Raw genomic sequence first — 116,723 nt, forward strand, 5'->3', positions numbered from 1 at the left:
TATGCAATCTAAACCTACTTTCTTTCAATTTTAAGCCTTTCCCCTGTGTCTTGTCACTCCATGCCCCTGTAAATAATCTCTGTAAATAATCTCTGATAACATCTAGAAGTCCTGCAGTAATTTTAGGTAGAACTCAATTCCCTTGTAAAAAATGTTCCCTTTGGCTGTGTTCATGTGGCTGTGGAGATGTGTGGGATCTCAGCACCTCAGGATGGAGGTGCAGAGAGGCCGAGACCACCCTTGGGGGGCTCGGGAGTCCTGGAATCCTGCCAGAAGTGTCTGGTGGCAGGGCTTTGATCCTACACAGGAGATGACACTTGTATGAGGACTGGGAGGAATTCACTGGGTGTATGGTGAAGGGATAAGTTAGTTAAAGTGTAAAACACAGGGTTTAGGATTTTTGTACAGGGGGGTCTAAAGAAGTAAGATGGAGGAATTGGAGTGTGTCCTGTTCTTCTTCTTCTTCTTCTTGGCCTCCATCTTCTGTGGTGGTGGTGGCACTTTGGGATTGGTTATTACTAGAAGTGCACCGGTTAATAAGGGTAGAAGGTATTGGGGAGAAATGGTAAATATTGTACACGTAACTTCGGGTATAAAGATAAGTGACCGCCCCGGGGGCTTGCGGGAGTGTGCCCATGGCTGACTTGCTGTGTAGACCTCTGTCGGGCTGAAAGAAAATCTTTTAGATAAACAATTAATAAACACCAAGACCGGGACAAGATCAGAAGTCTCTCCTCGTCCTTTGAAGCGTCGGCTCTTCAAGGCCATTTCTGGGCCTTTCCAGGCCACCTAAACAGCTCACAGAAAACCTTACAAACCTAAACAGCCGAAAACCTTACAGAGATGTAACCATGAAACCACTGCCAGGTTTTGGGAAGGCTGCCCAGCTGTTTTGCTTGAGAGAAAGATCATTAACTGAAACTCTTTTAAGCTCATTTCCCTGCCACGTGGATGGGTTCTGGTGCTCCCACCCATTCCACCTGCACTTCCACCTGCACAAAGCCTGTTCTAGGAGGGCTGAATCTTGCCCATAAATCAAAGGCAGATGATTTATATTTACCCAGAGTTGGCTGCTGTTAGGCTACCTGCAGAGGAACTGCAAATGTGGAGAGCTGCCAAAGATCTGGAAACATTCAAACCAGCAGGAGAGATATGTAGCTCTGAATTGTTTGGAAGTGATCATTTTAAGAAGAATCATGGCCAGTTGGAGATGAGTTTTCCATCTCTGATTTGGGTGGGGGGTTGTGTATGGAATAAAGTCTGATTCTCCTCATCCATCACCTTTGTGCTCTGTACCCTCACTTGCCACAGTGAGGTTGCAGTAATAAGTGATAATGGAGAACACATTCCCTGCTGAGCTATATCCCCTTTGGAGCTTGTCTGAGATCAGCTCCTCCTTCTCCTTTCCTCATTTGCTTTGATTCATCTTTCTTGCCAAAGAAATTTGGAGGCAGATTTTTCCAGCTGCTCCCAAAAGAGTGGGAAAGCGTGTTATTGAAGTTGAAGGGAAGCATTCTGTCCTCCACACATCACAGTCTGTTCCTAAGTGGGAACACTGCCTAACTCCCAAATTTTCATCCATATCATTCCTGAAACATGTTACCCAGAACATACTGCCAGCAGCTCCTCTGTGCACTCTTCATTTCTTCTGTGCAAAGGAAAAAATGGATTTATGAGCAAATTCTGCATTTGTTAACATGTGATAAGATTTATTACTGTCCTGATGATGACATTAGTTTGCACTCTGTGGCTGAACATGCAGAGAGGTCTTACAAAGGGTGTAAAGTGAGTGTTGTTGTTCAAAAAGTGAGACAAGGCTGGGGTAGCACTCCTCAAAACATGGCTGGTGTGGTGAGAGTGACACTGCAATATCACTTTCACAGAATTGTTTAGATTTTAAGGCACTGCTTGAGATCCTCTACTTTAATTCTAATTATTCTTTGTGCAGTAATGAAACAGTTCTCCTTTGAAATCTCCTTAATATGCTGCGAATTTATAATGCACATTAGCAGAGCACTATTAAAAATATTTTCTACAAATAATAGGAAAGCTCTTTCAATAAATACATATTTCTCCTGAAACACCACTGGGGGATGATTTCTGACAAATTCCTCCTCCCCAAAGAGAAAGCGAGGCAAAATACATACTTGAAATCTACTGTTTAATTAAGGACAGCAATACACATGTGCCAGGCATGGACATTTTGGCCCATTTATCATCAATGTATTGAGATTACTGTATTAAAATTCAGTGTATGTAGATACTGAGATAGATACCTAAAGAGTGAGTCCTGTGAGGAGTGACTGGGAGTGTTCAGCCTGGAGAAAAGGAGGCCAAGCACATTGTTCAAGGCATATCTGAGTACACAGCATGTGAAATGCAGACAGCAGCCTGAATCCCAGGGGTTTCCAGTGCTCTCCACTGCCTGGGGGTGGGAAGAAGTGGACAGCAGTGAGCCACTGCACCAGGCATGCACCTGCATTCCTGGTATGCCCAAGTGCCTGCAGCACTCCTGAAAACTGGCTTTTGGCCTGTGCAGCTAAATGCAGACATCTTGCAAGAGCTAAAAGTAGATTACAGCAGAAGGCTGTCCGGCCTCCCTAAACAAGATCCCTGGGATTCTTGTTTAGAATCCCAGATGGACAGAGCCATCTAAAACACTCAGAGCTGGTCTAGAGGAAAATATAAGCACAGGGATGTCCTGTGAAGTTGCATCCTGCCTTACAATTCTGCTCAAAAACCTATGGATAGTACAATCCTTACTTTTTTTTTTAGTAGGAGCCATGTAATTGCAGTTGTGATGACTGAGGTTATAAGTGAAATGAGGTTTGGAGAAAGAAGTGATTTCTTTCATGAGCCAAATTCAAAATGTTGGGAAGCCACAGACTTACTTCTTTTTTTTAGTTGTTGTTATTGTTTGTGCTGTTTGGTTGATTTTTTCCTTTTTCTGGTAACAATTAGGTAGTTCACTTACACAGCCAAACTTCATTCCCATATTTATCCCCTCGTTCTGATTACATTCGTCATATGCCTTTTTTATTAAATGGTTCACTGGCACTTACATGTCAATAGAAAGCTTTCCTCTGGTTTTCCTCCTGTGAGGAAAGGCTGAGGGAGTTGGGGTTGTTCAGCCTGGAGTAGAGAAGGCTTTGTGTGACCTCACTGTGGCCTTGCAGTGCCTGAAGGGAGCCCACAGGAAAGATGGAGAGAGACTCTTGACAAGGGCCTGGAGTGACAGGAGAAGGGGGAATGGCTTCACACTGACAGAGAGCAGGTTTAGATTGAATATTTGGAAAAAATTGTTCCCTGTGATGGTGCTGAGGTTGCCCAGAGCAGCTGTGGCTGCCCCATCCCTGGCAGTGTCCAAGGCCAGGCTGGATGGGGTTCTGAGCAACCTGGGATAATGGGAGGTGTTCCTGCCCATGGCAGGGGGTTAGAACTGGATAATCTTTAAGGTCCCTTACAACCCAGGCCAATCTATGATGCCATGATTTAAAGATCTCATTTATTATTTTTAAATTCCAAATCTACCGTGCCTTTATTGTTTTAAGGCTGGCATTGCTCCTCTGCTTTTAAAAGATTTTTCTTTCACTTTAATAAAATTTGTGTTGCATTTTTTCTGCATTTTTTAAAAAAATATGAATTGTTTTATTATTCCCACAAGAAAAGTAAAGAAGATAAGCATTAGATATTTCCCCATGGAGTCTGCCAGGAATACTTGAATAAAAGACCACTGAGGTCCATTCCTTTAATATTCCAAGCTGAGGCTGCTCCAGCTGCAGGCATTTTGCTGATGAAATATCTAAGGGGTCCATAGAGGATTGGGCTGTAAACAGAGACAGGACTACATAGAAACTCTTATTCTAAGATTGTCCAGAGTTCTGAATGCTAAGGGGGAGCTGGGAGTGTGGTGCTCAGGGGCACTTCTGGGATTCTCAATAACACTGGATATTACCTTGGATTTACCCTCATTAGGCAGTTCATGTTCAGAGCAGGTGAGCTAAAGCTGCAGCTCTGTCTTTGAAAGAGAATTAAAAAAACAGAAGGAAGGAAAGCAAAGCAAATGAGGCACCCCAAGGGATGGGTTTCCAATGCTGCTGAGCCTAATTGACAAACATGTTGTGCTGGTGTAAAGTCCTCTAAGATTTCATAGAGCATCAGCTTCCCAGTTCAGCTCAGTTTGATTTGTGTCATTGCTGGGGAACATGATAAAACAACCTGGGACTTGATTCCAGCCAGCTCACCCTAAAAATCATCAGTCAGCCCAAGCTTTTATTCACAGAGGGGCACAGGTTGGATCAGTGTCAGGTTTAACTCACAAAGAGAACAATTTAATGGAAACTGATTTAAAACACGGAGCTCTGTCATTATGGGAAAAGCAAGAAAGGAGCAATGAGAGCTGCTGTGATTTCAGCTTCTTCAGTAACTCTTGTTTACAAGTGAGAAGAAATAAAAGAGTCCAGCCTAAGGTAATCATGGTTGGCATTTTTTTTATTGTTTGATGTACAAATGTTTGTATTAGGTTGTGACATACCTGTTGTGAGGAACTGAAAATAAACAGAAAGAAGATAGTTCAGTCTGTTGTACCATCTGCCATCAATTCCGTATGATATTTTTATTGCATTAACCATTATTTAAATTTCTTTGGAGAAGTAGAATTAAGATGTGTGAATCTTGAGACTGTCCTGTGCAGAGCTTCAGTGATCCTTGTGGGTCCCTTCCAGCTCAGGATACTCTATGAATCTTTGATTTTTTGATGGCAATTTTTAATGAAAGCAGTATCATTAGTATTGCTGCAAAGATAGGAAATTAACATTTTTAAATTACAGGGGGTTCTTACAGGTTTCTGCATAAATAGTAAGCAAATAATAAATTTATGGAATCTCAGATTACCTAGGGTTCTGAAAAAGATTTCAGATTGACCTTTAGGTTTAAGTAAAAGGCTTTATGGTATCTTAAAAGTATATGTATATTGCCGACAGCTGGCCTATTTTTTATTTTAGAGGGAAAAAATTGCTATATAGAAATGCTTACAGTAAGTTGCATTACTCTGAAATCAAAAGTCCTATGTTATTTTTTCAAAGTGTTTCTAAGTTTAAATCTGACACATGATGCTTCTGTTTAAAGTGACTTTCTGGAGAAAAATTACTGTGAGAGGTCACTCATTGCTGAGGTACTGATTTCATACAGTGTAACCCCTCTGAAGTGATGAGGTTGGGAAATTATTTCCCTGGTTGTCCTCCTCAGAGGGCATTATTTAGGAAACATATCTGAATACACAGGTGAATGTGTGATGTCAGTAGGATTTGGGGAGGTATTAAGTGACTGTAATTATGAACTACACAGGTTCTGAGAGGCCTCGGTTCTCCTGGATTGGCCTCCAGCTTCCACTTGAGGCAGCACACGGATAACACAGGCACTCCCCACATTTCACCTGGAAATGGGTAGAAACAGATGGAGCTCTTTCTTGAAGGAAAGTTCTTGCAAAGCTTTCAGACCTTCACAAGCAAGCCAAAAATCCTTTTCCATCGTGATCTTGCCAGGCCCAGTATCGCTGGCAGACAGTGAGGGGATTGTCCCACTCTTCTCTGGGTTGGGTTGGCCTCACCTTGAATATTGTGTGTGGTTTTGGGTGCCACAATATAAGAAAGATCTAAAGCTGTTGGAGAGTGTCCAAAGGAGGGACAGGAAGATGGTGAAGGGCCTGAAGAGAAAGCCACAGAAGGAGCAGCTGAGGGCACTGGTCTGTTCAGCTGGAGAAGAGCAGGCTGAGGTCAGAGCTCACAGCAGTTCTGCAGCTTCCTCACAAGAAGAAGAGGAGGGGCAGGTCCTGATCTCTGCTCTGTGTGACCAGGAACAGGAGCCAGGAATGGCTGGAGCTGTGTCAGGGGAGGGTCAGGGTGGATATCAGGGAAAGGTTCTTCCCCAGAGGGTGCTGGGGCACTGAACAGGCTCCCCAGGGATGGTCACGGCCCCAAGGCTGCCAGAGCTCCAGGAGTGTTTGGACAACTCTCAGGGATGCACAGGGTGGGATTGTGGGAGTGTCTGTGCAGGGCCAGGGATTGGACTGATGATCCTTGTGGGTCCCTTCCAACACAGGATATTCTATGATCCTATGATAAGTTTGCCTATCAAATTTTGGGGGTTTTTTTCCTGCCTATGACTTACATTTCAACAAGCTTACCTAGACCTACATTTCATCTGTGCACCCCACTCAATTTAAATCAGTTTATCTGGTTTGTGTCCAATTCCTGCTTCTCATGTGATTCCTCTTCAGTTTGTGAGTCCAGGAATAACCATATTTTCTGTTCTTGGAATAGTCCTGAGAACAGATTGATGCATTAGAGAAATCAGTTGGAGCACTAATTTCTGGGCTGTCATTTCTTTGCCCAGTCTGTTTTCTAGAAATGATGGTGTTGCTGGGGTCCTTTTGGCTTTATACAGTCGGAGAGCTGTTTGGAAAATCCCCATGTCCCCAAATTCTATTTGAATTCAATTAAGGACACTTACTTAGATGTTAGGAATTATCTCAAAAGGTTCTAGCAATTACATCCTTAGCAACACAGCGCCTTAATTCTCTCCTATGTAAAACTGCATTCATGATTCTTACCCAGCTTTTGAGCACATTTAGAGCAAACACTGTTGTATTTTTTTTCTTGTTTGCTAGAAGAAAGAGCAGATCTTAAGTGTGATAGGAATTGTTAATAAACTTTAAAGAGCCAATTTACTAGCAGCTAACTTAAATGTTAGAATCTTGATGTTATCATATCCCATGCTTTTGCACTCCTCTGTGGAAGAAACATTCTAAAGGAGCCAGACCTCACGACTGGCTTTTCTATTTCTATCAGCCTTGGACTGATTGGTTCATCTGGTGGGTTCTTTGCCCAAGTAAATGTATGCAAAACCTTAAATCACCCATTCCCTTTGCACTGATCTTGCAAAAGGCAAAAAGCATGCTTCCTATGCTTTATTAGAACAAATAGAACAGAATTGGTTTAAGAAGTTTCCTGTCAACACCACTCACTTTGGGAATTTGGTATTTATCTTCCCTGGTTCAGCCTGCAGTGGCAGCATTGGATGTTCCCTGTGGCACTGCTCAAGCCTGGATTGGTGCCACAGCACAGCACTGAGACAGCTCGGTTCATTGCTCCTCTGTGCTTTTTGCCCTCGCTCGGGTCAGGAAGACTGAAGTGCAGGAGTAGCAGAGTAAGTGCTATAAAGAGTAGAATTAATCTAATCTAATTCTAGGGATGTAAAAGTTTGGGATATCTAGTCTACGTTACTGGAACAGGCTCCTTCTCAGGAAAAGCCAATAAAAAGACAGGAGTGCTTCCACAGGGAAATTTGTTTACCTTGAATGTTTAGCTAAGATGGAATGAATCCTCTTTCTACTCCATGATGCAGGGGGTTTTCTTTGCAGGGAAAGCTCTTTAATTTCCTTTACCACTAATACTATTCTACTTCACAGAGATGTTGGCAAATTTAGAAATTTGGTAAAGATATTGTCTGTATGATGATCATGGGCAGTGATCACATCCATAAGGAATTTATGTACAATTGCACTTAGCTCCTTTAATTAAACGTCTTTGTGAAGTGGGTAATGAAAAAAAAATTAGTTACAAGGATAAATCTTTCCTTCAAACTTAAAAAAATCTACTTTAAATTTATAGCTGAAACATTTTATGTACTCCTTTTTACTTCATTGTAGCATGACTAAAACTTAGGAAGAATCCTACTGAGTTTCTTTTGCTTTGAGGCTAGTGTTGAGAAATGGAGGGGAAAACTGTATTCAATGCCTTATGTCATCAAAAATTAGTTGGTCCTCTTCAGATAATATAAAAGAATGATCCTGAATGTTGTTTTTATTCCTGTATGACTTCTCACAGCAAATTTGAGTATGGTTACAAGAATGTAATAAAATGAAGAGGAGAGAAAACAGTGCAAAGAAAGGAAATAAGGAAAACAAAATAGAGGATGTTCTTCTAAATGAGGGATGGCTAAAACATGGGCAGATCTGTATTGCACTCCTTTCTATGGAGGCTATCCTGGGACTGCTAATGGAGAGAGACTGTTGACAAGGGCCTGGAGTGACAGGACAGGGGGAAATGGATTCCCACTGAGGGTTTAGATGGGATTTTGGGAAGAAATCCTTTGCTGTGAGGGTGCTGAGGCCCTGGCACAGGTTGCCCAGAGCAGCTGTGGCTGCCCCATCCCTGGCGGTGTCCAAGGCCAGGCTGGATGGGGCTCTGAGCAAGCTGGGATAGTGGGAAGTGTCCCTGCCCATGACAGAAGTGTGGAACTGGATGATCTTTAAGGTTCCTTCCAACCCCAGCCATTCTAGATCTGCATGCCCCCCTCCTGGCATGACAGCCTGAGTGGTTATTTGGTGAGAAAAGAAGTTTCTCTTGCACATGACGTTTATAATACCAAGGAGGACTTGTTGCTTAGAGGGTTGCCAAGCTTGGATGAATGGAAAAGTGGGAGTGATGGAAGTGGGAGCAATGTGTCTTTTGGGAAGGTGCAGCCCAGCAATTACATCAGGAGAGGCTTTGCAGAGACCACCATGGGTGCAGAGGAATAACTGTTTGTCCTTTGGCCATTCCAGCAGCACCTGTAAAAGCAGCAGCCTTCAGTGGGTGAGTGTGTATTTTCCTCCTTGAAAACCCTGGTTTCTGAGTGAAAGTAGAACTATTCTGGGTTGTTGACAGATTTCAGACCATCAGGGAACATGTCATTCTTTGGCTGTATGAAGGAGGAAGACCACACTGGTTTTTTGCTTTAGATATTCCCCTAAGACAGCTGGGGAATAGAGACGCTTCCATCAGTGCCCCATCATACATGCACAGCATCCAAAGGAGAAAGAGGAAAGACAGGAGGGCAGCTAAGTTCTGTCTCATTATCCACACCAAAATAATCCACACACTCATTATCCCACAGGGCAGAGCAGCTCTGCACTAATGCCCTCAAGAACCTCAGACCAAGGTGCCACTGACACACAATGCCCAATGAGAAACCAACCCTTAAGGAATTAATTAATTTTCATTTTCCAGTCTGTCAGTCTTGTTGAAGAGATTTTGCTCAGTGTATAGCAAGGTCGCTGTGACAAATTCTGACAAAATCCAAGTTCAAGTGTTTTTTCGTTTCGCAAGCACATGAGCTCAGTGAGAAAGAACAGACTGATATGACAAGGAGAACAGCCAATCCTGTTATATTTGTCTTTCTTATTACTGACTTGCCATGATAAATATGGAAAATTATATTTGGCTAGAAGGAGGCTGAGAAAGGGAACAGATGGCCACCAAAAGAATACTAGAGCAGCTAATAGTCACTGGCATATTTCCGGGAGAAAAATTTAAATCTGAAGCCAAGCAGAAGCATTATCCATTTTTTTCTGCTCAGGGCACTGTGCATGGAAGTGCTCCTGCTATGCTCTGACTAGATGAAGGTGGGCTTCCTGAAATGCCTTCCCTGAATGGAATAAACAGCTCCTGTCCTGCACCTAACAGCTCTCGCAGTAATGCTGACAGAAATAGTTGACAAGGTGGGGAAAATGTTTGTGTTCCTACTGTGTTTTGAGTGAGAGAGTGTATTTGCTATGGCTTTTTAATGTATTGCATGGTTTAGCACCTGTGTTATATTCTCTCCATGTATTGTACAGGCTTTATTCAGTTTTGAGAACAGGGGGAAGAGATTGCCTATGTGAATGAAGGGGTCTTTTTTTCATGTAGTTGTGTATTTTAAAAATTCCTAAATTTTAATGCATTTCTGATTTCTATGGTTAACATGTACTGAAGAAATACTCTGACATTTTGAGAATTATGGAAGTGTGTCATGATGCCTGATTTTACAGAATGCTGTAAAGCTAAAACTTTATGACTGTGGGCTAGGTGGTGGATGAGGACCTTGTTCTGTTTCTTTGGTGGTAACTGGAATGAGCAAGGTGGTCCAGGATTTCCAGGGCTGGAATAGCAGGAGATGATAGTCTGGGATTGCAGCATTGGAGCTGTAGCAAGGCTGAGTGCCACAGGAGCAGGGAAACCAGGGGTGAAATGGAGTGGAATAGTAACAGGTGCTGCAGTTTGTCTTTGGAGTGCATCTGCCAGAATGAGCCCAGCCACAGCAGCTCAGCTGCAGAGCCCATAGGGCAGCTCCAGGTTTTGCTAGAGCAGTTCTTCTGGGTCACTTGGATCAAGACCATCAAATAAAACCACTGTGTGGACTGTCCAATAAATCCACCTGCTCCCCATTCAGCCACCAGCAGGACTGGTGTAGGCACAGATCAGTTTTTCCACAAATAGATTTTTATATTATTTACCCATTTGGGGGAGTTTTATGAAGGTCGGTCACTTACTCATTTTATTGAATAAATTGCCTAAAGAGCTATAAAGCCTTAGTAAGTAGGTTTTGAGAAAGGGGGACAAAGAGGATCACAGGTTTCCATGGTTTAAAATAAGGCTTGGACTGATTTTACACTGTAAAAAGAGAAATGTTCACCTCAAAATCTTGGTAATCTTTCCCCACTGAATGGAAATTAAATTGATTCCAAATCCAAATTCTGGCAGCACATCTTGGAGCCCACTCACATTCTTCCTTAGCTCTTGCTTAGTTTTAAATATATTTTTTAAATTTTTCATGCTCTGTTGTTAGTAAATCTACTTTAAAAAATGTAAGAATTTAGACATAGCTGCCTAGCTTTTTAAAATAATTGCTAAGAAATAAAATGCCCTTTTGGAGTGAAGACTCTGCAGTCTGCACAGGTATGTGAAGTCTTTGTTTCTTTGGTTTTCAGTGATAGCTTTTTCTCTATAAAATCCTGCCTTTGTATTGAGTTGTATCTAGAAAAGCGTGAAGCAGTTAAGAAACTACCTTGAAATGAAATGTAATCTTTTCATCAGCTTCAGAAACTGAAAATCATAGCTTGCTGAGAATGAAGTATGGATGAAGTGTGAGGAAAAAGTATAACATGTGCTAAAATTAATAATCTTACTAAGAGCTGGGCTGATATAATTATTAGAGTTTTGAGTGTGTATCCCAGACTCACCTTCATAATAAATATGATGGTCCCTTGAAATGCAAGATATGTAGATTGCATAAGATTGTCTGTACATTGTCTGGGAAAATACTGTGGCACTGAGTTTTCCATGGAATCATGATCTAAAGAAATTCATACAAGGATATTTGGTGCTCTGGTAAACTGTGTCATGCTCTAGGACACTCCTGTTTAGGATGCAGTAGTCTAGTGACCTTCTTCTGTGGCATTTGCTGTGTTGGCACTGGTAATATTTTGGATTTTCAGCATGTCATCTCTTATCCCTGGCTGGCTGATCTCCAGTTCCAAAGATGGGAATTACTGTGTCCAGGTTTTAGTCCTGCCGTTCTCCTGTGTTTCACAGCCACCCTTCATCTCATGCCAGAGCTGTTCTCAGTTTGTTCTAGATCTGAGGTTTGCCCTTGCAGAAGGGTTTGTTTATTTATTTGTGAACAGGAAGAGCACACACAGAGCACAGTTATCTCAAGGGCAGTTTTCAGCTGGTCTGCTCAGTTTGAGTGGTGTCTTCCTGGCTGATGGTGAGACAGCTGAACCTGTCAAAAGGCAGCATTTCCTCCATGTGGTCAGGTAGATCTGTACACAGAGATTTAGCTTCATATTTAGTTTGGAAAAGTCTTTTAGAGTCTCTAATCTAAGTGCATGTGCAAGGGTGGATATGCTACAGGCTCTGGAGTCAATAAAGGGGAGGCCATCAAGATCATCAGAGGGATGGAGCAGCTCTGCTGGGAGGAAAGGCTGAGGGAATTGGGATTGTTCAGCCTGGAGAGGAGAAGGCTTTGGGGTGACCTCACTGTGGCCTTGCAGTGCCTGAAGGGAGCCCACAGGAAAGATGGAGAGAGACTCTGGACAAGGGCCTGGAGTGACAGGACAAGGGGGAATGGCTTCACACTGACAGAGGGCAGGTTTAGATTGAATATTTTCCCATGGGAAAGGAGAAAGAAATGGGAGGAAGACGTTGTTCCCTGTGAGGGTGGCAAGACCCTGGCACAGGTTGTCCAAGAGAAGCTGTGGATTCCTGGAGCCTGGGTCTCTGAGCAGCCTGGTCTGGTGGAAGGTGTCCCTGCCCATGGCAGGGGTTGAAACTGCTTGGTTTTTAAAGTCCCTTCCAACCCAAACCAGTCTGTGATTCTGTTCAGGGCAGGATGTGCCAGAGCCATTGTTGGGGTGTGTTCAGTTTGATCTCCCTGTTTGCAGCAGTGCTAATGTGCCCTGCATATATCAATGTCATAGTGTGTGTGTGTGGATCAGTTTGCATGCAAGCATCCCTCACCCACTACAGCTTTTATATATAAATATATATATATACTTATGTTTGTCTATGTCTATATATGGATATCTGCAGTGTATTGTCACAGGTGCAGCATCTAATCTGAGTTGTCCTGCCTCTTCCAGGCTCAGACAGAATCTTTCAGGAGCCCTTTTGACCAAACCCAGTGGGGTTCACTGCAGCCTACAGAGCAGAGCTCCAATCTGCTTTAGCCACAGAGTTTTCTCAGTCTAAATTATCCTAAAGACTTCTTCATTTCATTGCAGTTTGTTATTGGGCAAAAGTGTACACTGCTACTTAGCATGTTTATTGAAAAACTGCTGAAAGCACCAGCAAACTCTAAAATGGTGAGCTGCTTAGGACTTTCCCCATTTTTTTTTATTTTTTTGGTATTTATTGCTAATACTATCTGCCCATTGGAGCCAATGGGGCTTTTCTATATTTCAGTAAACTTAAACCCTGAATTTATTTTTACAAAATCTGTACCAGAAGCTGAATCAGTTTAATGCTGCTTTTAGCAATGTATGGGCTCACAATCTACCTCATGAGGCAATTTAAAGTTGTTCTTCCAAGAAGACTCACTACCAGCTTCCAAGTACATATTTAGGATTGCAGAGGCCCCTTTCCCTTGGCTGAGCACAGGGGCACACCAAGCATCTGAGAGGCCTAATAACAAAATAAACTGTCTTTGCCCCAGCCCACAAAACAGCTGCTCAATTGAGAAAGGCATTGCCAGAGTGTAACATGTTTTCAGCAGCTTTTGTGGCCCTCTCTCACACCTTCTGCAGGCACAGGCATTGCCACAAAGGAGGGGAATACAGAAATCAGGCAGGGGTTCCATAATTTTTTCCTCCAGAATAATTTTTATTAAAGCCTCACTTTATGTTTGCAGTCTTCCCATGTGGATGCTTTTTCTCAGTCTCAGCTGACTGTTCAAGAGAGGGATCATCTGAGCTCTAACAGAGTCTTCCATCAGGTATGTGACTCTTCAGCTGACTTCAAAAATACCTGAATGCTTGTTTTTAAAGTGATCTCTTAAAATAAATTAATATGGGCAGAGGCAAGTCTTCTATTCCTTGTCCTCTTCCATTTTCTCTGTGGCTGTATGACTGTCCCAGATGCCTGCAAGTATTTTGGTTTTGCTGGGTTCAGTAGCATTTGAGGAATTTCTTCTACCACATCACTTTCATTTCTTGAAGCTTTTGGGAAAAGTCCACTGGAATGCCAGCTCTAAGTTTTTAAAGGCTATTCCATTATTTATTGGAATAAAAAATTTACTCATTAAAGTTGATTGCCTTGAGAGCATTGTCCTTTGCTTTTTAAGAAAATATCAAACCTCACCTTTGTTGTCAAAAGCTTGCCAAATATGTTTCTATGCTTCTCTGAGGAGAAAAATTTCACAGGTTTATGTGGGCTGTAGCTTTTGCTCTCTAGACCTAATTCTGCATTTCACAGTGCACAGTTGATCTATTTCAGATCTATTTCAAATAATTGTTTTATTATTTACCAAAGAAATAGTCTACCTGAAAGAGTTTTCTTTGCTGCTAAGATTTTGACTTGTCTGACTTGAGATATTCAAGACAATGATAAGACATACAAGACGTTCATAAAACTGTGCCCTTTAATGACTGACTGCAATTAAAAAATTATATAGCTGTGTTTTGCAAATAATAAATGGAAGAAGTCAGGAAGGACTAGTAATCCTGGATTATTTAAATGAGCATTAGCATTTATTTTTAGGCAAAGTTTGCTGAGAGCTTGCCTTTTCCTCACCAGTAAGGAGTGCAACAAAGGGGCCCAGTCAAATGGAGCTCCATAGGAAATGAGGGGGAAGTAAATATAGAGAATCCAGTGCAGGGAAGACTTCCCACTGTCTCCACCCCTGGTGTTTGGCAGCAGTCCAGTCCCAGTTTCTCTTCTGCCACTGGGAATAGTTAATGGTATTTTCTGCCATTGACTCTTCATGCTACTTTTTACCCTGCGTGGGCTTTATTTTCCCCACTCACAGGAGTCCTGCTGCCTGGAATGGCTGCCGGGCTTCCAAACCCAGCCACCCTTTGCAGCTGAAGCAGTCACTGCTCTGATGCTGGATGGAAGTGTTCTTGTGAGGAGTCTCATTCCCTAAATTGTGCTGGATTGCCTGGATAACCTCGTGCTGCCCGTTAGTACAGCTGGAGCTGCCTTAGCATCTGCTCATTTCCCCTTTGCCTTTAGGTGTCAGAAGTGAACCACACACATTTTCCAAGGAGTTACATCCCTCTGCTGTTCATAGGCATGGCACAGAACTGCTTGCTAGGTCGTTAAGTGACATTTCCTTGTGCTTTCTATTTAGAGAGTCAGTCGTAGTGTCCTTTCCCTCCCACATCTGGAAGGTCAAGTCAAGCATGGTCTGGCTGTAGATGCTGCAAACCCTCCCTCCTTTGAGAGCAGCCTGCCTCAAATAGCAAATAAGAGCTTGCAGAGTGTCCTCCCTTCTTTTCAGGTGAGTTATAAAGCTCCTGGACATCTCTTTTGCCTGGTGAACCAGCCTCCCTCCAAGTGCCACTGAGAGAGTGTCAGTGGCAAAGTGTCACAAGTGTGTAAGTGTGGGGGAAGAGAGAAAAAGGGTCAGAATTAGAGACAAGTATGGAAAAATGCTTCATTTTGAAAAGAACCCCTTTTTACTTGCACACATCCTTAACTCAAACCCCACAAGCACCAAGATGCTTTTATTGAAGGGGTACTAATCAGGACTTCTTGCAAGGATGTAGTGGACCAAGCTTGCCCAGTTGTTAGTCCACATCCCATCCCCTGGATTCTCCTGGTCTTGGCAACCATGTGCTGGTTTTGGAATATGGCTTTGGTACCCATCTGACACAGACAGACACTGAGCTGGTTTTTGTCTCCATCCAGCCCCACTTCTATGAGGACTTTTTCAAAGGATGAGAAATAAGAATATATAAGAAATAAGAAATAATAATACTCTTCCATTTAGTTTGGAAGAGTCCTCTGAAGGACATCTGGCCCAACCTCTCACTACAAGCAGAGCAGACTTGGAGCAGGATGCTCACATTATGATCCATTTATCCAGTTCATCTCCCACTCACTGGGCTCCAGTGTCACAGCCCCTGCTCAAAGCAAAATCCATGATGCTCACTGCTTTTCTCCCACTGGCCAAGCCCATCACTTCATACGAGAAGACAACAAAGTCATTCAGGCACCATTTGTTGGCATATCCATACTGGTTATTCCAAATCAACTTCCTGCCTTTCACTTGGTTTGGCCTGGTTTCCAAGAGGGATTGTTCCACAGCCCTCCAAGGCTGACCAGCATTGGTATACATAGCATTTCTATAGAGTCCTTATACTGAAAGGATCTGGAAGATGAACTTCCTTCTCTCATTTGTAGAGATTTATCTTTCCATGGTCCAACAGCCCTTAGTGCTTTTGGCAGAATTTGCAGTCTGAATAAGCAGGGTATCCTAGTGCTCAAGCTTGCTTGTTCTATCTCAGCACAGAAGTGACATAGAGATTACTCAACTAATCCAAAATAAATATATTGCAGCTTTGTTTCTGTGAATATAGCAGTTTTTAATTTTTAAATTTTTCTCTGCTTGGCAGGAAAATGGAATTCAAGGCAATTTTCCTCAATTTAACCTTCCAGACAGTCTTCCTGAGAGTGATACCAGAGTCCATACAAAACCATCCGAACTGGAGAGCACCAGCATCGGTGTCAAACTGCCTATGACAGCTTCAGGTAGAATATCCCTGGATAAACTGACAGGACTGGAGTGACAGGCTGCCTGCACAGATGAGGAGTGTGTACAGTCAGAACAATCAGGGAGGACCAGAGGTGCCATGTTAAATGGCTGCTGAAATATTTAACAATTTAAAGCACAGCAATATGGATGGGACTCAGTGATTTCTGATTATCCAGCTTGGGGAAGTACCCAGTAAGGGAATGATTTGACTAACACAAATACAGAAGAAAAACGTGCAGTATCAAAAAGAATGTGTATTTATCTAAGACTTAGGTGGGGCAGGTGAGAGCAATATTTCATTACAGGGATAAAACCCTTTCCCACTTCCTTGTGGCTGTGTCCCATTTTATTGATGTGGGCTAAATTGCATTTTGGGAGTTCTGAGATCTAGAAAGTTTCTGACAGAGTTAATCTATTTCTAGAAGGAGTCTAGGAAAAAAAAAAGTAGTGGCCTTTTGCTTTGAAATGATTTAGCATCCCTGCATTGCTGGATGAAGATCTGCCACTGTTTAACAAAACACCCACACATGCATGCAACACATAGATTTATAATGCTCCTGTCTGAATATATATCCACATTTAAATGATGGGAGTGGAGGTGTTAGGGCAGCTGAAATTTTATGCAGGAAGAATCAGAACTAGGAGAAAAGCAGATTTGGAGTCCATTTAATTCCTAACCTCAAGCATCTGACTGATGATTTTTATCAGAAAAACAAGTACTTGAAAGCTTTGGTTAACTAGACAGTACTGACATTTTATAAATATAGCAATCAAACCAATAAAAATGTAACTTTTCATATAAGTTATGGAGCCTGAGGGACCAGATAGACAGCAGATAGGATTTTCACAAAATCTATGTACATAACTTCCCTCACAATTAAATAATTTTAACCTAAACTGTCTTAAAAGTCTTGCTGACAGATGATGAGTGCTTTATTGAACTTAATACTGCAAGCCAGAAAAAAAAATAAATAGAAATTTGTATGAAATTGTAGAAAAAGAGAAATCTTAGTTGGAAGGGAACTCTAACAGCTTTTCTCAGCATCCTGCTCAAAGTGGTGGGCTCTACTGTGAAATGTTCCATTGTAAAAGCACTTTGCCATCAGGTTTCTGACATTTTATTGATTTGTGGTTTTACATTCTTGTTTTCTGATTTAGAAGCCTTGAAAAATTTTAGAAACCAGTTAACAGTCTATGAGCAAAAAGAAATTTTCAATTATACAGAGCTCTGGTTTCTTGGCCTGGAAGCTAAAAAGATTGAAGGTTTGCCTGAAACCCAGAATAATAATTGTTATGATGATGAGCATGGTTCCTACTTAAAGGTAAGTGGAAAAATTATGGTATTTGTTTTGAGCTCAGTAAGTTTGTAGTGATTTTATGCCAGCTCTTAAGTGTTGTCTGTGAGATAAATGTTGTTTCTAGAAGATAAATGTTCACATAGTGAAAAAATGCCTTTTAAAGATGAGGGGAGAATTCACTTTGCATGTCATGCAGGGTTGATGCAAGGTAGCAGGGCTATGGAAGCATCACTTGGGATTTTCCTTGTTACCCTTATTTGATGTAGCCTTCACCTGCAGCTAGCCCACCACCTGTCATGGAGAGCAGACTCAAACACACAGGAGCTGCTGGGAAGCCTGATCTTTGTTGTACTCCTTCAATCTGAGCCCTTTGTGTTCTTTTGAAGGTTTTACATGACCACATTGCCTACCGCTACGAAGTCTTGGAGGTCATTGGGAAAGGGTCGTTTGGGCAGGTGGCCAAATGCCTGGATCACAAAACCAATGAGTTAGTGGCATTGAAAATAATAAGGAATAAGAAAAGGTGAGATATCTGCTGACTTTAAACCAGTAAAATCACTCCTCTTGTATACAGGCAAACTGTGACAACGTGAACAAATCAAAATCAAACCTCCTGTACATTCATTAAACACAGTGAGGGCAGAGGGAGGAAAGAGGATGTCAGGAACTGGCCTGGACTTGGAGGAGAGACAGCCTAGGAGGGCAAGCACAGTTTTTCCAGGCTGACAGGGTCTCTCTGTCTCTTGCACAGTGAATACACAACCCAGGTAACCAGCTGTGCAGGATTGAGAGCAGGGAGCATCCCCACAAGGTTCCAAAACCACGGGAATATGCTGGAAGGTACCCATCACTTTCTTGAACATGAAGAATTCTACACTGTAGTCCTAAGCAACCTGTTCCTGTTAAGTGGCTGGTTACAAATTTGTGAGCTTGAAGCAGAGTGAGTGAAACAGATGTTCAGCTGTTCCTTTTTCCCCCTCACTGAACACTAAGTGTAAAGATGCTTTTCAGAATCCCCTGTCTGACTGTGGTAGGTGTGAAACATGTTCAAGGAAAGTGAAACATTCCTATAGACTTGAGAGCACCAGGATTTTAGTCTGGATGCTCACTGGAAACCTTTTAATTTCAAGGTTTTTTCAGACAAGTCAAATTAGGTACCCTGAAGTGTTATGTAAGGCCAGTGTATTTAGACTAGGAATCAACAGTAAGAAATCCAAATTACAGTGGTTAACGGGGTTGAATGAAACATTTTAATAATTGTCCCACCTGCTGAGCTTATTATAAGCTCATGGTGTTTGTAGCATTTGCAGAAATACAAATGCTACCCTGAGGTGATGTCACCATTCCCATGTCATGTGATATTTCAGATTTCACAGCCAGGCTTTGGTAGAAGTGAAGATCCTTGATGCTCTGCTGAAGAAAGACAAAGATGATACTCACAATATCATCCACATGAAGGAGTACTTCTACTTTCGCAATCACTTCTGTATCTCCTTTGAACTGCTAGGGTAAAGTACATTTTCCTTTACATACACCTTGAGGAGAATTGTAGCTCTTGTGCCTTACAAGATTTAATTTTTATGTCTTCTTCAGAAGAATTGGCAGCTAGAAAGCAACACTGTCTAAATACAGACTGCATAACTGAGCCTTTGATCACCCAAGGTGAACTGAAAAAGGCCACGTTCAGACTTCACACGGGCAATGACATGATCCATCCCTTATTTTCTGTGCTGGGTATTGAAGGCTTCTTCCCTGAAAGACCTGTGAGGAAAAGAGTAAATGCAGGACTGGTAAACTTCAGGGTATATAAATATGAATAATATCAAATAATTTAAAAATAAAACTGCATCTTACTTTTTATGAATCTTTGCTGCAGGGCATCTTAGGAGGAGTTCTGGAGGAATTTTGGAGAGGTCAGATCATTTTATTCATCAGCCTTCTTGTAATCAGGGAATCGAACTGGAATTATCCAGGTTACCCACACTTCTCCAGCCCCTAGAGTAAAGCCCCCATTGGTGCATGTGCTGCAGACCCTGCTGAAGATTCAGCATGATATGCACAGCTTGATCCCAAAGAAACCTAAATCCCTTGTGTTGCTGCATGTGAGTCTGTCACTTACAGGCACACGGGGTGAGAGGTGACTCCTCTCCAGGCAAGCCACAGACCAGTCTTTTCTGAAAGCTTCTATGGAAACACACAGGGAAATGGGAGAGCCACTATCTTTAGGTCTCCACAGAGGAGTTGAAGCCTTGTTGTCATAGAAAAATGTTTGTCTGGTAAAATTTTCATTGCCTTTAAAATACCATGAAAACCTTTGATTTGTGATCTTTTCCGTTAAGTCTGGGCAACTTTAATTCCAAAGGAATGGGCCGTGCCTGTCACCAGTGGACACTCCAGTGAGGAAGGCAGAAAGCTCCAGTTGGTCATGTCCTTGCAGACATGTGCTAGTGCTGAGGACACCTCTCACAGGGAAGAATTTATTCCTAATATCCAATCTAAACCTACTCCTTTTTCAGTTTGAAATCATTACCCCTTGTCCTGTCACTATCACTATCAAAAATCTCTCTCCCTCCTTTTCATAAACCCCTTCAGGCACTGGAAAGCTGCAATGAGATCTTCCAGAGCCTTCTCTTCTCCAGGCTACTGAGCAGGGCTACTGGAAGTTGCTAAGATGTGATGGTCACCAGAGGGATATAGTAACCCACTGAGACCTGATTTGATGGGGGGGGTTACCTAGAAATATTTACTGCTGGTTAAAAAACTTTAGACAGAAATTATTTACTCAAGACACCAAAGCAAAGAGAAATGACAGCAAAAGGAGACAGAAAAAAAATTTTTTTTGGTTCCTGAATGATTATTGTATTTGGTAAAAATCAGCACAGCTGCTTAACAACAGAGAGTTTAGCAAGGAAGTTCAGTGATTTTACATCTGCTTTAAATCTGGGAGGTGTTTGTGCATATCAAATGCAGGGCAGCATTTGCAGGAAGGAAAATAGCTGTCATTTTCCTCTGCATGAGTCCTCCATGTGGGAAGACAAGCTCTTAATGCACTGGAAACTAATCATGCCTTTAAAAATAAAATCTCCAATCTCTTATCTGCTCTCTGTCTGCTGCTTCTTCCTCCCCCACAGAATAAATTTGTATGAGCTGATCAAAAAGAACAATTTCCAAGGCTTCAGCCTGTCGTTGATTCGCCACTTCACTCGGTGTGTGCTGAGGTGCTTGCAAGTGCTCTACCAGGAAAAAATCATTCACTGTGATCTGAAGCCTGTAAGTACAATCATTTCATCACCTGGTATTCTGTAGAGAATAAATGAGCTTATCCTATTCTTTATTGATTGAGAGGAACTGTCAGGAGAAACCCTAAAAACCTAGTCTGATGTTTGTACAGAAGCTGTGATTTACTTCAGATTATGTTCATGCTACAGTCAACTGATTGTTACCATAGATTCAGTTCATGCACCAAAACATTAAATGAGATTATTTGGTTGCCAAAACATATGCAAATATGAATCAAATTCAGGTAATGACTTTTTGCTTAGAGAAAAAGGAAAGTACTTAGTTTTACAAGTATTTCAAGATGAGGGACATTGTAATGTTAGGAATATTCACAAGACAGCCTTTTTCAGGTTATCCTCTTAAGTCTATTTAATTTCTTAGGCATAACTATAAAATTAAGTAGCCTAGTAAATGGCAAAAGAATTCTGTGGAACAGTATTTCGGGTGTTCATCTGTTTTTTGGAGGAATATCTGTTCTCCAATTCCCTCTGCTGTATCTGCTAAGCATTCATTGAAATCATTACCCCTTGTTCTGTCACTATCACTATCAAAAATCATTTGATAGTAAAACATTTCCATTTTCCTTAAGCCCCAAATTTAATATTTTGCAATTTTCTGAGATTTCTGAAGGACTTTAATTATATTTTCACTTCAGATTAAAGTTTCTCTTGATTTCCTTCTCAAAAGGACAAATTAACCAATAAAGAAATAAATAAGTTCTCAGGTAAAAATGCTAAGGATAAAATTCTGTTCTCGCTTTGCTAAATGTAGTTTGATTTAGAATTCTGAGAAGTCACATATTTTCTATACCCAGTGTCTTACCAATATCTTTGCCAGACCAATTTGCAGTGAGAAGAGAGGCTTGCAAGATAACCCATATATATGAATCAAAAACAATTAGCCCAATGGGAAATCTGTTTCCAGGCAGCCACTGACAAGGAGTGACGTTGGCAGCATCAATTAGTGTAGTCTGTATTTAAATAGAGCAACATGTTAGTGAAAATGTAATGAGTTAACTAAAAGACAATTTTGTTCTCATTCAACAATTGTACAGTTTCATGAATTTATGTTGCCTGAAACTCACATCTGTTATCCCATCTGCCTCCTATGATATTTCTCAGCATTAGGTAGAATATGGAGTTTCTCTGGCCTTTATGCTAGGTAATCACTGCCTCCAAAGCCTGGTTTTTCAGTCAGCCCTGGTTTTCCAGTTTTGATCATCTCCCTTGCATTGTGAGGGATTCAGTATAAGAGACAGAGTCCTACCATGAGCATGAAGGGATATGGAGCTGCAGAGATGGGATGCTGCTTCCCTTATCAGAAACAAAAGCACCTGGATTGTGGAAGTCAGTCCTTGCCTTGACTTTCACCAGTAGCAGCTTCTCCTTCCTGGCACATGAAGCATTTCCTTATGAGCTAATTACCCAGGAAACCACTTCATCATTATTTGGCATCCACCTGGGAAGTGTTCAGTCCTTCAAAGCCCTGACATATAATCACTGTAAAACTGGTTGATAAAGGTAACCATCTGTCTGCTGAGGCATGGAGAAGGAAATCCTTCATTTAGACAGACTTTTAATGAGGATAAAACTCAGCTCTGCAGAAATGAGCTGAAGGCTGTGTTTGCTCATCAGTGCACACACATATATCCCTGAGCTGGCTGTTTAAGGATCACTTCTCCAGCTGGACTTGCAAGAATCCAGTGCTCTACCCACCTGCACCCAGCTAAGAATCCACAGGACCCTGCCTTGTCCATTTATCCCTCCCTTGAGACTTGTACATCACACAGGTGGGGAGGGGTGAGCTGACACAGAGTCTGGGGCAGGCAGTGCAGGGGAGAACTGTGGAGTGTGGCTCCTTCATGGGCCAGGGGCTTTCTGTGCTTACAAAAGGATGGTTCTGGTTAATTCAGCACAGCACAAAGCCAGGTGGAGTTTGGCTTTTACTAGATAAACAACCCTGAGTTTTGGGGAGCTCCCTGGTGCCCTTTCTGTCTCACCTGCAGCCTGGGTACCAAATCTCCCCTCTGCTTTGCACAATTGCACATTATTGGCTGCCCCCTCATGTTAGCAAATGCATTCCAAAGGACGTTGGATTTTGAAGCTCTCATTATGCAGAGAAGTGTAAATACGATTTGCATTCTGATTTTCCCTAGCTTAATATGGTGCTAAACCCCTCTTTTCCTTGTGATTTTTTTTTCTTTTTAGGAGAACATACTATTATACCACAATGGGCAAGGTTCAGTCAAAGTTATTGATTTTGGATCAAGCTGCTATGAAGACCAAAGAGGTTTGCAGAAAAGTCAAGTTGATGTAATTTTCTTAATAAGCTTTCTTAATTTTAAATAATGTGGAAAAGCTATTTCTTGGATTGGGCTAATATATTGACCTATGCCCCTAATTAGAACCTGGTGAACTGTTCAGCCACTGGTGGTGGAGCAAATACTGGTAGAGACAAGTAAGATATTACCATTCTTCTTCTTTGTCCCAAGCCAAATCAGCTCCTTCACTCCTGTTGAAATCAGAATTGCAGTTTCAAGGGTGGTTAGCTGGAACAAACTTAAGAGGATAATCCAAATATTTCACTTATCAAGAAGTTTGTCAGATCCAGAGAGCCTTTCTCTGTGAGATGGTTAAATTATAATTGATACTTTTTGTAATGAATACCACAGGAAGGGAAATGGGAACTGTACTTTTAATTTAGGAACTGTTGATTGATGCAAATGGAACACCTTCAAATGGGAAAATGAGCATGGATAAACTGAATCACAGCATTAGGAGAGCAATTTACTTCAGTGAAACTTGTTGAAAAACGATTTCTAAATAGAACGGGGGAAAGTGTACCACCCGTTACTTTTAGGATGGGATTAGAAAATGTTTCCAGAGCCTATGTGAGCAATCTGTGGATAGACAGATTTATGATTCCTGAACATATGCCTCTTTTCTGTGAAATCTGCAAATTGACATTTCAGTCCCAACTGTGATTTTTGCTTCTTGTCTGATTTTTGATCCAGTGTACACCTATGTTCAGAGCCGCTTTTATCGCTCCCCTGAGGTGATTCTTGGTCATCCTTATGCTATGGCTGTTGATATGTGGAGCTTAGGCTGTATCATAGCAGAGCTTTACACAGGCTACCCGCTCTTCCCAGGGGAAAATGAAGCTGACCAACTTGCCTGCATCATGGAGGTAACTTTTGGGGTTGGTTTGCACACCCATTTGATAAACTGCACCACCAGAAAGAAAGAGAAACCTCAAGCAATAATGAAATATGATTGGCTATGGCCTGGCCTTCCAGAGGGAGGTTTATTGCAGCCAAATGGCTCTTTGAGCCAGAAGGGCCCCTCTGAGCCTCTTTTCCTCCAGGCTGAGCCCCTTTGCCAGCTCCCTCAGCTTCCCCTCATCAGACTTTTGCTCCAGCACCTTCCCAGCTCAGTTCTCTTCTCTGAACACGCTCCAGCCCCTCCATGTCCTTCCTGAAGTGACTAGTCCAGAACTGGACACAGATTTGAGGTGTGGCCTCACCAGTGCCATGGAGAGAGGGACAATCTCTGCCTTGGTTCTGCTGGCCAAGCTATTTTTGATGCAAAGATGTGTACAGGCAGCACTAAGGAATCCCTTAATTCTCTCCACAATAAGAGGAAATATTTTGCAGACATTTCACAGTAAATTGCAACATTCAACTTCTTTTCATAAGGAGGGCAAAATGCCACACCTCACCTATTGGTTGTTGAGTATCTTCATGAAATGAGGAGTAACTCTATGAATTAATTTTCTATGAAGGTATTGGGTCTTCCACCAGCTGATTTTATCCAGGCTGCGTCAAGGAGGAGAACATTCTTTGGTAATTTCTTCTGATTATTTGTCATTTCTGGATCCCTCCCTGGTCGTTAATCACTAATTAATAGCACTGGTAGAGAGTAGGGTCAGAGATCTTTAGCTAATTCCTAGCTGATAAAAATACTTCCAGGAAGAGGTATGGAAAAAAAGTAAAAGGATAAAATGAGGCCTATAAACAAACCTGGAGCTCTGCTCTTCCTGTCTTATGGGCCTCTAATTGCCAAAGTGATAGAGATGTTGCTCTTTAAAAATATTGTTGCTGAAAGGAATGCAGTGGGCTCTGGGAACTAATTTGCATTTTTCATTTCTCTGTGTATAAATTTGGTTTGGAAATTGCTCAAAGCAAACAAACCAAACAAAATGTAGGATATGATCTCTAGGATGTAATCAATCCTGTTTGCCAAAATTCTGGTAGATTATCAATGCAACAGGGCAAAACTGGAATTAGTGGGATGGACGTGGATACTCTTTATACAACTTTTTAAGGTATTTAGTGAAGGTTTTTAATGTAATTTTTGAGGATGTCTTTTTTTTCCTAAGATTCCAAAGGTTTTCCTAAATCTGTAACTAACAGCAAGGGGAAAAAGAGATGCCCAGACTCCAAGGATCTAAGCACAGTGCTGAACACCCATGATGCTGGCTTCTTGGACTTCTTGAAAGGATGCTTAATGTGAGTTCATACTGTACGCAACAAGCTACTTTTGACTTTGATTTTATTCTTTTGTGCCTTTAAAATCCTGGTATCTGCTTTGTTAGCTTGTTTTATTTTTTGGTGGGGTGTTTTGGGTTTGTTTTGTTTTGTTTTCCATGTGGCATCATTTGTATAACTATTATTATGGACACTTTACTATGCTTTCTTTCGCAGTGACTTCAAATTTCTTTCTAGCAGTTCAGTAGCACTTTCCTAAAGAAATTCTAAAGAAACTGCAAACTTGTGATAACATGGGGAAGAAAGAAAAAATCATCCCACCAAGTTTCACAAGAGGGTTGCTTTCAGTGTTCTCTGTTTGCCAAGTCTGTGTGAATCATGGATTCATTTTGGTTTGCAGGTTGAATCAGAATTTTCAGAAAATAATTTCAGTGGAGCAAAAAACCAAACCTTAAACAAGAATGTTGGGTACCTACCCTAATAGAAGCAGGAACTGCATATTAAAAATGGTTTGGTGTTGCAGAGGATTTGATCGGCACAGTGCTGACATAAATAGGTTTTGAAGGCTGGAGAAGATCACAGATTCTTCCGTGGTTTTGGGATAAAAAGAAAATTATCTTGTTTCAAAAACATGTCCTCCTGACTTGACTTTCAAAAGACAGGGCTGAATTTCTTGCCTCTTACTAATTTTCAGATAGAAACAGTTGAATAATGATTTGTCTCCTGTGGATTTAAGGTGGGAGCCCTCCCTGCGCATGACTCCCGATGAAGCGATGAAACACGCGTGGATCCAGGAGCCCAAAATCTTCCGGAAGCCACAGGCCCCAAGGAAGATGAGTGATGGCTCCTTCTCTGTGCTGGAAAGTAGAAGAGAGACTATTCGTAAGCATGTTCCACCTCAGGACTAAGGCATTTATACCACCAGTGTTTAGTGTTTCTTTGTGTTCAGTGTCATCTGCCTGGAACGAGGGGAGGTGGAAGTGTGGAGATAATGGATGGCCCCTGAAATGGGGTGGGTACAGGCACCATTCCTCACTTGTGTAGAACTGCATGCCTTATGTTTTAGTTCAGCTGCCTGCAAGAAGACTGGAAGTGCTGAAGATTCACGCAGAGAACCCTTTTCCCTGCTGAGAGCAAAACAGTATCTGACACCACACCACAGTGCATGCCACTTTCAGAGCAAAAGAATGCAGCAGTGGGGGTTGTGAGATCCCTGAGAAAACTTTCACCTGATTTGCTGGGAGTTTGTGTCAATCCTGTGTTTTACCTGCTGTTAAGAGTCTGCAGTCTTAACCCTCTCATTTTAATGATTTATTGTTGCAGAGAATCTCTGGAAAAATGCAGCTGACAAAGTGAGAAGTGACCTGGCTGACAGACTGACTCCTTTCACAGGCACAGCAGAAAGTGATGTGCAGAACACAAGGAAGCATGCTATTCCAGAGAAATACTTGGAAAACCACATGGAAAAGCCTATTAAATATGATCAAGCAGAAGACAGTGGTGAAAGAGCTCTTCCAAAAACATCTCTTTTTTTCCCACCAATTAAGTAACACAGAGTACAAGCTAAGATTGGCTCAGTTGCATACCTAGTGTATTTTGTAGGTATTATTTGTACTCAGGAATATAAGCTATATCTGTCTGTTCATGGGCTGTGCATATTGTAAGTATATTTAATGTTCTTTTTACCGTGAAATCATCTAGTCAACCAAAACAGAATTTGAGAACCATTCCTTTTCCTCATCTCCATCTTTGTGATAAGAGATTCTTCACAACCAGCAGCAATAAAATGGAGACTGTAGAGGTGGAGAGTGGCTTATTCTTGGTGTTCTAACAGACTTTTGAATTTTATATTTTCCTGGATCTAAGAGAACAGATGTGTTGACTGAAGAATCTGAATCCTTTTTCTTACAGCAGCGTAAGTCAGGAATAATTAATGGATAAGATTACTGAATTTACTTATGTATAAAACAAATAAGAGAAATCAAGCCCAGCATCCTCATTTTCCTCCTGCTACATCTTCCTCTTTTTATAGTGAAGCTGCTAGATGAAAACCATTGTCACACCTTCCTAGCAGATTTAGAAACGCAAATTATGCTCTTTAGCTCTCTAGCAACAACAAAGCAGAGTGGTATTCTGGGCCCATTTCTGCAGGGACTCAACAGGAAGAATGGATTAAAGCAAGCTAGTTTGATTTGGGAAAATTGTCCTTCATGGCAAGTTTAACTTAATACTCTGAAAAAACCCCAGCAAAAACCAAACTAATTTCTATGATCCCTCTGGCTTATGCACTTAATGTGTTTAATTTAGGTATTTCACTCTTCGAACAGCAGACTATCTTTTCACTGCATTTGTAAAGCACCCACCTCATTACACCTGTTACATTTACTGGAGCTTATAGCTAGAAATTCAGTTGAAAAGGAATAATGAGAAAATTGTCCTACCAAAAGCAGCTGCTACTTTAGCAGTGACACTGCAGCAGCCCCAAGGGAAAGAGGTGTTCAGAGGTGTTTAGAGTCACCATAGCAGCAAGCTCCCACAGGCTCTTTTGCAAAAGAAAAATTCACAGGATATGGGAATGGTCCTCAAACAGTTCCAGTGTTACAGGAGTAAACAAGCCACCTGACAGGTACAGCTGAATCACTTACTGGTAGGAGTCACCTCAGGGAGAATGGACTGCTGTGATCATCCCCTCAGCTTCAGGCAAATCCTGGGACTCCTGAAGAAACGCCTGGAAAATGAGTGACCCAAGAAGGGCAATAGCCCATTATTGAGGGCAATTGAGCAGAGAATTACAAGAGTATTTTGGCAGACAAATACCATCCTGCTGTGATGCAGACATTCCTAACAAGCAGGCCAGCTTGCAGTGTCAGAATTATTTGTACCTCTGGTGTCAGAGAGACTCCTTTGCAGCTGAACCCTCACGGAGACTATAAAATGCTCCCATTCCCATTCTGCAGCAGAATGATGTACTAGGAAAAGTGAGTTCTGTTCTGCACAGGGTGGGTGCACTGCAGAGTGTGGACAGAGCCCTCATCCCATTTCTCAGACCCTTGGAACAAGAATTTACTAGTTTGGTGCAGTTGCTGCTCATTCTTCATCTGCTCCGTCACATTCCCTTCCCAAGTTAGAGTATCTGATTCTCACAACTGTGCACTTGGGTTTTTGTCCGTTCTACCTCAGGAGCAAAGTTTGGGATCAATTATATTGAGATGCCCTTGACCCCTGGAATGGATGTCACCCTAATGAAGGTGTAAACCTCATTTAATAAATGGGCTTCTGTGCTGGAGCCATGTTTTCTTCACAATTTGTTATATTTCAGTAGCTCTTTGTAGTAAGCATCATCATATTATTTCTCATGGCATATGCTGATGGGTTTTCCAAGGCATTCAGTGTTGAGGGAAAAGTGGCAAAGTCATCTGAGCCTGTAATTCAGTTTGATCATCCTTCCATATAGAAGGCAGATAGATGGCATTTCACTGTAGCTGCCATGAATTTGCTGTCTTTCTTTCCTTGCTGACCTGCTGTTCTGGTTTAATTCCTGCAGCCTTCGTGGCAATCTCCATCTTCAAACTCTTTCCTAATAAGGGCTCTTGTGGATAACTGTTGGATTTTTTTCAGAGATGATAAAAATAAATAGAAATTACTTGGCAGAAATATCTAGCCCTGAGATATAATCACTGTTTTCACATTCCTCTGCAGAAAGAAGTCAGTCCATCAGACACAGGTAGCATCCTCATCCCTGTGCCATTTGAAAGTAGATAATGAGAAAATTCTCTGTGTAAGAGGGCAACCTACAAAATGCTGAGAAGAATCCTCTGACTCATGCTCAGCTGGAGCCACCCTCAGACTTTCCATGACGCAGTCTCACAGAGGAAAGAAGCAATGATAATTTCCTTTCTTGAAAAGCCCAATCCATGCATCATAATTAGTTTCTCTATGTATTGCCATTTTTTAACCACATTTGCCAAGAAAATGAGGTGGCTGCTTTCTTGTCCGTCTATGCACATTGGCCTGTCTGTCTGGTCTCGTGGAAGGTGTCCCTGTCCATGGCAGGAGGGTTGAAATGAGATGATCTTTAAGGTCCCCTCCAACCCAAACCATTCTATGATTTTATGATTCTATCTTCCAGTTGTTGGGCAGTTTTACAGCACAGATAAGTGATTTGGGATGTGAGGTTGGGAGGGGTATCACAATATGGAGAAGTTCTAGGAAGCCACATCACTGAGTTGAAGATAACGTGCAGGGGCCAGCACGTTTGCAGCAGTGGGTATTTACAGGATGTCAGATACAGATCTTCAGATAACCGAGCTGTGAGGACACAAAGGCTCAGTGACCAACTATTAGAACACTTCTGTCTCTGAAACCTCATTACAAAACTGTTTGTAAATAACAGCCTTTCTGGAACTGAGTGCTTTCTGCATAGTTGCACTTCAACCACTGCTCCTGGGAGGGTAAAACTGCAGTACATCAAATGCACAGCCATTGCAGAGCCCACATCGGTAGGCCTTCAAAAGCAGAGACTCTCCTGATTGCTCCTGATCTACTGTGCAAGGATTTATCAGCAGGCATCAATTTCTGCAGCTCTGGGTGTGCCTGTACCCTCCTGTTTGCTATGTGAGACAAGTAAAGCAAATTTATCAGCCTGGGAACTGCTCATCTTTGACCCTCCCTGTGCTTCCAGTGCTCTGAGCTTTCAAGTGACAAGTCTGTTCAGAAAATGGCTGTGTAGACACTCTTTACATTTGTTCCAAAATGCCTTTAGCCATCACCTGGGATGCCCCTGCCTTTAGCAGTATTTTTTAAAGCTTGAAAAGGGAAAGGGGGAAAAAAGAACTGCAATCCTACAATTCCTCATTCTGTAAATATCCCTCACATGCTGATGTATCTGTCCCTGCTAACCCACTTAGCAAATTACTTATTATAAAGAGAATCTCCACCTCTCTATCCTCAGGTTTTTTGGGCATCCAGGATTTTCAGCCTATGAAGAAGGAAAGGGCTTTTCACAGTTGCAGAGGGACAACTCCTGGAACAGGAGGATTTGTGCAACACAGCTACGGATAAACAAGCCCAGAGCAGTGAAAGAGCTGAGAAATTACATTAAGTAAAGGTGAAGTCTTTTCACAAGGCAGCTTGTGAAAAAATCTCCCTTATTCCACCCCCTTTCCTTCAGGATTGCATGTGTTATTCAACAAGGAGCTTTACAGCTCCTCTGCTGCTTCCATATGATCCATAGGATTTGGAAGAAGTAGCCCTGCAGATGTATGGCAAAGTAGCCCTGCAGATGTATGGCAAAATAGCCCTGCAGATGTATGGCAAAAGGTGAGTCAGCTTGGCACCATCTTCCACAAGGGCTATAGCTTTTTGAAATATAGAGAATCTGGGATGTATTCATGGAAAAGAGGGCTGTCAAAGAAGTGAGTAGTGGAATGCAAGGATATTTTTTAGCCTAGTTACAATAGTTTCAAGTTACCACTCAGTTAAAAACCTATTTGGGTATCAGCCTTCAGACGTTTTTAAACCCAATTTCTTTTTAAGTTGAATTTTTTGTTAAAATTTGTCCTGAAAGAACAGAGGTATTAAATAACCTCACCAGAATGAAAATACTGTGAAATGATACTCACATTGCTTCAGCTGGCTCTATATAACAGTATTCTGCTGCTTCCTGCACTGCAAAAGGGAGCTGCTGAGCTGGGGAGATGTGGGGTGGAAGCTGGCTTTGAGTCAGGGATGTGTGTGCTGCCAGCAAAGGATTTCAGCAGTGGAACAATCAGGGCTGTTTTGAGAGTACTGGGCATAGCATTTTCCTTCTTCTTCACCTTCTGAGTTTGTTGCATGTCATCCTAATCCCCAGAGAGAAAACTCAGTGGAACTTCACTGCTTTTCTCTCCTGTCTGTCTCTGTCTTTTGCCTGAGGCAGATACTCTGAGGTGCCACTGCGTCCTGTAGTTCTGACTCTCTTTCTTTTCACACTTGGCTCCTGTAGGAGCATTTAGTTTTCTACAGGAAGCAGATTTTATCTTCCTCCCTCTTCTCAGGTCATCTATAATTTAAAATCTTCCTTGGCATTCTGCTCACTGCCAATCTGTGGAATCTTCCTGCACATCTCTCCCACGCCCCTCAGCAGTGCCATGCAAACACCACCACATCCTGTTCCACCCAAGAGACCATGCAACTCCAATCCTTGTCACACAGCCAAACCACTTCTCCTTGTAATTCCAGGAGAGTTGCACATTCCAGCAGTGTCTCAGTTGCATCCTCCAATCTCACACTTTTCTCCATGTGAGGAAAGGATTTTCTGCCTAAAAGTGGAGAACTAACCGCAGTGAAAATTTCTCCCATGGGCAGCTCTGCAAGATGCAAATTCCCTTGCCTTTTTCCCTCCCCACTTCATGATTATTTCTCTCTTTGGTTCATCTCTCAGAGGGGCCAAAGTCTCTCAGTTTTGGTATCCCTGTGCTGTCCTAACCTCCAAATACTCAATTTGCATTACTGTATCCTTCAGCCCTCGTTCCCCCCAAAAACAGAGTCTTGGGCTTCTCTGGAGCAGACAGTATAAAAAGTGTCAGTATTTTATTAGAGAACTGAAATAAGAAGACATAAATATACTTCAGGATTGTACAGTCCTGTCTAAAGCAGGACTGTCAACAACATGACCTGAGATTCAAGCAATCTGTATACAGTTTGATCTCTATAAACCCTGTGCCTGAGGATCAGATCAGGTAACTCTCCTTCTCTGTTATTCATCTGTTCTTCCAACACTTGCCCCAGTAAAATAATACAAATGGCTTTTCTACATTTTCCCTGAAAGTTAATAGGAGTAAACTGCCATGTCCTCCAGAATCCATAGGTCTGGGATAATGTAGTGGATTATGCAGCTGGGCAAATTGGAGATGATGGCAGAACTGGTCAGAAACCTGCTGAGGGTTATCGTTTTTATGTCAATAGCCTGAAAGGTCTCAGGCAGCACAAGAGATGATGCACTTTTCTCCAATGACTCACTCTCACCAAGGTATAGCACATGGAGCAGAGGCATTTTTCTTATTCTACTCTTCCAGATTGCTATCACAGGAGCCCTTTCCATGTGCCACAACAGCTCCCTCTGATAAGCCATGGCATTAAGGCTTAGCTTCTTTCCTACAAATTTGTCCGTAACCATCCCACAAGAGTGGCACAACCGGGATTCATTTTAGAATCTGCAGTGGCAGGACAAGTTCATCAGAAGTGCCCCTTTTCCTTGGTGAGAAGAGCCAACATTCACCCACCCTGAGCAGTACTGGGTAGGAGGTAAAGACTTGGCTGCCTTGTTTAGGGTCTGTAGGACAAAACAGCTGTTAAAAATGTTTAAAGATGTATATGAGATGGCTTAGTACAGTTTCACTCAGGCAGGGTGCCAGGGTATGTTATGTAAAGTGTTGATCTTTCCTACATTTTAAATTGAATATAGAACAGTTGGGTTCCGGCCCTCCTTCCTGGCAACAGTCCCAGCCTTGAGCACTTCCGAGTAATCTGGGCTTCTTCTAGCTGCCCAAGGTATCAGCAAGACTCAGAGACTGCAGAGATGATGGTGATGTTCTTCTCAGGAATCAAGAGAATGCTCTTCCTCTTGTTCCTCCCATGCTTTTGTTCTGGCCAGCTTGCATTTCCACTGCTGCATTTCCCCACCTTCCTGGATCCTTCCAGCATGTTCTGCCTCTGCTGTGACCATGAGGAACAGGAGCTGATGGGGCTGAACTGCACTGGGTGGCATGTGGATTCAGCCCTCATGGAGAGCTGCCTGGATCTGATATTGTGCCAGTAGGTGCCTTCTGAAATGGCAGCATCTGCTTCTCCGTAAGATGAACAGATTTCCTCTTCATCCCCCTCTGCCAAGGGTCATGCTCCAAGTATGTTGGACAAAAGGTATATTGAAAGGCTAAGAGGATTGGGAATCTTCAGCCTGGGAAGGGAATTGGGAATTGTTCATCCTGGAGAAGAGAAGGCTTTGGGGTGACCTCACTGTGGCCTTGCAGTGCCTGAAGGGAGCCCACAGGAAAGATGGAGAGAGACTCTTGACAAGGGCCTGGAGTGACAGGACAAGGGGCAATGGCTTCACACTGACAGAGAGCAGGTTTGGATGGATATGAGGAAGAAATCATTCCCTGTGAGGGTGGTGAGGCCCTGGCACACTGAGATGTGTCAGGCATAGGGTAGGACATCCTTAGGAATTCTTGTTTTTTCCACTGTCAGGCAACCACTAAGTATAGATGTCTGATGTTAAAGCAGCTGGAGTTTAGAGGGGGAAAAATGCCACCAAGGCTGCTAAATAAAAACCAGACTGTTTTGTTTTCCGTTAAATATAAAAGAGAAACCGACAGCTTAATTTTATCCAGATACAGAGAGAAAGAGTTTATACCAGTTCCAGTGGTTTTACTTTGTTCAGCTGTTTTCAGTTCCTCTTTCACACAACAATAAATATATGTTGCACAAAATATGTCACAATGTTTGTCTAAAAATGGGTAAACTTTGGAGGGAATGAGGTAGCCAGCCTTCCTTATGGTCATGAGCTGGTTGCAAAATGATTCTTGTTAAAACCACTTTTTAAATCTTTCTTGGATTGTGACCCAGACAGGGACCTTTTGGCTGTGAATTACGGCAGGAGAAAACTAGAAGAAACACTTGTTCTTATTTGTTTAATAATGATTTTTAAAAAGTGATTTGGTGTAAACCCAAAGCATTTAATTTCTCCTAAAAGAACATCCTGAAAGGAAAAATTGAAATGTTTGATTTCAAAATTGTTAAACATTCCATTATTTTCAGAAAATATATTTAATGTTAACAATGATTTTTTTCCTCCTTGGTAGCAGAAACTCTTTGTTTATATTAGAAAATAATTTTGGTCCCAAAAAAGTTACAGGTTTTTTCAAATCTTTTACATATCAGAAAATATCTCCCAATTATTATAGGTCTGGATACAGTAAGCAAGCACATTAAATCCAGAAAAATCCACATTTGCTCAGCTGTCAACCACATCCACAGAACCCTAGCAACAGATAGCTTGAGGGAAAGACATCCTAGTTACTGTAAGTAGAATTTTAGTGAGGTTTTCTATTTGAAATCTTCCTTCTAAGCCTCTCTCTCTCACATGCTTGGTTTTTGTTTCAATTTTCCTTTTTACTACAACCAAATAAAAGTCATTATCTGGAATTGTCAAGTGATGAAAAAAGGCCCAAAAGGTTTGCTTTCCCAAAGGAAACCCAAAGGAGGGTTGTTTTTCCAAGTGTTTACTGCATTCTTCGTTCATAATGTATATTATATTTTAAATATTTTATCCATTTCAGAATAGATGATTTGCAGATAACTTATCTTTGAATTTGGATCTTGTAATGAAATCTTTACCAGATCTGTTTTCTTGATAAGATACAGAGATACATAGGACTCAACTGACCCCAGAAGATTCTTCACTTCTGACCTGAGGCTGCATAATGTAAGTATTGGCCAAGAGCCTGGTATGTTAAAAATCTCTCTTTCTTCTGTCTTTCTTGGTCATGGGCACACTGAGTTTGGGATTGCAGAGGCCAAAAGATGGACATGACTCATCTTGGAAAAATGGGAACAGAGCTGGCAAGAGTAGGAGTGAAGTGGGAGTGTGAGGGCTTCTCTGTTAGGAAAATGCTGTCAGATGTTGCCCATGCCCTTAGCTAGTGTTTAGGAAGCCAAATTCATTAGGTGCTAAGGAATTGCAGCAGAATTATTAACACAGACATCTCATTATTAACAAAGACATGCAGGGCCATTGTCCCACCCATACATACTCACAGGAAAATATCTTTAAATTACTAAAGATATTTACCCATCATAGTTTTGTGGGAAATACACAATACCACAGAGAAAAAATAAGTATACATTTAAATTCTGAAAAGTGTGGCTAAGTGCTCAGAAATACAATACAAACTGCCCTGTGTGCTATCTCCAGTATTAAGTTATGCAGCATCTCAGTATCACATAAAAGGATTTACAAGGGGAGCTGGATCCCTGTTTTAACTTCTTCTCCATGGCATTTGCACCATCCTTGTCAAATGGAGTTCAAAAGCATCAACTCAGTGGGGTATTGCACCTTCCTTCTTCAAGCAGCACCAGCCCACACAGTCAGCATTCCCTCAAGATGCAGCAGAACCTGCTGATGAGCGTAGGCAATATTCCACAGGAAAGAGGGGAACTATTTTTATGGCAAAATTTGTGGGATTGATGCTATCATGTGCTTCTCACTCCAGAAAACCAGCAATAAAAACCAAAAAAGTTGATTTAACTCAATGGATGTTTCCTACACTCAGTCCATGTTACAACTGTCAAATTAGCAATGCAATTCCCTAATAAAAAGGAAAATTCTGAATGAAAAAAGGAATTGAGACTTGGTGGAGCTGAAAAATTGCAGAATACTTAGGGTTGCCCTGAGAAGCTGTGGCTGTCCCATGCCTGGAAGTGTCCAAGGCTGCGTTGGACAGGGCTTGGAGCAACCTGGAAGGGGCACCCCCATGGCAGGGGTTTGGTATAAGATGATCTTTAAGGTTCTCTCCGACCCATTCCACCTTTGTGGGGATGTGGAATGGCTTCCCAACTTAGTTGTGACAGTAGGCCATTTTTTATACTCTTAAACAAACAAACTGACATTAATAATTTCTAGTTTCATTCCTCTATTGGATTTACTCCAAAGGTTTGTCAAGGGCTCAAGGGGGAACCAAGGGAATTGTCTTTGATTGTGTACACCCCTAACTAGGCCAGATGTGGCCTTATCCAGTTTCTGGATGTGGAAAGGTAAACACATATTTTGCCAATAAACAAACACAATTAATTTAACAATATTTCATTAATGAAATGTTATGTTATGTTATGTTATGTTATGTTATGTTATGTTATGTTATGTTATGTTATGTTATGTTATTAATGTCATTTATTAACAATAGCTCATTAATGATTGAATATATATATATATATAACATTTGGTTGGAAGGTTCATCTAGAGGCAACTTTGGCTCAGAGTCTGTTGTTCAGGCCTCGGTCAGGGTCTGTTGTTTAGGCCTCATTATTTCAGCCTGCCACAGAATTTCTAGACACGTCTCCCTGTCAGGTCTGAGGGCCACTGCAAACCTTCATTTAACTGCAGTACAAACTTCTGAGTCATCAACCACCACAGAAACTGCTTCACTTCCTCTTCTTTCTCTCACACATTTGGTGTTTGCTTGGCTTCTCTGGGCCTGTGATTATGGGACATGAGGCACAGAATACCAGAACACCTCTCTGGCTCTTTGAAGAAGCCTCTGCCATGACCACTGGCACCAGAGGGTGTTCCAGATCTGATGGCCCTGAGAGCATATATCCATAATAGAAAATTGTCTTTCTATTGAAGAAATATGTTCAATCAGAATTGGTATTTATTTTTTTAAAAACCACTCAACTTTTTCCTATAATTTGTTTAAATGAGAAAAGCAATGTGTTATGTTTCTATAAAGATGGGAATACAGCAATCATAGAATCATAGAATGGTTTGGGTTGGAAGGGACCTTAAGATCTTCTCATTTCACCTTCTCTGACATGGGCAGGGACACCTTCCACTATCCCAGCTTGCTCAGAGCCCTGTCCAACCTGACCTTGGACACTTCCAGGCATGGGGCAACCACACTTCTTTGGGGATTTGTGCCAGGGTCTCACCACTCTCACAGGGAAGAATTTCTTCCTCATATCCCACTTAAACCCACTCTCTGTCAGTGGGAAGCCATTCTCCCTTGTCCTGTCACTCCAGGCGCTTGTCCAGAGTCTCTCTCCATCTTTCTTGTAGCTCCCTTCAGGCACTGCAAGGCCACAGTGAGGTCACCTCAAAGCCTTCTCTTCTCCAGGCTGAAAAATCTCATTCTCTCAGATTTTCCTCATGGCAGAGGTTCTCCAGCTTCTCAGTGCTGTATTGGCCTCATCTGGACTCTCTCCAACAGTTCCATGTCCTTCCTGTGCTGGGACTCCTGAGAGAAAAGAGGTCACCCCTCAGACCCCTTTTCTCCAAACTGGACAAACCAAGGAATCCTCAGCTGCTCCTCACAGGAAATTCCTTCCAACACTTCTACCAGCTTTTTTCCCTTCCTGTGAGACTCCATTCAAGGACCTTCATGTTCTTCTTAAATTCTAGGGGCCCTGGGCTGGTTTTGGCTGGGATAGAGTTCGCTTCCCTCATAGTAACTGGTATGACTACATTTTGGACTTGTGCTGGAACAGTGTTGAGACCACAGGGATGCTTTAGTTCTTGCTGAGCAGAGATTAAACAGAGTGAGAGACCTCTGTTTGTCATCCCACCCCACCACTGAGGGGGCTGGGGGTGCACAAGGAATTGAGAGGGGACACAGCTGACCCCAGCTGCCCAGAGGGATATTACAAACCTATAAAGCCAAGGAATAGTTTTGTTTAGGCTGCACTATTCCAGTTGCTGCCTTAAGCATCTTTTGTGCTTCCCAAAACAGGCTGGACCAATCCCTCTTTCTGACCCCATTTTGCCTCCAGAATTCCCTTTCAGAGAAGCAGACAATGTCTGTGAGCTACACAGAGCCCACAGAGCTCAGGACGCAGCAGAGCAAAATGTTTTGTGTGTGGCGCAGCAGAGCAAAATGTTTTGTGTGTGGGTTGGTGAAGCTTTGAGAACTCAAGATACTTCCAATCCAGAACCACTTCCCAACACAGGTGACCTCAGGGAGGCCATGAACTTCTATTTCCTCGTGTTACTGACATAAAACCATGTGCCATCAATGATAAAGTAGAAATAGACTTCTCTTTTCATTAGAAGTTGAGGTGTGACCGGAAGAGTCAAGAACTTCCTGCTGAAGGCTTGAGGCGGGAGGAGCTCTGAGTCGTGCCCAGCTCAGAGTGTCACTGTCACAACAGCCGAGGGAGGGAAAAAGGAGAAGCGGGAACAAGAATGGCAGAAAATGTCCTTTATGCTGACCTGAACTTGTCTGAATCAACCAGACCCAGAATTCTGACAGTCCCTGATGACCCAGGTAGGTCCAGTGCTGGGCACTGAGCTTTCTTTGCATTCTCCACTCTCTCTCCCACATCTCTTGAGAGAGTTCCTTGCAGCACCAAAGCCCCAAAGAGCCCAAGGGAAACATGAGGGCCAGGGCTGGAAAACTTGCAGTTGGAGTGTCCAGAGAGGGTTGTTGATATTTACAAAGACAAGTTGTTGGGAGATCTACTTTTCTCTTGCTAAGGTGCAAGTGTCAGGCAGTGTCTCTGGGGTGAGATTGAGAGTCCTTTTTATCCATTTTGGAGAGCATTCCAGAGCTGAACATCCATTGCTGCTGGCCCTGGCCTGTTTTGCCCCAGCAGACTGAGATTGCTGCAGCAAACTGCTCAGGATGGAGTGGCTGCTGTTGCTGGTGCTCACAGCAGTCTCCTGCACAGCTGCTCCTGCTCCCTGAGCACAGCAGGCACTGCCTGGGGGCTTCTCCTCCTGTTCTGGCTGTGCCAACTGCTTGTTGAATGCACCAGTGTGAAAAAATGTTTCATGGGCAGATTTAGTCTGATTTGGGATCAAACACTTCACAAAATTCTAACCAGGGATTTATCTTTCTTTAATGAGTTTAAAATGGTTGCATGTATGTTTGCATTGGTTTTGCAATATCTGCCGGGAAAGTGCATCCCAAAAAGTAACAGACTACATGCCATGTGTCTCTGTATTTCATTTCCATCTTTCTTCCCTTTCTTTCTAACCCTGCTTTTACTCTGGCATAAATTATTTCTTGCATCCATTGTTTGTCTTTTGCACAAAGTGTGACCCCTCTGCATGTCTTTTTGGATGTGTGGACTTACTAACACCCCAGGAAAGAGGGTTTTACCACCCCTTTCAATGGATGAATTCAGAGTTCAATTGACCACAGTAGATGCCACCTGATAACAAGTTCCATTTTCCTTAGAATTTAACCCATGTATTCCTATTCAGAATTTTGATAGATTTCTAGTAACATCTGGGTGTTTCTCTGCTTGTGCCTTTTAGGGAAACCCCTACCAACTCTTCTATGTGTTCACTGAAATTATGCACAAGATTTCCCAGATATTGTCTCCATCTTCTAAAAAGAGCTCAATTCCCTGACTTCCATCTTAGCTCTGTACACTGATAGAATCCAGGGGGATCAGTGTTGCATATCACAATGACTTGGAGAGTTTTATAACACTGCAACATCATATTTTTTACTTTTTACCCACTTTTTATCTCCCTCTGACCTTTCTTTCCTCTCCATATGTTTTCTTCTCTGCTGCTCTGTAGTTATTATCTGCAGATGATGGAATAGATTTCATTACTCTCCCTGTTATCTGGGTTATTTAGATAAACACTCAAACCCCTCCAAGTTTAGCACAATCTGCAGTTTTCAGGCTTTGATGTTTTACTCATTCTCACCATTCCTGTCAGGATGAACAACCTTGGGCCACCCTTGGCACTTTCCTCCCCTTTTGTCAAGGCTGACAATGTGAGTGTGTGCCCCTGTGCCCTCTGGTATTGTCTGCCTCGAAAAGAAATCAGTTCTGTTCCTGCATCTAGCAAGTGCTCCAAGGGTGAAAGAGTCATCATGAAACATGGAATCAGAATATCCTGAGCTGGAAGGGACCCACAAGGATCATCCAGTCCAACTCCTGGCCCTGCACAGATACCCCAATAATCCCACCCTGTGCATCCCTGAGAGTGTTTTCCAAATGCTGCTTGAGCTCTGGCAGCCTTGGGGCTGTGACCACCCCTGGGGAGCCTGTTCAGTGCCCCAGCACCCTCTGGAGGAAGAATCTTTCCCTGATGTCCACCCTGACCCTGTTCTGACACAGCTCCAGCTGTTCCCTTGGGTCCTATCCCTGGTCGCCACAGAGCACAGATCAGTGCCTATAATGGAGAAAAATATAATTTGTGCATTGTTAACGACAGTCACATCAACCAGTTGCTGTCCTGTGTTCAGCATTTCTCACAATTTCAGTCATTTTTATTTAATTTAAATTGATTTTCAGCTCTCTTTGTGCTCTGTTCTGGTTCCCAGGCTCAGGCTGTACCTATGCAGAAGTGAAAGTGAAAGCCCAAGACACAAATGCTGCAACAAACTGCAAATCATCAGGTGAGTTTAGCTGTCTGATAAAGTGATGGGAATTTAAACAAGAAGAGCAGAGGGGCTGATCCTGATGCCCCAAACATGCAGTGACACAAAACCATGAGGAGGCAGGAGGATACAATTGTTTGCTTTCCACACTCAGAGCAGGGACAGCTGAGGTGTTGCATCCTGTGCCCCTGAACACTTGTTGGCTTTCCTGGCAAAGGAATAGAAGGATGTGATGGGGCACACCCAGACCCCCCTAGCCCAGGCTCCTGTCCCCAGCAGCAGAGAAAGTGAACAAAGGAGAGGAGGAAGCAGAGGGAGGGCATTGATTGCAAGGCCTCTCCTCCTTTTCCCCTCTCCTCAAAGCCATGGCAGGTTGGGATCTGTTCAGTTCCCTGAGCACAGGGCTCCAGAGCCAGTGGGGAAGCACCAGGACATTGACCCTGGCTCCAGCCTGCAGATCTGGAATGCTCCAGAGTCCCAGTGGGAGCCTGAAAAGGCACCTTGGAATGAAGGGCAAGGGGGCTTCTGTCCAGCTGCTCCCTAATCTTTATTCTTCTGTCCCTCTGTAGGTAAAAGCCGTTATTCCAGAAAACGTGTTGCCATATTGGTGGTGATAATCCTCATACTGGTCCTGGCAGTGTATTTAATAATCACATGTAAGTTCTTTTTTTAGTGTCATAACAGCCATTTATTTGTGTCTCTCTCCCACTGACTGATGTCCAGGCCATGACATACAAAGCCAGTAGGAAACAGAAGTTTGGTTTGAAGGTAAAGGACAGCAGTTTTTAGCCAAGCATGGCTGTAAGAGGAAATCTGTATGAGAGTCAAGTGGTTTGAAAGTTGAAAATTCCAACAGATAAAAAAGCCAAAATCCCAATGAAAAACTGACAATATTCAAATTATAAAGAATTTATTATATAAATGTTTTGAAGAAACAAGGTAAGATGTGATAATGCCTACCAGTGGTGCAATTGCTAACTGTGAGAATCCCACAAGGTGATGAGGTTGTATCATGAGACCAAGATGTCCATAACACCAAAAATCTTAAAATAATTAGGAATTCAAGTTCATTTGAAGGAGGCAAGTAAATCACATCTTAATGGACTTTCCTGAAGATCATTACATATTTTGAGGCACATAAAAAGATAAATTATATTTTGTAGAAAAAAATCTTACTTCCATAAGAAAAAAAAATGAATAGAACCAATTGGTATATCCTTTAAAAGTTTTCAAAGAACCATTTTAAAACTTCAGATGGTTTTGCTTGTCTCTTTCCGTCCTTTCATAGCTGAGAAAGCTTGAGAAGTTTCCACAACCAATCACTCTCAAGTCCCACAGTTTGCCACCTGCTCAGAGATGCACATGGGGAAGACTTTGATCCTTGGAACTTAAAAAACAGGGCTGGGGGAGGCAAGTCGTTCTTCTTTTTCAGGGCAAAGAGTCCAGGATTGATATCTGACAGTGCCCAGACATTTATAAATGTCAAACAGCAAAGGGTGGGGCAAATTAAAAACAAATAATGAACCAACAGAAAATAAAAGGTGTCATTTACATTTAATACAGCTTTAATTTTAACATTGAAAGAGGAGTTCTTATGCTTAGATCCAGGTCTGGCTTCAGTTATCGTTCTTTTGTGAGGCTCAGTTCTGTCTCTGAACTGCTACAGACCTGAAAAAATACTCCCAAGTAACTTGAGATCTAGATCAAACTTGAGAAATGAAATCAAGGTAGTTTTCACGTTCAAAAGCAAACAGTTTCACTTTGCTCCAAATCAAAACTGGTGCATTTTGAGTTAATAAAAATGCAGGTGTTGAGTGGTGGGTGCTGCTGCCTATTACCTGTTCCCAACAAAGCTCTGCTGTAGAAAAGCAGGCTGGGTCAGCATTCAGGCAACACAGTCAAACCCCACCTAACACTCACCACAGCTGGCTCAGCCAGAGAGGCAAGAAGGCTCTTTTTGCAAGGTTTCATTCGAGTGAAGCATGAGGCTGAAGGGGACCAGTGAGAAAGAGAGAGAACCATGTGGATCCGGCAGCTTAAGAAGGGGAAGGTGTGGGGAGCAGAGCTGAGGGCAGGGCAAAGGGGATCGGTATCCAGGGGAGAGGGGGTCGGCCACCAGGGTATGAAGCCAGGAGGGGACAGGGAAAGGGGAAGCCAGGGGAAATCCATGTGGGAGTCTGTCTTTTTCCTGCAGGAGGAACTACTCTGTAGCAGATAGTCACCGCCATTGATAGGGCAGAGGACTTGGGAATTGGCTGAGAGATTTCATGGGATGTTACAACTTTATGCTAAGTTTTAGTTTTGTATGAATTTTCCATAGGGTCTTCTTTGCAAATTAAACTGTTATTAAGATATAACTTGTTTAAATGAACTCAAGTGTTGCCTTTAATTCAATGGAACCCAACCCGACCATGTTATGATTTTTATAGTAGACTCATGAGCAAAGAGGCAGAGTTTGCATTCTGTGTTGGATGATGGGGGGTCAGAGAGGTCCAGCAGAGCTTTGACAGTGCCAGGCACAGTGGTCATTACTTGCAAGCAGAAATTGTGTTCTTATTTCCAGATGGTCCTACTGCAGGCAGCCAAAAGGGCTCAACAATATTGTCCTCCACCAACCAAGAGGACCCAACAACATTGTCCCACATCCCTGAAAGGGCACCAGGTAGGCAATCCGCAGTCTTTCCAAAGGGAGCTGCCAGAAGTCTGTTGGATTGATGGTTAAGGGGGACAGAAAAGGAACTCTGTCAGGATTTTGTTCAGAAGGAACACAAACAACCCCTCTGCCATGTCAGGAGCACAAACCTCACCCTAGGACACTCCCAGGGTGAGTTCTGGAGCCCATGGAGGGTTTGCATTTGCAGCTCCTTTGAAAGCAGAGCAGGCTCAGCTCTGCATTCCTGTTCCCTAGGGAAGAGCTGATGCCTCTGTGCTGCCAGAGCAGAGCAGTGGGAGGCAGGGAAGGCACAGGAGGAACAATCCCTCAGGCACCCTGCCCTGCTGGCAGCAGGATGGACAATGTGCCTGTGCTGCTTTCCCAAGGCCCCTCCACTGCCAGCCTGTGAACCTCACTGCAATTCCAGGCTGCCCTTCAAAAGCTGCTGGATCCCCAACCAAAGTGTTTCCTGCAGGCCCTGTCTCCCTGAATCCCATCCCCTTTGCAGCTGCCCCTCCCTGCTCCTCCTGCTGCCCTGCCTGGCAATGCACACAAATGTTGGTGCTGCCAGTGGCACCTGTGCTGCCCAATTCTGCATCAGGCAGACCAGACTGTGGGGATCTGGGAGCTGCTTTGTGCCCTGAGCATTTCTCTGTATGCCCTGAGCAAAGCTGGGCAAGGCTGGATCATGTTTGCTGAGCTGCTGCTCCCTGTCTGGCTCCTGCCTGCTGATTCTGGGCTGCCATCAGCTCCAGAGGCTCTGGGGGATCCCTGGTGCTCTGCTGACAATTCTCAGCAGTGGCACACAGGCATTTCTGGGGCTGGAATGGCCTCTCTGACCTCTCCATTGTTGTGGTATCCTTTGGTCAGTGTCAACATAGATTTTACACACCTCTTCTTCCCTTCTGCAGGCTGCCCCATAGCATGGAAGAAACATGGCAGAAAATGCTACTACTTTTCTCCAGAGTTGAAACCAAAGGACTGGAAAGCCTCCCGTGCAGAATGCACTGCCATGGGCTCAGACCTGGTGGTCATTGACAGCAGGGAAGAGCTGGTGAGATCCAACTCCTGGGGCAGCTGCTCGGGGGGCTGGAGCTGCCTGGCCAAGGGCTCAGCAGTGACACTTGTGCCAGCCCCTGTCCCATGGCCTTGGGCTCTGGGACCTGCTGCCAGCCATGCACAGCCCAGGCCTGGCAGTGGCAGCAAAGGCCTGCACAGGGAGAGGCCTCCTGGGCCTTGCAGTCCTGTCCCTGGAAGCTCCTGTGCCCAGGCCTGATGCCATGGCAAGGAGCAAAGTCCCTGCCAAGCTGGCTGGGCTTTTCCAGGGATTTAGCACAGAGGCCATGGAGCTTGAGCAGACACTTCTTTGGGAGAGCCATGGCTGGGACAAAGCCTGGAAAGGCTTTGCCAGCCCCTTCCAAAGGGAAAGTGGCCCCAGCTATCAAGTCACACCTGTTAAGCTCCAAATTACACCTGTAATGGCACCACAGATGTATTCTTACATTTGTTATTTATTGTTATTGTTATTGTATATGTATTCATAAGGGGCCTGCAAAAGGGAGAAATGCAATCTCTGGAGCTGTGGGCAGAGGTGCTGTGGCTGGATGCACACTGCACACTCTGTGCTGCCTGTTTAGCCCTGAGCCTTCTGGGCCTCTGCTGAAGAAAATGTCATTTTCAAGTGTTCCCATTGTTGGCTTCCTTTCCAGAGCTACCTGCTCTCACAATCAAGCCATAACTACTACTTCCTTGGTCTGACACGCTCTCCAGCGGAGCAGAAGTGGAAGTGGATCAACAACGTGGAACATGACCCAGCCATGTGAGCTCCTCCCAGCAAGTCCCTGCCATGCAGTGTCTGGGAAGAGGAGAATGCCAAAGGCAGAGCAAAGAGCAGAGAGCTCAAGGGAGATCAGGGACTGTGCTGTGGGGGAAACTGATTGCTGGAGGTGCAGGTGCTTCAGCACAAGCCTGGGCCAAGGAAAGGGAGCCTTGCAGGACCAGGGAACACAGGGCTGTCCTGTAGGGATGGCAGGAGAGGACACAGCTGGAGTTCTGCTGGGGAAGGAAGGATCTGGCTGGATGCAGCTCCCTGGGGAAAGGAAGGGGACAGGAGGCAGGGACAAGAGAGAGAGGGGGATGTCAGCACCATTGGCTGGAGGGAACCAAAGCAGGGGAATGTTTCTGGATGGGAAAGCATTGCCCAGACCTTTTGTGGAGATGTGGGGAACAAAAGTGAGGAATAGGAGTGAGTTCCAAGGCAGTTCCTGATCCCTGTGGCAATAAAACAGCTTAGCAGCCAGGTCTGGTGCCACTCTGCCTTTCACTGCATGTCAGGAATGGAACCAAATTTGAGTTTCTTTCCCCATTCAGGTTCAGCATAAGCGGACAATACCAAGACTTTCTCTGCACAGCCATTGGATTTGATGAAGTACACGCTGCAGGTTGTGGTGGAGACAGCACAACACAAAATATGTGTGAAAAAGCTCCAACAATGACAAAAAGGCATTAGAAGTAGAGCTAAAAGCAAGAGGTGCAGGCTGATCTGTTCTGCCCAGCTTCCTGTAGAAACCATGCATGGGATGTGTCCCATTTCCCTTGAGCTGCCCAGTCTCTGCTCCCAGGCTCTCCTGCAGCCTCTCTCCAGCCTCGGGGCTGAGCTCAGCCCAGCCTTTCCCTGCTGCTGCCTGAGCCTGGATGGATCCCCTCTGGAAGAGCTGGCCCTGGCACACAGGAGCACTCTGGCACTGTCTCATGCCAGAGGTGGCACTGCCAGGCAGGCACTGCCAGGGGACAGGAGTCCAGCCTGGGCACAGGGGTGATCCCAAACACATCCTGACTCATCTGCAAGTCCCATCCAGCCCCAGCCCTGTGTTCCCAGCCCTGCCTGGGCACAAGGAGAGCCTTCCCCACCTGGCCACAGCCTGGCCTTGCCTGCAGCAACAAGGGAAGGGCAGCACAGATTTCTGCCTGGGATCCTGCAGGGAAGGGCAACCCCACTCCTTGCCAGGATGGACCGGAGAAAGTGAGGTGGGGGTGTGGATAATCCTTCCCCTGTCCCAGACTGTTGCAAGAGCACACAGGATCCCAGAGCCTGGGAGGGGAATGGGAATCAGCCCAAGGCAAAGGATCCTACAGCAGCACAGCTGTGGGCATAAAATCAGCCCCAGTCCTGTGTGGGGAAGGGAAGGAATGTCAGATCTCACATCTGCTGGGGAAAGGCACAGGATGGAGACCAGCAGAGCCCAGCAAGGCCTGGAGAACAGAGTCCCAAGAGAAGCTGAGCTGGACAGAAAACAGAACAATGAAACCCACAGTGACCTGTGAAGGAACTGGTGAGAAGCATGGGAGTGACCCACAGGGAATGGCAACACAGTGCTCTGCCCTCTTTTCCTTGGAGATTGGTCACAGGACATGGCAGCTCTATAGATGTGCTCTGGGTCCCCCCAGAGAGCTCTCCTCAGGTGTCTGGGCTGACTGCTGGGACCTGTACAGTCCCTCTCCTCTCCACTGCATGGAATAAAGCTTTTCTTTTCAAAACACAGAGCAGTGCTTGTGTGTGGGTGGGTGAAACTTTGGGAACTCAAGACACTTCTGATCCAGAACCACTTCCCAACACAGGTGACCTCGGGGAGGCCATGAACTTCTATTTCCTCATGTTGCTGACATAAATCCTGTGCCATCAAAAGATGAAGTAGAAATAGACTTCTCTTGTTGTGAGGTTCCCAGGATGAAGTTAAGGATGACAATTTGACTCCATGTTCTCACAAGACTGATTTATTGTTTTATGATATTTTAATATATTATTTTAAAAGAAATTATATACTAAAACTTTACTAAAGAAAGAGAAGGGAGACTTCAGAAGGCTTCACAAGTATGATAATGAAAGCTCATGACTGACTCTTCAGAGTCTGACACAGCTGATGGGGATTGGTCATTTTTTGAGAGCAATTCATATAGAACCAATCAATGATGTACCTGTTGGAAGATGATCTTCAGACCACATTTCCAGACAATCAGGTAATTCTTGTTTTCATTCTTTTCTGAGGCTTCTCAGCTTCCCAGGAGAAAAAATCCTGGGGAAGGGATTTTTGAGAAAATAACATGGAGACAATGAATTTGTATTTGCTCATGTTGCTGACATAAAACCATGAACCTTCAAAAGATGAAGTAGAAATAGACTTCTCTTTTCATTAGAAGTTTCTAAATGACCGGAACGGTCAAGAACTTCCTTCTGAAGGTTGGAGAGGGGAGGGAGCTCTGAGTCGTGTCCAGCCCAGAGTGTCACTGTCACAGCAGCCGAGGCAGGAGAGAGCAGAGTGGAACCAGAATGGCAGAAAATGTCATTAACTCTGACCGCAACTTGCCTGAACCACCCAGAGCCAGGCTACACACCATCCCTGACGGCCAAGGTAGGTCCAGTGCTGGGCACTGAGCTTTCTTTGCATTCTCCACTCTCTCTCCCACATCTCTTGAGAGAGTTCCTTGCAGCACCAAAGCCCCAAAGAGCCCAAGGGAAACCTGAGGGCCAGGGCTGGAAAACTGCAGGTGGAGTGTCCAGAGAGGGTTGTTGATATTTACAAAGGCAAGTTGTTGGGAGATCTACTTTTCTCTTGCTAAGGTGCAAGTGTCAGGCAGTGTCTCTGGGGTGAGATTGAGAGTAATTTTTATCCTTTTTGGAGAGCATTCCAGAGCTGAACATCCATTGCTGCTGGCCCTGGCCTGTTTTGCCCCAGCAGACTGAGATTGCTGCAGCAAACTGCTCAGGATGGAGTGGCTGCTGTTGCTGGTGCTCACAGCAGTCTCCTGCACAGCTGCTCCTGCTCCCTGAGCACAGCAGGCACTGCCTGGGGGCTCCTCCTCCTGCTCTGGCTGTGCCAACTGCTTGTTGAATGCACCAGTGTGAAAAAATGTTTCATGGGCAGATTTAGTCTGATTTGGGATCAAACACTTTGAAAAATTCTAACCAGGGATTTATCTTTTTTTAATGAGTTTTAAATGGTTGCATATATGTTTGCACTGGTTTTGCAATATCTGCCATAAATGTGTATCCTGAAAATTGACACACTTCATAGAGTGTGTCTCTGTATTTCATTTTCATTTTTCTTTCACTTATTTCCTAACCCTGCTTTCACTCTGGCAGAAATTATTTCTTGCCATCCATTGCTTGTCTTTTGCACAAAGTGTGAACTTTCTGCGTCGCTTTTCAGATAACTGGAGTTATTAATATCCCAGGAAATGGGGTTTTAGCCTCTTTTGACAAATGCATTCACAGCTAACTTGACAGGAATCCACAATGGATGTTACCTAAATAAAGGTTCGATGTCATTGTAATTTCATGTTTTTATATATTTTCAATAATATTTTAATATTTCTCTTCCAGTGCATTTTTGGAAAATATCTACCAACTCCCTTCTTATTTTTGCACAAATATTTCCAGGTACTGATCTCTACCTTTCAGCAAAGAGGTGCTTTCCTGCCTGGATCCCATTCTCTCTGAGCAGCCCTTTTTACCTCCTCTTTACTGAGCCCCCTCTCCTTCAGGCAGCTTCCTCTGTCACCCACCCACCCTCTCTGTGTCCTTCTGCAATCCAGGCCTTGGAGGACTCTCCTGCTTTTCCCCTCTCCTCAAAGCCAGGGCAGGCTGGGATCTGTTCAGTTCCCTGAGCACAGGGCTCCAGAGCCAGTGGGGAAGCACCAGGACATTGAGCCTGGCTCCAGCCTGCCAACCTGGAATGCTCCAGGGTCCCAGTGGGAGCCTGAAAAGGCACCTTGGAATGCAGGCAAAGGGGCTCTGTGCAGCTGCTCCCCACACCTGGATGTTTCTGCCCCTCTGTAGGTCAAAGCCATTGTTCCAGAGCACGAGCTGCTGCTCTGCTCGCTGTCCTGCTTGTGATCATCCTCCTGCTGGCCATAGCCCTGTATCTGACACTCACCACGGGTAAGTCCTGCTGGAAATGGAACACTGGCACGTAAATGGCGTCTGCCTGCCACTGACTGATGTCCAGGCCGTGGCATCCAAAGCCAGGAGGAATGGAAGTCTGCTGTGAAGGCAAAGGACAGCAGTTTTCAGCCACCCATGGCTGTGAGAGGAAATCTGTCAAAGAAATGCCAGGTGGTCTGAAAGTTTTAAAATCCAGGAGATAAAAAGACAAAACCGAGTTGAGAACTGACAAAGTTAAAACCCTGCACAATTCAAGACTGAAATGTTTTGAAGAAAGAAGTCAAGTTCGGATCATGCCTATCCTTGATGTGATTGTTACCCTTGAGAATATTTTGAGATGATGATATTGCATCATGGCACCCAGCTGTGGCACCAAAACTCTTAAAATAATTAGGATTAAAAGCTCCTTTGAGAAAACAGCAAAGTTGCACCTTCAATTTTTGTCATCTCACTGGAATAAAAGCCTCGTGCTCCATGTCTGCATAGATATCAGTGAGCTAATAACAGTTTTTGAGCTACCTAGAAATACACATTAATTCCATAGAAGGAAAATATTCTCATCTCCAAGAAACAATGTGTGTAATTATTACAGCTTTTCCTTTGAAAGTTTTCAAGGAATGAGTTTTAACTGTCAGATATTTCTCATTTTCTCTTTCCATAATTTGATCATTGAATAAGTCTGAAGGGTTTCCAAAAGCCAATCGGACTCAAGTCCCAGAATCTCCCAACTACTCAGAGCTACCCATGGTGAAAAAATGCCAAAGACTTTAATGTATTTGTTGTAAAGAATAAGCTTGGGTGGGGTAATTGCTTTTTGTTTTGCAATGCAAAGAGTTCGGGGCACATATCTGATAGTGCTCTGATGTGTACAAAATGTGCAATACCAGAGCAAGGACAAATTCAAAAGAAATAATAAACCAAGACAACAGAAGGAGGTGAAATTGGCTGCATTTAATGGAGCACAAAATCAGCACTTGCTGTGGTTTGTCTCCCATTGCTGTGGTTCCATGTGTGCTGTGCCTCACATCCACCTCTGCTCTGGGAAGGGCTGGAGCAGTTCTGGGTCAGTTCTGGGCTTTGGCCCTTGGGAAGGGAACACCTTGGTGTGTGCTGCAGCTTTGAGGGCTGTTTGCCATGACTGAGCAAAGAGGCAGAGTTGGCATTTTGTGTTGTGTGATGGGGCAGCCAAAGAGGCCCAGCAGGGCTCTGACAGTGCCTGGCACAGGGGTCCTTCATTGCAGTAACAATTGTATTCTCATTTCTGCATGGTCCAACTGCAGGCAGCCAACAGGACTCAACAGCATTGACCTCCAGCAGCCAAAATGTCTCAGCACCATTGTCCCCCAGCAGCCAAGAGGAATCAACAGAGTTACCCCCCAGCCATGAGGAGGCACCAGGTAGGCAACCCTCTGTCTTTCCAAAGGGAGTGTCCAGAAGCCCCTCTTGGATTGATGGTTAAGGTGGAGAGAGAGGAATTCTGTCAGGATTTTGTTCAGAAAGAATACAGCAAAGTACAACAAAGTACTGGCATTAATTCCACAACGCAGCAGAATGCACTTAAACTGATAGAAAAATTTAACTCTCTGTGTAGATAGAACCAAGGGGGCTCAGTGCTGGACACCAGGATGGGTTTGATTGTTTCAGAAATATGGAATAGTCCATGTCTTATTTTGTGCCCACATTATTAATCTTTACACTTGTCCATGTGCATTTTTCCCTGCTGGCTTGCATTTATCCCATAACTCTGTCACACCTCCACATTTAGCATGATCTGCAGTTTTCAGGCTTCCACCTTTTAACCATTCTCCCCATTTGTGAATGGATGTGAACTGAATGGGACACTCAGAGACCAGCAGTGAAAAGTGAATAACAGGAGATGAGGAAGAAGAGAAAGGGCATTGAAGATACTTTCCTGTCATAGTTTCACAAGCAATACTCTCACATTTCCCTCAGGGACTTCCTGGGCCTTCTTCCCTCAGGAATTCCTAATGCCAGGAGCTGTAGAGTCACCATCCCAGAGATATTCCAACCTGCCTGTGCTTGGTCCTGGACAACCTGCTCTGGCCAACACCTGAGCAGGGGAGCTGGGCTCAGGGATGTGAAAAGGTCAATTCTGTCCTAAACCACTCTGCTGGTGTGTGCTCAGCACAGCAGAGCTGATGTTCCCAGAGATCCTCTAGAACTTTCTTCTTTACTTTCTTACTGTGAATTCACATCAGATGTGTTACCTCCCAGTGCCCAGGCGGAAAGAGAGCTCTAAGAGTGGGATTAAAAACCAGCATTAGCATTATCTGCCAGCAGGGATTCCTTGGGATTTGTTAGTACCTCCATGTTGTATTTAGGCCATACCGTTTAAAGTCCTTGTGGCTCCTCACAAGGAACTGCCTTGAAGTGAAAGATCTGCCCAGTTCTGACTCAGTCAATCCTGTCACAAGGGATTGATTCATCTTCTCTGCCATGACCTTCTCTGCTGAATGTTTCCTGCAGAGCCAACAGGGCTCCACAGCCAGTGGGGAAGCACCAGGACATTGAGCTTGGCTCCAGCCTGCCAACCTGGAATGCTCCAGGGTCCCAGTGGGAGCCTGAAATGGCACCTTGGAATGCAGGAGAAAGGTGGATTATTCCAAGTGTTGCCCTCATTTTTCTTTTTTCTGTCTCTCTCTAGGAAAAAGTTGTTGTTCCACAACACGAGTTGCTGTCCTGGTCACTGAGATAATTGTGCTCCTGCTCATTGTTGTGTGTCAGATACTCCCATGTAAGTGCTATAAATGGAATAACAACAATTAATTTATGTCTCTCAGCCACTGACTGAGGTCTAGGCCATGACAGTCAAGGCCAGCAGGAACAGAAGTCTGGTGTGCAGGTAAAGGACAGCAGTTTTTAAACCAGCATGGCTGTAGGAGGAAATGTGTAAGAGAATCAAGAGGTTTGAAAGTTTAAAATTGCAACAGAAAAAAAAGAACAAACCCAATTGAAAACTGACAATGTTCAAACTCTGAAGAATTCCTTATACAAATGTTTTGAGGAAACAAAAGCAGATAATAACTAATTGGGATATGTGAAAATCTTTTAAGGAGAAGATAACTTTTTATGATTTCAAGATATGACACCAAAAATCTTAAAATAATTAAGAGTAAAAGCTCATTTGAAAAGTACAGCAAATTTCAAAGTTACATCTTAAAGGCAGTTGTTTTCACCCTATTCAGATAAAAGCCTTTAGCTCAATCTCTGTATACGTATCCTATTTATAACAACATATTATCTTTTAGAAAAAGAAAACATCATCATCTCCATCTAGAAAAAAAATCAGGGCCATGTGGAACTTCCTTTGTAAGTTTTCAAGGAATCATTTTTAAATTTCAGATGGTTTTCCTCATTACTGTCCATCCTTTGATAGTTGAGCAAACTGGAAACACTCCCTCAATCAATCACAGATTCTGACTAAATCATGCAAATTAGGTTTAGAAACTCAATGGCACCACGGGCCTCACACAAAAACCTCTGCATGAAGCACCTCTGATAGCAAATTACACAAAGAATCTTGGGAGACCAAGGAAATGCTCCCAGTGCAGCTTCAATGGGAGAGAATGGCAGCCAGTTCCCTTGGATCCGGGAGACAGGTTTGGAGCATGAATAATATTTGTTATTGAATTAATTTTTATAAGTCTGAATTTTTTCAGTGCTGGAAAGCACTTTTAAATTACTGCCATTTAATTTCATCAGACAGGATGAAAATACAAAGTGTTGGCATCAGGGATCCCAGATCCCTTCTAGGTCACAGGGCAGAGCTCTTTAAATACCATCCAGCGCTGATGGATGGTGCCTCTTACTCACATCCAGACAGAATTCTGACTGCCAGAGCCCCCTCACTAACTCAGTTTGGCAGTTCTCCAGGAAATTCACTCTTCCCAAGCCACTGTTCCTTGGGATGGAAGCTGCTCTCCTGGGCCTGGCTGAAACCCTGCCTGCCCATGGCAAGTGGGGAATGAATTCTCTGCTTTGCTTGGCTTGCATGCAGGGTTGCTCTTCTTCTATAAACCACCTTTACCCCAGCCCAGGAGTTTTGTCCCTTTTAGCCTGGCCCATCTCCCTTCTCCTCTCTCCATGGAGGGGCAGGGAGCCAGTGGCTCCTTGGGGATCTTTGCCCATGGTGTCCAATGGCCACAGGCCCAGAGCTGCCCCTGGGGCTGCAGGCGATGCACCCAACGCTGAGCACAGCAGGGTGATCCCCTCTCCCAGGGCTGCTGACGCTGTGTTTGATGTCCCCAGCACAGGCTCTGCCCTCTGAGCTGCCAGGGCACTGCTGGCTCCCCTGAGTCTGGTGCAGAGCAGTACCTCAGCCTGGCCATGGGACTGCTCCTGGCAGCTTCCATCTGCCCTGGGCACCAAAGCCAAACCAGGCTGACATCTGCAATGGGGAATGGCTGCTGAAAGAGAGGATCCCACAGTTCCTGCCAGCACCATGTCCACACAGCTGCCACCTCCTGCTCTAGGAAAGCATTCATCCTGCAGGAATGACAAACCTGGGAAACCAAGGGCTTGTCTTATTTAGGCTGAAGTATTCCAGCTGAAATTTTTGCATATTAAACACCATCTGCACTTCCTGAAACAGGCTGGACCAATCACCCTTCCTGAATGATGACTCTTCAGCTTTTCCCCTCTTCTCAATCCCATGGCAGGTTGGGATCTGTTCAGTTTCCTGAGCACAGGGCTCCAGAGCCAGTGGGCAAGTGCCAGGACATTGAGCCTGGCTCCAGCCTGCAGATCTGGAATGCTCCAGAGTCCCAGTGGGAGCCTGAAAAGGCACCTTGGAATGCAGGCAAAGGGGCTCTTGTCCAGCTATTTCCCTGATCTTTATGTTTCTGTCCCTCTCTAGGTAAAAGCCATTATTCCAGAACACAATTGTCTGTCCTGGTTGTTGTCCTGGTTCCCATTGTAGTGGCCCTCACCCTGTCTTGGACACTCCCACGTAAGTCCTGCTAGAAATGTAACACTGGCAATTGATTTGTGTCACTCAGCCACTGCCTGATGTCCAGGCCATGGCATCCAAAGCCAGAGGGAATGGAAGTCTGGTATGAAGGCCAAGGATGACAGTTTTTAGCCACCCATGGCTGTAGAAGGAAATCTGCAAATAGCCAAAGGGTTTGAAAGTTCAAAATTCCAAAAGAAAAAAATCTGTGACAAAAGGGAAAACAATAATGTTCAGACACTGAAGAATTTATGATGCAAATGTTTAGAAGAAACCAGTGAAGATCAAATAATGTCTTTTGGTCTTATGATTGTAGTCCTTGAGAATATTTCAAGATGATGATGTTGTCTTATGCCATAGGGATGTGACACCAAAAATCTTACAATATTTTGAATTAAATCTCATTTGAAAAAGGCATCAAAATTGGAAATGAAAGGAATTTATTTCCTGCTAATTTCAATTAAAACCTTGTGCTCAGTCTCTGCACTGAGTTCATAACAATTTTTAAGTTACATTAACTGATTAATGATACCTGGTGGAAAATGTATTCTTATCTACCCCAGGAAAAAAAATCAATCCATTTGATACTTCCTCTGAAAGTTTTCAAGGAATCATTTTAAAATTTCAGTTGTCATTTCTTCTTTCCATCCTTTGGTAGCTGAAAAAGCTTGAGGAGCTGCTACAACCAATAACTCTCAAGTCCCACAGTTTGCCACCTGCTCAGAGATGCACATGGGGGAGACATGGCAAAGGTTTTGATCCATGGAACTTAAAAAATAGGGCTGGGGCAGGCAAGTCATTCTTCTTTTTTAAAGCAAAGAGTTTGGGATTGGTATCTGACAGCGTTCTGACATTTATAAAATGTCTAACCAGGAAGGATGGGAAAAATTAAATAAATTCAAAGCAGCACAAAGTAACAAAGTGTAATTAGCATTTAATGCAGCTTTAACAGGGAAAGAGGAGTCATTAGACTTGGATCCATGCGTGCCTTTAGTTATAGCTCTTCTGTGTGTTCAGTACTGCCTTGGTGACCTGAAATTTATATACACTAAGAAACTTGACATCTAGATGGAACTCAAGGAACAAAATCATAATTAAGATACAACTTGTGTAAATCAACTCAAGTGTTTCCTTTTCCTCACTGGACCCTGACCTGACCATTTTATGATTTTTGTAGTAGCCCCATGAGCAAAGAGGCAGAGTTTGCATTCTGTGTTGGGTGATGGGGCTCAGACAGGTCCAGCAGAGCTCTGACAGTGCCTGGCACAGTGGGCACTCCTTGCAAGCAGAAATTGTGTTCTTATTTCTAGATGGTCAAACTGCAGGCAGCCGAAAGGGCTCAACAACATTGTCCCCCACCATTCAAGAGGACACAACAACATTGTCCCACATCCCTGAAAGGGGACCAGGTAGGCAATCCTCTGTCTTTCCAAAGGGAGTTGTCAGAAGTCTGTTGGATTGATGGTTAAGGGGGAAAGAAAAGGAACTCTGTCAGGATTTTGTTCAGAAGGAACACAAACAACCCCTCTGCCATGTCAGGAGCACACACCTCACCCTAGGACACTCCCAGGAGGAGCTCTGGAGCCCATGGAGGGTTTGCATTTGCAGCTCCTTTTGAAGCAGAGCAGGCTCAGCTCTGCATTCCTGTTCCCCAGGGAAGAGCTGATGCCCCTGTGCTGCCAGAGCAGAGCAGTGGGAGGCAGGGAAGGCACAGGAGGAACAATCCCTCAGGTCCCCTGCCCTGCTGGCAGCAGGATGGACAATGTGCCTGTGCTGCTTTCCCAAGGCCCCTCCACTGCCAGCCTGTGAACCTCACTGCAATTCCAGGCTGCCCTTCAAAAGCTGCTGGATCCCCAACCAAAGTGTTTCCTGCAGGCCCTGTCTCCCTGAATCCCATCCCCTTTGCAGCTGCCCCTCCCTGCTCCTCCTGCTGCCCTGCCTGGCAATGCACACAAATGTTGGTGCTGCCAGTGGCACCTGTGCTGCCCAATTCTGCATCAGGCAGACCAGACTGTGGGGATCTGGGAGCTGCTTTGTGCCCTGAGCATTTCTCTGTATGCCCTGAGCAAAGCTGGGCAAGGCTGGATCATGTTTGCTGAGCTGCTGCTCCCTGTCTGGCTCCTGCCTGCTGATTCTGGGCTGCCATCAGCTCCAGAGGCTCTGGGGGATCCCTGGTGCTCTGCTGACAATTCTCAGCAGTGGCACACAGGCATTTCTGGGGCTGGAATGGCCTCTCTGACCTCTCCATTGTTGTGGTATCCTTTGGTCAGTGTCAACATGAATTTTACACACCTCTTCTTCCCTTCTGTAGGATGCCCCCCAGCATGGAAGAAACATGGCAGAAAATGCTACTTCTTTTTTCCAGAGAGGGAAGCAATGGACTGGAATGCCTCCCGTGCAGAATGCACTGCCATGGGCTCAGACCTGGTGGTCATTGACAGCAGGGAAGAGCTGGTGAGATCCAACTCCTGGGGCAGCTGCTCGGGGGGCTGGAGCTGCCTGGCCAAGGGCTCAGCAGTGACACTTGTGCCAGCCCCTGTCCCATGGCCTTGGGCTCTGGGACCTGCTGCCAGCCATGCACAGCCCAGGCCTGGCAGTGGCAGCAAAGGCCTGCACAGGGAGAGGCCTCCTGGGCCTTGCAGTCCTGTCCCTGGAAGCTCCTGTGCCCAGGCCTGATGCCATGGCAAGGAGCAAAGTCCCTGCCAAGCTGGCTGGGCTTTTCCAGGGATTTAGCACAGAGGCCATGGAGCTTGAGCAGACACTGCTTTGGGAGAGCCATGGCTGGGACAAAGCCTGGAAAGGCTTTGCCACCCCCATCCAAAAGGAAAAGTGTCCACAGCTATCAACTCACACTTGTTAATTTCCAAATTATACACATAATGGCTCCACAGATGTATCTTTGCAATTTTTATACATATAAGGGGCCTCCAAAAGTGAGAAATGCAGTCTAGGAAGCAGTGGGCAGAGGTGCTGTGGCTGGATGCACACTGCACACTCTGTGCTGCCTGTTTAGCCCTGAGCCTTCTGGGCCTCTGCTGAAGAAAATGTCATTTTCAAGTGTTCCCATTGTTGGCTTCCTTTCCAGAGCTACCTGCTCTCACAATCAAGCCATAACTACTACTTCCTTGGTCTGACACGCTCTCCAGCGGAGCAGAAGTGGAAGTGGATCAACAACGTGGAACATGACCCAGCCATGTGAGCTCCTCCCAGCAAGTCCCTGCCATGCAGTGTCTGGGAAGAGGAGAATGCCAAAGGCAGAGCAAAGAGCAGAGAGCTCAAGGGAGATCAGGGACTGTGCTGTGGGGGAAACTGATTGCTGGAGGTGCAGGTGCTTCAGCACAAGCCTGGGCCAAGGAAAGGGAGCCTTGCAGGACCAGGGAACACAGGGCTGTCCTGTAGGGATGGCAGGAGAGGACACAGCTGGAGTTCTGCTGGGGAAGGAAGGATCTGGCTGGATGCAGCTCCCTGGGGAAAGGAAGGGGACAGGAGGCAGGGACAAGAGAGAAAGGGGGATGTCAGCACCATTGGCTGGAGGGAACCAAAGCAGGGGAATGTTTCTGGATGGGAAAGCATTGCCCAGACCTTTTGTGGAGATGTGGGGAACAAAAGTGAGGAATAGGAGTGAGTTCCAAGGCAGTTCCTGATCCCTGTGGCAATAAAACAGCTTAGCAGCCAGGTCTGGTGCCAGTCTGCCTTTCACTGCATGTCAGGAATGGAACCAAATTTGAGTTTCTTTCCCCATTCAGGTTCAGCATAAGCGGACAATACCAAGACTTTCTCTGCACAGCCATTGGATTTGATGAAGTACACGCTGCAGGTTGTGGTGGAGACAGCACAACACAAAATATGTGTGAAAAAGCTCCAACAATGACAAAAAGGCATTAGAAGTAGAGCTAAAAGCAAGAGGTGCAGGCTGATCTGTTCTGCCCAGCTTCCTGTAGGAACCATGCATGGGATGTGTCCCATTTCCCTTGAGCTGCCCAGTCTCTGCTCCCAGGCTCTCCTGCAGCCTCTCTCCAGCCTCGGGGCTGAGCTCAGCCCAGCCTTTCCCTGCTGCTGCCTGAGCCTGGATGGATCCCCTCTGGAAGAGCTGGCCCTGGCACACAGGAGCACTCTGGCACTGTCTCATGCCAGAGGTGGCACTGCCAGGCAGGCACTGCCAGGGGACAGGAGTCCAGCCTGGGCACAGGGGTGATCCCAAACACATCCTGACTCATCTGCAAGTCCCATCCAGCCCCAGCCCTGTGTTCCCAGCCCTGCCTGGGCACAAGGAGAGCCTTCCCCACCTGGCCACAGCCTGGCCTTGCCTGCAGCCACAAGGGAAGGGCAGCACAGATTTCTGCCTGGGATCCTGCAGGGAAGGGCAACCCCACTCCTTGCCAGGATGGACCGGAGAAAGTGAGGTGGGGGTGTGGATAATCCTTCCCCTGTCCCAGACTGTTGCAAGAGCACACAGGATCCCAGAGCCTGGGAGGGGAATGGGAATCAGCCCAAGGCAAAGGATCCTACAGCAGCACAGCTGTGGGCATAAAATCAGCCCCAGTCCTGTGTGGGGAAGGGAAGGAATGTCAGATCTCACATCTGCTGGGGAAAGGCACAGGATGGAGACCAGCAGAGCCCAGCAAGGCCTGGAGAACAGAGTCCCAAGAGAAGCTGAGCTGGACAGAAAACAGAACAATGAAACCCACAGTGACCTGTGAAGGAACTGGTGAGAAGCATGGGAGTGACCCACAGGGAATGGCAACACAGTGCTCTGCCCTCTTTTCCTTGGAGATTGGTCACAGGACATGGCAGCTCTATAGATGTGCTCTGGGTCCCCCCAGAGAGCTCTCCTCAGGTGTCTGGGCTGACTGCTGGGACCTGTACAGTCCCTCTCCTCTCCACTGCATGGAATAAAGCTTTTCTTTTCAAAACACAGAGCAGTGCTTGTGTGTGGGTGCGTGAAGCTTTGGGAACTCAAGACACTTCTGATCCAGAACCACTTCCCAACACAGGTGACCTCGGGGAGGCCATGAACTTCTATTTCCTCATGTTGCTGACATAAATCCTGTGCCATCAAAAGATGAAGTAGAAATAGACTTCTCTTGTTGTGAGGTTCCCAGGATGAAGTTAAGGATGACAATTTGACTCCATGTTCTCACAAGACTGACTTATTGTTTTATGATATTTTAATATATTATTTTAAAAGAAATTATATACTAAAACTTTACTAAAGAAAGAGAAGGGAGACTTCAGAAGGCTTCACAAGTATGATAATGAAAGCTCATGACTGACTCTTCAGAGTCTGACACAGCTGATGGGGATTGGTCATTTTTTGAGAGCAATTCATATAGAACCAATCAATGATGTACCTGTTGGAAGATGATCTTCAGACCACATTTCCAGACAATCAGGTAATTCTTGTTTTCATTCTTTTCTGAGGCTTCTCAGCTTCCCAGGAGAAAAAATCCTGGGGAAGGGATTTTTGAGAAAATAACATGGAGACAATGAATTTGTATTTGCTCATGTTGCTGACATAAAACCATGAACCTTCAAAAGATGAAGTAGAAATAGACTTCTCTTTTCATTAGAAGTTTCTAAATGACCGGAACGGTCAAGAACTTCCTTCTGAAGGTTGGAGAGGGGAGGGAGCTCTGAGTCGTGTCCAGCCCAGAGTGTCACTGTCACAGCAGCCGAGGCAGGAGAGAGCAGAGTGGAACCAGAATGGCAGAAAATGTCATTAACTCTGACCGCAACTTGCCTGAACCACCCAGAGCCAGGCTACACACCATCCCTGACGGCCAAGGTAGGTCCAGTGCTGGGCACTGAGCTTTCTTTGCATTCTCCACTCTCTCTCCCACATCTCTTGAGAGAGTTCCTTGCAGCACCAAAGCCCCAAAGAGCCCAAGGGAAACCTGAGGGCCAGGGCTGGAAAACTGCAGGTGGAGTGTCCAGAGAGGGTTGTTGATATTTACAAAGGCAAGTTGTTGGGAGATCTACTTTTCTCTTGCTAAGGTGCAAGTGTCAGGCAGTGTCTCTGGGGTGAGATTGAGAGTAATTTTTATCCTTTTTGGAGAGCATTCCAGAGCTGAACATCCATTGCTGCTGGCCCTGGCCTGTTTTGCCCCAGCAGACTGAGATTGCTGCAGCAAACTGCTCAGGATGGAGTGGCTGCTGTTGCTGGTGCTCACAGCAGTCTCCTGCACAGCTGCTCCTGCTCCCTGAGCACAGCAGGCACTGCCTGGGGGCTCCTCCTCCTGCTCTGGCTGTGCCAACTGCTTGTTGAATGCACCAGTGTGAAAAAATGTTTCATGGGCAGATTTAGTCTGATTTGGGATCAAACACTTTGAAAAATTCTAACCAGGGATTTATCTTTTTTTAATGAGTTTTAAATGGTTGCATATATGTTTGCACTGGTTTTGCAATATCTGCCATAAATGTGTATCCTGAAAATTGACACACTTCATAGAGTGTGTCTCTGTATTTCATTTTCATTTTTCTTTCACTTATTTCCTAACCCTGCTTTCACTCTGGCAGAAATTATTTCTTGCCATCCATTGCTTGTCTTTTGCACAAAGTGTGAACTTTCTGCGTCGCTTTTCAGATAACTGGAGTTATTAATATCCCAGGAAATGGGGTTTTAGCCTCTTTTGACAAATGCATTCACAGCTAACTTGACAGGAATCCACAATGGATGTTACCTAAATAAAGGTTCGATGTCATTGTAATTTCATGTTTTTATATATTTTCAATAATATTTTAATATTTCTCTTCCAGTGCATTTTTGGAAAATATCTACCAACTCCCTTCTTATTTTTGCACAAATATTTCCAGGTACTGATCTCTACCTTTCAGCAAAGAGGTGCTTTCCTGCCTGGATCCCATTCTCTCTGAGCAGCCCTTTTTACCTCCTCTTTACTGAGCCCCCTCTCCTTCAGGCAGCTTCCTCTGTCACCCACCCACCCTCTCTGTGTCCTTCTGCAATCCAGGCCTTGGAGGACTCTCCTGCTTTTCCCCTCTCCTCAAAGCCAGGGCAGGCTGGGATCTGTTCAGTTCCCTGAGCACAGGGCTCCAGAGCCAGTGGGGAAGCACCAGGACATTGAGCCTGGCTCCAGCCTGCCAACCTGGAATGCTCCAGGGTCCCAGTGGGAGCCTGAAAAGGCACCTTGGAATGCAGGCAAAGGGGCTCTGTGCAGCTGCTCCCCACACCTGGATGTTTCTGCCCCTCTGTAGGTCAAAGCCATTGTTCCAGAGCACGAGCTGCTGCTCTGCTCGCTGTCCTGCTTGTGATCATCCTCCTGCTGGCCATAGCCCTGTATCTGACACTCACCACGGGTAAGTCCTGCTGGAAATGGAACACTGGCACGTAAATGGCGTCTGCCTGCCACTGACTGATGTCCAGGCCGTGGCATCCAAAGCCAGGAGGAATGGAAGTCTGCTGTGAAGGCAAAGGACAGCAGTTTTCAGCCACCCATGGCTGTGAGAGGAAATCTGTCAAAGAAATGCCAGGTGGTCTGAAAGTTTTAAAATCCAGGAGATAAAAAGACAAAACCGAGTTGAGAACTGACAAAGTTAAAACCCTGCACAATTCAAGACTGAAATGTTTTGAAGAAAGAAGTCAAGTTCGGATCATGCCTATCCTTGATGTGATTGTTACCCTTGAGAATATTTTGAGATGATGATATTGCATCATGGCACCCAGCTGTGGCACCAAAACTCTTAAAATAATTAGGATTAAAAGCTCCTTTGAGAAAACAGCAAAGTTGCACCTTCAATTTTTGTCATCTCACTGGAATAAAAGCCTCGTGCTCCATGTCTGCATAGATATCAGTGAGCTAATAACAGTTTTTGAGCTACCTAGAAATACACATTAATTCCATAGAAGGAAAATATTCTCATCTCCAAGAAACAATGTGTGTAATTATTACAGCTTTTCCTTTGAAAGTTTTCAAGGAATGAGTTTTAACTGTCAGATATTTCTCATTTTCTCTTTCCATAATTTGATCATTGAATAAGTCTGAAGGGTTTCCAAAAGCCAATCGGACTCAAGTCCCAGAATCTCCCAACTACTCAGAGCTACCCATGGTGAAAAAATGCCAAAGACTTTAATGTATTTGTTGTAAAGAATAAGCTTGGGTGGGGTAATTGCTTTTTGTTTTGCAATGCAAAGAGTTCGGGGCACATATCTGATAGTGCTCTGATGTGTACAAAATGTGCAATACCAGAGCAAGGACAAATTCAAAAGAAATAATAAACCAAGACAACAGAAGGAGGTGAAATTGGCTGCATTTAATGGAGCACAAAATCAGCACTTGCTGTGGTTTGTCTCCCATTGCTGTGGTTCCATGTGTGCTGTGCCTCACATCCACCTCTGCTCTGGGAAGGGCTGGAGCAGTTCTGGGTCAGTTCTGGGCTTTGGCCCTTGGGAAGGGAACACCTTGGTGTGTGCTGCAGCTTTGAGGGCTGTTTGCCATGACTGAGCAAAGAGGCAGAGTTGGCATTTTGTGTTGTGTGATGGGGCAGCCAAAGAGGCCCAGCAGGGCTCTGACAGTGCCTGGCACAGGGGTCCTTCATTGCAGTAACAATTGTATTCTCATTTCTGCATGGTCCAACTGCAGGCAGCCAACAGGACTCAACAGCATTGACCTCCAGCAGCCAAAATGTCTCAGCACCATTGTCCCCCAGCAGCCAAGAGGAATCAACAGAGTTACCCCCCAGCCATGAGGAGGCACCAGGTAGGCAACCCTCTGTCTTTCCAAAGGGAGTGTCCAGAAGCCCCTCTTGGATTGATGGTTAAGGTGGAGAGAGAGGAATTCTGTCAGGATTTTGTTCAGAAAGAATACAGCAAAGTACAACAAAGTACTGGCATTAATTCCACAACGCAGCAGAATGCACTTAAACTGATAGAAAAATTTAACTCTCTGTGTAGATAGAACCAAGGGGGCTCAGTGCTGGACACCAGGATGGGTTTGATTGTTTCAGAAATATGGAATAGTCCATGTCTTATTTTGTGCCCACATTATTAATCTTTACACTTGTCCATGTGCATTTTTCCCTGCTGGCTTGCATTTATCCCATAACTCTGTCACACCTCCACATTTAGCATGATCTGCAGTTTTCAGGCTTCCACCTTTTAACCATTCTCCCCATTTGTGAATGGATGTGAACTGAATGGGACACTCAGAGACCAGCAGTGAAAAGTGAATAACAGGAGATGAGGAAGAAGAGAAAGGGCATTGAAGATACTTTCCTGTCATAGTTTCACAAGCAATACTCTCACATTTCCCTCAGGGACTTCCTGGGCCTTCTTCCCTCAGGAATTCCTAATGCCAGGAGCTGTAGAGTCACCATCCCAGAGATATTCCAACCTGCCTGTGCTTGGTCCTGGACAACCTGCTCTGGCCAACACCTGAGCAGGGGAGCTGGGCTCAGGGATGTGAAAAGGTCAATTCTGTCCTAAACCACTCTGCTGGTGTGTGCTCAGCACAGCAGAGCTGATGTTCCCAGAGATCCTCTAGAACTTTCTTCTTTACTTTCTTACTGTGAATTCACATCAGATGTGTTACCTCCCAGTGCCCAGGCGGAAAGAGAGCTCTAAGAGTGGGATTAAAAACCAGCATTAGCATTATCTGCCAGCAGGGATTCCTTGGGATTTGTTAGTACCTCCATGTTGTATTTAGGCCATACCGTTTAAAGTCCTTGTGGCTCCTCACAAGGAACTGCCTTGAAGTGAAAGATCTGCCCAGTTCTGACTCAGTCAATCCTGTCACAAGGGATTGATTCATCTTCTCTGCCATGACCTTCTCTGCTGAATGTTTCCTGCAGAGCCAACAGGGCTCCACAGCCAGTGGGGAAGCACCAGGACATTGAGCTTGGCTCCAGCCTGCCAACCTGGAATGCTCCAGGGTCCCAGTGGGAGCCTGAAATGGCACCTTGGAATGCAGGAGAAAGGTGGATTATTCCAAGTGTTGCCCTCATTTTTCTTTTTTCTGTCTCTCTCTAGGAAAAAGTTGTTGTTCCACAACACGAGTTGCTGTCCTGGTCACTGAGATAATTGTGCTCCTGCTCATTGTTGTGTGTCAGATACTCCCATGTAAGTGCTATAAATGGAATAACAACAATTAATTTATGTCTCTCAGCCACTGACTGAGGTCTAGGCCATGACAGTCAAGGCCAGCAGGAACAGAAGTCTGGTGTGCAGGTAAAGGACAGCAGTTTTTAAACCAGCATGGCTGTAGGAGGAAATGTGTAAGAGAATCAAGAGGTTTGAAAGTTTAAAATTGCAACAGAAAAAAAAGAACAAACCCAATTGAAAACTGACAATGTTCAAACTCTGAAGAATTCCTTATACAAATGTTTTGAGGAAACAAAAGCAGATAATAACTAATTGGGATATGTGAAAATCTTTTAAGGAGAAGATAACTTTTTATGATTTCAAGATATGACACCAAAAATCTTAAAATAATTAAGAGTAAAAGCTCATTTGAAAAGTACAGCAAATTTCAAAGTTACATCTTAAAGGCAGTTGTTTTCACCCTATTCAGATAAAAGCCTTTAGCTCAATCTCTGTATACGTATCCTATTTATAACAACATATTATCTTTTAGAAAAAGAAAACATCATCATCTCCATCTAGAAAAAAAATCAGGGCCATGTGGAACTTCCTTTGTAAGTTTTCAAGGAATCATTTTTAAATTTCAGATGGTTTTCCTCATTACTGTCCATCCTTTGATAGTTGAGCAAACTGGAAACACTCCCTCAATCAATCACAGATTCTGACTAAATCATGCAAATTAGGTTTAGAAACTCAATGGCACCACGGGCCTCACACAAAAACCTCTGCATGAAGCACCTCTGATAGCAAATTACACAAAGAATCTTGGGAGACCAAGGAAATGCTCCCAGTGCAGCTTCAATGGGAGAGAATGGCAGCCAGTTCCCTTGGATCCGGGAGACAGGTTTGGAGCATGAATAATATTTGTTATTGAATTAATTTTTATAAGTCTGAATTTTTTCAGTGCTGGAAAGCACTTTTAAATTACTGCCATTTAATTTCATCAGACAGGATGAAAATACAAAGTGTTGGCATCAGGGATCCCAGATCCCTTCTAGGTCACAGGGCAGAGCTCTTTAAATACCATCCAGCGCTGATGGATGGTGCCTCTTACTCACATCCAGACAGAATTCTGACTGCCAGAGCCCCCTCACTAACTCAGTTTGGCAGTTCTCCAGGAAATTCACTCTTCCCAAGCCACTGTTCCTTGGGATGGAAGCTGCTCTCCTGGGCCTGGCTGAAACCCTGCCTGCCCATGGCAAGTGGGGAATGAATTCTCTGCTTTGCTTGGCTTGCATGCAGGGTTGCTCTTCTTCTATAAACCACCTTTACCCCAGCCCAGGAGTTTTGTCCCTTTTAGCCTGGCCCATCTCCCTTCTCCTCTCTCCATGGAGGGGCAGGGAGCCAGTGGCTCCTTGGGGATCTTTGCCCATGGTGTCCAATGGCCACAGGCCCAGAGCTGCCCCTGGGGCTGCAGGCGATGCACCCAACGCTGAGCACAGCAGGGTGATCCCCTCTCCCAGGGCTGCTGACGCTGTGTTTGATGTCCCCAGCACAGGCTCTGCCCTCTGAGCTGCCAGGGCACTGCTGGCTCCCCTGAGTCTGGTGCAGAGCAGTACCTCAGCCTGGCCATGGGACTGCTCCTGGCAGCTTCCATCTGCCCTGGGCACCAAAGCCAAACCAGGCTGACATCTGCAATGGGGAATGGCTGCTGAAAGAGAGGATCTGTCCTCCCACAGTTCCTGCCAGCACCATGTCCACACAGCTGCCACCTCCTGCTCTAGGAAAGCATTCATCCTGCAGGAATGACAAACCTGGGAAACCAAGGGCTTGTCTTATTTAGGCTGAAGTATTCCAGCTGAAATTTTTGCATATTAAACACCATCTGCACTTCCTGAAACAGGCTGGACCAATCACCCTTCCTGAATGATGACTCTTCAGCTTTTCCCCTCTTCTCAATCCCATGGCAGGTTGGGATCTGTTCAGTTTCCTGAGCACAGGGCTCCAGAGCCAGTGGGCAAGTGCCAGGACATTGAGCCTGGCTCCAGCCTGCAGATCTGGAATGCTCCAGAGTCCCAGTGGGAGCCTGAAAAGGCACCTTGGAATGCAGGCAAAGGGGCTCTTGTCCAGCTATTTCCCTGATCTTTATGTTTCTGTCCCTCTCTAGGTAAAAGCCATTATTCCAGAACACAATTGTCTGTCCTGGTTGTTGTCCTGGTTCCCATTGTAGTGGCCCTCACCCTGTCTTGGACACTCCCACGTAAGTCCTGCTAGAAATGTAACACTGGCAATTGATTTGTGTCACTCAGCCACTGCCTGATGTCCAGGCCATGGCATCCAAAGCCAGAGGGAATGGAAGTCTGGTATGAAGGCCAAGGATGACAGTTTTTAGCCACCCATGGCTGTAGAAGGAAATCTGCAAATAGCCAAAGGGTTTGAAAGTTCAAAATTCCAAAAGAAAAAAATCTGTGACAAAAGGGAAAACAATAATGTTCAGACACTGAAGAATTTATGATGCAAATGTTTAGAAGAAACCAGTGAAGATCAAATAATGTCTTTTGGTCTTATGATTGTAGTCCTTGAGAATATTTCAAGATGATGATGTTGTCTTATGCCATAGGGATGTGACACCAAAAATCTTACAATATTTTGAATTAAATCTCATTTGAAAAAGGCATCAAAATTGGAAATGAAAGGAATTTATTTCCTGCTAATTTCAATTAAAACCTTGTGCTCAGTCTCTGCACTGAGTTCATAACAATTTTTAAGTTACATTAACTGATTAATGATACCTGGTGGAAAATGTATTCTTATCTACCCCAGGAAAAAAAATCAATCCATTTGATACTTCCTCTGAAAGTTTTCAAGGAATCATTTTAAAATTTCAGTTGTCATTTCTTCTTTCCATCCTTTGGTAGCTGAAAAAGCTTGAGGAGCTGCTACAACCAATAACTCTCAAGTCCCACAGTTTGCCACCTGCTCAGAGATGCACATGGGGGAGACATGGCAAAGGTTTTGATCCATGGAACTTAAAAAATAGGGCTGGGGCAGGCAAGTCATTCTTCTTTTTTAAAGCAAAGAGTTTGGGATTGGTATCTGACAGCGTTCTGACATTTATAAAATGTCTAACCAGGAAGGATGGGAAAAATTAAATAAATTCAAAGCAGCACAAAGTAACAAAGTGTAATTAGCATTTAATGCAGCTTTAACAGGGAAAGAGGAGTCATTAGACTTGGATCCATGCGTGCCTTTAGTTATAGCTCTTCTGTGTGTTCAGTACTGCCTTGGTGACCTGAAATTTATATACACTAAGAAACTTGACATCTAGATGGAACTCAAGGAACAAAATCATAATTAAGATACAACTTGTGTAAATCAACTCAAGTGTTTCCTTTTCCTCACTGGACCCTGACCTGACCATTTTATGATTTTTGTAGTAGCCCCATGAGCAAAGAGGCAGAGTTTGCATTCTGTGTTGGGTGATGGGGCTCAGACAGGTCCAGCAGAGCTCTGACAGTGCCTGGCACAGTGGGCACTCCTTGCAAGCAGAAATTGTGTTCTTATTTCTAGATGGTCAAACTGCAGGCAGCCGAAAGGGCTCAACAACATTGTCCCCCACCATTCAAGAGGACACAACAACATTGTCCCACATCCCTGAAAGGGGACCAGGTAGGCAATCCTCTGTCTTTCCAAAGGGAGTTGTCAGAAGTCTGTTGGATTGATGGTTAAGGGGGAAAGAAAAGGAACTCTGTCAGGATTTTGTTCAGAAGGAACACAAACAACCCCTCTGCCATGTCAGGAGCACACACCTCACCCTAGGACACTCCCAGGAGGAGCTCTGGAGCCCATGGAGGGTTTGCATTTGCAGCTCCTTTTGAAGCAGAGCAGGCTCAGCTCTGCATTCCTGTTCCCCAGGGAAGAGCTGATGCCCCTGTGCTGCCAGAGCAGAGCAGTGGGAGGCAGGGAAGGCACAGGAGGAACAATCCCTCAGGTCCCCTGCCCTGCTGGCAGCAGGATGGACAATGTGCCTGTGCTGCTTTCCCAAGGCCCCTCCACTGCCAGCCTGTGAACCTCACTGCAATTCCAGGCTGCCCTTCAAAAGCTGCTGGATCCCCAACCAAAGTGTTTCCTGCAGGCCCTGTCTCCCTGAATCCCATCCCCTTTGCAGCTGCCCCTCCCTGCTCCTCCTGCTGCCCTGCCTGGCAATGCACACAAATGTTGGTGCTGCCAGTGGCACCTGTGCTGCCCAATTCTGCATCAGGCAGACCAGACTGTGGGGATCTGGGAGCTGCTTTGTGCCCTGAGCATTTCTCTGTATGCCCTGAGCAAAGCTGGGCAAGGCTGGATCATGTTTGCTGAGCTGCTGCTCCCTGTCTGGCTCCTGCCTGCTGATTCTGGGCTGCCATCAGCTCCAGAGGCTCTGGGGGATCCCTGGTGCTCTGCTGACAATTCTCAGCAGTGGCACACAGGCATTTCTGGGGCTGGAATGGCCTCTCTGACCTCTCCATTGTTGTGGTATCCTTTGGTCAGTGTCAACATGAATTTTACACACCTCTTCTTCCCTTCTGTAGGATGCCCCCCAGCATGGAAGAAACATGGCAGAAAATGCTACTTCTTTTTTCCAGAGAGGGAAGCAATGGACTGGAATGCCTCCCGTGCAGAATGCACTGCCATGGGCTCAGACCTGGTGGTCATTGACAGCAGGGAAGAGCTGGTGAGATCCAACTCCTGGGGCAGCTGCTCGGGGGGCTGGAGCTGCCTGGCCAAGGGCTCAGCAGTGACACTTGTGCCAGCCCCTGTCCCATGGCCTTGGGCTCTGGGACCTGCTGCCAGCCATGCACAGCCCAGGCCTGGCAGTGGCAGCAAAGGCCTGCACAGGGAGAGGCCTCCTGGGCCTTGCAGTCCTGTCCCTGGAAGCTCCTGTGCCCAGGCCTGATGCCATGGCAAGGAGCAAAGTCCCTGCCAAGCTGGCTGGGCTTTTCCAGGGATTTAGCACAGAGGCCATGGAGCTTGAGCAGACACTGCTTTGGGAGAGCCATGGCTGGGACAAAGCCTGGAAAGGCTTTGCCACCCCCATCCAAAAGGAAAAGTGTCCACAGCTATCAACTCACACTTGTTAATTTCCAAATTATACACATAATGGCTCCACAGATGTATCTTTGCAATTTTTATACATATAAGGGGCCTCCAAAAGTGAGAAATGCAGTCTAGGAAGCAGTGGGCAGAGGTGCTGTGGCTGGATGCACACTGCACACTCTGTGCTGCCTGTTTAGCCCTGAGCCTTCTGGGCCTCTGCTGAAGAAAATGTCATTTTCAAGTGTTCCCATTGTTGGCTTCCTTTCCAGAGCTACCTGCTCTCACAATCAAGCCATAACTACTACTTCCTTGGTCTGACACGCTCTCCAGCGGAGCAGAAGTGGAAGTGGATCAACAACGTGGAACATGACCCAGCCATGTGAGCTCCTCCCAGCAAGGCCCTGCCATGCAGTGTGTGGGAAGAGGAAAATGCCAAAGGCAGAGCAAAGAGCAGAGAGCCCAAGGGAGATCAGGGACTGTGCTGTGGGGGAAACTGATTGCTGGAGGTGCAGCTGCTTCAGCACAAGCCTGGGCCAAGGAAAGGGAGCCTTGCAGGGCCAGGGAACACAGGGCTGTCCTGTAGGGATGGCAGGAGAGGACACAGCTGGAGTTCTGCTGGGGAAGGAAGGATCTGGTTGGATGCAGCTCCTTGGGGAAAGGAAGGGGACAGGAGGCAGGGACAAGAGAGAGAGGGGGATGTCAGCACCATTGGCTGGAGGGGAGCAAAGCAGGGGAATGTTTCTGGATGGGAAAGCATTGCCCAGAACCTTTTGTGGAGATGTGGGGAACAAAAGTGAGGAACGGGAGACAGATTCCGGCAAGGCAGTTCCTGATCCCTGTGGCAATAAACAGCTTAGCAGCCAGGTCTGGTGCCACTCTGCCTTTCACTGCATGTCAGGAATGGAACCAAATTTGACTTTTTTTCCCTATTCAGGTTCCGTATATTAGGATATTACCGTGAATTGCACTGCACTGTGATTGGATTTGGTGAAGTATCAATTGCACCTTGTGGTGGAACCCGAGCAACACAAAATATGTGTGAAAAAGCTGCAACAATTTCCAACAGGCATCTGTAGGAGAGCTAAAAGCAAGAGGTGCAGGCTGATCTGTTCTGCCCAGCTTCCTGTAGGAACCATGCATGGGATGTGTCCCATTTCCCTTGAGCTGCCCAGTCTCTGCTCCCAGGCTCTCCTGCAGCCTCTCTCCAGCCTCGGGGCTGAGCTCAGCCCAGCCTTTCCCTGCTGCTGCCTGAGCCTGGATGGATCCCCTCTGGAAGAGCTGGCCCTGGCACACAGGAGCACTCTGGCACTGTCTCATGCCAGAGGTGGCACTGCCAGGCAGGCACTGCCAGGGGACAGGAGTCCAGCCTGGGCACAGGGGTGATCCCAAACACATCCTGACTCATCTGCAAGTCCCATCCAGCCCCAGCCCTGTGTTCCCAGCCCTGCCTGGGCACAAGGAGAGCCTTCCCCACCTGGCCACAGCCTGGCCTTGCCTGCAGCCACAAGGGAAGGGCAGCACAGATTTCTGCCTGGGATCCTGCAGGGAAGGGCAACCCCACTCCTTGCCAGGATGGACATGAGAAAGTGAGGTGTGGGTGTGGATAAACCTTCCCCTGTCCCAGACTGTTGCAAGAGCACACAGGATCCCAGAGCCTGGGAGGGGAATGGGAATCAGCCCAAGGCAAAGGATCCTACAGCAGCACAGCTGTGGGCATAAAATCAGCCCCAGTCCTGTGTGGGGAATGGAAGGAATGTCAGATCTCAGATCTGCTGGGGAAGGGCACAGGATGGAGACCAGCAGAGACTAGCAAGGCCGAGTCCCAAGAGAAGCTGAACTGGACAGAAAACAGAACAATGAAACCCACAGTGATCTGTGAAGGAGCTGGCCAGAAGCATGAGAGTGACCCTCAGGGAACGGCGGCACAGTGCTCTGCCCTCTTTTCCTTGGAGATGGGTCACAGGTGGAAATGATGCCTGAAGGCTTTCCTGCTCAGAAATGTTCAAGCCAACAGCAGAAACAGGTGACACCCGGAAAACAGAGCTGTGATCATGAAAGAGGGAATATCACCTAAACTCTGCCGCTGTTCTTCAGTGACTCCTGGGACCCTGGGCCTCATGTGACTCCAAGAATATTTCTTCTTGCTGTGTCCTTTAGGCAGAATAATTCCTCCTTTATTGGTGCCTTTCATGGCTCTCTCTCCTTTAGCTGCAGGGTGGAGAAAGCTCTGTGAAATTTGTGAAACTCATAGCCTGGTTTACCACTGGGAAAAAAATTGTTCAGTCAAAAAATCTATATACCGTATGCTGTGACCATTGGAAGGGAAAATGGAATCCTACAGGTAAAACTGTGACTTTCTAAATTAAAAGCACATTGTGATGTCCCTCACACCAGCCATCCTCCTCACTCACTGCTTGCATCAAATGCTTTGGAAATGTATTTGCACTTCTTTCCCTGACTTTCCATTCCTAGAGAACAGAGTAAGAACATGAAGCTGTAGCAGAACAATTCCAGTGTCAGACCCCAGGATCTGTACTCCTATTCCAGAAGGAAGCTGAGTTGGAAGGGCTCTTTGCTTGCACTCATTTTACTGGAGAGGGTGGGAGAGCATTCTATGTTGTGTTATAGATTTTTGCCTTCTATTTTCATATTCCAGCTGCTGTGATCACTTGGATCAAGTGGGCTCTCCTGGAGGCAGGGCCAGGGAAAAGCCTCTTCCCTGGGAGCCACTGGCCCTCAGTTGGAGCCTTCAGCAGGCAGCAGAGGCAGCAGCTGTGCACCAGAGGGGTGGGAAGGGCAACCCACCCTGGGGCCACTGTGGAACTGCACAAACCCCATCAAATCCAGAAAGCCACAGGAAGTCTCAGGACTCAGGAGCAACTACAGCTTGCAAGGAAATCCCTACCAAGGGCAGAAGTTTAAATGAAAGTGCTTTGTTTCCTCTGCCTGTGTGTTGTTCTTGTTCACAATTCGCTGATCTTGTGAGCTAAGTTTTACAATAAACTTCCACTTTACAGCTTGTGATTCTTGGATTACCTCTGGCATCCTTACTGCAAGAGAAGGGTGAAATATTTCCTCCTCACTCTGGTGTGGTCAGGGTCTAATCCTGATGCCAAGGCCAAGCAATCCCAGTGTGACCTCTCACTCCTTCCGTGCTCAGTGCCTCAGGGAATGCCAGGCTGGTTCTGCTGCAGCTGGGCAATGGGTGACACTCCCTGGGACAGGCCAGGCTGGCAGCACAGCCCCAGAGGGGCACATCCTGGACCCAGGACTGGCTCTTTTAGTGACCTTTATCAAGGAGAACCTGTGACAGGGACACCTCCAAGAGCTGCTCCTCAAAGCTCATCCTACTTCTATGGACCTGTGTCCCAACTGTGTCTCAAGCCAGCTGTGGTGTTTAGGATACACTTGGTGGAAAAAATGCTCTGAGTATCTTGGCAAAAATCACAAACAAGGGATTTTGATTTTATTGTAGGAGAAAACAGCAAAAGAAGGCAAGGTTCTTAAAAGAATCCACTCCAAACCATTGAAAAGCCCAGAAGATATTGCATAGAAGTAACTAAGTAGAGACAGACATGAGCAGACATCTCAGAGACGAGCAATACTTTATATAAACAAAAGAAGTTCATGCAGTATTGCACATGCAAACAATTTTATCTGATTCGAAATGACAACTGTACCAACACAAGAAATGGCTCTCACTGCCAAACGGGCAGTTCAGGGAGGATGCACTGCCAATGCAGACTTGGTGTCAGAGCAGCAAGCAGGGTTTAGGGCACACAAAGAACACCCTAAAGATAGCACTGACAGTGTTACAGAGCTTGCAGCAATCACTGGCAGATTGGGTTCCTTTTTAGCACACACTGGACTTTCTGGAACCATTTTGGGTTTGTGGCTGCAAAGGCTTCAAATGGGGAATGACTTTTCAAGGTGCAGTGTGATGTTTGCTCTGTGGTGGGTCACAAATCATCTATAAAGGAATTCTGTTCTTTCTTGGGAAGTGGCCCATGGGAATCTCATGGGGTTTAACAGGACCAAGTGCTGGTGCTGCACCTGGGTCAAAACAGCCCCTGGGATCAATCCAGGCTGGGGATGAGCAGAGGGAGCAGCCCTGGCAGAAGGACCTGGGGCTGCTGTGGGTGAGACCTGGCCCTGCCCCAACGCAGAGCCCCCCTGTGCTGGGCTGCACCCAGAGCCCCAGGGCAGCAGGGCAGGGGGGATTCTGCCCCTGTGCCCCTCTCTGCTGAACCCCCCTGCAGGGCTGCATCCAGCCCTGGGCCCAGCACAGCAAGGACAGGGAGCTGCTGGAGCCAGGCCAGAGCAGGGACACCAAGGGGATCAGAGGGATGGAGCAGCTCTGCTGGGAGGAAAGGCTGAGGGAATTGGGATTGTTCAGCCTGGAGAGGAGAAGGCTTTGGGGTGACCTCATTGTGGCTTTGCAGTGCCTGAAGGGAGCTTGTAAAAAAAGAGGGAGAGAGACTTTTTACATGAGCAGATAGTGACAGGACAAGAGTGAACAATTTTTAACTAAAATAGAAAAGATTTAAGGCAGATATTAGGAAAAATACTCAGAGGGTTGCTGAAGCCCTGGCACAGGTTGCCCAGAGCAGCTGTGGCTGCCCCATCCCTGGCAGTGTCCAAGGCCAGGCTGGATGGGGCTTTGAGCAACCTGGGATAGTGGAAGGTGTCCCTGCCCATGGCAGAGGGGTTGGAGTTAAATAAAGTCTATTCCAATCCAAACCATTCCATGATCAGAGAGTGACAAAAGGTAATCAAGGATTATTTGGGGTAGCAGCAGGCAGGAGGCAGGATACAACTCTGACTTTTCAAATCAGTCCCATGAAAGCCCTCTTGTACAATGCTATGCTTTTTCCTTAGAATGTTCGCATTTTTATCCCTACATCATGGCAATATTTTAAAGTAACTTTCCAGTGAGTCACTTTGGAGGTTATTTCTGCCTTTAGCCTGCAAGAAATTCCTATCTTGTTAACCAACTTTTATTTTAGGAATTGTCTGGAGGCTTCTTAGCCAAACTGATCAGGGAAAGTGAAGGTGAAGGTGAGTGTCTCAGTTACAAGCATCTGGGGTTAATAGCAGTAGTTTTGGAGGTCAGCTGATTCACAGTTATGTTGACAGCATTTCTCAGGGTTTCTTGCCAGCCTGGAGAATCTCCTGCGGCTGTGAGAATTACCTTCTGTACTCGTGGGTGAGCACAAAGAGAGCGCTCACTTCTGAACGCTCTGTGGTTAAAAGCCACAATGCTATTTTTGACCTCAGTGACAGGCAGGACTGAATGGCAGGAGCCCAAGCCACTCCTTCAGAGCAAATAAATGCTGAATAAGCTGTTCTTAGAATGCCAGCACTACATACACCAATGCTCCACTGTCTCCTTGTGTGTAAAACATGCTCTACATCAAGCACATACTGAACTCCCTGCTGCCCTAATTCCACACCCCCCTCTCATCCTCTGCCCCTCTGGATTCATGTCTTCCAATTCCTCTGGAAGAGTTTCCAGCTTGTGCTCTCTGGACCCATCACCTCTTATCTCTCCTGGTTCCCTAGCCTCCCTGAAGCCACCATGCCTTAAGCCTTGTCACACATATCTTTTGGATTCTTCTTCATCCTTTTATCTTTCCTTTTCTTTTCCAGTGCTGTCCTGGGAACTTTGACCAGTCCAGCTCTCCCAGTTAAGTGCTTAAATGAATTCCTGCTGCAAGCAGAGGCTAAAATCAACTGCAATTCAAATTATACTTATGGAAGTATAAAGTTTATATGGTTCTTTCTAAGCTGTAAACATAAACACCTGGAGATGATTTTCAGCAACTCACCACTGCTCAGAATCCTTGACAATCAAAGTAATTGGAGATTGCAGTGAAAGCTTAAAGTGTAACCCCCTATTCCCATGGTTTTCTGTTTGAAGTTTCCTGCCCAGGTACAGAAGGATGCTTATTTTGGATAAATCACTGCTGAATTCCTCACCAGCCTCACACAGAGCCCACATGATGACTTGGAGAGAGCTGTGTTCCTCAGGCTGTTAGAACACAAAGCACAGCCCGGATCTGTTGTAAGTACAGCAGTTATTGTGCAAATCCACCAGGTGAAATGGATGATAGGTGTGGCCCTGTCTTCCAAGCAATGCTGAAATTTCTACTGCACCTTCATCCCCACGGGCAACCCAGCATCATCAGGCTTTATATTCTTCTAGGTAAAGCAAATCACTGTCCAGTTTTTCCAAAGAGGTTTAAGTAATCAACGTTTAAATACTTGATTTTACTCTCCTTCTCCATACAAAAGAAGAAAATTAATAAATATGAAATGTGAAAAATGTGTATTTTATGATTGGCTTTTCGCAAATATTAAAATGAATATTGGATGTGTTGCATTAGAAAGTTATGCTGTATTAATTCTCTTAAATGATGTGTTAAATATAGTTTTGGGTTATAACAACATGTTAAAATAGAAACTATGTTATGTAGGATACTTTTTAAAAGAAAGGACTTGCACTGAGATAGCAGCCACAGGACACCTAAATCTTTCAGAGAAAAAGAATTTATTGTTCTCTTATCAGAAGAAACAAACTTCTTCCCACCTTGCTCAGGCTCAAAGGCGCTGTTAGGATTCAGAGGAAGAGGCTGACACTGACCAGACAGAATCCCGTGTTTGAATGGAATTTATGCATCATGTATGAGATTTATGAATATGCAATAGGCTGTTGCTTTTAAGGCTTAATCCTCTGTTAACGTGGATCCCTTTTCGTGCTTATGCTGCCCAGGAAAAGGTACCATGACGTCCGTAACTCTTTGTTTTTATTGTCTCATATTGTCCTAATTCAAGTTGTCCTAATTATTATTACTCTAATTATATTATATTCTATTTATATATCCATTTTATTACTACCGAACTTTTAAAATTTTAAAAACAAGCGATTGGCGTTTTACACATGAAATAAATAAAATTGGGGAGCGGGGAACCACAAAACCATAAAAAACCCAAAACACCCGAAAAAAGCAAAACCAAAAAAAAAAACCCCACCAGACAAAACCAAAACAGAACCTTCTCCCTTCGTGTTAGTTCTGTTAGTTCCTGGAATTTGCTGATGTCACAGGATCTCGGTGAGATTTTGTAGGAGCCGACTTCTCCTTGAAAGCGTCCCCATTTCCTATTTCTCCGGAGTTGCGGAGTGACTGCCGGGGCTCCCTGGCCATGCCCCTGGGGGCTGGCAGCGAGGGCAGCGGCAGCGGGGCCAGAGGCAGCGAGGGCAGCGGCAGCGAGGGCAGGGAGAGAAGCGGCACCGAGGGGAGCAGCGGCACCGAGGGGAGCAAGGGCCGGTCTCGCTGCGGCCCGAGCGCGGCCGGGCGGCCCCGGCCCTGCCCGCCCCGCGCCCATGGGCAGCGGCGCCGAGCGCGGCGGCTCCGCGGGGCGCGGCACCAAAGGTGACGGGCGGGGGACACCGAGGGGCCGCGCTGGGGTGCGGGGGGGATCCGGGACATCCCTCCGGAGCATGGGGAGCCGGGGAGGCCCCCCGGGAGCCGCCGCATCGCTGAAAACGCTCCGTTCTGGCAGCGGAGCGAGTGCCCGGAGAGGGGACCCTCCTGAGGGGCCCCTGGGATCAGCTCGGCCGGGCAGCGGCAGGGCCTGTGTGCTTCCACAGCCCTGGAGGGGACAGGAGCAAAAGGAGACCAAACAGCTGTGACCGTGGGATAAGGCTGGATATTTCTCAGGAAAAGTTTTGGGCTCCAGAACGGATGGCTTTTGTTATTTCCTCTCCAGCCTCTTATCCATGGAACTTATCCGTGCCGTGTTTAGGCACTCAGTGTCCACCGTCATTTTCTCCTTGCTCGTTTCTTTCTCTTTGGATCACTTTAAGTTCTGGATGATGTAACTAAAATTTGCAGTAACTCAGAGTTCTTGTTAGATGATAAACCTTGTGAAGTTAAGCTAAGTGTTTCTGCTCCCAGCCTGCTCTCCACAGAGAGCTATATTTGTTTTAAACAGCTTTGTGTGTCCTGGGCTCTACTCCCCTTTCAGCTGGTTCTTATTTGTTATTTTGGGTTTGTTTTGTTTTTTAATTTCTTGCATTCGTTTTTTCAGGTCTGCTCTCAAACATCTGGCTGTGGCGAGCTGTCGCTGGAGTCCTTACTGCTGCTGTCATTCTGATTTCCTGTATCCAGTTTGGTAAGTAAGGAATTTTAAAAGAAAATCTAATTAGCAATAGAAATTACCAGGGTTTGGGGTTCCATACTGAGAGGGTGCTGAGGCCCTGGCACAGGCTGCCCAGAGCAGCTGTGGCTGCTCCATCCCTGAGGTGTCCAAGGCCAGGCTGGATGGGGCTGGGAACAACCTGGTCTGGTGGAATCTGTCCCTGCCCATGGCAGGGGGTGGAACAAAATGATCTTTAAGGTCACTCTCAACCCAAGCCACTCTGTGATCCTGTGTGACTATGTGATTTCTGTTTGAAATTGTGGGTCAGTGCAGGAACAGCTCCACGTGCTTCAGTGGGGCTAGGGAGGGCTCAGCTTAGTCTTAGTTTACTTTTGGTATCAAGTTTGTCACATCCCTGTTGGTCTTAATCCAAGTTCAAGAAAACAAATAACAACAGGAAGGTAGTCCTACCAATCTGCAGTCCTTCAAAAATGCCACTATAATAAACAAAATTATTAATTCAACTGTGAGGAAGCAACACATGCAAAAATTGGAGTTATTGGAATTTTCAAGCTGTAGAAGAGTCTTTGGGTGTTTCTTTATGATCACCTTCTCAGCTACTTCTACCAACGTGTCCCTGACCATCCTTTTAAGGATATGTCAAGAGGCAGAAGGGTGCAGGATCCAGAAGATATAATAATAATAATAATGATAATGATAATGATAATGATAATAATAATAATAATAATAATAATAATAATAATAATAATAATAATAACATCATCCAGAAGATGTAATGATTATTATTATTCTTTCAGCTGGGCAGAAGTAACAATGCTGTGGCTACACTGGGATTATTTTAGATGCTGCAGTCAGAAAGTAAAACCTTTCCCAGTGGAAGAAGAGGGTAGATTGTTTCTTGTCTTTTCCCAGTGAAGCCTTCTCTGGCCAAAGCGTTTCCAGTGTGTCCTCCCCTGGAGCTGTGTCCATCAGGCTGGCTGTACTTCCAGAGGAAGTGTTACTTCCTCTCAGAGAGTGAGGCTGCCTGGAACTTCAGCCAGAGCCAGTGCTCCTCCCACAACGCTTCCCTGCTGGTCATCGAGAATCACCAGGAGCTGGTAAGGGGGATCCTGTTTTCCTTCCAGTTCTCTTCCAGGGAACTGCTTCTCCATCCTCCTCAGCTGAACAGTTAGGAAGCTGATGTAAGACCACAATGAGTCACAGCCCACAGAAGACTTTGTGCCTCTTCTCCCTGAAAACAGGAAACATCAGTTTGAGAAGTTGATGGTTTAAAAAACCTCTGAGTACTTCTCTGAATTAAATTTGGTGCTGCTCACAGCTATAAATTGTCATATTGAGAGCATCTATCAGGGTAAACACTGTTGCATCTCTTTTATCTTTAATTAAACAATTATTTTCTCATATTGAGATAGGTTAATGACACACAAGTTGGTAAATATGTTAATTGTGACCTTTGGAGTTAGGAGATAGTTACCCAAAGTGCAGCTTGGAGCATTTTTTTTCTATATTGTACCACAGTATTAGGAAAGATTCCAACCTGAGCAAAGGCCTAGGAGAATATATTCTTCTGGATCTGTTCCAGACCTTGATAGCAGACCTTGATATTTTAGAATAGCCTCTCTCTAGGTGAGTCAACCCTATCCCGACCAGTCTCCTCTGTGTATTTAGGTTTTAAGATTATTCCTTCAGCAGGAAAGGGTAGATTGTTGTTTTGCCGAACTTGCAGAACTTCTTTTCTCGTGTGGGTTTATTCCTACAGAGGTTTATGATGAAGATAACAAAGCAAGACCCATGGATTGGACTCCATAAAAGAAATGAAGAGTTCCTCTGGGTAAATGGAAAAGCATTAGACAATGAACTGTAAGTTGATGTGGAGGGGTTTTGCTGGTGATATTTGATTATAGGAGAGTAAGAAAAATAATGCAGATCTTGTGACTTGTAGGAAATCTCTGTTATTATATTGAAGGGATGGAGAGGGTATGGAATGCACTGAAGATTTCACATGGCATTGTTAAAACTGTGGCAGATGAAAGTGAGGGGATGAGTTTGTAATGCTGAGAAGCAACATGAGGCAGGCTGATGGTAACAGACATTAGAGAAAGTGAAACCAAGAGACACAAAAGCAATGGGAGGAAGGGAATTGGGGGAGGAAGGGAAGATTGCAGTAACACTAATTCCTCATCATAGAATATATTTTGCAACAATACAAACCTGCATGTGAGCTGTGTGAGGTTAATAGCAAAGGGATTTGGGAGACTCCTAAGACATGTTTTCATTTTTATAGAATGTTCCTCAGAAAGAGGCTGCTGGAGGGAAAGGAAGATGTGAATTTATGTTGCATGAGCTGCTCTGTGGCCAGGGCCCACTGTGTGTTCTGTGCCAGCAGTGCCAGGTGTGGGGCACTTTGTTCCTCTCCCTGCAGCTGTCCCATCTCCTCAGAGGCTGCTGCAGCTCATCCTGGAGCAGCTGCTGGCAGGAGGTGGCAGAATTACCATTGATAGGTTTAAGCAAGGAGAGTTCACAAGCCTGAAATTACCTTAAAAAATGGAAAATTTAAATACTTTTAAGTCTGTGACATTACTGGTGATGTGTGACTATATTCACTTCATCCCCAAGCCCTGAAGGCTTGATCTGACAAAGGCATTTAATGTGAGATGTGGGGAACACGTGGGCACCTCAAGTTGAAAACTGCAGTCCTTCCCACTCTTTTATCCCCTCTCTGCAGTACAAACATCCACTGAAGCTTTCATTTTCAGTGAGCTTCTTGCCATTCTTGGACCTCTGCCTCACTGCTTGCCTCAAACGGCCCCTCCTGAAGGGGAGGGCAAACACCTTGATATCTAAGCTCAGGTGTCACTAAGCTGGTGGGGATTTGTCCCTTGGCTTTTCCAGACACCATTCCAGTTTGCTTGGCCTATCCATAGAGCTTTATAGCACTTTGTTTGAAAGCAGAGTTGCTGAAGGAGTCCCTTACCTCTTATGTAGGGACACCTGTGGTGTGGAAACTGAGGTTTGCTTCTTGTTTCCCCCAACAACCCTTAACCATGGTGCCTGTTGGGTTCTGAGGAAGGGAGGAATTAGAGATGCATTTCCTTCACAGCTTCTGCTGGAGCCTTTGAGCTGGATAGGAGGATGTAGAGGTGCAAGGTGGTGGTGCCTATCTTGCATCCCTGAGAAAGGCAAACCTGAGTTTCAGTCTCTGCTCTAAGGGTGTGTTTCACATTAAGTGACCACTAAACAAGATGCAGGAGTACTACAAGTGCTGGATTTTGTATTCTGGGCATGAGATACATTAAGAAAAGACAATCTCCATGGTGGTCCCTTCAAGGCACAAAACATCATCCTCCTCTGGTGCCTTGCCTGAGATAAATCAGGCTTTATTCCAAGAGAATTCAAAGAGAACCAGAGATGCCCATAGCTGCCTTTGCTCTATTGCAATATTTGATTGTGGGTGTCCAAGTAACCCTGTCTCCCCTTCTCCCTGACAGGTTTGAAGTGAAAGGCTCTGGCAGCTGTGCCTATCTGGAGTCCAAAGGAGTCTCAGCCTCAGGATGTTCTTTAACCAGGAAATGGGTCTGTAGCTTGAATATCAACTCAGCAAGATAAAGGTGGACAAAGCCACCACCCCTGACTCTCAGAGCTCTGATATGATGCCTACACAGGCTATGCCTACACTTTGGGACCTGGGAATGTGTCCCAGCTCCTACTCAGTGGTGAATAACTTTTCTGGTAGCCAGAATTCTCCACCCATGGAGGAAAGCTTTAAAGATACCATTTTAAAGGCTCTCTTCAGCATCTTGATAAGTAATTTCCTTGCCCCATTTTTCCAGCTACTGCCCAGCTGTAGTTTCTTTTTGCTGTGCCATCAGTATTTCCTCCATTTACTTTTCTCTTGTAGGATCAGCTGCTCTTTCTTTCCCTTTTTGGGTGTGCAGTTGGAGGTTTTTGTTCTGCTTTTCCTTTTGCCAGGCTCTGTGTGCAAGGGTGGTGGAGTGGGTCTGTCTGGAGGACTGCCAGTGCCTCGTGGATACAGGGCAATGCAGAAGTGAACACTAGTGTTTTAGTCAGGATCACAGCAAATTCCTCTCTTTGCACTTGATGGGATGTACCTTGCATTGTATTCCACGTTTTGTTAATGTTATGTTACATTAATGTTGTTAAATCCTGGTGATAACACTGTCAAGCTGATTTATGTAGCTGCACTGCACCTGAAGTTATCCTCACAACACTTTCTTTAGCCAAAAAATGTCACAATAGATAAGGATATTTATTTAACTGAGCATCTACACTGATGGGAGGAGAAGAGTTGGAACTGGAGGGGTGATAGTGAAACTGCAGGCATTAATGTGTAAATGTAGGAATAGTCCTCAGCGCAAGGAGGCAGAATCAGGAGAAGGGAATGAGAGAATTAACAGCAAGGGATATTTCCCTGTGTCTCCCTTTTGCCCTGTGCCTGTCATGGTGAGGCTTCTGAGCAAGGGAACATTTCCAGGTGGACAGTCAGTGTTTCTTGGTGTAGGTGACATTTTCAGCAGCCCCCAGTGCTCTTGGATTGCTGGGAGCCTGAACAGGATTAGGGCACAATCCCTCTGATTGTCTGAGTCCTGCACATATCTATCAGGTTGTCCAAAGATTAAAAGTGTCATTTGACCCAGAGGAAGCAAATTTGCCTGGAAGGAATATAACTATGAAGTTTCCAGGGAAGGAAGAATGGGAAGTTCACCCCCATTATTTTCTGTGACAGAAGGACTTGACTGTAGCAGGACCATACACATGGATACTGTCAGCAGCTTGTGCCTTTCAGATGTTTATTTAAATATAATCACTAATTTTGCTGGATTACACTTTTCTTAATTGCTTGTATTCTTTATAGGCACAGTAACAGGACTCTACAGTATTAAAAGCCTAATTATCTATTTATTTTTTATGTTGGGGGGAAGGTGTTATTCTGCAATGTTTTTACATTAACCTGATTCTGAAGGATATGGTATGTGCAATAGTCCTGAAAAGATACTTAATAAATATCTTTACAGAGCCCCTGAATTACAGTGGTTTGTATCTTAATATTGGGATATTAAAAGTATTTTTCATCTCAGGCACCATTTTGGTGAAAAAAAATCTGAAGCGAAGTAAAACATTCATGTTTTGAACATGGAAAAAATCTTTAATCATAATGTTGGGGCTGACATGAAGCAGAATATTTGATCCAAAAAAGAATGTTTTTCCCTTTTTAACACCTCATAATGAGTCACACTTTTAATAAAAGGTTAAAAAGTGAAAGCTCTTCTGGAATCTGACTCCTCAGGGATGCAATGAACTTCCTTGGGGGTGTTAAGAAAAGAAGAGTGAAGCTGCAAACTCTGCCAACTTGCTTTACTCAGAGTGGAGTTTGATGAAGTACTTCAATGGTAATTTCTTTTTCTTTTTTCTTTTAAATAAGTGACTGCTTAAACTGTAGGTAAGAACTTCAGTAAGGCCCTGCAAAAACTTGTTTAATTGCATGAATAATAGCAAGAAGGCCCAAATCATAGATGTTTCATGAATATTGTTAAAATCTAAACACCACAACTAATATGAGAGAAGCCAGCATGCAGGAGTTTGTTTTTCTTGTTAAATTCAGCATGAGTCAAGATAGATCTGCCAGAAAACCAGCAATTGTCAACTCCACTGCATGGAGAAGGGTGTGCTGTGAGTACCCTGAAGTGAAAATTTCTCAGCAGTCAGAAATTCTCTCTCTATAAAGCATGTATTATGTAGGTATAGATGATGATCTTACTCATTTCAGACTTTTTCCTTTTCTTTGCTTCTCTGTCTAGAATGAGCAAACCAATCCTCTTCCCCTCACGTGCTGTGCTGAGTTTGGGGGATTTTTCTTGTTTCCTCTTACATAACAGCAGTTTCTCATGGGTCTTGAGCTGCTGATGCTGCATTCTGCATGACAAATCTATGCTGGGATTTTGTTGTTGTTGTTGTTTGAAGGGAAGTCCCTGAGGGTACAGTTCACTTTTTAATCTGCAGCCCTAAAGTGCTGGACATTAACCCTCCCCAGGCATGCACAGGCATGAAAAAACATCTCTGAGAAACTGCAGCTGCCTTTATTTGTGTGCATCACAGCAGAGACAAGGTAAAGGCTTACCATCTCAAAAGCCATGTTAGACTTGTTTCTCATTGCTGTAAGGACTTAAATTCCAGTTGGAGCCATTTTGGTTAGAGTAGCACCTTCAATTCATGACATTTCTTCATTTTTGTCAAACATGGCAATCTAATAAAGACACTAGGTCAGACTGCTCTTAGCATTTTTGTGTTCTAGACCCAGAAACAGCATTTATTTATGACATTTCAGTGCCCAAGTAATGCATTTACTGAGTGCACTCCCAGGTATTTATTTCAGCAGTCTTTGGCTTTGGTACCTCATCATACCATAACTGTGGAATTTACAATGTAAATTGGAATTTACAATGTAAAGGGACAAAAATATAGGTGGAGAGGAAGGTTATCAACTTTATTTCCTTGCACTGCAATGTTGTTTTCCAGCCCAAGCCCTTTCCCTAGTTAATCCCTTCAGATTTCAAGGCTCAGCAGCAGAAGAGGATGGGAGCAATTAGCTCATTAACCACAAGTGTTAGAAGTCACTCCATGCCTGATCTGCTGTCCACACCCAGTAGCTGTGCAGCAGCTTTGAATAAGACATTGTCCAATAAATGCATTTTTTCCCAGCCCTCAAGTGGCTTCTGTGAGTCACAAATAGACCCCAAGGAAAAAAAACACAAAACCCCAAGGCCACAAACTTCAACAAACACTAAAATCCTGAAACACAAATAAAAAGTCCTCAGCTCAGCAGGGATGACAGCAGAGGGCCCAGCACACCTTTCATGCCCCACAGGGGTCACAATTCCTGCACATCACACTGTTTATGTGCACAGTGCTCCTCCCCACGAGTATCTCTCCTCCTCTGACCCTTCCTGAGGCAGCTGCTGCCAAGATCTGTCTGTGTGAAGGCTCAACACCCCAGAATCCTCGTGTGCCAGCTTGCAGCCCCATTGCAGGACCTGTCTTCTGACTTCTTGGGGAGCACAGCACAGCAAAGTGCAAGTTTGCCTGCAAGTCTGATGAAAATTATTCACATCACAAGTTGGTTTGTCTGTAAAATGGGTCTTCTGATGAGAAGCTCTGCCTGCTGTCTGGAAATGTGGCTCAGAGCACCAGCAAAGTTGCATTCTTCTTACAGATCCACTCCTTTAAGGTCTGGCAGTTGTCTGTCTGGATCAGGTTTTTCCTTCTGTAAACAGCACAGTTCTTGTCAGCCTCAGTGCTTTTTAGAGCTGTCCTGCTGAGAGACCAAAAGGAATGCAATGAGTTGCTGGGTTTAAACTCAGCACTGCTTACAAATCCTGGTGATGCTCTGGGTGAGGGGCGTGGATGATGCCCACTTGACCACCCCCTTGAAGCGCAGCAGCTGTGCAGAGGTGGGTTGGGCACCCCCAGCAGGGACTGCTGGCTTCTGAGGGGTGGATGCTTGGCATTATTAGTGTTACAAAGATAAGGATCCTCCCCATGCAGCCACAGTGCTGAAGAAAGCTGCAGAGATGCCAGCCAGTGATGTGGTGAGAGGCAGCACATGGTCTGCAAAGTGACAGAGTTTGTTGGCAGGGATTTCAGCAGAAGTGTGTAATTATATCTCTGCATTAATAAATATATGAGCTGTGGCTGTGGTTAGTCCTGGAGGCAGAAATCAGTTTCCCAAAGTGCCCAGCAGGAACCTGTTGATCTGGAACTGGCCACGAAATAGACTGAATAGGTACCTGAGGCTGCAGGCTTAGATCTGTGCTTTGGGTAATTAGCTCAGATTCAGAATTGTATTTCCAAGCAGGGATGTTGCACTTTGCTTTCCCCAAAGATATCCTCCCCCCAAAAATCATCACCTCTTTTCTTTTACTCTGTGATCTTCCACTGAACTCTGTGTTTTCTCCATGTCTTCGATGTCCGAGCCAATCCAGATATATTTGGTATCTTTATCTTTGCTGTCTATAAATTCCTGTGGAATGATTTGAAGGATGTTACCTGACAGAAGAGCTTTCCTGCTGTGCCCAGGTCATGCTCCTGCCTCATGCACAGCTTTTATTTCCTTTTGAAGAGCAAGGGCAGGGGTGTAGCCATGGCAGAGCAGCCCCTCACATCAGCCCCCACACACAACCAGCCTCCTCTTTTCCCTGAGCCAAAAAGTCCCCAGCATTTCCTCTTCCCAGTCTAAACTACTCTGGCTTCCACACTTGACACCTCTTGTGCTTGTCTTCAGCTCTGCTCTGCTGACATTCCCAAACCCAGCTCCTGTGCAGAGAGACTCAGATCCTTTCCCTGGTGGGGCTCTCGGTTGTCTATGTGTACTCCTGACATCCAGGCCATTTTCTCTTGGAGAAATGTTTGGCTGAGGCCTGTCACTGCTGCAAGACTCACCATCTCAATTTCATCCTCAAAGACAAGCAGCTGGGATTTCCTGGCCAGGCAGTTTTTCTGGCTGTCCTCCCAGCTCCTGGCCTCCTCAGAGAAGAAGTAACATCTGCCCCTGTGCAGCTGCCAGCCAGGGGGACACAGCTCACACATTGTCCCTGTGGGTGGACAGGGGGAATATTTAGCTCCTGCAATGGATGGAATTTTTCCCCCTGTTTATGAACCATTGTCTGGAAAGTGTTCTCGAGGACAAGAGGAGGATATATGGCATTTCTGACAGCAGCTCCTGGCAGATAGAAACGTAATGAAAATACTGGAAACTTTATATCAACAGAGGAGCAAGACTATCGTGATTGAAATGTTACTTTAGGTTTTGTTACCACTGCTCTGCAGGAGCGCCATGAGTTCCTATAAACTGCAGGGTGTCAGAGAAATGGGAACAGAGACAACAGAACTGTGCACACCACACATCCTCTCTGCTGGAAAGGAGCAACGTGCCTCACCCTGTCCATCTTCACACAGCTCCTCCACGAGCTGTTTCAGGAGAGCTGCTGAGACAGTCCTCTCTGAAGAAATGTCACTGCTGGTGCTGTTCAGACCATACTGGGGCAAACTTCCTGATTTTCCTGCTATGCCCTTCAAAACTGGAACAGCCCAAAGTAAAAAAAAATTAAAAAAAAAAAAGAGAAAGAAGTCATGGTTAACAGCAAGAATAAGGAAATGCAGTCTGTACCCAGAGCTGGTCTGGGAATGTGAGGATATCTCTGTGTACATTGCCTAATACACAGTTAGGAGCAAACTCAGTGAGTAAAGCTCAGTGAGCTAAACCCTCCTGAGATGTTCATGGCATGGCCTGGCTTGGAAAGACTTTAAAGATAATTTCATTCCAACCCCCCTGCCATGGGCAGGGACACCTTCCACTATCCCAGCTTGTTCAGAGCCCCATCCAGCCTGGCCTTGGACACTGCCAGGGCTGGGGCAGCCAGAGCTGCTCTGGGCACCCTGTGCCAGGGCCTCAGCACCCTCACAGGGAACATTTCGTCCTCATATCCAATCTAAACCTCCTCTCTGCCAGTGTGAAGCCATTGCTCCCTGTCCTGTCACTCCAGGCCCTTGTCAGGAGTTTCTCATTTCCTGTATTTGTGTACGAGTTGACACCTTTTAGTGTGCCACTAAGGGAATTTTTCTCTCAGCTCTGTCAGAGGTTTAGCCGTGTCTGCAGTGAAGGGGTGAAGCAGGAGGCAGGATCTACTCACACTGCTTGGCTTGTATGGCCACGATTCCCAGCAGGATGAGCACGAGGACTGCCAGGACCAGCGCCACATAGAACCAGGCTGAGCTCCTGTGCTGGCAGCCTGCAGGGAGGCAGGAGGAAGAGCACCTTAAGGTCCTGGCACTCTTAAACTTAACCTTAACACTGGGGAAACAACAGAGAAATCATCTGCCTAAAATCAGTCTGCTGTCAGGAGGATGCAGTGGCATTTAACTTATTAAAAATCTGCATCCATTTTGCACACATGGAAGTGAAATCAAAATCTGTTCGGTCAGACAGAGCAAGTGCTTGTCAACCTTTAAGAATTTGCCTTTTCTCCTTTGACTTATTTTTCTCAAGCATTGCCTCCTCTCACCTACCCGCACACAGCCTGCAGGACCTTGCAGAGCAGTTCAGGGAAAGTATCAAGGATGGGCTGTGGTGTCAGGGATGGGCTGTGGTGTCTGTCAGGGGCAGGCTGTGGTGTCAAGGATGGGCTGTGGTGTCTGTCAGGGATGGGCTGAGGTGTCAGAGATGGGCTGAGGTGTCAGAGATGGGCTGAGGTGTCAGGGATTGGCTGAGGTGTCAGGGATGGGCTAGGGTGTCAGGGATGGGCTGTGGTGTCTGTCAGGGATGGTTGTGGTGTCAGGGATGGTTGTGGTGTCAGGGATGGTTGTGGTGTCTGTCAGGGATGGGCTGTGGGGTGTTGCTCCTCTCTGCTCCCAAGCGTTACTGTTCCTGTCCTGCAGTGCAAAGATAACTTCCCTAAATGCACAGGAAAAAAAGCCCCATACTGACACCCCCTGGCACGGCACAGGGAGGTGCATCAAACCAAGCATCTCTCCAGCTGTTTGGCATTTGTGTGTGTCAGAGGAAAACCCTCAGGAAGCTGCAGAACCGAGGATATTTGGGGTTAAGGTGCCAGTGCCACAAAACAGATGTGCACTGTCATGACCTCTGTTTCCCTGACCCTGCCTGCGTGAGATGAGCAACTGCTCCATCCTCTGGCTGCCTGACCTATCTGGTGTGATGTTCCCAGTGCAAGGAGGGTGACAATCACCAGGCACTAATGGCACAGAGAGACCTGGGCATTACCCTGCTTCCAAAGCCAAATGCATCCCTGGGACTCTTTCCCCATGAGGGTTCTACAAAAACCATGGAATTTTTCTTTGCTTTACTACATTTCCCATGTAGGGCACAAAAGCATTTTTAGAAATTATTTTTAAAACATCCTTCAGTATTATTTTTAAAAGGAAAGTGTAAAATCTGAGAAGCCAGGAAGAAAAGCAGCAGATGAAATGACAGATCAGCCCTTCATTGAGAGAGAGTACATAAAAGCTCTTGATAGCAGGTTTCACTGGTGGGCAATAGGAAAAACTCCATCTATAAATAGTAACCAAACAAAATTGCACAGTACCAGGAGCGGAAGTCTCTGCTCTGCTGCTCCCTTGGGGCTGGGGCTTCACATGCAGCTCAGCATACGTGATGGTGTTTCCTGTAAGGAGAGAGCAGCGCTGACATTTGTGCCTGTGCCAATCACCAGGTGGAGGAACAATAAAGGCAGAGCTTGCATGAAAAGGGGGGTGTGTTTCCAGGGCTGCTTGTTCAGCATTTTCCTTTTCCTAGGCAACGGCAGGCAAGATGATGATTTACCACTTCCTCCTGCTGTCAGGCAGGAAAAGCCTCCTCCATAAGCTTTGAACTGCTGGGTGCTGTGTGGCTGGAGCAGGAGCCAAACAGGCTGAAGGATGGGAAGGACCTGGATCCCGTCCATGGCAAGCACCCCATCTGTTGCTAAGGCATCTCGGAGGGTACCCCAGGGGCTGGAGGGGCACCAGACCCACCACTGCTCTGTGGGGCAGAGAGATGCCAAATGCCAACCAGCACTCAGAGAAATGCTGCTGCAGTAAGGCAATTCCTGGGGGCAATCCTGACTTGTGAGTGCTTATCCCAGGATATTTCAGGTGCTGGACCTGATGGTTGAAGACATCCTTTTCCAAAAGCACGTTGCCAAAACAAAACCAAAACTGTCATTAAAATCTCACGGTGTGGGTTCAAGGCACGTGGATTCTTTCTGAAGATGTTTTCAATATAATTTACCTGGGTATTTTGCAGAGCTACTGGTTAGTGTTATGGAAGGTATTTGGACCTTTGGGACACTGCTTTTGGTTCCATAAATGGAGATTTTTATCCATCTGTATCAAGAATAAGCTTCTGTGCTACCACCCTAGTTTGTGACCACTGCGGCTTTTAAAAAGAAGTGTTGTATTAAATTTCACTGGTCAGGGAAAAACTTGGTAGAGGAAGAGAGTTTCATCAGGTTTAAATGAGGCAGCATTTCATATGAGAATTACTGAAGTATGGAGAGGTTTTACAGTTAAAAAACCAACTGAGAACCTGATTGGCAAAGAAGGGTTATTCATATAGGGGAGACAGTCTATGCTTTAGAGAATATGACCTAATACAATTGGTTGTTTGCTTTCTTTCAAATTATTAATTCAATGAACTACAGAAAATTTGTGAATTAAATGTAGTTGTTCTCAAATCAAATGCCCTAAAAGTTTTTCTTCTTAGAATGTAAATAATTTTCCAAAAACACTCAGGACTTTTAAACTTTTAAATGCATTAGGCCTGTAAATGGAGGTACTTCTAAAATAAGTATTTTAGACATTGTGCTACTGTTAGTAAATAATTTCTCTCTCAAATGCACGTTTATTCCTTCAAAAATATCTCTAAGCCTGTAAGAAAAAAAAAAACCTCATCCATGCAAGCTGAATATTTAACACAAATCATTCCTTCTATTACAGTGTGTATGGGCTGGTATGATTATTTGAATGCTGGAATTATTATTTGAATGCAGAATCCTTGGAAGTCAGCAGGAGGCTTTAAAACACCACATAACCTTAATTCTGCCAGATGCTTCCACACCCTCACCTAATTCAACAACAAGGTGGAGATCTCTGTCAGCCACTGAAACAGAAATTTCACTGCACTTCCCTGTGCCTGTTGTCAGGTGCAGAAAACATCCCTTGTATTGGAAGCTTCTGCCCGGTGAATGTGCAGCCAGGGAGTGCTCCTGGGGAGGTCCCTTAGGGAATGGTGTGTCCAGATGTAGGCCAGCACATCCAGGGGTCTGGGGGAAGCTCCAGAGGCTCCAGGTGGCCCTGGTCAACACCCAGAGCAGCCCAGGAGGTTAAGGAGGGGAATAAGAAGTTAAAGGCACAACCAATAGCAGGCTACAACTGCTTGTGGGTTAGCTTGGTGGTAGAATTCAACTCTCCTTGGTTTGTCCTTCTCCCAGGGAAAGTTCTGTGTAGCCACTCAGGATTCATAATCAGGCAGCTCTCAAATTATCTGTGAGGGAATTGGGACACAAAAACTGCTGGAGTCTTTCGCTGGAAAATGGATTCCCAGGTGTGTTAATCCTTGCTGGGATTTAGGAACACTTTTCTACTTGTGAAAAATGCATTATTTTATGATTGGCTTTTCACAAATATTAAAATGAATATTAGATGTGTTGTGTTAGAAAGTTATGCTGTATTAATTCTCTTAAATTATGTGTTAAATATAGTTTTAGGTTATAAAAAATGTTAAAATAGTAACTATGCTATGTAAGATACTTTTTTTAAAGAAAGGACTCACACCAAGGTAGCAGCCACAGGACACCTAAATCTTTCAGAGAAAAAGAATTTATTGTTCTCTTATCAGAAGAAATTAACTTCTTCCTGCCTTGAAGGCGCTATTAGGATTCAGAGGAAGAAGCTGACACTGACCAGACAGAATCCTGTGTTTGAATGGAATTTATGCATCATGTATGAAGTGTATGAATATGCAACAGGTTATTGTTTTTAAGGGTTAATCCTCTGTTAACGTGTGTCCTTTATTGGGCTCGTGCTGCCCAGAAAAAGGAACCCTGGTGGTCCGTAACTCTTTGTTTTTATTGTCTCATATTATCCAATTCAATTTGTCCAAATTATTATTACTCCAATTGTATTACTATTTTTGATAACCATTTTATTATTGTTAAACTTTTAAAATTTTAAAAACAAATTATTGGCATTTTTTACATACTGTTGAACACCTGTTTGAAGCACATGCACAGTAACAGCAACTGCACCTAGCAAAGCCTGGGCACAGATAGTGCCATTGCTAAATCCTCCTCAACACACTCTGGCAGAGCACCCAGGAATCCCCTCATCCCTGTTGTAAAGCAGGGGACCCCAAAATCTGGGAGAAATTATGTATCTGTCTCTATGGATATCAGAAGGCTAATTAATTACTTTATTACACTGCATTATTTTATGCTATATTACACTATATCTACACTGAAACTGTACAAGCACTCAACTCCACTGCACAGAATCTTGTGACTGTCTGCTGACCAACAGTCTGGACACGCACATGGCCCTGAAACAAGGCAAGGAAACAAAACACCATCACTTTGGGTAAACAATCTTCATTTTGCATTCTACTTTGGCACAACACAGGAGCAGCAAATGAGATAAGAATCGGTGTTTCCTTCTCTGAGGTTCCTGGCTGTGATTCCCGGAAAATATCCTTGGGGAGCTGTGCCTTGCTTTTCTCTGTGAAGAGAAACGTGGCCCCACGTCCCTGTTATCCAGAGCACCTGAGTGACAGCTGAAGTCCAGCTGTAATCCAAGCCCAATCAAACAAAATGTATTTGAGTATAATAAGAGATAAGAGTGGGGAAAGTGAGGCTGGGAGCTGTAAACACTGAAGAAAAGATTAGTTAAGAGATTTTGTCTCTGTATATTTGAGATAGAATAACTAAGGCTTGTAGAACTACTGCGTGGATCTCTGGTGCCTGTTTCTTAAAGGGGATGGAAGCACTGGAGTATGAACAGAACAGCCACAAAAATGATTAGCATTTTTGAGAGGTTAAATATTTAAAGGGAACAGGGCATTGAGAAATCACTTAATTACCATGGCCAGTAGCTTCATATGAGAAAATAACATGAGTTAAAATCAGTTCAACAAAAGTTTACTAAGAGCCATCCACATATTAATGATTAATTTCATTGGAACTGGCCTGTCCAAAATTGAGCTTTTCCTTTAGACAGCATGATCAAGGACTAGTTTTGGATGTCTTCTAATCAAGATTTGATGTCTGTCTCCCTTCACAAATAAGTTTTATCACTTTGGATATTGGGTAAAATTCCAGGCAAGACCTCTTTGTGTTGCGCAGGTTATAGCAGTGCAAACAACATCCATAGGTGCATGAACACAGAATTTAAGGCAGTATTTCATGCCATATATATAATAAAGTGTATTTATATTACATATATATAAATATATATGTAATATATAAAAATACATATAATATATATAATATAAATATAATATAATATAATATATATATATATAAAATAAAGTGAACTAATTTTTATCTTTTGGATGCCATTCTTGTAAAAATATATAAAAGCTATTATTTAGTATTTCATGCCATATATATAATAAAGTGTATATATTACATATATAAAAATATATATGTAATATATAAAATACATATTATATATAAATATATATAATAAAGTGAACTAATTTTTATCTTTTGGATACCACTCTTGTAAAAATATATAAAAGCTATTATTTTCTGTCATTTAAGTGCATGTATTCAGAGCACCATCATCACTATTAATCTCCATTGTAAGCAGAACATGTAAAAATGCTCATTACACAATGCTGTTTCCATAAGGGATTAAATACAATAATTACTAATGAGAGCATGAAAATATCCTTAGTCTGATGCAACAAGAATTTCCTATTTGCTCATAATAAGCTGTCATTCATGTTAGATGTGATCCAGAATTTTGTCCAAATGCTTTCATGAATGAATTACATTTTTTTTCCCAAGTAGTAGAAATGCCACTTCTTCAGAAAATTTATTTCAAATCATCTCCTTACCCTGAATACTGGCTTAATCCTTTGGGGCTTTTTTACAAAAATGTGAAATGATCACAGATTGATAATTTGGTTCTGAAAAATCACCACTGGAAAATTAAAGAGAAAGAGCAGGAAGTTTTTAGGGGACATTCAATACTTCCTTCAGTGACAGTGGCTGCACTTTAGACTGCTACTTGTTTCCTGATTTCCTGGTTAATTTACTGCTCCTTTTCCATGAACATAAACATTGATCTGATTTGTGGGCTAGGAAGTAATTCAGTGGAGCATTGTCTTGATCATGTTACTTCTTTAAAAAGAAATATTATGCTCATTACTCAACCAACAAACACTTTTTCTTTCTCATTCTGTTACTTAAAGCCTGGGACCAGACCTGACCTGCTGTTCTTTGGTGCTTCTGCTTTGGAGCAGCTTGGCTGATTTGTACTGTGAGGATCTCTTCCACTACTCCACCTTCTTGCCCTTGCCATGCAGCATCTTATGGCATTCTACTAGTTTTACCCAAGTTAGAATGTGAGAGGGAAAGAGAGAGAGAGCTCAGGAGAGCAGAGAGTGTGTGCCCAAGAGGTTTTACCTGGGTTTGCTGTCCCTGGAGGAGCGCGGGGCCTTTCCCTCGGCAGCATCGCCACGGCCGCGTAGGTGACGTCCCCTGCCATCCGTGAGCCTGTCCTCAGAGCTATGGAAAAAGCAGCCTTAACTCAGTCATTTGCATCCTGTCTCAGGCCTGCCTGCCTCCAAAACACTCACATGCTGTGCTATGGCTCTGAGGAAGGCTGAGAAACACAAAAAAAGGAAGTCACTGAGTTACTTCTTTCAGCGCAGCTTCAAAGCCTGTTTTCAGCCACCATTCTGTCTCTTCTTGCCCTTCAGAATACAGGAGCAAATGAAGATTAAAGCCCATCATTTTCACTAATATATGAGAAAACATATGAGATAATATATGAGAAAAAATCTCGTTGGTCAAAGCAGAGGAAATTCTCTAAGGAACGCCCAAAAATGGACTTACACAGGTATGAAAGGTTTGCTGGTTCTCAGGAGAGTAGGGAGTACAATTTCTGTGCTGTGGCTGTTTTGTGCTCCTGTGCATGATCTGACACAGCCTATCCACCTGAAAGAAAGACAAACAACAAGTACATGTAGCACTGTAAGATGTCTTGGGGTTAATGTACTGCAACCACACAGCTTCAAACATGTAACTCAAATTCTAACCTGCTCCACCCACAAAGCACTTCAATGGTTTAACAGCTGAATTTAGATGATATTGATGATGCATTAATATGAGCTCAAAATAAAACTTAAAAAAACATGATCAATGCTTTTTACCAGAATGTTTCCATACTTTACTGTAACAGTAGTCACAAGGAGCTGCTGTTCCTACATTGCTTGAACCATTTCCTGCTTGAGCCAACAACTCCACAGATGGAAAACCTGAGTTGCCTTTATGACCTTAAACTCCTTTTTCATTGTCCACATGTTTGGTGCAGGATATTTTGATGGCATTGTTTTTGTCCTGTGTTTCAGGTCAGGGGAAAGCCTCACAGATTTTAATTGAAACATGAACACCTTCTAAAACCTAAAAATACGTTTAAAACACTCAGACATGGAGTCCTGAGCATGACATTTCCTGCTCTGGGTTTTGTACTTTATTCCCACTTAAAAAATTCCCTCCAAGTTCAACACAGAAAAGGTCTGCACACCTACATGGGTCTATTGAAAATAACATTTACACAGGCTGTTTGCAGGGTTTTGTTACATTCAAAGGGACCTGATAAAACCCAAAGTTTGGGGCTGTGAACTCCTATTACTGACTTTTCCCTTATGATGTTCAATGCTGGTAATGGTGTTAAGTGCACAAACAAAAAGGTGTTGGGGGAGAAAAAAAAGAAGAACCTTTGATAGTCATGGAACAGATTAGTCAGAAGTGCTGCCTGAGTATGATTTATAAGCAATGTATCTCAATCATGAGGGGTTCATTATCTGATAATGAACGATAAATCGATACCATGAGCTGCAGCCTGATAAGGTTTGTTTCACACACACCTACAGAGCAGCCATACCAGCAGGCCTCACGTGCAACAGAACTTTGTCCTCTGAATCAGTTTTCCCCTGAACTTCTCAGCATCCTTTATAGTAGGATAGTTGGGCTCTGAAATGGAAAAAAATGATAACCAAAACCCAACCCTGAACTAAATACCACTTCCTTATTTGGGGTTTTTCTGAAACTTTAACCCATTTAGGAGAGTTAGAAGGTGGGTTGTTTGAATTCTCAATCTCTTTCCATCACTGCTTACACACTTAGCAGTCTCTTCTCACATTATTTCCTCCTAAACCAGTCACAACCATCCAGAGGTAACCATGTACAGTCTTGAAGCTGTTCCCTCTAGTCCTGTCCCCTGTTCCCTGGGAGCAGAGCCTGACATCCCCTGGCTGCCCCTCCTGTCAGGGAGTTGTGCACCCAGAAGGTCCCTCCTGAGCCTCTTTTCCTCCAGGCTGAGCCCCCCAGCTCCCTCAGCTGCCTCTTCACAAGCTGTAATCTGGGTTGAGTTTAATTTATTGCATGATCCACCTTCACCTTGTGCTTTTGGGTTCTTCAGGTAGAGCCTTTCCTTCTTTCCTCCCAGGAAATGAATCTGGATTAATATGCAAACCTTACAGAACCCTGTGAGGCCCCTAAAATACCAGGGGTGGTGTATCAAACATCCATATGTCGGGGGGGGGGGGTGGTGTTTTAGCCTTGGATTTTCAGGGGTTTTGGCAGAACATGGAGATATCTGAGGGTCCAGACTCTCTTGCAGCACCTGCAAGGAAGGATAGTGGGATTTTTGTGTGGGATTTCTCTGTGCATCACATCGAGCTTGACAGCCTGGAGCTTCAGGGGCTCTGTGGGGGGAGGCAAAGGGACGTGAGCTCATGTCATTCCCCATCCTGACGGGCTCCTGGGTGCACACTGACTCCCCCCTGCCAACTGCCAAGCCTGGGTTATGTCCCTGAGGGATGTTCTGGTGGCAGCACAGTTACCAGCTCCAGCTACGTACAGAGCAAACGTGGTGACAACTGCAGATGCCACCTCTTCTTGTGGGTGTGACAGCATCACTGTCACTGCGTGTGGAGGCAAAGGCAGACTGAAAACAGCAATGTGGGCTGCAAAGCAGAACCCAGCAAAGCAAAATCCAGCCCCTCCTGCCACAGAACAGGTAGCTCAGCCCAGGACTCCAGCTGCCTCATAATGCACATTTGAAAGAATTTGAGCTGCCAGTCTGACAATAAAATGCACTTCCCAAAGGCTGAGCTGCAGCACAGAGGCTTCCAGGCTAAACCGAAGGAGTCCCATGAGTAAATGTCCAGTTTAGGTTTCAATTCTTAGCCTCTGCTCTGTCACAGTGTCACTGTCATATTTTATGAAAAATTCCTTTGCCAGGATTTCTTCTCCTGGGAAGCTGAGAAGCCTCAAAGAAGAATGAAAACAACAATTATCTGATTGCTTCTCCCTGTTTTGCTGCTTTGGAATGTGGTCTGGAGATTGTTTATCCAACAGGTGGTTGTTTGACTGGTTTCATGTGAATTGTTTTTACTTAATGACCAATCAGGGTCAGGCTGTGTCAGGACTCTGGAAGCAGTCATGAGTTTTCATTATCATTCTTTTGTAACCTTCTGTCTGTATCCTTTCTCTATTCTTTAGTATAGTTTTAGTATAGCATTTTTAAATATAATATAATACCATAAAATAATAAATTAGCCTTCTAAGAACATGGAGTCAGATTCTCAATTCCTCCTTTGTCCTGGGGACCCTGAAAATGCCACATCACAGCAGAGCCTGTTTGTATGGCAAGGTGCAAAAGCAGCACCCAGCAGGCATGGTCAGAGCTAGGGCTGAAACACAGACACCTGCTGCCATAAAGGAATGTCTGCGATGGTTATCCCACACTGCAGCAGGAAAAAAAGATGTCATTTAAACTTTTAAACTCACAGGCTGAAATTTATTTATCTATTTTGTAAGTCCTTCCCTGCTGTGCTCTATTCTGCCATACAGACACGGCCTGCCTCAGGTCTAGTAGAGCTCCTGACTCTTACCCTGGCTGAGAAAGTCTGGGTTTGGGTATCACTTTAACCTGTAGGTTTGAGAGCCCTTAGGAAAGAAGGGCATCAGTTCCAGGAGGCAGCTGGAAGAACAAAAATAGAAGGACTTGCCTGAGCCGATCAGCAGGCCGGGGGAAGGGCCAGAAGCTGCTCAGCACTTCTGTCCCTCAGCACAGCCCCCTTTTCTGGCTGGGCCAGAGCCCATTTCATTCACCATGGATTTGTGCTGGGAGCAGTGTGGGTGACAGCTCTCAGTAACGCAGGGGTGGTTGAGCTGTGGCTGAGCACTGATTGCACAGCATCCTCTCTGCTTCTCACCCCCCAGCAGCCAGGAGGCTGCACAGGAGCTGTGAGGGGACACGGCTGGGATAGCTGAGCCCAGCTGGCCAAAGGGATTTCCTACATGGCATCATGATCAGCATTTAAAGCTGGGGGAAGAGGGCACAGGGGGAATGTTTTGGGTGTTTCCCAAGTCACAGGTATGTGTGATGGAGCCCTGCTCTCCTGGAGATGGCTGAGCCAACCTTGCTGCCCATGGGGAGCTGTGAGTTAAATCCTTCTTTTGGCTTTGCCTTGTGTGTGCAGCTTTTGCTTTATCTATTAGAGTGTTATCTCAGCCCAAAAGCTTTCTCACTTTTACTCTTCTGTTTCTCCTCCCCATCCCCCAGGTGTGAGGGACAGAGTGTTTCTGAGCTGCTGATGGGTTAACCATGGCAGCAGGCCAGGCTGATTACTGATACCTCATGCATTTGTGGGTTGTTGCTTCAAAAACTGAAAAACCTGAATTCAGATTCATCAGTTCCCTTCTTTCCATGTATTCCAGAGCTCTTTCTGGAAATACATGCCCATGTAGAGTTAGAAATCCTTTAGCCATTAATGCATTTATTTCATGTCAAAGTGCTTTTGGGTAAAAAATTTCTGTCTGCTTTTGAAATTGGAGGCAAAACTGTTATAAAAGCAAGACCATCTATAAATTCTGTAGATTGAATGGACAAATAGTGCTTGTAAGAACACACAGCTTACAATTCTTCCAGAAGGTATTGGAATTAATACCTAATGGCAGGAATGAAGAACAAAGAGCACTCCCTTCCACCAAATTTCCAGCGCTCTCTAGCCTTATTTCTTTACAAGTATGTGACACCTTTAATTTTTTTCCCCAGGAGGCAGAAATACAACAATGAATGAATTTTTCTTGATTGTTTCAAGATTCAAAAACTCTTATCACACTGGCCTCAGGACAGATTAGTATAACAATGTAGATGATACAGCCCCTAAATTATGATGTTTGCATTGGAGGAGGGGGTTCAACTTATGAGACTTTTGATGTATAAGAATCCAGCTTGAGCAACAAAGAGTGAGCAGTAAGATCATTTATAGCTTGGATGGGATTAACACAATTGGAATTAATCCAGCCTGTAATATTTGCTACCAGTGAACTGCAGCAGTGGAACTGGAGTAGGAGGCTAAGTGTGAAGCAGGGTGCTAACAGGAGTGCCCAGTGTTGTGTGGATCTTGAATGTGGAAAAACAAGGAAGTAGAAAGAAGAACAAGAAATCCTTTTCAGTTCTAAGTTTCTCATCACTAAATGATTTCAGTAAAGAATCCCAGGATGGGTCAGGCTGAAAGGGACCACAGTGGGTCAGCTGCTTCCACCTCCCTGCTCCAGCAGGGCCATCCTAGGGCACAGGATTGTGTCCAGACTGGAATATCCCCTGTGAGGGAAACTCCACACCCTCTCTGGTCTCTGTTTCAGTCCTCAGTCACTGCCCAGGACAGAAGTTCTGCCTCCTGCCCAGGTGGAACCTCCTGGGCTCAGTCCCTGCCCGTTCCTCTGGTGCCATTGCTGGGCCCTGGGGCAGAGCCTGGGCCCTGCTCGGAGCCCTCCCTGCACACAGGGACACCCAGGGCTGAGGGCCCCTCTCAGCTGGGGCTCCTCTCCAGGCTGGACAGCCCCAGCTCCCTCAGCCTTTCCCTGCCACAGATGCTCCAGGCCCTGAATCATCTCTGCAGCTCCACTGGCCCCAGTCCAGGAGCTCTCAGTGCAGTTACAATAATGGACAAACTGGAACAATTGACATCACTAACACTGTACACAATTTATCCTGCTATGCTGAGAAATTGATGCTGGCTCTTGATTTCTCTTCTGTTACAAATTGTTCTTATATAAACATCCAGCTAGTATTGCTCATGAACTGAACATCAGAGCTAATTAACTGTTTGGAAACTGGATGTCTAAGTTCTCTGAGGGTTGGGGTTTTATTATCTGAGAGGATCTTCCCTGGGACACTTCAAAGAAATACAGATTAGCAAGAGAAGCTTGAAAGCCTTCCACCACAAATCTTTGTACTTTTTTCCTTGCTGTTCCTGGTGCTTTTGGCAAAATCCCCAAAAGTTGTTGAAAAGAGCTTAGGGGACAGTAAGTTACTTTCTTACAGTAACAATTTCAGTTATTCCTAAATATTCCTTAGATGTTCCTGCAAACGAACCAAGGTGATACAGACAAAAAGCAAAACCAAACAACAACACACAGATGCACACAGAGAAAATTCCCCAAACCCTATAAAAGCCACCAAAATCTAAATATTCCTCAGATGTTGTTCCTGCAAATGAACCAAAGTGAAACAAACCAATCAAACAAAAAGCAAAACCAAACAACAACACAGGGACACACACGGAGAAAATTCCCCAAAACCTATAAAAACCATCAAAACCTATGAAGCCCCCAAAACCTATAATAAAACACCAAAACCTAAATATTCCTTAGATGTTGTTCCTGCAAATGAACCAAAGTGAAACAAACCAATCAAACAAAAAGCAAAACCAAACAACAACACATGGACACACACAGAGAAAATCCCCCAAAACCTATAAAAACCACCACCAAACCCAAGATGGTCTCTAGGTGTGATTCTGAGTGTGCTGAAGGAGAAGGGAGCTGCAGGTGGCCACTGTGCTTTGAACTGAAGCCAGGCAGTAGCAGGGCTAGGAAAGAAACTGTGCAGTGTAAATTACACAGACAAGTGAACTTTTCTCTGTCCCTTTTCTCTTCCTCTGCCCTTCTCTGACAAACTCCAGACCCTTCTAGCAGGTAGTTTTAACACTGCACTTCAATCTCACAGTCCTCAAAACCAATGCACACACACTCCTTCCTGCAGGGAGAACAGATTTGAGTCCCTCAAGCCCCTTTTACTGGATTGGTGGATTTAATTTCATTTATCTTACATTAAAATCTGCTGTCCTGGGGGGTTTTTCCAATGCTGGGAATTGCTTCTTACTTTACCAAAAGAAGATGGTGTGCATAGGTCTCATTAAATAGCTGAAATGACAATTAAATATATGTATTGATCCTTAGTTCTGCTTTGTTCCTGCCCACTTGAGGAACTTTAGGTACATTTGAGCAGCTTAATGCCATTATTAATGGAGACTTGTGAGGCTTGGAGCTACAGAATCAGCTCTGTTGAAATATAGTTTATACAGTTTGCAGTATTTCTGTAGCACTTCAAAAGGACAAGCCTGGGCTTTTTGTAACAGCAAGGATTCGTTAACTTTGAAACTCACAGGCAAGGTCTCTTCCACAAAATTGAAGTGGGCATTCTAGCAAGCCCTTGGTGATCTTTTAAGTGCTTTGTCTGGAATATTTCTTTCTGGAAACTGGGAGTTCAGTGGAAAGTTTGGGGGTTTTTCCCTTCTGAAATGGTTATAGTGATTTCTGTCTGGTGTGAGATTCAGCAGGTTCTACCAGATTTTTTTGGGGGGCCAGGATTACATCCTGGCTTTACCTTTAATGTGTGAACAGAGTGTCTAATGGTGATAAATCAAGGGAGTGCAGTCCAGGGAGGATCAGCCCTGGAGTGGGGGAGCAGTGTGGGGTGAAGGAGAAGCAGAGAGGAGCTGTTGTGGACTGACCCCATTGCCCCATCCCCCTGTGCCCCTGGGTGCTGGGTGAGGAGGGGAGGGAAGCCAGGAATAAAGCAGTGAGATTGAGGGAAGAAGGAGTAGGAACAAGGTGCTGCTTAAATCTTTTTGTCTGCATTTCTCACTTTCCAAATCTATTTTAATTTGTAAAAGTAACTCACTTTCCCTAAGTCAAGTCTGTTTTGTGCAGGATGGTAATTCATAAGTCATTTATCTGCTTTTATCATGACCCATGATCTTTTTCCTCTTATTTTCTCCCCTGTCTTGTTGAAGAGCAGAAATGAGAGGGAGGTTGGATGGATGTCTGACTGCCAGCTAAGGTCAATCCATCACAAACATCTCACCAGCATATATTACTTTACAATTTCCTTTTTTTTCTTATATATATTTACTAAGCTGTGTAAAGTTCTAGTAAAACAAAGGCAGTGGATCCTGTGATTATCTCAAGAAGCTCTTAAAAATATTAGCAAGAGACCACCCATGGGAATATTGACAGAAATCGACTCCCAAGTGAATTATCCTCCGGAACAGTAACAAACCAGTTTTAAAAGTCAGGCACCTGCTAAATCAGCTGCTCAATTATTTTAGTCTTTTGTTTCACTTGCACTAAATCCCCTTTACATTTTTAAATTAGTTTTTGAAAGTTTGGAGTAGAATTGAAAATATTTTCATGTAATGACACATGAAGATGGCAGAAAGCCCACCCAGGGAAAGGAAACCCAGTCTCTTAGCCTGACAAGAGTAATACCCCTCTCATCTCCATCCAAGTTAAACTCAAGGCTATTCACAGGTGGGCAGCAGACATTGATACCAACTTTGCAAGGATGAAGGTCAGAGACAGTGCCAAGCCCTGAAAATCCAGAGCACTGTCTCAACAGAAGGATGGGGGACCCCAAGGGAAGGAATCCAGGAAAACACAGGCATGTTTGCATTTAAACATGATGTTCCTCTGGAATTTTCTGAGTAGGTGTGTACCTGCAGATGATGTGCAGTGTTTCTAGAGACCACAAACCTTGTTCCCCTTCTGCACATTCAGAGAACTGGCTTCGTTTTTCATCCTCTTCTTGTTACTCAAACACGCTTCACGCTTCAGATTTTATTTCACCAGAAAGAAAACTTCAAAGCCACTCACATATATAAAATGTTTTATCACTTCCTTTTCTTTTGTGAAGTCCAGCACATGCTTTAACTGAATAAACAAAGAGCAATTCTGAGAAATGTAAATCCTGTCTTGGCAATGTGGTGTTGTGAATGCAAGGCAAAAACATTGGGATTTTTCCTTTACTTCAGAAGGATATTCATATTCCTTTTACTGAGATGATAGATCCAGGAATAATGGCAGAGATAAGCAGCCAGGCAAGGACAGCAAGAAACCAGCCTACAAAAAGGCAGATGCTGAAAGGAAGCAAAATGAGAGAACTCTAATTTTTATCAGGCTGGCAACCTGTCACTGGTGGGGTTCCACAGGGCTCCATCCTTGGCCCTGCTCTCTTCCACATCTTTGTAAATGACCTGGACACAGGACTGGAAGGGGTATTAAGTAAGTTTGCAGATGATCCTAAACTGGCAACAGTTAGCACAATATGTAAATGCATTGTTCCTTTTAACATCCTATTTTGTTCTTCTAGCTAGGAAGCATCCCATTCCTAAATGCTACAATAATCTGTTGGGTCAGTGATGTTGCCTATAAAATATAAAAATGCTATGAAAATCCTGAACCACAAGAACTCAGAGTTTCTGGTCACACAACTGGTGAAGACTTTTTGCAAGGTTTGGGCTTTATGTCTGAGAAATCTCTTTACATGCCTGAAAGCAATCACGGTTTTGGCAGGTCTCAGTGGTTCATTATCACTCAGATGTGTTGATAAAATCAACCTGTTTAAGTCTGATGTAGTAACATTTACTTTCGTGAACGTCCTTACAGTGCAGCATGTAATAAAACCCCACTTCTCAAAATTCCCCTTCAAAACAAGTTTCATGTAAATGAAGACCAAAATTCCTGTAAGTGGTTTTGGCACCATCTAAATAAGCAGGAAGCTGCCTAGAGGTTTTATGATACAGATCAAAGGACACTAAAGGTGCTTTAATAGAAGGTAGATGCTCTCACACAGTCAGAACAAAAATAAGAGGAGGTAAATTTTGCAAGGCTTTCACTTTACTAGTGCCCATGGGAGCTCTTATCAGGCAACTGATGTTCACAGGTTCAAAACCATTCTTTTCTGGCAGCAATGTGGTCACAAAGCTGGCACCCTCTTTTTGCATCCTGTATTCTGGCTTTGGATTTCTTCTGCAGCTTCCAGCTCAATTTTGCCTTCTGCCGAGCAGCCTGGAGCAATGTGTTGTGTTGTAGACTCATGGAATGGTTTGTGTTGGAAGGGACCTTCAAGATCACCTTGTTCCACCCCTCTGCCATGGCAGGGACACCTTCCACTAACCCCCATCCAGCCTGGCCTTGGACACTGCCAGGGATCCAGGGGCAGCCACAGCTGCTCTGGGCACCCTGTGCCAGGGCCTCAGCACCCTCACAGGGAACAATTTCTTCCTGATATCCAATCTAAATCAATTCCCTTTCAGTTTAAAGCCATTCTCCCTTGTCCTGTCACTAACTTCCCCTCTCCAGCTTTCTTACAGCTCTCTTACAGACCTTCTTCAGGCACTGGAAGGTGTCCAGCTCTGAGGTCTCCACACTTTCTGGTCTCCAGGCTGACAGCCCCAGTTGTCTCAGCCTGTCCTTGTAGGAGAGATGCTCCAGTCTTCAGAGCATCTCTGTGACCTCCTTCAGACCCATCCCAACAGGTCCCTGTCCTGTGCAGATCCCCAGAGCTGCACACAGGCTCATTCCTAACCCCCTCCTTCTAAAGCTTTCTTACTGGGAAATAGGTTCCCATTCTGCCACCTCTTATTTGTGGATGATTTATAGAAAAAAAATGCAAATAGAGTGTGAGGAAGCTCTTGGACAACCTGATTTGAGCCACCAGAACATAGTAATATAGTTTCAGCAACCTTTAATCCTCTGAGTAATATGAAAATGGTTTCTGCAGGAAGTGGTGATAATTTCTACACATGGGCAGCTTCTCTTCTCTCCTTGCCAGGGCTGAGGTGAGCCCTGCCTGTCTCATCCATGACCTTCCAGCTATACCAAGGCTGGATGGATCCATTGGTACCAAGTCAGAGGTGAAGCCTTGAGCTGAAAGTGTCTCTAGTCTTGACAAATACCCACCTCTTCTCTGTAATCACACTTTCCATTTGCAGCACCTTCTGTGCCAGTCAGCACAAGTTCTGTAACTTGCCATTTATGTCCAGCTGGTGCTCTGCTCTTTGCAGGAGGAATCCTTACAAATGGGATAGGAAGCTGGAATGTGAGACCTCAGGCACAGTTCTCACAGGTATTTGTTCCTGCACTAAATGTTACATGTCCCCCCCACCCTGGATTGCCAGGGCATCCTCCAGGATCACCCTCAGGGGTGTTGGGGTTAACAAGGGAAGGAAGGAAGGAAGGTGTCTGTCGGTGCAAATAGCCCTGACAAAGGGGAAAAAAGCTGCTGCTGCTTTTATCAGAGCCCTGCCCTAGCAGCCACATCAGTGAGTCCTGCCATGGGGCAGCCCAGCCTGGCTGCTGTGGTGATACCCTTGAGACAGCTTCTGCTTCACCAGCTCCCCTTCCTTCCCCTCTGAGAATGAGAGGGGCTGGGAGTCCTGGGGAGGGTCAGGAGGGCTGTGAGGGTCGCCCTTTTGGGTTTGAGAACATCAAAACCTCAGAGGCTGTGGGCAGCATTGATGGACACTGCAGTTTGTGCACCCTAAAGCCTCTGGACACAGTGGATCCCTATAACCAAGCTTTTAGAGAGTTTTAGTGCCAGCAGGAACAGGATTATGTCAACTAACCTCTGAATAGAAATAATTGGCAACTAAAGACTTAATTTGAATGGCCGTGGGCTTTGAGATTGCTATCTTTGAAAAGTGTGCTCTATTTTTTAGGTTTACCTTGCATGGCTGGAAAATAGCTGAAATGGGGTGTTTGCAAGAAAAGGATCTGTTTGATGAGTTCTTATGCAACTTGTAAGAAAAATGACAATTCTGCTGGACTTCAAGGAATCATGCATGGCCAGGCACTTAGACCTTCCCATCTCCCTTTAGAAATGTTTCAATCAGTTACTGAAATGTTTGATATTTAACAAGGGAATATTAATACTGATATTTAGCACTGCTGCTGTATTATCAGTCCCTCTTGCATAATTCCCTCCCTTGCAGCTTTCTGTGCACAGTATTCTGTGTCCTCAGCACCTGATCCTGAGCAGCAATTTCAAGCAGAAGGACAGTGTTTGCAAATATCACTGATGGCCAAACAGCAGCTTGTGCTGCCTGAAAGCTGCTGAGCTCAAGTGAAACCTTTCTGGTAACAATAACAATGGTCCCTGAAAAAAGCCAGCATGGGGGCTGTCTTTGGTAACAGAAGATAGCTCAGTTTGGCCCAGACAAACACACACCAAAATCTGTAGCTGTACTTAAGTGCAGTTTACTCAAGACAGTTTTTTACTGTCTTTTTCTGACAGAATCCTAGAGGGAACATCCAAGGTGCACCAGCTAAAAGCCCCAAACTGCCTTACAACTTCTCCTCTCTCAAAGAGCCTCTTCCCAGGAACTCAGGGAGGGAGCTTTCCACACTGTAAGTCTGAGACTCACTGCATTCCTCTTACAGTTCTGCTTGCATCAAAATTAATTATTTACATAAGTCATAAATCACCTGCTCTGCTCCTGAAATGCAGAGCATGAGCTCTGATTTCAGCTGCACCAGAGGAAAGCAGGGATAACCTCAGGGCAGTTGACTGTGGAAATTCCTGGGTGTGAAGTTGGCATCAGTGGGACCTTCAGGGCTTTCTCAGCAGGTCCATCTCCAGTGTTTCTTGTCACCAGTGGAACACCCACCACCCTCATCTGAGTGCTTTCCTGTGAGTTATAGGAGCCAGTCAGGCTTTAATTAATTGAAACAGAAAAACTCTGAAAAAAATATGTTACTTCATTCACTGTAGAATTACAATTTATAGATCTTTCATTCCTTACTATGCAAATAATGCTAGCTCAAAATCATGCAATTATGCAATCAAAACTAAACTTATAAATGACAGTTTAGGTCAGCTGTGCAAAGAATGGACCAGAATTCAGTAGTTTAGCTTTTTAAGCCCATATTCAAACTAGGACAAATAAAAACAAACTGCTATCATGTTTCCTGCAAGAATATAATGCTTCCTGCAGTATTAGAATTTCCAGGTAATCCATCCAAAATTTCATTAACCTATTTTTACAGGAAGTATGCCTGAAGTATCAATGCTTCCAGTAGCATTGATCTCACAACCATTCAGAGTTTATCTTAATGCATCATTAAATCTTTAAGGTCAAGGGTTTTTGAACATTGTGCATAAAATATTGCATTACTTTTTGGCAGAAGGCAGATGATTATTAATTTCAACCCAGCATCACATCCTTGTTTTCAGTGCTCTTTATGATATACATTGCAGATTGATCTGCTGAAACTCAGGAAGATCTTCAAATATTTGAAATAAGGTTATCAGAGGAAATTTTGAAGGTACAGCATCCAGTACTCTTGAATTTGAAGTATTTTTTTCTATACCCCTTCTAGGAAAACATATAAGGGAAAAGGTGGTTAATTATCAGATGGGAACACCTCCCCCTCCTGAAAATACAGGATTTATTATCCAGGGAAACTAAGTTTGCATCTGCAACTCATGAAGATTGCTTAAAAGGGGAAAAAATTAAAAAGGGTTGGGGAAAGAAAATACTTTTTCAATACTATTCTCAGTGGCTTTTATTCTGCTTGTTCAGCTTTAGTCAGCTCCTCAGTTTATACTCAAAAGCTGTAAACTTAAACAGTCGCCTATATCCATGGAGATTTCTATCCATAAATGTGCTTGTTTTGGATATGAATGATATGAATTTATCCTCCATAGTGAAGAGTTCAAAACCATGAAGTGAAGAAAGGTTTTCCCCTTTCCTACTCTGCCCAGTGCAGGAATAACAACCTGCTATTATCTATTTCAGGAGGAAAAATGCTGGGTTTTTCAGCCAAAGCCAGAGGATTTCCTTTAACTACAGCAGAGCTTTAGGTGCTGGGACAGAGCAGGTTTATCTGCAGAACTCCAGGAATCAAACAGGTCAGCATTGTGTAACTCATACTTCTGAAAAAAGGCTACATAAGCACTTCAAATTTCCATCAGTTTAAACGGAATAGAAATTCTGATACATTTTATGGTGAAGTAGAGACATCTAGTGACTATTTGGGGTGATTCAAATGCAAAGGATTAATGTAGGAAAAAAAACCTTCTAAATTCTTGAGTATCCTTCTAACAATAGGTACATCTTTATATATAAAAGGATTTAGACATTAGGCATTAGTCTGGCATCATTACTGGCCCTGAGGACAGTTTAGTGCCCAAGTACTAACACAGTTCCTAACTCATGTTACTTTGTTAAAGAATCTTCCTCTGAGCAACTTGGCCACAATCTCAAGCAAAAAATGGCTTTTTCTACTGAACCATCACCTGCCTGCCAAGGGAAGGGGAAGGTGCTGGAATTAGAAGAGGAAGGATGTTGGAATTAGAAGGGGAAGGATGTTGGAATTAGAAGAGGAAGGGTATTAGAACTGGAAGTGGGCTGGAATTGGATGGTCTTTAAGGGCTCTTCCAACCCAAATCATCCTGGGATTGATTCCATGCTGCCTTGGACAGAAAAGCCTCAACCCTGCAATCTTCTGCAATCTTCTAGCCACCCACCTAGAGGCCTAAATCTCAGCTGTTTACAAACTTCTGCTTTCCAGCTGGTACCTCCACAGTCCTCCACTTCCACCTAAAAGGTCAGTCAGGTGCTGCAGCACTCTGGGACACATTTTCTCATTTTATTTCAGCAGACAAAGAGCACATTTTCCCAGAGTATGGCAGAGTATCACTTTCTCTCTCTGCTGTCCTCCTTTCCATGACAGAAGGGGACATTGTGGTTCTGCTCCACTCTGCTGAGCCCCCCTGCAGGGCTGCATCCAGCCCTGGCCCAGCACAGCAAGGACAGGGAGCTGCTGGAGCCAGGCCAGAGCAGGGACACCAAGGGGAGCAGAGGGATGGAGCAGCTCTGCTGGGAGGAAAGGCTGAGGGAATTGGGATTGTTCAGCCTGGAGAGGAGAAGGCTTTGGGGTGACCTCACTGTGGCCTTGCAGTGCCTGAAGGGAGCCCACAGGAAAGATGGAGAGAGACTCTGGACAAGGGCCTGGAGTGACAGGACAAGGGGGAATGGCTCCAAAGTGACAAGAATGGGTTAGATTGGATATGAGGAAGAAATTCTCCCTGTGAGGGTGGTGAGGCCCTGGCACAGGTTGCCCAGAGAAGCTGTGGCTGCCCCACTCCTCAAGGCCAGGCTGGATGGGATTTGGAGCAGCTTGGTCTGGTGGAAGGTGTTTCTGCCCATGGCAGATGGGTTGGGACTACATCATCTTTAAAGTCTGTTCTAATCCAAACCATTCCATGATTAATGCAAAACCTTTTACTTCCCAGGATTGTGAAAGCCCATTTTCAAATACCTCAGTGATATAAGCTGAAAATGCCAAAGTGTTCATCCTTCTTCTATGGCTGGTCACAAGAGGGCAAAATATTGCACTCCTTGACTTACCACCATGATAACTGCAAAGAACCCCATTTTCTGCCTTTATTGAGAAAATTTGAAAATCAACATGCAAAGGAAGCACTGGTCAGACTCAGCCCTGGTTTAATTCTGAGCTCAGTAGTGCCCCAGGGATATGAGCATTAGCAGGTGGTATAGAGCTGGTTGAAGAGCAGAACGTCCTCTGTGAGAAGAATTCAAAGTTTGGGTATCATTCTAAGTTACCAAAACCCCCAAAAATTTAGAAAAAAACCCCCAAAATTTAGAAATTTCTATGGGGAGGAAAATACAACTAAAAAAGGAAGTGGGCCTTATAGAAATATTTTTAAACCCAACTTTTAGAAATAATTTTATTCTGCATGAAATATATTTTTTTTAAAAAAAGAAAAACATAATTTTAAAAATATTTAGGGTTTTTTTTCAGCAATATCAGATATTCTTTCTGTTCCTCCCCATTTAATTGCTTTCTCATTTCAACCCTGAACTATGGAAGTTTAGGAGGAAGTGATCTGATAATCACAAAGCAAAGCAATCTAATAATCACAAATGAACAATCTAATGATCATGAACTGAGTTTTCTGTTGAAACAAATTTTAATGTCCAGTTGGTTTGAGGAGAATATGAACACACTCAGCATGTTGCCAGCTCAGGTTCTAAATGAAAATTATGTGTGGGCTGAAAGTCACAGTTTATGCAAAAATTGGTCAAAATCTGTTTTTAATAGAACATACAAGAGAAGGGAGTAAGAATTAAGAATTGTTTATCAAAAGCTACAAGGTGAGAATTTATATTTGGAAAAAACAGATTCTGATTTCCTTCCGTTTGCAGACCTCTAAGCAGTTATTTTGACCCAATGTGGTGTGATGGGAGGAGATCAGAAATGGGGCTGTGTTTTCCTCAGCGAGTCCATTTTGATGGCAGACCTGAGAGCTGAAAGCAAATTTTCAAAATGGCAAGTGAGGTGCTCTATGCCGTGGTGTCACCCAAGGAAAGAGTGAATTTTGTTTCAGAAGCTTCAGATACAGGTAAAAAATATATTCATCTTAACATTATTTATTTTTCTTTGCTCACTGATGCATTCTTAAAACTTTCAGTCTTTCTTAAATCATTCACAAGCAGCTGAAGTCATGTGGAAAGCCTTTAAAAACTATTAATACCCAACTCTGTTTATTATATATATCTATTGGCATGGCAAATTCATGTCTATTGATAGAATGGATGCTGAATTCTATCAAAAGTGAAGATTGACCTTTAAAATCCCATTCCGGCTTTCAGTAAGATGGTTGAAACAGGATCTTAAACACATTAATCGTCAGACATTGAAGAGCTTTAGACAGATTATTGAAATTCATTGACAACTGAAGTTCACTGGATGGACTCCTCTTTCCTCCTCTTTCCTAGATAATGCAATCCACTTACATTTTGTATTTTAATTTTATTCAGTTTCTTAGTCACCGGAAATATTTTTAAATTCTAAAGTGATAGGTCTGTTTCTATTTTCTTGTTTCTTTCTCTTTCTTTTTTCTTTCTTTCTCTCTTTCTCTGTCTCTGTCCCCCTTTCTTTCTCTTCTAAAAGTTCTGTGTTGAGAAAAATACAAATCAAGATTTAATAGAACTTTCTAGAATTTTGAAAACTGTTAGTACGTCACTTTGTGCATAACCTACTGATGCCTTCAACTATAAAACTGCATTGCTTAAAAAATTATTTTCAAAAACTAATGTGCAAAATATTGCCATTAATGGATTTAAGTAGGAAATAATTCATAGTTTTAAAAGAAAAGTATCAAGTCTTACTTTTTCAATTCTGATTAAAAAATAGCTATTTTCTTGTTGTAAGAAAATTGAGCATGGAAAATTTATTTTAAATTATAATATTCAGAGGTTCCAATAGGAAAGAATAATATGTCCTGAGTATACCAATAAAGCAATATTTATTCTTAAAAACTAAATATGTATATTCACTCATTGGAACAGAGTACAAAAACAACCTGTACAGGTATGAAATCCTTGTCTTTCATTGTTAACTCAGCTTGTCCCTTAAATTACATGACCAGTTCTCTGCAGAAGAGCTACACAGCCAGGACAATCCTTGGGACTCCAGTGTAAAACTGTCCCTAAGGATTTATTGGAGATGCACCCTCATGCCCAGCACAACTCACTGTGTCTCAGTGAAAGTGTCTCAGACTTGGAGAGTGTAAAAGTCTGTTCCATCTCTTTTTATTTTTTTCCTCACTTGTCCCCTAAATTTCCAGTTATATGTTATAGTTTTAAGTGCTTTCACACAACTTTTAATTCACTTCAGTCAATCATGCTTAAAAATTGCTGTATAAATTCTGAGAGCCCCCTAAGCCAAGATCATACTTCTGAAATTTGCCAGAATAAGGTGCTTGGAAATTCAGAACCTAAAAAATTCTAATGGCCAATTAAGAGGCTAATTAAGTAACCAAAATTTCACACAAAATGCTTTTCTTATGTTTTAGAGAATGCCAGCTTGGTGTTTAGCCTGTCGTGATATTTTTTTTTTAATATTTTTAATTGCAATATCTATATTCTTGTCACTTCTGGGCAGCTTGCATCCCTGTTGGAGTCCCAATAAATGCTTTACTTAAATAGAATCCCAAAGTAAGCACTTCCACAGGCTGATTGTAATATCTTGCATGAAGAAATACTTGAAATCAATTTTGAACTTGGCACCTATTAACAGCACCAGTGTGTCCTAGTGAGATGTAGCAGAAAAAAAATCACCTATCTGTATAATTAATATTTTTTCATGCTCTTATAGATATAAAATCATATCTATACATTCTTACAGTCTTCAATTTCTTTGTGTGTTCCATTGTTTTCAAACTTGAGAGCACAAGTGCAGGAAACCGAGTCCTCATCTTCTGCCAGATGCTGGTAAATTGTTCTGACCACTCTGCTGTTGCCTGTGAAAGATGCTTAGTTCTGAAAATGAGTTGGGTTCAATATTTTTTGTAAATCTAAGGTTGATCTCAGCAGCTCTGGCACCTTTAGGAGGTTGCTTTTCTTCAGGCAAAAAAAAAAAAATCTTATTTCATACACTATCAGTGAGCAAATTAGCAAAGTGGCTCTTGGGGAATGAGGCAAAACATGCAAAGCAGGCAACCCTGGAGGTTGTGGTGCACTGCAGCTGGTATAAAAATACAGCTCCTTCCTTCCTTCCTCCCTTCCTTCTGCTGCCACACCTACCAAAAACTGCTGGGGTCAGTGACACCTCCCACACCTTTGGGGAAGCCCACCCTGACAACACTTCTTACGCTCTCTGTTGTTGCAAAAGTCTTGTAGCACAGGATGAAGTACTTTGTATAATGCTGGTGAGCATGAGTGTCATAGCCCACTTGTGGTTTATTAAGAAGTAAATGGAAAAAAAAAAATTAATTTAGCCAAGGAAAGTTGCCAGTGATTAACTTCTGCTTAAAGAATATATAAATGGGTATGTAAGATATGGAATGACAAGGAAAAAATAGAATTCATAATAGAGTAGTTCAGTGTATGGTAACTGAGAGTCACCTAGAAAGATTAGTAAAATTGTCTAATATTTAATAAATTAATATTATTTATGTATTTATTTATTTACTTGGAATACCGCACTGAAGAACCATTGTTGCAGGAACTCTTCTTGTACCTTCAGCCCTTTTTGTCCCTCCAGGTGATGCAGTCACATATGCTGAGGTGAATATGAAATGGACATCTGACAGCCCTGACAGCACACCCAAAATTACACGTTCAGGTATGGCAACACCTCAGGACACTTCACGTTTTCTCATTATATTTCAGCAGCCAAATATCATATTTTTCCAGAGTATGGGAGGGAGTTGCTTTTTCTCTTTGCTGCAGGTGATTTCAATCCATTTTTCCCTGCTCCTTGCTCCTGAAGGATGCTCAGAACATGCTTAAAATTCATTTTGCAGTAGAGGCACTTGAAAACTCTTCTGTTCATTTTAGCAGCAATTTCCATGTACTGCTTTTCTCTTCTGAATGAATTCTGTGTGAATGAACAGGCCAACAATATTATTTAAAGGAAAACTGAGCTACTTTTGAAAAATAATAGCTAAAAAGCAAAAATTCTGAACAGGTTTTTGACAATTCCAGAAAAAATGTGTCTGTCTTTTCTTAAGTTAAAATTTTAAGGTAGTTAAACTATTTCAAACTACGTAACCAGCCCTGAAAGAAAATTTTGTTCTGCAAAGTGAAATAATATATTGGACATGAGTTTTGACTCTTGTGTATGAGGTGAAAATTAAGAAGAGAATATTGCATTCATATGATGCATAAGAGCAATTAACACATGCATGAAAATAATGTTAGCTGTGGGAAATGCTAGTGCAAACAAACATTTCCACTGGGGTTTCATTTGGTCTCACAATAAGGAAAAGGAAACTGAAAGCTTCAGATGTGTTTTCTGAATAAAAGTGGCAGTCAGGCAGACAAGGGAGCGGGCCAGGTGGAGACCCTGTTACAAAGACAAAACTAATTAACTGGCTTCACTGAAATGCCCAATGATTCTATCCCAGTGGATCCAGGCTTGGAATGCAGCATGGCAATTGTTGTCAGAAATGCAATTTTGATATAGGGCCATTGACCTGTCAGTTTTTTGGCCCCTTTTTCTATCCCAGTCCTCAATCCCTCCCTTCCTTTCTCTGATTCTGGCTACATGGTCCAGGTTTTTAGAATTTTCTTCAAGGACTATCAAAATCCATATATGCTCTACATATGGATAAATGCTACTAGGAGAGCTCTGTCCCTTCACATTCTTACCTAGAACCTCTTTAAAACCACAGAAGTTGAATGTTCTGATTCTTGTTTGGATTGGGGAGCAGTTTAAATGGAAAGTATTGAGGAATGGGGATCAAATGAACACTGTGATCTTAGCCAGGATTAAAGTTGGAGGAGAAAATGATGGAGGCAGGGATTTAGAGACCAATTAAACAAGTATGTCTTTGTTGTGTTTAAAAATTATGGTAATCTGGGAAGAATCTCTAGAATTTCAAATTATCTATAACTTTTTTTTTTTTTTAATGGGACCTTCAAGCTTTCCTTGTGGGTCTTCAGTTGTGCAACCTCAGACAATTACCACAGGACAGCACAATCACTACAAGCCATTTTCCAAGGAAAAGGCAGGGCATGTTTCAGAGTGGGAAGCACTGGCAGTGCTGTGTGTGGACATGGCAAAACTGGCACAGCAGTGCTGGCAAAGCTGTGCTCTGCCACTAAAGGCAAGAGGTTGTATTTTTAGGTTTCTTCTCAGCAGCTGTGATGATAAAATCTAGTACTGGTCAAGAAAAGGTTTCTTGTGATCCTAGGAGTGTGATTTTAATAGTTACACACAGGTTTATATACATATATATAGTATATATATACATATACTATAAGTATATATATACATAGTGTATATATATAGTATATATATACATACATATATTTATATAGTATATATAGTGTGTATATATAACATATAAAATAAATTATGTACAATAAATTATATATAATATATAATATATCATATATCATATATATGATGATATAAGATATAAGGTATAAGATATAAGAGATAAGATATTGTATATATATATTATATATTGTATATTGTATATTGTATATTGTATATTGTATATTATATGTTATATGTTATATATTATATATTATATATTATATATTATATATTATATATTATATATTATATATTATATATTATATGTTTTTTTTATACACACACACACACACACACAATTTCTGGATCTATAGCAGGAGGGACAATGATTTTTCATGCTCCATAGCTCAGAACAGAAGTTTCCTTGCTTCTGCCTGCGGTGACACCCCTGTCCCTTGTCCCTTTGGCAGTGCCCTGCTCGGAGAACTCCCTCTGGTTCTACCTTGTCTTTGCCCTGCTCTTCTGCTCGGCGGTTCTGCTCATCACGGTCATCCTGCTGGCGGTGAAATGCTACAGCCGCTGACCCTGCTGCCACAGCGGGTAAGCCCTTCCCAGCGCTGCTGGATTTCCTCGGCATTGAGCTCAGGAGGTGCAAGGAAGCTCCCAAACCACAGGCTGGTGTTTTTAGGCAGCCACGGTAACACAGCAGGCTGAGCTGCAGTGATGTTCTCTAATACTAGCAGCTTTTGTCTCTTTCATTTCCAGATAAGTCAGCACGGGAAGGTTCTGATTCTTCTATGGAACAGGACACAGTGGCTGTTTTATTTTACATTATTTTGGCTGAAGAGACAAAATGAAGACATGCCATCAGTCTGATCACTCTCCAGTTATGTCATCCCAGACCTCTGTAAAGCTTCTAACCTCTCCATATGTGGACAAGACATATATTAATTTTATTTGGAATTTTCTTAGTCCTGTAATACCAGCAACCATCCAGCTATACCAGTGCATGTATCAAGACATGGGCTCAAGCTCTTGCATCAAAAGGTGGATTTGGGCCTTGTTTAGACAACAAAAATGACCAGATGGAGACATACTTTTAATTCACATCTGACTTGATTCTGCACTGATGTGCAACACAGAAAAGCTTTTGGATTGCATGCAAGTTCAAAAACTCACAGACAAAACAGGGAATGTGAAAGGTTGCAATGAGATTTTTTTATAAAGCCTGGGCTTGGACTTGATTTTTCTTCTTCTGACAGCCTTTAGTTGGATTTGTATGAAAAGGATATTGAATGTTCAAGAAACTAAATGTTGTTAGTAGAGAAGTCTCAGTTTCACCTTCTCATTGGCTTGAATTAAATTGTTCTGTTCCACTTGTCCAGAAGAGCATCTCACAATATATTGTTTCTGCCTTGGGGCAGTAATTGATTTTTGTATTTGTTTGGGTTTGGTTTTTCCCCACATGCCATAGCTTCAGTTAAAACTGAGTCCTCCACTGGAACTGAGGCACTGAAGTTCAAATAAAGGGGGATTAGATATTAGTTTGTAATTAAGACCTTATTGTCTGTTTTTATATTATTTCTGGATCTTATCCATTTTAACTTCTTTGAGGCAGGCTGCAGAGGATTTGCAGACTCTGACTAGGAGGAGTCTATATAGCAAATATTTCTAGAATATTTCTTGTATCTAATCTTACCTGTACTTTAGCTGTTGCTGCTGTTGGTAATGTACCCTATCTTTATAGTACATAATATGCACAGAAGTCAATAAAGGGATTCAGTAAAGAACTTTTGCTGGTGTTTGTTTGGTTGGTTGGTTTGGTTTCCTCCAGTCTTCTGTTAGTCAGACTGGAGGAAAAACAACATTAGGTATTTGTATGAGTGTCAGTTTTTGTGGGGTAGCCCATTTATAGCACAGCTATTTTATAGATCTCGCTACTTACCTTTTTTTTTTTTTTTTTATTTCAGACTTACCCTTGCCCTCCCCTCTTCAAGATAAAAATGTAGCACATAAAACCAAAAAAGCCAGAAATTAGACCCAAGACACAGGCAAAATCAGGAGACTGAACATTTGGTAATATTAGAATATTAGAAATATTAGATGGGTGGTAGAGGATAGTGCAAGATGAGGGTAACACAAGGCAATTAGTGAGGTGTCAAAACCAAATGTACCAATATTACTTTTAATAATCTTATATTTTTAATAGTTGAATACAAGTCTGTCTCAGAGGAAGGTTACATGACTGGTATTCCAGGGAGGTCCATTTCTTTTACTTTTCTGCTTGCAAATGTCGTCAGCAAACAGCCTCACAAGTACCCTGGGTCATACACCCCTCAGATTTCAGTGTGTGATGACCGGTAGAGAAAAGAAGGATCATTTCATTGATTGTATGATAATTTCTTGGATATTGGCTTTGTAGCCTTTGTGAAGTATAAGAAGAGATAGGAAAAACGGTTTTTATTGTTTCTGGCCTTTTCATCATCCTAAAAATATAAAAAGTTTCATGTCAGGCCTCCTAGTTTAGTCAAAAGAATTTCTTGGAGGTCTGAGAGGGGCTGATTTCCATTGCCACATGCCATGATGTGGGATCTGCACAGGTTGGGTAAATGGGCTGAGACCAAAGGGATGAGGTTCAACAAGGCCAAGTGCCAGGTCCTGCCCCTGGGTCCCAGTAACCCCCATCAGCTCCAGGCTGGGGCAGAGGGGCTGGGGAAGGGCCCAGCAGGAAAGGGCCTGGGCCTGCCGGCCCACAGTGCGTGCCCAGGTGTGCGAGAAGGCCAATGGCTGCTGGGCCGGGCCAGCAATGGTGTGGCCAGCAGGAGCAGGGCAGTGACTGTGCCCCTGCCACATGTGGGCACTGGGGAGGCCTCACCCCAAGGGCTGTGTCCAGTGCTGGGCCTGGCACTGCAGGATGGACACTGAGGGGCCGGAGCGTGTCCAGAGGGGGGAACGGAGCTGGGCAAGGGGCTGGAGCACAAGTCTGATGAGGAGCGGCTGAGCGAGCTG

General features: G+C 44.1%; 6 protein-coding genes across 7 annotated transcripts; 5 read left to right on the forward strand and 1 right to left on the reverse strand.

Moving 5' to 3' along the window:
• Positions 1-9,357: 9,357 nt before the first annotated feature.
• DYRK4 (dual specificity tyrosine phosphorylation regulated kinase 4) lies at positions 9,358-27,970 on the forward strand. 2 transcript variants are annotated; one of them, XM_058805083.1, is made up of 14 exons: positions 9,358-9,541; positions 13,210-13,293; positions 14,650-14,799; positions 15,917-16,052; positions 17,215-17,378; positions 17,741-17,877; positions 18,722-18,862; positions 20,486-20,624; positions 22,841-22,922; positions 23,647-23,819; positions 24,414-24,474; positions 25,011-25,140; positions 25,856-26,001; positions 26,443-27,970. In XM_058805083.1, exons 1-14 carry the CDS (start codon positions 9,518-9,520, stop codon positions 26,667-26,669), a joined length of 1,794 nt encoding a protein of 597 aa, XP_058661066.1. In that variant the 5' UTR covers positions 9,358-9,517; the 3' UTR covers positions 26,670-27,970. The 2 variants fall into 2 exon arrangements, with proteins under 2 accessions (XP_058661066.1, XP_058661067.1); XM_058805084.1 differs by having other exon boundaries at positions 17,281-17,378.
• A 10,064-nt stretch (positions 27,971-38,034) lies between these two features.
• Positions 38,035-46,375, forward strand: LOC131558177 (C-type lectin domain family 5 member A-like). The gene is made up of 7 exons (XM_058805799.1): positions 38,035-38,135; positions 40,155-40,229; positions 40,781-40,867; positions 42,775-42,873; positions 43,776-43,918; positions 44,574-44,683; positions 45,235-46,375. Exons 1-7 carry the CDS (start codon positions 38,054-38,056, stop codon positions 45,371-45,373), a joined length of 735 nt encoding a protein of 244 aa, XP_058661782.1. The 5' UTR covers positions 38,035-38,053; the 3' UTR covers positions 45,374-46,375.
• A 311-nt stretch (positions 46,376-46,686) lies between these two features.
• On the forward strand, positions 46,687-58,667 carry LOC131558208 (uncharacterized). Its single transcript, XM_058805835.1, has 10 exons — positions 46,687-46,881; positions 47,059-47,273; positions 48,701-48,802; positions 50,086-50,202; positions 51,471-51,560; positions 53,682-53,774; positions 55,085-55,183; positions 56,086-56,228; positions 56,860-56,969; positions 57,521-58,667. Exons 2-10 carry the CDS (start codon positions 47,192-47,194, stop codon positions 57,657-57,659), a joined length of 975 nt encoding a protein of 324 aa, XP_058661818.1. The 5' UTR covers positions 46,687-46,881; positions 47,059-47,191; the 3' UTR covers positions 57,660-58,667.
• A 305-nt stretch (positions 58,668-58,972) lies between these two features.
• Positions 58,973-71,809, forward strand: LOC131558187 (C-type lectin domain family 5 member A-like). Its single transcript, XM_058805810.1, has 10 exons — positions 58,973-59,167; positions 59,345-59,559; positions 60,987-61,088; positions 62,372-62,488; positions 63,757-63,846; positions 65,975-66,067; positions 67,378-67,476; positions 68,379-68,521; positions 69,153-69,262; positions 69,818-71,809. The coding sequence occupies exons 2-10, from the start codon at positions 59,478-59,480 to the stop codon at positions 69,957-69,959; spliced, it is 978 nt and encodes a 325-aa protein (XP_058661793.1). The 5' UTR covers positions 58,973-59,167; positions 59,345-59,477; the 3' UTR covers positions 69,960-71,809.
• Positions 71,810-76,093: 4,284 nt separating this feature from the next.
• LOC131557781 (C-type lectin domain family 2 member L-like) lies at positions 76,094-82,089 on the forward strand. The gene is made up of 5 exons (XM_058805238.1): positions 76,094-76,316; positions 76,975-77,058; positions 77,959-78,143; positions 78,806-78,906; positions 80,535-82,089. Exons 1-5 carry the CDS (start codon positions 76,268-76,270, stop codon positions 80,650-80,652), a joined length of 537 nt encoding a protein of 178 aa, XP_058661221.1. The 5' UTR covers positions 76,094-76,267; the 3' UTR covers positions 80,653-82,089.
• A 2,151-nt stretch (positions 82,090-84,240) lies between these two features.
• On the reverse strand, positions 84,241-93,324 carry LOC131558272 (killer cell lectin-like receptor subfamily F member 1). The gene is made up of 7 exons (XM_058805918.1): positions 93,243-93,324; positions 88,164-88,241; positions 86,751-86,849; positions 85,998-86,138; positions 85,501-85,652; positions 84,969-85,081; positions 84,241-84,373 (listed from the first exon to the last, which is right to left on the reverse strand). Exons 1-7 carry the CDS (start codon positions 93,322-93,324, stop codon positions 84,241-84,243), a joined length of 798 nt encoding a protein of 265 aa, XP_058661901.1.
• Positions 93,325-116,723: the final 23,399 nt, after the last annotated feature.

The sequence above is a fragment of the Ammospiza caudacuta genome, chromosome 5 (assembly GCF_027887145.1).
Source record: "Ammospiza caudacuta isolate bAmmCau1 chromosome 5, bAmmCau1.pri, whole genome shotgun sequence".
Lineage (NCBI taxonomy): Eukaryota > Metazoa > Chordata > Aves > Passeriformes > Passerellidae > Ammospiza > Ammospiza caudacuta.

Coding starts and splice junctions, on each gene's coding strand:
- DYRK4 (XM_058805083.1), top strand. CDS start 9,518: ATGCTGACAGAAATAGTTGACAAG. Junction 17,878..18,721: donor ATAATAAGGAATAAGAAAAG/GTGAGATATCTG, acceptor GTGATATTTCAG/ATTTCACAGCCAGGCTTTGG. Junction 25,141..25,855: donor TTCTTGAAAGGATGCTTAAT/GTGAGTTCATAC, acceptor TGTGGATTTAAG/GTGGGAGCCCTCCCTGCGCA.
- LOC131558177 (XM_058805799.1), top strand. CDS start 38,054: ATGGCAGAAAATGTCCTTTATGCTGACCTGAACTTGTCTGAATCAACC. Junction 40,868..42,774: donor AGTGTATTTAATAATCACAT/GTAAGTTCTTTT, acceptor TCTTATTTCCAG/ATGGTCCTACTGCAGGCAGC. Junction 44,684..45,234: donor GTGGAACATGACCCAGCCAT/GTGAGCTCCTCC, acceptor TTCCCCATTCAG/GTTCAGCATAAGCGGACAAT.
- LOC131558208 (XM_058805835.1), top strand. CDS start 47,192: ATGGCAGAAAATGTCATTAACTCTGACCGCAACTTGCCTGAACCACCC. Junction 51,561..53,681: donor TGTGTGTCAGATACTCCCAT/GTAAGTGCTATA, acceptor GTCCCTCTCTAG/GTAAAAGCCATTATTCCAGA. Junction 56,970..57,520: donor GTGGAACATGACCCAGCCAT/GTGAGCTCCTCC, acceptor TTCCCCATTCAG/GTTCAGCATAAGCGGACAAT.
- LOC131558187 (XM_058805810.1), top strand. CDS start 59,478: ATGGCAGAAAATGTCATTAACTCTGACCGCAACTTGCCTGAACCACCC. Junction 66,068..67,377: donor CCTGTCTTGGACACTCCCAC/GTAAGTCCTGCT, acceptor TCTTATTTCTAG/ATGGTCAAACTGCAGGCAGC. Junction 67,477..68,378: donor CATCCCTGAAAGGGGACCAG/GTAGGCAATCCT, acceptor TCCCTTCTGTAG/GATGCCCCCCAGCATGGAAG.
- LOC131557781 (XM_058805238.1), top strand. CDS start 76,268: ATGGGCAGCGGCGCCGAGCGCGGCGGCTCCGCGGGGCGCGGCACCAAA. Junction 78,144..78,805: donor TCGAGAATCACCAGGAGCTG/GTAAGGGGGATC, acceptor TTATTCCTACAG/AGGTTTATGATGAAGATAAC. Junction 78,907..80,534: donor AAAGCATTAGACAATGAACT/GTAAGTTGATGT, acceptor TCTCCCTGACAG/GTTTGAAGTGAAAGGCTCTG.
- LOC131558272 (XM_058805918.1), bottom strand. CDS start 93,324: ATGGCAGGGGACGTCACCTACGCGGCCGTGGCGATGCTGCCGAGGGAA. Junction 86,139..86,750: donor GGCCATACAAGCCAAGCAGT/GTGAGTAGATCC, acceptor GGGCTGTTCCAG/TTTTGAAGGGCATAGCAGGA. Junction 85,082..85,500: donor TTGAGGATGAAATTGAGATG/GTGAGTCTTGCA, acceptor ATCATTCCACAG/GAATTTATAGACAGCAAAGA.